At 37.9% G+C, this 121609-nt stretch overlaps 3 protein-coding genes across 9 annotated transcripts; 1 reads left to right on the forward strand and 2 right to left on the reverse strand.

The window, feature by feature from the left end:
* Positions 1-269: 269 nt before the first annotated feature.
* Positions 270-49099, forward strand: ptprz1a (protein tyrosine phosphatase receptor type Z1a). Of its 6 annotated transcripts, none has more exons than XM_039657741.2 (31): positions 270-368; positions 771-1052; positions 17203-17274; positions 22524-22703; positions 25071-25222; positions 25381-25476; positions 26105-26171; positions 26582-26739; positions 28673-28823; positions 31471-31655; positions 31792-31918; positions 33607-33647; positions 33745-35806; positions 37287-37431; positions 39332-39417; positions 39932-40017; positions 41792-41812; positions 41952-42048; positions 42134-42219; positions 42525-42659; positions 43622-43756; positions 43887-44050; positions 44135-44270; positions 44456-44602; positions 44725-44818; positions 45244-45317; positions 45403-45543; positions 46023-46175; positions 46561-46703; positions 47600-47735; positions 48456-49099. In XM_039657741.2, exons 2-31 carry the CDS (start codon positions 989-991, stop codon positions 48597-48599), a joined length of 5478 nt encoding a protein of 1825 aa, XP_039513675.2. In that variant the 5' UTR covers positions 270-368; positions 771-988; the 3' UTR covers positions 48600-49099. The 6 variants fall into 6 exon arrangements, with proteins under 6 accessions (XP_039513675.2, XP_039513677.2, XP_039513676.2 ...); XM_039657742.2 differs by having other exon boundaries at positions 271-368; positions 45403-45531; XM_039657746.2 differs by having other exon boundaries at positions 273-368; positions 33745-34393.
* Positions 49100-50667: 1568 nt separating this feature from the next.
* aass (aminoadipate-semialdehyde synthase) lies at positions 50668-113956 on the reverse strand. Of its 2 annotated transcripts, none has more exons than XM_039657747.2 (24): positions 113652-113956; positions 112281-112522; positions 110519-110695; positions 110274-110358; positions 109156-109223; positions 108849-108995; positions 108247-108325; positions 107993-108120; positions 107178-107329; positions 106950-107072; positions 105592-105703; positions 105364-105423; positions 104349-104416; positions 100752-100873; positions 100524-100653; positions 100301-100411; positions 99366-99474; positions 98972-99112; positions 98657-98824; positions 98479-98574; positions 98249-98364; positions 52769-52857; positions 52456-52632; positions 50668-51418 (listed from the first exon to the last, which is right to left on the reverse strand). In XM_039657747.2, the coding sequence occupies exons 2-24, from the start codon at positions 112518-112520 to the stop codon at positions 51300-51302; spliced, it is 2817 nt and encodes a 938-aa protein (XP_039513681.2). In that variant the 5' UTR covers positions 112521-112522; positions 113652-113956; the 3' UTR covers positions 50668-51299. The 2 variants fall into 2 exon arrangements, with proteins under 2 accessions (XP_039513681.2, XP_088984042.1); XM_089127916.1 differs by having other exon boundaries at positions 112281-112567.
* A 1485-nt stretch (positions 113957-115441) lies between these two features.
* fezf1 (FEZ family zinc finger 1) lies at positions 115442-119031 on the reverse strand. Its single transcript, XM_039657776.2, has 4 exons — positions 117745-119031; positions 117523-117657; positions 116648-116780; positions 115442-116290 (listed from the first exon to the last, which is right to left on the reverse strand). Exons 1-4 carry the CDS (start codon positions 118504-118506, stop codon positions 116028-116030), a joined length of 1293 nt encoding a protein of 430 aa, XP_039513710.2. The 5' UTR covers positions 118507-119031; the 3' UTR covers positions 115442-116027.
* Between the last annotated feature and the right edge of the window lie 2578 nt (positions 119032-121609).

The raw sequence follows: 121609 nt of genomic DNA on the forward strand, positions 1-121609 counted from the left end.
CAATTGCATGCTCCTAGTCACCCTGGTGTGCTAAAAAAAGGTAAATGTACTTCAGAGATATTTTACTTGCAAAAAATAAATAAATAAAAATCATAATGCGATCCCCTATACAATATTTTTTTTATTCATATAGCATTGGACAATAATATATTGAGTATTGAACTAATAATTTTTAGTTTAAGAAAGTTTCTTTTCATTTAAGAAATCTGGTCACCTTACTCCACATTTCTGTGCCCTCTGCGTTCACTGAAAGCGGAGCAGAAGTGCTGTTTTTTTTTTATATTCGGAGCGTCTTTTCTCCTCTCACTCCAAAAGTGGAAATGAAGATTCGGAGTGGAGCTGGAGAAGAGAGTGATCCGTTTGATCAGGTAGGGGAAACATCTGCCTCTCCACTCCATTTTATGCTTTGCTTGTTTTTAGTAGGCCACAGCGGCAAACCTGCTTGTGTGATATTGTTTAAATAAACATCAAAGTACTAAACAATAAAGATATGATCATGTTATAAAACTGTGGGCACAATTATTTATGAAAATATTTAATGTGTTACAGTGTGTATTAGGCTAATGCATCATTTTAAATATCCAAATATAGTCTAGCCTACATGGTTAAATTCATTAGTCTGTGGCCAGACTTATTTATAAGACATAAATGATTTCAGTATTATTTATAGTTATATGAATACCTTTTTAAAATGTTAGAGAGAGTCTCTGTAAGTGTTAACAAACTTTTTTTTGTGTGTGGTGGTCTGTGGGCGGCGCGCGCACATCCAGCCGAACTCACGGTGAGCCAGGCGATGCGTTTCATCCGGACGCGCGCACATCCAAGCAGCGGAGAGCGAAGTGGATCCGACCGCTGAAGGGAGCTTCTCCTACCGTTATCCAACCAATGTGATACCCTCCGGCTCTTCGGGAGAGGAGTTCCTCTGTCGACGCGCTCGTCTTCACCTTGTTTACTCTTTTCAACAATATTTCTCCACATTCAGAGAATAATGGAAGCGCTCGCGACGAGATACGCACTCTTTCTTGCGCAGATTGCACTCTTCAGTAACACAGGTAAGGCATGAGTAGCCTAAATGTGGTTTACTTTATCTGCTTTCTTTGTCACAGGGCTTATAAATGGTTATAGTATATTCTAATTAGAATGCTGTTCAGGTGTGTAAAGTGCTGGGCTAAAGCTCGCACACCAAGCACATTTCTATTGAACTTGAGATTCAAACTTTAAACTGGATCTATTTCTAGCTCAGCGTGATTTATATCCAAAATGTTTACTTTGTTGACTAACATTGAGCCATATCATGACAATTTACGTTATTTTAAGTGTCTACTCTGCTGCCTATATGTCAATATTGAACAAGAGAGCATGAAATATGTTGTCTATGTTGACATATGCAACCTGTAAATTCATAATCTGATCCAGTAATGACTTTAGTTTAATTGCTGCTTTATATTTTTCGTTATGACAAAGTCACAAGTCACATTCTATAGTGTTATGTTCATGCATAGTTACTTTTAGTCTCATTAAATATAACTAGGCTACTAATAAATCAAGTTTAAATTAAAAAAAATAATTCGAATTTAAATCGACAGAAAATAGTGCAAAGAATTGAGATGGCAACAAAAATGCTAAATAAAAGGAAGAGGCTTATATTTGAGAATATATATATATATATATATATATATATATATATGTATATGTATGTATAGTTATGCAATTGGCCATGCTACTACAAATAATAATAACTTATCAATTCAGCAACCACCAGGAACAGGCAAAATTTAGTTGAGATTGAATTCAAGAATGTAAATTGTAAGGATGGGTGGTATGACCTGGAGAAAACAGATCAAAATGAAAGAGAAATACCTTCAGTGTTAATAGTCAGCAATTATTAAACTTCATTCATCCAGACCAATAGGTGTCAGTGTAGCCCAAAATCACTGGGCTTTTTATTGGTCAAGACCAATAAGAGCTCAGAAAAATTTATTGAGTTCCCCATTAAGGAGATATTAATACCATACCATTAAAATAGCTAGTGTATGCCTGTGGCTGTTTTTTGTGTACCCTATGAGAAGAAATGTAACTTGGCTCAAAGTTAGCATGCCAGTATTGTAAAAAATAACAAATAGCCCCTATGTAGTTCAGTAGAAAGAGCCAAATGCTTATAAAACTTAGACTTCAATTCTTGGCTCATTATTTTGTCCGCTTTCTGTTTGGAAGTGCCAAGGAGGCGACCGATATGCCTGGATTAATCTTTTGGATGCTGTCTGAGACAAAGCCCCTAAAAGCTGGCCAAAGCCATTTAACTCAGGACTTGGAAAAAGCCCTTTTGTAAGTCAGCTAGTGAACCGGGATAGCCAACTGGTACCTGCTAAAAAAAAGCGGGGGCTCAGCTGCTTCCTCGTCCCTTACTACTTTTCTTCTTTTCGGTTTGGTGCTCTATAAATGATGCTGTGATGAAATGTGTGGCACAAAGGAAGGGCTGAATCTTCAGGACGCGAGCTAGTGAATGAATCTCTCTCTCTCTCTCTCTCTCTCTCTCTCTCTCTCTCTCTCTCTCTCTCTCTCTCTCTCTCTCTCTCTCTCTCTCTCTCACCCTCACCATCTGTCTTCTCAAGTGCTGTACTATAGCTACCCCCCCCCTCCCCCTTCTACACTTTTTTGGCACTGCTCTGTTTTTCCACTGAGGAAGTCCCTGTGTTGTTTGTTGGGTCTTGGGTTTGTGACAGATGGTAGTTGCGGAGTGTAAAGCTGTCAGTCCGGGATTCACGCGGACCCTCCCCTGCCACATGCCTCATGTGTGTCCACCTGTAAGGGACGTGTGGCAGTGTGTGACACTACATGCTCTAATTAGTGTCCGAGCAGAACAACTATTTTCGGTTTAAAAGTGAAGTGTGTCATTTTTCAGTGCTAAAATATATGCTCCTTTCTTAGAGTGAAACAAGGATGGAATGGGGAAAATTACTTTATTGTATACGTCAGGATAATTGGATAGTGAAAAGTGTGTGTTAGAGCCATGGTGAATGCAAGTTTGCTAAAAAGTAACAAAATATATAAAATTTTGCCATAAGTATTTGGACACCCCTTCAAATCATTGAAATCAAGCAGCTAGACATGCAGGCTGCTTCTACAAACAGTTGTGTAAGAATGGGTCACTCTCAAGAGCTCAGTGAATTCAACTGTGGCACCGTGATAGGCTGCCACCTCTGCATTTGTGAAATGTCCTTACTAAATATTCCATAGTCAACTGTTAGTGGTATTATACAGTGGAAGCAACTGGGAACAACAGCAACTCAGCCTTGAAGTGGTAGTCTCCAAACTTTGTGTGGCCTTATGATTAGCTCAATAACAGTGCATAGAGAGCTTCATGGAATGGGTTTCCATGGTCGAGCAGCCGCATCCAAGCCTTGCATCACTTAGTGCAATGCAAAGCGTCGGATGCAGTGGTGTAAAGCATGCCACCACTGGATTCTAGAGCGGTGGAGACGTGTTCTCTGGAGTGACAAATCACGTTACTCTGTCTGGCAATCGGATGGATGAGTCTGGGTTTGGCGGTTGCCACAGGAATGGTACTTGCCTGACTGCATTGTACCAAGTTTACATTTTGGTGGAGGGGGGATTATAGTGTGGGTTTGTTTTTCAAGGGTTGGGCTTGGCCCCTTCGTTCCAGTGAAAGGAACTCTTAATGCTTTATCATACCAAGAAATTTTGGACAATTTCATGCTCACAAATTTGTGGGAACAGTTTGGGGATGACTCCGTCCTGTTCCAATCTGACTGCACACCAGTGCACAAAGCGAGGTCCATAAAGACATGGCTGAGCGAGTTTGGTGTGGATGAACTTTACTCACTTGCTCAGAGTCCTGACCTCAACCCGATAGAACACCTGTGGGATGAATTAGGAGACTGCGAGCCAGACCTTCTCGTCCAACATCATTGCCTGGTCTCACAAATGCGCTTCTTGAAGAATGGTCAAAAATTCCCATAAACACATGCCTAAATCTTGTGGAAAGCCTTCCCAGAAGAGTTGAAGCAGTTGTAGCTTCACCGTTTTCATGAATGAGTTATTGAATCATTCGGCCAACCAATTTGTTGAAGAAAACGGATTTATTCAGGAGCATATGAAACGGTGTTCATTAATGGAGCAAAAACAGACAAAATAACTACCCATATTTTGTCTAAAATGTGCATGACTCAATATTAACTTATCAAATCGATATAACACCATAATCATGTTGTTTTTCTGAATGACGATGTTGTCTTTACCGATGTAGTCTTTGTGTTCGTTTGTAAAAGTGTCTAGCCGTTTTTTGTCCATGTTTTTCTCTCATTTTTGCTCTTTGGTGTGGGCACTTGGGTCAACTTGGCATCCAGACCCCCTGTCCGAATCTGCTTGGGAAAACGGGAGCAGATTTCCCCCCGACGACTTCGACGGGGGCATTTGATGAACAGATTATTCGGTATTAGGCTCAAGCACATTCACTCAGGCATGCGGAGGGGACGCACTGAGACTCTGAGTCATGTCTTTTCTCTCCTTCCAGAGACAGTGGAGGGGCCAAAGTCTGAATGGACCAGGGCGGTGGATGGGTTAGTGGCGAAGGGGGGCTCTGATGGCGAGCCAAATCTCTGCACCATCCTGCCCATGGCCTTGGGCCAGTCTCTCTTAGTGAATTATGCTGTCAGCTGCTCGATTTGTTTTGTGCCTGGCTGGCAAGAGGCGGCCGATGCTCGTGGGACATGCAACAACGTAGGGTGTCTGGGCTGGGAGGGAGTCTTATTGTTGTGGCATGTGAGTGTGACATTTAGGAGGGCCCCTGATTTGTCCCAATGGTGGTGCTCTCATGTCACAAAGGATGGATGAGCGAGTTGGGGTACTTTTGTGTATGTGTGGGAGAGAGGGCTGAACTTGAACTGAGAGTGTCAGAAGCTTTCCTGTTTGTGCTCTTTTATTGCGAACACCTATGTGGAGCGCTGCTGGCTGGGTGTATTAAAGGGATAAATTCATTTACTCCCCTTCATGTCTGACTCACCAAACCTGTATGACTTTCTTTCTTCAGTGGAAATCAAAAGATGATATTTCAAGGGATGTATTAACTCCTTTTGTCTGTATAGTGGAAGTTTTTCATTGAATAGACCTTACGTGCTATCTTTAGAGTTTTGTCTTTGAACTTCTGTTTTTTGCGGTAGCACTGTATATTTCTATTTCTATTTCTATTATCACTGTTATTAGCTATTGAAGTGGATTTACCTATTGTAGAGTTAATGAAAATTATCATTAGCTTTGGAATGTGTTTTCATAAATCTGTAAGATCTTACCTTCATGTGGTGGAAATACAAACCGCAAGACAGAACACAACGAGTGCCATGCTGAAACGGGGCGGGGCCCTAAAAGTATAGGGGTGGATTTATATGCTCATGAGTCTACATTTTAATATCATTGCATCCTTAATTAGATATTTGTAAATGCGTCACAGTTTAATGGTCAAATCAGCAACCCTCCAGAATACACCTACTTAGCAACTACATATAGCATCAAGCTAACAACTATTCAGAATACCCTAGCAATGGCTAACAACTACTCGGCAACCACCTAGCAAAGCCTTAGACTTCTTTTTAACACCATAGCAACCTTATATCAATGCCTTGTCAACCACCCAGAACACCCTAATATCACAATGCTAGTCTTCATAAAATGTGGAACTCAAATTTAACTTCAGTCTTTCGTATGCTATCTCATCTCTTCAGATTTTCCTTGTTCTCTCTGTCCATTGAAGGTCTGTCTCTTTCTTCATGCCCCTCTGGAATCTCAACATCTTCATCTCGGTGCGTGTAGATAGACAGGGTCTGCCGGGGCCCCTATGGCTCTCTGCCGGTTGGGTCAGTATCCCTGACTTGCCACTTAATTAATGACAGCAGACCAGGGTTTGCTGTCATGCTACTGAAAGAGCTACTCCCGTCTGCCATTGGAGAAAACAAGAGCAGGTCTGTTGAGTGTTAGCTTAAGATGCTTTGAGATCCCTTCCTGTTCTTTTCCAGGCTAGAGGTGTGTGGTCTAGATTCTCTGCTCTCATTCAAAGGCCCTGGGAGAGGATGCTGAATACAAATCTAAGTAAAGTTTGGACACTATGATATAGTCTGTTGGTCTCTGACACTGTGTGACTAAAGTCTGAGGTCATTGTGAGATCCCAAAGAGAAGACAATCTAAGCAGTTTGTGTTTGCTACTTAAATCCCTTTTGTTCTTAAAGTGGTTTAAATTCTGTTTGTATAGAATGTGAGCTGGCCGAAGTTGAATAATTGATAGAGACTGTATAGGACTACAAAAAGTTGTATCGTATACTGGCCTGAGAGACTTGGGTTACAGTGTATCTTCTGACAAGGATGAAAGCACTCTGGAGTTTCTATCCATCCATCCATCTGTCTGTCTATCCATCCTTCTGTCTGTCTGTCCGTCCTTCTATCTGTCTATCTGTCCATCCATCCATCCATCCATCCATCCAGCTATAGTCTTTTACACTCATATTAAAATGACCTCTTGTAATTAAAGAATTGGCGCTTTGTTCCAGATTTTTGTCTATATTGAAACAACAAAGTATGAGAGTGAGGGGTACCGGATTTGGAAGGATCACTTGAACTTCGATCACCTGTCAGAGTGTTTCCCATGAGGCAATCTGCTCAGACAAAAGGGACAGCTCTTAATTGCAAACTGATTTGCTCACAAGACATTCACTGTTGGATACTCAACGGACATCTTGACTTCGATACTAGCAGGCTAGTTTTGATCACTGTTCTGATCACATAAACAACGAAGGATGACACAGATCCACATCTGGGTAAGAAGGAGACAGCTGGTGGATGAGCTGTGGGTGGTTTGCTGATCTTCCACAGATGGGACTGAAATGGGACAAAGACCAGGGCAAGAGCTTATCTCACAATCAAGGCTCTTATAAGATTTACAAGGGTATTTGATAGCAATGAGTTACTTTCCACTTATGACGATATTTTGGATAGTTTAAAAGCAATAATTAGCCCCAAAATGTAAATTATTATCATTTACTCATTTTATGTTGCCCCAAACCTGTTCAAACAGCATAAAGTAGCCATAAAAATAATAATTTTTAATAATATATATGTGAAAAACGATTTCCTGTACATTAATACTTAAAAAAAATCTATTACTTTCATGCACAATAAAGTTTCACGCCCAGTAATATTGATACAAAATATACTATTGTATTTACAAATAATAAATTGATAATTTTCTAAGTTCACTCGGCATTTGGATGTGTTTTTAAAAGATAATAACAGGTCCAAACATTTACCAAATCTTACATTTTAACAAAATGCGTACACATCCCAATAGCTAGGTGATGATTATAGGATTGAGATGGATTTTATAAAATGTTTTGAAATGCTTGAGTGTCACTCAAGGACACTTCAGCACTTCAAACGGTTGACAGTCCTCAGGATACTCTCAGTCTTCCCCCATTTGAGAATCCATGCCCTTTTCAATTAGGATACCACTCAAAATAGCTATTCGCATGGGTCCTCCAGGCCATAAAAGAAATAATAGGAGATTTTCTGAGTCTCTTAATTAGGTCTGTTACTCGTTAATCCAGTTCACCCTGCCTGAACCATATGTCCTGGGGAAAACCGCTGTGGTCTGATGCAGGTGAAAGAACAATTACAAATATCTCCCTCCTTTTTCATTTAACCTGTAGTAAGGCTTATGAATTTCCACTTGGTTGAGTGTGTAATCATGGCTTTGAATGAGAGAAGACCCATCAGAGTCTCTCACACTTCTCAGAACTCCCTTTGCTCCAGCCAATTAGCTAAGATTCATCATATTAAACTGTTCTCTGACTTTCCAAATTAGATAGCCTACTCTTATACAGACTCAAAGAGAATTTGGAGCTCTTTGATTTGTGAAATGTTTTATATTCATGACACAAAAATGGGTTGCAGGTCTGTTTTGATAGGGTCACTGATGACAACAATGCTTAATAGTAGTGATGGGGACGAGACCGCCTATGCTGAGTCTGAGTCAAGACCGAGTCTTTGAAGGGTCGAGTCCGAGTCGAGACCGAGTCCATTGATTTTCAAAAACAGTTGAGTCCGAGTCAAGACCGAGTCTTTGAAGGGTCGAGTCCGAGTCGAGACCGAGTCCGTTGGTTTTCAAATACAGTCGAGTCAGAATCAATACATGTCTTTGAAGGGTCGAGTCCGTGTCAAGGCCGAGTCCGTTAGTTCTCAAATTATAGTCAAGTCCGAGTCAAGACCGAGTCTTTGAAGGGTCGTGTCCGAGTCGAGACAGAGTCCGTTGGTTTTCAAACACAGTCGAGTTCGAGTTGAGACCGAGTTCGTTGGTTTTCAAATACAGTCAAGTCAGACTCAAGACCGAGTCTTTGAAGGGTCGAGTCCGAGTCGAGACAGATTCCGTTGGTTTTCAAATACAGTCGAGTCAGAGTCAAGGCCGAGTCTTTGAAGGGTCGTGTCCGAGTCGAGACCGAGTCCGTTGGTTTTCAAATACAGTTGAGTCAGAGTCAAGACGAGTCTTTGAATGGTCGAGTCCGAGTCGAGGCCGAGTCCGTTGGTTCTCAAATATAGTCAAGACCGAGAGAGCAGAAATTGATCTCGAGACCGGGTCTCAAGTTCGAGACCAGACTCGAGTACATAGCCTATCCTTATTATTCCGAAAAAATACATATAAAAAAAATTAATTGATTGGTCTGTTCAGGTTCAGATGTATGGAAGCTTGTTTCTGCCTCAGAATAATAAAATAAAGAAGGTAATTGTGAATAATAAGCAATTTTTCATATCACACTGACTTTTTAACTTTTCTCGCAGTTACGAGTTTAGATACAAAGTCAGAATGGCAATATATAAACTCACAATTGCCAGGAAAAAGTCAGAATTGTAAGATAAAAAATAGCTTATTTTATTGAAACACATTAATTAATTAAATAATTAATTAAAACTTGTGTATTTTTGGATTTTTTTCCATCATTTTATAAGGGCTTTAGGTAATGCAACAAAAAAAAAGTTGATATAGTTTTACACAAAAGAAAATCATGATAAAACATTGTTCATGTCATGTGGCAGTACTATTAAAACGGTGTGCTTTAACATTTATAGATTGTCCCCATTCCATTGTAAGCATTCATTGTAAGGACAACTGGAAATACATTTTTGTGGTATTCAACATTATCATTGATTCATTGGTTAATCGGAAATGCTTGTATGGAAATTTTTGACATTCAGAAGTGTGACAAAAGGCTAAAACTTTTATAATCTGGTAGAAGTCTAATATGTTTCTATTTTTGGCTCTTCCTGAATGCTGGTGGGCTCTAGATTAAGTTAATTTTTTTTCTTGTGCCAAATCAGAGACACCTTATGTTCTGAAGGAATCCTCTGAGCATGTGAAATCTGGTACAAATGATTCGTCTCAGATGTAGAACGCTCTTTCTTCATCGAGAGACTGGCTCTGTATACAAGATGTTCATCTGTGTTGATCATTTCTCAGGATGTTGTTCTTGCTTAGATGTATTTTACTGACAGTTTCTCGACAGAATCTTTGAAACACAACTTGAGTCAATTAGCTTCCAATAACATTCAAGACATTTAATATCACTAATTGGATATACCATATACAGTATATATAGTTTAGGGTCCAATTCTCACTACTAACTAGTTGCTTGTTTACATGTTAAAAAAATAATTTATTAGAGAGATCTTAATCTTATTCTTTCCCATGTGGTTGAATTGGCAAAGATGACTTATAGAGCATTGCAGCCATCCTCATTTGTTTTCATTTTCATTTCAGTTTTACTCTGGACTCTCTCACACTCGATTGGTTTCTTTCTTTTGCCATTAAGGTTTGTCTATACGTCTTTTATGACTGTGAGATTGTGTCCCCTTTTCACTCCATCAAAGCACTTTTTCCCTATAAACATAAGGCTCTGACGTACCCCATATTTAAAACACAGCCAATCCAACTGTAAATGTTTACTGCTGCTTTGCTTTGGAGGCAGCCATGCTGTGAATTGAATGGCAAACTTTACTTCATCATTTTGGCTCAGGACATTTTTATAGTCACACGAAAGAGCTTAAGTTCACTCAAAAGAAGACAAACATAAATAAACTCTTAAGGTCAGTGACTCATTGTGAAAGAAACTGGTCTGAAACTGTGTTCATGGTTTTGGGTGTAAGTTGGCCCACAAGGTCCGTTTGTTTTCCCAGAGTAGTAAGAAAACGTTTCCCGCATGCTGATTGGCTAATACAGCTCTTTGGCCAAGATAACCGAGTTGTTACAGTTCTTTTAAAGAGAATTTGTCATTATTTACTCACCGTCATATTGTTTCAAACCTGTAAAAAAAATGAACAAATTTTTTATGGAGTTTCGGATTTATGAACCGATCATTCAGACTGGATTCAAAGAACACCTAACATGGCTTGAGAGTAAATTATGGGATAAATTCTATTTTGGGTGAACTCCTTTAAGATTGATATAAAATTTAAATAAATTTGGATTACACAGTTTTAACATTAAAAGACTAATAAATTGCAAATCGCTTAAATCAGCTTAAATCTGCTCATGTGAAAACAATTAAATTTATTCAGTTAAAAAGTTTGAACATGGTTGAAAAATGGTGTGGAACAAACTTTCAGTATGAGATTGAAAGAAATTGGTTTTATTGATAATAAATATATAAACCTAAATGCTATTGTGTATTTAAAACTAGTAATACAGAAATCTTACCTGTTTCATTTATGGCTGACTGATATATGAAATATACATCATATTTATTTTATCAGTTTAAGTTAAAACTGTGCAATCCAAATGGATGGAAATGTTACAGTATATGCAATGAAATCTTAAATTTAGCCTAAATATATGTTTTTGAGTGTTGTTCTTGGCTTTTATCAGTGCTAAAAAGTGTAGCTGTAATGCTAGTGGACAGGATGATGGGAAATCACACTTACAAACAATGTCCTGTCCTTGATGAAGCCAGACTCCATCAGTCTTATCGGGTAACACAGTAGGGTTGATGCCGGAATGCACTGGAGCGAGATTACAGTCAATTAAAAGCGCATCCTCTACCCGCCCACACTTCAGAAGCAACATGTCACACACTCACACACCTTCATCTGCTCACTCTGGCAACACCATATTGACTCAGTGATTGCTTGCTGGCTGTGTTATTGCCATTGATTTCTGCACTGTATAATGCAGAATAGAGTGGTGCAGGGATGACGTAAATTTGTAGGCCAAATTGGAAGTTAGCATCACAGACAGCAACATAGTATCGGCTCAGATCCAGCCCACATCTGGTACGCGTGGAATCCGTATGTACCAGATGTGGCCTGGATTTGGGCCAACACAATGTTGCTGTCTGGGATCAAACTGGTTCCCTTGACAAAAACACAATAGGATTTTTTACATGGGCTTTTGGATTATTGTGAAAATAAGCTGTTATCAGTAAAATTTTATGATCTTTACATAAGACATTTTGAGTTAGAATAGTTAGAATTATATGCATAATGTGGCTACAAAAGCAGACTAAGCTTATCTTTTCGGTGTGATGGTGTTTAATGTCCCCGACAGCCTCTGTAGTCCCACTGCCTTTTTGAAGACAAATAACAGCTTAAAAATCATGAGTGGGGTAATACTGATGTATTTTGTCATAGAATAAAACGTGAAACCCCAGTCTTATTTAAGTCATTTAATCATTATCCCATTAACAAGAAGTGCTAAAATGCTAACTTGTTTCCACGTTTTGGCCTACAAAAATGCGTCATGTCTTCATGACTCAGTAATCTTCTATATATAGATTATTTTCTGCATTTCCATTCATAATTAGCAGTCTAAATGGCTGCATGCCATTCATAAATAAGTGTTTTCTGTTAAATGGCTATTAGCGTTTAGCATAGTCTATCAAAAATGTAGTATGATACCTTGTTTAGCAGGCTAATAGCTTAGCATAGTGGCAACGGCTTAAGTTAGTCCTATGCTAAACAAAGAATACAGGAAAGAAAGAGGAATGTTTAATTTGATGAGTTTTGGCTTGAGTATGCTTTTCCCAATTTAGCCAACTCTTTGGTAGACTACTTGCTGTGTTGCTGAAAAGATTATTTGACTAACTGTAACTGTAGTGATACGCTAGCGGCTAGCGTGTTGATGAACTTAAAGCTAATTGCCACAGACTAAAAGCCTGGAAACATCAGATTTCATTAGATATTTAATATAAAACGTTTGGAATGTCGGGTGGCATTTTTCTTTGTTTTCACTAATTAGTTGTCAAGTTTTTAAATGAGCTTACATAATACACACACACTTATGGCTATTTCTGTGCATGTTGTATATTCTGTGTGTTTATGTGCATTTGGATTGTTGTTGAATTGTTGGCAGATTTAGTATATTACTCTTTATTTTTATTTTCTATTTCGATTCTGTCTTCCTACTTCAAAAACAGAGTTCACCTCACCTCTTGGTCTTTGAATCCTTGTTCTCACCTCATTTTGACAGGGTTTGAACCTGAGTGCTGCTTTCTCCTGTCTCATCTTTTGAGATGACTGTCTTGGATTACTGTGAGGCTGTACACCTTTAATTTTACTAATGACAGCTGAGGTTTGAAGTGTCCTCCTTGGCACAGGGGTGATTGTGTTTTCTTGTTTCTAATGCATTAGAGAGGTGAGGAACAAAGGGTCACCTTCCTTATATTGCCGTCTTGATACCTCTCTGTCTTGTCTTGCTTGCTGTTCCTCTTAAAAGTCTTCATGTCGGTCCTTTCATATCCTTTTTTTCAGATTCTTGATCTTTAGTATTTGTCAGAATAAGCTAAAATTATTGAGCTGAGATACTTTCCCCCTTTTTTTTCTCCATGTATTCACCTTTCATTCACATGTTGGTAAATCTGCTAGACACAAAAGAAGAAATTTGGAATAACGTTGGGGCAGAACATGCATTTTGACTTTCATTGCATGGGCGAGAAAATACAGAGAATTAAATTTTTTTTGTTGTTGAATATTTTACACAAAAAAGAAAGTCATACAGCTGACAGAATTTTTTTTGTGTGTGTACTATCACTGCTGATGAACTTCTGTTACATCTCAATCACTCTCTGTTACACCATGTACCAGGAAATCAAGCCGATGTGTAAAGCTCTTGGCTCACATGAGAGCTGTTGATTGGGTGAAAGGGAATATGGGTCTTTTCAGACAAAAGCAATCACACAGGCAGAAAGGCCTTACAGTGTGTGAACCTGCAGTCTCTCTGTGGCTCTCACGGCTCAGCCACTGATCTCATTGTTGTGTTTGTATTGATACAGTAAATGGGGCAGACCATTAGAAAGGAGACGAATGCCGTTCAACGAAGAGGGAGCGAGTGAATGGCCGCCTCTGCTGACTTCAGTCCTTTTTCATAATTTATTTTCTTTTGTTATTCTCACCTGTGTGGTTTCCAATGTGGCTCAGGTTTCAGAATGGCTCCTGGCAGTTACTGGGCCAAATACACACTCTTGTTACAGTGTTGTATCTGTTATAATGTTCATTGTGATCCTGCTCTTAATAATTAATGTTTTACAATTTGCCCCAATTAAATATCTTTAGACAAATGTAATGATAATGTCTGTCACCTTTTCTACACTTTAAAAAAGTCGTTGCCTTAAATTTTTAAGTTCAATACACTTGGATATTTAAGTCATTTTAATTTCATTTTAAGTCATACACATTATTTTTTTAGTCCGTTTAATGTACTTAAAATTGCTTAACTTATTTTGATGAGTTAAAACCAGGTAAAAACATATGTTGTTATAACTTATTGATCATATTCATTCCAAACTTTATATTTGTTATTCTGTTTTTTGATGTGCATTTGAATAACTTCAACTTTAATATGTTGTTATGTTGTTCTCCATCACTGTAAAAAATATTGTTGGTTTAACTTAAAAAAATAAGTAACATGGTTGCCTTAAAATTTTAAGTTCAATGAAATGGAAAAATTGAGTTAATAAAATGAAGGAGATTAATTCAATCACTAGAAACTCAAAATATTATGTTATCTGAACTACATAAATTATCTAAGTTGATTTGACAAAAGACAAAATGTGATTACAAATCATGAAAATATATATATATATATATATATATATATTTTACACTTAATTATATAAAAGGGAATACACTTTCATATGTTTCTGTACAGGGATAGTTCTCCCACTTTTCTTTTTCAATTTTCATTTACTCACCTTCATGTTGTTCAAAGTTTCTTTCTTCTGTTGAACACAATAGAAGATATTTTGAAGAATGTCGGTAGCCAAACAGTTGACCTTCCATAGTAGTCAATGGCTACCTTCAACTGTCTGGTTACCTATAATTCTTCAAATTATAAGATTTTGTGTTCAACAGAAGAAAGAAACTCATACAGGTTTGGAACAACTTGAGGGCAATTAAAAGATGACAGAATTTTCATTTTTGGGTCAACTATCCCTTTGACACATCTATATAATTTCCAAAATAAGCTTCTTTTTTTATTAAAGGTATGCTAAAGTACTTATTTTTAGAATAACTCTAGCAACTTGTATTTTGGCAAAACCCATGGTCACCATGGTAATTTTTCTAAGACTAAACTAAGTTAAAAAAAAAAAAGATACGCTTCATTGTTATCGGTATTCCCAGAGCGTGTTAAATTAGCTCAGAAAACCTAAACCCTTTGCGAGCTATAATTAGCATGTATGACTAGACATGACGCTCTGATACACTGTAAAAGTGTGTAGGCGTTTGTATGGCCTAACAGGTGCACAAACTGTCTTGAAAGGACCAAAACCAATGTGTAGACAGACAGACAAAAGCGAACAGAAAGATGAGCCAAGACTGTTCTTCTGTTGCTAGTGAATAGGCGGACAGTTTCCCTCTGCAAACTTGTTCAGTGTAGGGTATCCTTGCTAAGGGTGTAAAGGTGTTTCATGTCAAAGCCATTGTTGCTTTTATTGTGCTCTTTTTCCCAAGGGACAGGGCCCTCTTTAGGGAGGTTTCTTTCATCTTTTAAAAGCATTACGGTCGGGTTTTGGCACTGGCAGTAGGCTGCCGAAACCAAAAAAGGACGTTGGCTTTAAAGTAATGGAGAGATTGTGTGGTTCAACTTTGTTTAACTTGTTGACAGCTTAATAGAGATTCTTGTCTGCCCTAGAACTAAACGGTGAGCATTGAAATAAAAATGTCACCGTCTTAAAGGCAAGTCCGTTCTCTTGGTGGCCATCTTGTTCAATCCCCATGGCACAATATAGGAACTATAATGTCAAAATATACATACCACTGGCCAGAATAAAATAAAACTATAAATGTCATAGAAGTGGTATATCAGATATAGGAAACAATGTCTGATATGACTTATTCAAATCACTAAACATATGATAACCTACACATTTACTCTTCTTTAATATCTAATGATGTCTTTTATATGGTGTTTATATGGACTGAAAACTCGCAGGACCATATTTTGAGAATGACCCTATAATGGTATTGTAAATGTTACTTGTTTAGCCACTCAAACCACTCAGAAAAACCTCCATCAAAAACTCTCTTTTAAAGGCTCGTTCTCTGTTGTTGCTTTCCTGCTGCCTATCTGATTTGTTCTATATTTGTTTGTTGAGTTGCAGTGGTGAGACTGAGATTTATGGACAGTTATGGATCAGAGGTCCGACCCACATGCAATCGACATGCTGGCTATTATATGCTAATTAATTAGAGCATCCACAGAAGGCTTTTAGGGGCTGTTTACAAAACACCATTTTTTTAACTAAAAACGGGAAAATTTATATGCGCTTTGGTCATTCATTTACAAGACAATAGTGTTTTGGGGGCCTGAAAATGCAAACTTTTAAAAACTGGGACTAAATGAATGAATCCTTTAGTATTTTGACAAGGATTGATTTGATGTATTTGTGTCCTATATGGCATGTGATTGGAGGACTTTATATTTAGAAGTTAAAAAGGCAGGAAAAGAAAAAAGAGCAAAGCTTACTGATCAGCAGGAGATCAACGTTTTTGTGAGAGCGAAGTGATTATGAGAAAGAACTTTGCAGATGATCTTTTACCTTAAAATCCTGGGTGACGACCTTCTGACAATAAAAGAGACTTTTTTTTAAGTCAAGTGAATGAAACCACCAGGCAAAAGACTGAACAAAGAGAATAATAGAGGTTGCCTTTCCATTGAACTCACATCCTCAATGATTGCCATATTGTGCTTACTGACTCATAACTGCATTCTTAATGCAATTATGCCATTTGAATTTGGCACTGTCATTGCCTAACACGATTTATGTTGCGGATCACAACCTAACTGCAGTATTTTCAAACCTTTAATACTATACAAAATTAAATTAGGAAATTAAGGATTGATCTCTGTTTTTGAAGCAGTTTAATAGCTAATTTAAGCAGTTTTTTTTATCACTATTCGCCAGCCATGCCACATTTTTAAATCTGAAGATTTATAAGGTTTGATAAAAGCTAAAAAGACATTTAAACTTATAATACTTTTAAATATGGCTTAAAATAAACAAGAATATTTTATCGCATTGATTGAATAAAACTGTGATTCCTGAAAATAGAATCTAATTTATACACATAAAGTTTAGGATTTGCATTAAAAATAATACCAAGAAACGTTATGACATACAACGAATAAGAAGGATTCAGCACTGTCACTACTTATTTAGTGTTTACTTTTTAGGGTTATTTAGTGTTTAGCAATGTTGTTGATCTGTGTTGTGCTACTTTCATGTTATCAGTGTGAAGCTGCTTTGATACAATCTGTATTGTGAAAAGCGCTATATAAATAAATGTGACTTGACTTGACTTGACTACTAATCAAATAATTTAGTCATTTCATAATAGTAATTTATTATTTATAATTACTATTTAAGTATTTATTTAATCATTTTTCTTGAAAGGTCGACATATCAAATACTAAGAAATTCTGCTTGATTACTTTTATATCATCGCAAAATGTAAAGTATATTATCGCCCAGCTCTAATAATTTACTATAAAGCTGCTTTGAAACAATGTGTATTATGAAAAGAGCTTTACAAATAAAATGGACTTGACTTAACCTTTCATTTTACCATTTCTATTCTGGATAAATGTGTTTCTTATCAAAAATGTTGTTATTTAGTCTTTTTGACAGAATAATCTGACATTTGTTTTCTTTTCAGCGGATGTATCAGAAGCATATGGATTCAGATCACAGAAGAAACTCTCAGAAAACATTGAGTGGTCGTACGCGGGTAAGTGTTGCATTCAGGATTGATATTTTTTTTATTTATGCATAGTGATTAAATCAAGGATTAGACTTGTATCAAATTTGTAAAGATGAACAGAAATTTTGAAGTGAAGCACTGTTGGCATCCTTCCCCCATGCCAGCTCAGGTTTAGGGATCATCTGTGTCTAAGCATGCAGAGCTTAATGCCACAGATTAAACTCATCCGTATCTCCTAACTGGGCTTTCAGGGTTAATATGGCCTAAATTACAGGTCCTGTCTGCTCTCGCCCAGACAGGGCATGTCAAATTTTAGAGGGTGTGTTTGGGTGTTCATGCAGGATGACTTCAAGTTGTGGCTCCTTTAATGTGTTTCTAGTATCCTGAAGGATGAAAGACTATTTTCAATTGTAAAACTAAGGTTGTTTTCTTGTTATGTGTGTATGAAATCATATGTATTTTTGTATTCTTTTGACACTGACTAGTTGATGTTTAATATCAGTATTGCCATAATTCAAAAGCATGGAACATAAAAAATATATATTTTTCTTTTACCCAAGTAAAACTGAAAATGAGTACTTTTACTGTAATATTTGAAGTGGGTATCTGTACTTTTACTCAAGTACTTGACTGGTTTAACTTGACTTTTTAACATATACTTTCCAGGAATTTCTGATATCATGTTCTTGCTGCTGTACCTTTAAGACTTTATGCAAATGATTATGATTGGCTCCTCCTTCACCTTTGAAATGAGTAAAAACGCCCCTAGAAAAATGTGAAGAATCTTATTTTTTGGGTATGTTTACACAACAACAATGTACTAAAAAACTGAAAAGTTTTTCGCAAACAGACGACAACTTTGTTAAATCGTTCCCCATTCACACGGATCCGCAAAAACGACTAAATGCGCTGTTTTTTTAAGCGATGCAGGCCAGTGCCTGTAGACTACGCGCCTATAGACTGAACACGTAATACGCATGCTCATAACATCACTGTTTTCACATATTTGTGTTTTTGCCGTGTAAATAAACGGCCAAAACTGCATATTAAAAAGATTTCCATTTTTAGTTGAAAACAGTGTCTTGTAAAAAGCCCCATAATGTGTTGAAGGTTGTGACGTCAATACCAGGACCATTTGTAAACAATTAGCATGTAGCATTTTAGCTTCTCAGTTTTCATAAGGGCTTTTCACACTGCGCTTAACCCCGGGTTATCCCCGTTCTGAACACCACTTTTAACCCCGGGTAAAGTTCATACTTGTAATTTAGATGCGGGGTTAGCACTGCTTTTTACCCGTGGTTAAGAAACCCTACTCTGGAGGAAGAAATGATGCAGTGTTATAATGTTACAACAATATTCACACGATTTGTGCAGTCACGGATACACCATGCAATGTATATACACAGCTGTTTCTACAGGAAAATGTCAATTTGAATGTGCAAAGAAAGACCCATGGTTTAGAAATGTATAGTGTGAAACATCACCTTATGAAAACCCAGAATCAATTGTTAATTCTGGGTAAATTATGAGCAGTGTGAAACCTGAAGTAAGATAACCAAGGATTCAGTTAACCCAGGGTTTAGAATGACCCAGGGTTAACTAGTTCAAGTAGGGAAAAGACCTACTCTGAGGAGGGAGGTTTTTTCTTCTTCAAAGCAGCAGGAAAAATCTTGTTTTTATTATATGGCCCATTTAAGTTTGGGAAGAGAAAAAGTATCAACATCATTGACACATTTTTTTCACATCTTTTCATCTCCCACTCTTTTCCATTACTAGCACAATGGAGAATTCCCCAGTCTTGCTTTGTTGTCGAAAGTAGGCCAGATTTGATATTCTGCTTATTGTCGTGCACTCTTGATATGTAGCTTCGGTTCTCTATGATTTACAGATCATTCCTTTGGAAAATGATTCTTCGGACAGGAGCTCAAAGTTTCAGAGCAAAGGTGTTTAATCTAGGAAAGATGATCCTATGTTTGGATGATAAGTGTCAGTTTATCAGCTTTAAAGCTTGTCTTCGACCCGTCACAACAAAACAGATCTGGGTATCACTGAAGTTTTGCACAACAAAGGGGCATTATAGCGTCTGGGCGCAGGCAGGCGGTTGGTCGGTCGGTCATGCAGATGAGATATTGTTCATCGGCATTACCCAGAATACCGTGGCCCCTCCTCTTTACTGACCCCTATTTATATCGCTCATAATGTCTAAAAGACACTGAAACGTGAATAATCAATCCCTGTACGCTAATTCTGACATACTAAACTTGCAGAGCTAGTCAGGATACAGTATGAGTAGTAAATTGAAATGTACTTTGTGCACTTAAAGGGTAATTCCACTGATGGAGACATGAATATATATTGAAAGTGGGTCATACATGTAGTAGATTAGTATCATACATTTCTAATTTGGGTCCTTCTTGGCCGATAAAAGGCAGAAAATGTCTTTTTAGTGCTTGTGGATTGTAGACAACAATCCCCATAGTGCATTGCAATGCTCAGCTCCGCAGGCCACTCCCACTACTCCGCCCATCCATGTAGACTAGAGTTGAGCTCCACTCTACCGCCTGGAAATCATTTCACACAATGAAATCAGATAATGTGCGCTAATATAATATGACGACGTAAGAGCGTCAAGGCGGCGCCCGCGCCATCAGCCAATGGATTGGCGTGATTCTATATGGGCTTCAGACAACCAAAATTTTGTTTCTTATTCGGGTTTGGCTATTACCGCTTACGGCGGAACCGGTTCCCTATTGGCACTGCGTTTCGGTACCCAACCCTATCCATAATGCATCCGTCTGCGTATTCAGTACCTTCGTCCATATTTTCAAAAAGTTTCTGCCGGTGAAATCAGATGCACTGGCACTGATCTGTGATAGGTCTGTTTTGCCAAAATGTGATAGCGCATTAGGTCCAACCCCCTATGGACGGGTTTGAAAGGGTGAGATTTAGTGCTTGTAGTCTTTACAGAACCCCCCCCCCCCCTCACACTTCCTCCTACAAATGACGTAAAATTACGATTTTTGCATCATTGTAGGAGGAAGTGAAAAAGGTACAAAGCGGATTTATCTCGTCTCAGGGGAAAATGAGATCGTGTTGCACAACCATTCAATTGTATGGATTTCTAACAATGGAAATCTTAATACAAATGGGTGGAGTGTTCCTTTAAGTTGCTGGCACAGATTTTGCCTTATTTACAGTACAGCATGGCATGTTTTCTTTTCTCATGATGTAATTGCAACCCAGACTCATTGGAAAAACATGCCCACTTCTGCAAAATGATACAGTGTTGCTTCTTGCACATTTTGCGATACTTTCAAAGTGAAATGTCCAGTGAGTGTCACTAAAAGTGTGTTCAGTTTTATCCAAAACAAACTATTGAACGTAAATCTGCTAATGTTTTATAACTTTGGTTGTATGTATCATGGCAGTTTGTAAATGAAATGTTTGATGCACAAAAAGGTTGCGTTTGAAAATTATGTATCACCTGCACTTAACCTGACCCTAAACCTAACTGATGGTGTTAAAAAAATGGAAATTTAATAATTTGAGATGGTATTCACTGAGTTGTACTGAGTAAATGGTCATTCTGAGTTGTGCTAGAAACATTTAAAAATCATTTTAACCCTCAGGCTCAAAGTACCAGGGCGATATATGTATGTTAGGGAACCACCATCAAAACAACAGATTTGCGGAGAACTAGTAGTTTCGTTGTACTGACCCTTTATTATTTTAACCCTGTCACAGTAGATTTGGAATGTATACTTAGTATTTGAATTGAAACATTTGATTCTCTATGAAAAAATTACAGTTATATATATATTATAACCCTTTTAACGAGCAACTCATTGTATTTCTCTTGACAGCTGTAAGGCTGTAATGGAAATGTGTATTGGTTTGTGTATTAGTAACTGTGCAGACATGAGTTTGAAACACTTTTTCCATGTCTTTTGTCTATGATCACAATAACCATAATAGGTGCTTTGTTGTTGAATGTTTTGATGATTATATTCTGATTAAAATCCATTCATCAAAAAGAGTGGAACAAATAAAAGCATTTATTTCTAAAAAGCATAAGATTTCTGATTAAAAATGGGTTGTAAGGCAGCGTCAGTTCTTTTTCTCAATATCCTTTTTTTCCCTTTCAATTACACAAGACACTCTCTAACTCTGATGTTTCTTAGAGATACAAACAAATACCGACATATTCAAATGAAACATGACAGCTTCGAGTCTTTATACTCTATTCTCTCTTAAGTCCTTCGCTGAAGAGGGAGGGAAGTGACAGAACTAATGAAAGAGTGAAAACATTTAACTGGCATTTTCCTCCTCTGATTTACACTTGCTGCAGCTTGTCAGGGATCCAATTATCCCTGTCCACTGGAGTCTGAATGGATGGCAGGTCAAAACCCATCAGCATGAAGTCTATTATTACTCTATTGAATGTAATGATAGTCATAAACAGATATGCAAATTTTTATGCGTTGTTAAATATGGTTAAAAGTAAAGGTTGACAGTACATGGTTCTGGACATCTGGATATACATTTAGTCTGTATTATGTTACTAGTAGTTTTTTATGTATGGATGTACAGTGGAAATGAAGAAACGAACATTGTTATTATGTTTTGATTGATACTGTGAAGCTGCTTTGATGCAATCTATATTCTAAATCCTATTTCTTTGTAAGTGGGCGAGGAGATCAAATAATTATTTCCCCAACTGTATGTATGCATACATGCATCTGTGCCTTTATCAAATTGCGGATTTTAAATGCTTAAAACAACCAACAAGCCACTTAAGAGTGTCCATTACAGTGATTTTACCATAGTTAACAGGGATTTGGAAATTATTGTTCATATTGTTAAACATTCACATTGTTTAATGCCTCCCAACAGCCTTTGTGTTGTGCATGTCCTGCTGTTTTTGACTCAACTGTACTGTGTGTACTGTACAGCAGTGTTTATGACTCAGCTGGGGGTTTGTAATGCAGCTATTGACATGCTAATGAGAGTGACCTAGAACTGCTGGTGACCTGGTTCGTGGGCTCTGTGTTTGTGCCGTAGGAACCTCCAGAGAGAGGACCTTGATTAACCCACCAGCAACCACTCAATACATCTATTGATGCACCTGTGTGTCTGTCTGTGAATGTGGTTTTTGGATAGTGTGTATGTGTCTGAATCGAAGCATCTAAAGCATTTTAAAAGCAGACGGTCACCCTCGAACTTTTATGAATGCTTTTAAGAGGTTTATTTACCCAATTGAACTCTGTTTCTTACAGGAACTCTAAACCAAAATAACTGGGCGAAGAAATACCCTTCATGCAACAATGCCAAACAGTCACCAATAAACATTGAGGAGAGCCTGGCGCAGGTCAAAATTCATTTCCAGAAGCTGAGATTAGAGGGATGGGCGGAAAAGACGTCAGACTCCACTACAGTAAAGAATGATGGGAAAACAGGTGAAAACAACAGTTTTTTTATATGGCACAAATAATTTTATTTTTAAATGTATGAAGTTAAATTTCTTTTCATTCTTTTTTAATATTAAAATATATATTGAAATTTAATGATAATTGCTATTTTGTCAGAATACCCTGATATAGTACGGAGCCCCTAAAGCAGGGCTATTCAATTGGCGGCCCGCGGGCCAAGTGTGGCCCGCCAGTCATCTCCATATGGCCCAAGGGCACCCCAACCTCCCTCCTCCTATTTTCTGCTGGTGCGGCTAAATTTGGTTAGATATGCGCGTGGCCGCAGTGACAGTTTGATATTTATAATTTTCCTAACCACGTTCAAATAATGTGCATAAATGTGAATCTCTTAAAATCCTTGAGTCATCATACACAGATCCTGGCCATTTTGCTTTCACACTGATTTGTGATATGGAACATGGTCACACACCATCTAAGAGATTTTACTCAGTCAACTGCCTTTTAAAAATATTGATATAATATTAAAAATTGTAATAGTTGCGTGGCTGCACATTTATACTGTAAGCCCCCTTTCTGCTCACAAAATCCCTTCATTGAGGCCTTGATGGGAACGTGTGTGCAGTCACGTAAGTGACACCAATCACGTAAGTTAAGCCTGAAAGTCATAATCGGCATGGTCATCATGATTGCATTATCTTCATTAAAAATTATAATATACCCAAAGTTGGCAAAAAAAAAAAAAACAAACAAAAAAAAAAACTAAGCACTAGGTAAACTTTGCGAATGGCATGACAGAAAGCTTATCAAGTTCTCCGCATCTCCAATAGTGTAAAGGAAGCCACTCGCAAAGAATTTTAGGGCAATGCAAACCCAACATCGAATCGAACATTAACGTGCATTTTCAACAAAATAATAATGCATTTAAACGACACCCTCACGACGATCGTTTCACGAGAAAAAAAAAATAAATCTCAGAAATCAGGCTACACTATCGCGCTGCTCTAAAGGACTTCCTGTATCAGTCGCAATCTAATCCTGCTAACATGAAATAAGCCTGCTCGCGAGCAGGTTCAAGCTGACGGACCTGTTGCTATGACAGCAAGTCCAGGATGAGCTTCGAAGAACCAAACAATCCAAGATCATGGCAAATCGCCAACAATCAAATCCAGCTAACTGAGTTAGCGACGTACGAAGAACGAGCCCCAGAACTGCTTTCACAGACAAACATACTTTCCTTTATAGACCATTTCACAAGATGTAAACAACACTGGTCCAGAAGCACTTCCTGTTTCAGTTTTTTAACACTACATAAAAGCTGGGATAAAATACAACCAACAGAACATTTAAAACTGAATCAAAAAGTTAAACAAACATCTTTAAGATGTTTTCTTTACATGTGAAATAAAGAAAACAGTTACAAACTGAAACAGGAAGTGCTTCTGGACCAGTGTTGTTTACATCTTGTGAAATGGTCTATACTGAAAGGGTCAACCATTTTACAGTAATAGGGAAATTAAATAATGTTCACACGCATAATACATAACTACACTTGAAAATAATATTCAAAATACATCAACAACATTAATTATACAAGGAAAATAATACGAATAATAAGCAAATACATTTCTACATACAATGAACATAAACAATAAAACATGAAACAAAAAAAAGAAAAAAAATAGCCCATTGAGAAATGGACTATGCCTACACTACCCAGAATTCTTTGGGATGGCATAAAATGAGGAACAGGAAGGCCGCCTGTCCTCTTAGACACACCCCCTGGAAACCATGCTGCAGACATGAACCCAGAAGGTTAGTTTTGCAAATGAGGATAAAGCTAATGATTTATGTAAATACCAAAATAAAGAAATAAATCTCTTAGTGTTTTTTTATCAGTCTAATGTGCACCTCAGACTAGAAAAAGTCACCAATAATGAGAAACAAACATTTATAAAAAAGAATATAAAGCAAACAGACACAGGGGTAACTTAGGACTTTGTCACAATTATAGTTATTTATATTGCATTAGATTTATTAGGGGGTAGAGTAATATATAATTCATTGTGTGTAAATGTAAATGTAAATAAGTTATTTATTATGGTCTGCACACTGTTGGGTACCACATTGCAAGTAAATGCAATACTTTTTTTGGTTTACTTTAGCTTACTTATTGATACTGTTATGTTTAAATAAATAAGCTAAACCCACCGGCCCACCTCAAATTTTCGATTTTCGATTTAATAGCCCTGCCCTAAAGGGACGTGGTGGTGAAAAAATTTGGGATGGGAGAAAAAAATATTTTTCACATTTTTTTTGCGTTTCCCTGAGAAACTTCCCATTCGTTCCCATTCAAAGATATTTGTATACTTTCTGTAATGTGTTGTTTGTCTCCAGTGGCCATCGATGTGGGAGGAGAGTTTTATGTAAGCGGAGGGGGGCTCAGGTCCAAGTTTAAGGTGGGACGCATCACTTTCCACTGGGGCCTGTGCAACTCCTCCTCTGATGGTTCAGAGCACGGCCTCAATGGAGACAAATTCCCCCTGGAGGTATTTTACTCTCGCGTAATAAAATGATGTCAATTTAAATCAGTATTTGTTAATCAGGATAAATTTAGGCTAGCTGACTACACATTATACCTTAATTTTCATTCGATGAGTGAATGTATACAATTGCTGATTACATAAATTGTTTGTTTATGGTGCAGATGCAGATATATTGTTACGATGCAGATGTTTTCAGTGACCTCGATGAGGCCCTCAGAGAAGGAGGAAAGATCACAGCGTTGGCTGTGCTGTTTGAGGTAAGAATCATTTTAGATTATTTTAAAGTAATATATATATAGCTAAATAGCTGCATTGTATATTGTGGTGTTGTTGCTGGTGTCTCCATTACATACTTGTTGTCTTTATGTATTGAACATCTTCACTCCATCAAATGAATAATCTTAGACAGGCTTAGGCACTCTTCAAAACCTCACCACACCCCCGGCTGGCATTTAGCCTGAGGTACAAATCAGTTTCAGAAATACTCCTCTTCACGGTTATTCTGATGGGAAAGACTGACAAGAGAAGAGTGTATCCACAATGTGTAGCTAAACCTTCATAATATTACTTTTCCCTGAGGTTATTCTGGTATAATTCATGTGCAATAACATGAAGTTGTGTTGTTTTGCCAGTTTGGTCCTCCATGTTTTGAAAGTGAAGCTTGTATGAACGCGTCTTATTTTGAATGCAAATAGCTGTGGTTAAGATGCAAAATCAGATTTTTTTTCTCATGAAATCTTAAATGCGTTTAGTCTGAACTTCGAAATGCTTCGAAAAAACACTTCGAAGTGTTCAGGTGCCCACTTTCTTTTGGCCATAGATTGTATCATGTATTTTGTTTATTATGCAATTATCATGCAATTTAAATAATGTTTCTCTCCACAGACATGTACTGATGATAATGAAAATTACATGGCCATCATTGATGCAGTCAACAGTGTCAGCCGGTATGGTACGTTCAGTCTTCATATCTACATTTAAAGGGCTCATATTCCATTTTTTTTCTTCAATATTTATCATGTTTTCCATGAGGCTTCTTTAAGCTCTTCCATGTCCGAAGGCCCTTAAAGTGACAGTTCAGCCAAAAAATAAAATTCTTCTGTGGAACTTAAAAGCATAAATTCAGACTGGTTTGGTCGCTCTTTTCCATAATATTATATAATAAATCTGAACCAAAGCTTTCAAGTTTCAAAAAGCACCATAAAAGTGGACTTATGCTCTATAATCTGTAGTCATGCGATGGCTTAAAATGTCTTTCTCCACGGAAGATAGAAAGTCATATGGGTTTGGAATGACATGAAAGTGGATAAATAATGACACTATTTTCTTTTTGTGTGAACAATTCCTGTTTTCTCTGGTCAGGAAAGAGCGGTCCCATCTCTCCGTTCACCTTGCGGGGTCTCCTGCCCAACTCCACGGAGAAGTACTTCATCTATAACGGCTCTCTGACCACTCCTCCCTGCTCTGAGACTGTAGAGTGGATCGTCTTCAAAAACACAGTGGCCATCTCAGATGTTCAGGTCAGCTTCATGCACAGTTTTTCAAAGCATTGACCTGCTAGCACATATAACTGTGAGTTATTTACAGATTTAAAGGGTCCATTCTCCCAAAAAAGGAATTATATGATATACCATGATGGACTAAGGCTTTCAAGCTTCAAAAAGGACACAATTTTTGTCTTCTTAAACTTGAACGGTTTAACGGTTGCAACCAGCGCATTATTTAAAATGTCACATTTTTGTGTTTCACTAAAGAAAGAAAGCCACACAGGTTTGGAACAACTCTTTATTTAAAAGCTCTGACAACGCAGACGATAAACAGATTATGGCGGGACCGATGCATATAAAAGATAAATGTATGTCTGAATACTGTGACAGACTGCTAAACACAATTTCCTTAAACCCACAAAGAACATTTCACACATAAATAATTTAAATGACCTTGTTTTGACTAGAATAGTTTTACCTGAATTTTTTTGTTTACTTTTTGAAAGTAAATACTGGCAGCTAATGAGCTTGGTAAGTTGTTTTGGAATTGAAACCCTGAGGCCATCGTCACCTGGAATGATATTGTGACTGTGTATTTGTTATCTGGCGTCTGTTGCGCAACACTGACTCTGTGACACACACTCACTAACTGAAAATAATTATCTAGAAATGGCACACACACACGCCCAAACATGACAGCTCAAACATCAATTAGGATTGCAAGTGTTATTTTACTTTGACGTGTAGATCCGTTTCATTTCCTGTTGACACATTTACATTCGATTTGACATTTGCTTTCTTAGAAGTACATTCAGTCATGCCAAATAATAATAAAGTTAGCTGAGCTTTTGACACTAAATACTAAGTTCACACAAAAAGGATGCCAACTCCCTCCTGAAGAGGAAGACATCAACATTTTTGATTATCGTGATATTGGATGCCACAAAGCAAACTGTCATTAAGTGGAATTAGAGGGAGCGAGCGAGCATAGAGTTACATGTAACAAAAGACTGTAAATGCTTAAATACAGCCTTTGTAGTGTGTGTCATTCAGTCCGGGGCTGTTCGCCTCGAGTGGCAAGCAAGTTAATACAAGCTGCAGTTGAAACGCATGGTGAAAGCAGGAGCTTTACCGCAAGGTAACATTCCCACTCCTGATGACATCACAATGGGAATGACATTGACTCACACATTAAAGAGCAGCGCTTTGATGTCAACATAATGGAGGACATCTTGTCTCTGGGATACATTGTATTTGTTTAAGGTTGAATAAAAACTGCGTGTTATAGTTTTTTAATGTATGGAGATTCAATAGTTCTGTTTTAGCTAGGTTAGTTCAAGCTTTATAATACTGTAAGGTAGTAAATGGGATCATACCAGTTTATCATACCAATTTTTTTAACTTGTACTTTTTGACAACTCTAATATAGATCATACTTTTTTAATGGTCACAGAGGAAGTTTCAAACCAAATGTTGTACTTACTATACAGAATAAGATTTCGGACGCAGCAACTGATTCATTCAGGAACAGACAAGTCTGTCTTTATGATTCAGTCACTGAATCATTCACTCAACTGATTTGTTTCAAAATAGTGATTCATTAAGGAACAAACAAGACTGGTTTCATGAGTGTGTAAGTGAATCATCCACTCAACCGATTCGTTCCAAAACACAGATTCTTTCAGGAACACGAATGTGTGGTGCCCAGAGACACACAAGGAGCTGTTCATTTGTCCGTGGCATTGTTTGGAACTACTTTCGTAGCAAAAATAGACAAACTAAGGGGCATTTCAACTAGCCCAAAAATTGCGAGGCGATCACGTTCCTGGTCTGAACACTGACACAGCAAATATATAAATAATGAAGGTGTTATGAAGAGTATTCATTTTATATGACAAAGATGCTAACTGCTTTTCTATTTTAAAGCCCCTTTTGTTGTCTAATCCGCGTCACCGTGTGTCCACAGCTGGAGATGTTCTGTGAGGTGATGACCATGCAGCAGGCTGGATATGTCATGCTTATGGATTACCTGCAGAATAACTACAGAGAGCAGCAGGAGCAATTTATGGGACAAGTCTTCTCATCCTACACTGGCATCGAGGAGGTCCACACTCCCAGTACGTATTTCACAAACACACATACATGCGTAAACAAACTAGGGTCTTAAATCAGTCTGGCAGTTTGAGGGTCATGGATCCAATTAGCTTCCAACACGATTCTAATCCCAAACAACTGCTTCCCAATTAAATAAGGTTTCTATTTTAATGCAATGAAGCCCTCTAGACAGTTTCCTACTTTCTATTTATAAATATAGACAGACATTTGGCCCATTTTTAGCCATGCGCAATGCTTGGTCCTTTTAGGGATGATTCCCACTTATTTCACAGCGTTTTCGTCACTAATTCGTAGATCTAAAATGGTTTTAACAATCCATCAAAAGGCTGTGGTTATTATTTAATTGTTTTATTTTATATGTAAATATCGTTACCCTCAAGGTTTTTGGAGCTTCTTGTTAATGTTGAAAAACTACCATTGTCTAAATGTGTAAATTAGTACAATTAATTGATTTACAATTTTTTTTGTAAAAACATAAAAGGACTTATAATGTGATTGTAGAAAATGGTAACATTAGATGTTTCATAAATCTATTATTACTCAGTTCGACCTGTTCATTTTAAAGCACCACTTACAGATCCGTACTGGCTTGCTCTCAGACTTTCCGCTTTAGCAGATCGTTGATGGAACATCGATGCCCCCATTTCAGATTCCTCCGCTACAGGGCGAACTCTGTTGGGTTGATAATCACTGGCACGTGGGAGTTGTTTTTTCAGTGGCCACTGGCAATGGAAAATGTCCCACTGGTGTCCTTTCAAACATATATACTCTCCAACACGTGTTTTATCTTAAATCAGCGCCTGGGGCATGTCATTTTACAGCTTTAATGCTGCATTATTACTTTGTAAAGACTCACAGACTTCATTTAAACTAAAAAAAAAAAGATTTACGCTCATCATTTGAATTATTGATACTCTTTGTAGTTTTTTATTATATATGTATCCTTCATATACCGAGAGACTGGTGAAATCTCCGACTAGCATAACAAGCTGAAAGCAGCCAGGCAAACCAGATTTACTTACTGTAACCTCTCTTTCACCGTGCTCACCGTATTAACAGTGTTTACTCTACTATTCACTCACATCAATCTCTGTCTCTCTGACTCATGTATCAAAACATGTTTAAGTTGCTAGGAAACTATCTTTTTCTGTTTGCACCCTTCACTTGCACCGACTGAATTCAGTTCAAACTCGTAAATGCATCTGGTTGTTTATATACTGTATTCTGTACTGTATAACATGTTTCCTAATAGAGTGCCGAAGTTATCACATCACTTTGTAGGCCAAAGGAAGTGAGTTAGCATTTTTGCACCTAAAGTCTATGGGATTTTTGAATGGGTTTTTTTGGGATCTTTGACCTGGTGTGAGTGAGTGGAGGCGGGGCTAATTTGCATTTTCATAGAACCGTGTGTACTAAATAAGGCAAGGGTGTAGAGTTATGTTCAAGCTATTTTAAGGCATGAAGAATTCTTTTCAAGTAAAAAACATTTAAATAATTGATTTCGATGATCAAAGATGGGTTTTAAGTGATACAATTATTGACTTCAGGGGGACTTAAAGTACTTTGGTTGGGAATCAACTGGTTTGGTAGAAAGATAGTTTCATCTTTGGGCTTTTTCTGCCCTCTTGTGTTAGAAACTGATTGCCGGTAAAAAATACTGGAACGAGATCTAAATCAGATATTCGAGTATGAGGAATGGAATAGAGTTTTAAAGGATGTTAAAACAGCATCTAGGGATGATACACCTTATACAGTTTAAGATTGTGCACCGATTTTACTGGATTCCAGATTCCAGATTGTATAGACTTGGGTTAAATGTGTAAAAATGATGATGGAGGTTTAACTCATGCTCTGTGGTCTTGTACAAAAATTTAAGATTTCTGGAAAAAAGGATATATTTGCGCAGTTTTGGATACTCATATTATATATTTTTAATATGTTTACTATGTCCTCAATTGTTTATATTAGTTAAGAAACAAACACATAATGTTCTGGGTACAAACCAGTTTAATGATTGGCAGACAAATACTTCTTTAGTTAATCTAAAAAAAGAAACTGAGTGCCGGTGTAGATGAGAAATATTACACATTAGTACACTGTTATTGAGAACTCTGAGGGTGATGATTATTAAGTGGATTTAAGTAAACCATTTTTAAACCAGCTCATAACTTGATCCAATAAGTGAAGCCTCAGAAATGCTTAATCTGAGTTAAAAAAGACATTAATACTTAATACTTTTATATAGGACACTTTTGTTCTGACGTGACATAATGCATGTATAATGTTACAAAAGATTTAGAAATCGAATTAATTACATTTTAAATATATATTAAATTATATTTCATAATATTACTGTTTTCACATTAAAACATCTCACCGAACTCTTACTTTTGAACAGTAGTATTCAAATGGGGTTCAATATAGAACCCTATAAAATAATATAAAGAGAAATTAATTACATAAAATGATCCTATTATGTGATGAAAAACACATAAAAGCTTGTACTGTAAATGTGAAGTGCCATACGGAACCCTTTTCTTCTAAGATCGTATGGATATTTATTTTGGATATTGCATGTTATTTACAGGCATATTTTCACCTGGCACCATTGTTTAATATAACATTATGTGTTTGTGTTTGCTGTCATAGTTTGCAGTTCAGAGCCAGAGAACGTGCAAGTCAACGCTCATAATTACACCAGTATGCTTGTAATCTGGGAGAGGCCGCGTGCCGTTTACGACGCAAGCATAGAGAGATACTCCGTCACCTACCGGCCAGCCCAGGGTGATGATGAATCTGCATTAGAGTACTTGACCGATGGAGACCAGGACGTGGTAATTCATTCACTTTTTGCCATAAACGTCAGATGAATCTTGAAAATTAGGCCTCCATCGTGAAGGTCACATTTCCGAATTTCGTCTAAATGCAACAGATAACGCATATCAATTATGATGAATTTTTCACCACCAGGGGGCAATCATTCAGAACCTGGTTGCCAACACCAGTTACATGGTGCAAGTTGTTGCCGTGTGCACCAATGGTCTGTATGGCAGAGTGAGTGACCAGCTGACAGTGGACATTCCCCTGGATGATCCTGGTAAGACCAATCGCGCCCGCCGCCCTCGCATCCGTGGAGAATAAGTTTAAAACACTCATATCCCACTGCAAATGTTAGATAAAAGCCAAATGCTTCATACTGTAGTAGATTGATCCTTTGCAAACCAGTTACCTTGTCCAGAAAAATTTTATGGTGCCATTTAAGACTTATGAAGAAACGGACAGAATCCTTGAGTGGTTAACAGCTTTTAGCCAGAAACAAACTTTACACATTAAGTACACATTTATGTAAACAAAGATCTGAATGCTTGACCTATACATTGTAAGTGCATGCACAGATTGTGCTAATGTTCAGTTTTCTCTGGGTCTTAAAGACTTCCTTGGGTCTTATACATTTCAGATCGCAGAAAAAACACACTTGAGTTTGCTTAACCAGTTTGTGTTCACGTACTTGCATAGGGTGTGTTTTCGAATGAAATCCAGTACTGTAATGAATAATGTTATATCAATGTTATACCAAAATTGATTTCACATTAAGCTGGCAATTTCAGTAGAATATTTAAATTTATAATAAAATTAATATTTGATCTTTTAATTAATTTATTTTAATCTTTTAATTAAATTGAACTTAATATAATATATATATATATATATATATATATTAGACCTTTTTGTCTTTGTCAGTTTTCTTTGGGTGTGTTTTCCTTTTTTCTCTGTCTGTCTATCTTATTCTTTATCATCACTATCTGCATTTTGAATTTCCTTCTATATAATTTTTTTTTTCCGGTCTTACTGACATGCATGTTTTCAATGGATAATTTGTGTTTTTTGTGTTCTTTTATAATTCATTGGAATGTTGGGACATCTGTATTGAGCTTACTGATTTATAATAAACTTATCTGTCTCGCTGAAAGTCCCTGTCATTATATTTCAGTGTCCTTGAATATATGTGTTGTCACAAGACATTTTTTCATGACTATATGAAAATGTCAAAAGTGGATTGGGTTTACATCAGTGTAATGAGGCCAGTCTATCTGATAAAATCATACAAATGTTCTACTTTTTAATGTTTCCATGCTTCACAAACCGATCTTGTCCACATATCACGAAATCTCTGGGGTCTTTTCCACCATTTGTGTCATTGAGCTTGATCCCATGACAGGTAAGGGCCTGCAATAGATTGTAAGCTCTCTCCATCTTTGTGTGTTGGGAGCCTTTTAAATGCATGAAGGTGTCCAAACTTTCCTGTCGTGTGATGTGTGTGATCAAAAGCGACCCTCTGACCCAGAGATTGCTCCTTTTTGCACTCTTTGTATCAAAGAATGACCTAAACAAATGCCCTATTTGGTGACCTTTCCTTCCTTCTCAACATTTGTACTCTCAGCATTAACAGAGAATACCAAATGCTAAAAATGTCCCTTTTGTTTGTGATTGAATACACATTGAAAACCAATTTGTGTGTTCAACTTTTGTTCCCCAAGCATGCAAGTATCTTTGCCTATTAAGGATAAAATTGTAAAACACAGACTGATTTTCAAAATATCTGAGGTGTGTTCTTGTGTACATGTCTAATGGGAAACTGTTATTTTGAATTTATTGGTCACTATTGTATATAGAAGTTATAACTTGTTATAAAGGCTATACAGAACATACAGTACTTCTCTGTAGCTGTACTGTGAATCTTTCACTCATATCATATTATAACTCTTATGTTTGGTTTATTTTCAGATGCAGACAACGAAGCTGAAAAATTTGAATATGATGAAGAGGTAACTATGTCAATGCTACTTTAGTGCACGGTTTGTTAGGTGTTTTTGGTTTCTACGACAGAACTAAACACATGGCTGCTCTTTCTATCTCTTTTAGGAAGAATATTACATCAACCCCTTTTTGATCAGACCTGATACAAATCAGCTTTCACATCCTTTCCAAACCACCACAACCAGCCCCAGAGTTACTTCAACAGAGCGCCCGGTCCATCCAGTCGTTAAGACAACACCGAGGACTCAAAGAAGACTCCCAGTGGAAGACTCCCAGAAGACTCACGATCATCATATTCCAGTGATGTACACGGATAAACCTACAGTGAAATACACAGACCGACCTACCACCCCTGCAACCATAACCACCACAGTTTTTGTAGATGAACAGACCACTAGACCAGATAGTTATAGTGTTGTAGCAGATGTATCCTCAGAGTCTGATGGCCGAAGCAGTACCTTCTCAGGTTTTACAGCAAGTGTCGCCTCTGAAACAAGTGGAACCTTTGAAAGATTTGTAACATCAGCTCCAATAGACATTTCGGGGGTTGAGGAAGTGACTCGATCTGTAACTGAATCAGACAGCTATGGGGATAGTTCAGTGACTGTAGCCCCATTGCATGAAATCCCAATGGAATCAACTTCTTCCTTCCCCCCTGAGGTCCCTCTGTGGCCTACAACTTCTAGCTTGCCTTTTCCAACCACTGCCGCTTTCAGCACTGTTCTGTCGCAGACCACCCAGCCGGTGTCAAATGGTGAGAGCGCCTCGTATGCCCCCTCTGTATCTGACACTTTGTCCTACATGCATGCAAGTCCCGTGTCCCCCTACTCCTTAAGCAGTGTGTTGTCTGAGCCCTTCCCTGACTGGGACATCCCGTACACTGTTTCCATGCTGGTGTCTGGTGGTGCACAGTCTATCACCCCTTCCCCTTCCTACCCTACCCTGTTCCTCACCGGCTCCGTGTCTTATTTAGACATGGAGCCTGTCTCTAGTGGTGGTTGTAATGATGATGATGGTGATGATGATGTTTTGTCTGGGGCCTTCTCGGCAGACCCCCAGTGTAGAAGTACTCTTCCCCCTCAAACGTTACCAGAAGCGACTGCTTCGGTTGTCTCCATGCAGCCAAACTTTGAACTTGACCTTTTACACCCCTCTGAGCGCCCCAGTACTGTGTCCATGCTGGGCAATCTCCAGCCTTCGGTTCCTGTCTCTAGAGACTACTCTTTGATGATGACAACCCTTGACTCTGATGCTTCTCTCTCAGGTAGCATTGGGGTCTCTTGCCTGCCGATGGAGTGCGTAGATTCTTCTCTAGCATCTAGTGAAATCTCTTTGCATGCCTCTCCAAACATCCTGGTGCCCTCCGCTACGTCGGGATTTTCCCCTTGTAGTGGTCTCTCGGGTGTCTTATCTAGTCCTGTAGATCTAGATTCAATTCTGTCCACTGGTACTCCTCTGTGCAGCAACACAGAATTGGACCTTCGTGCCGAGGCTCTTTTGTCTTCTCTTCCCTTTTCCACCAAGCCTTCTAGTGACCTCGGGATTTCTGTTGCAGCCACCATCAGCAGTGTTGCGAAAAGTGCGATCGGACAGTCACAGGGAGCACCTACTCCCATAAGATCTTCAACCATTGCATCAACCTCTACTCCAGTATTCAGATCCATGCCTACTCCTGTGATGACACCAACCCTTGCGCCAACCTCTGCCCCTGAATCCATCTCTGTGGTTGTCCCTGTTGTGCCCCCAACCGTTGCACTCTCCTCTGCTCCAGAGTCCAGTGCCATTCCTACACACTCCGCGGATGGGCATCCGGAGAACAGTGCCTCGGGCTGGGCCCTTGATTTAGATTGGGGCCAGAGCTCAGCATCTGGAGATGAGAGTGTCATCCCATATATCACCACTGCCTCTCCTACAGAGGTGCCTCCTGATGAGAGAGATGATGGGAATGAGGAGCACTCTTCCTCCTTCTACTTCGAGGGCGAGAACGGGACAGAGAGTGAAGCTACAGACTTCAGGGTAACCCTGCGACCCAGTCCGTCCTGGACTCTACGAGGAAGTGGGGAAGAGGAGAGCGGATCAGGGGAAAACCTCACCGATAGTGAGACGTCTTCAGACTTCAGTATTCCAGAGCGCACTGAGAGGGATTCAGAAGAGGAACCAGTGGAAGGTAAAGCTCTCGGTCCATTCCTGAAGGTGCTTCTTGATTTAGCCATGCTCAGTGAATCATCAGTGAAGAGTTTGAAGTTTCTGAAAACTCTTGGTTCGAGGACAACTAATTCATCCTAAATAATGAATGCCATGATCCCCCACAAATGTAACCTAAACAACTAAAACATGCAGAAAGTGTTAGTCCGCTGGGAAGGTAAGAGTTGAAGAGCTCTCTACAGCGTCCTTATTTAACGAATACATTAAAGCTTTTGACAAGTTAGGCTAAATGTGCTACTAAAGAACCATCATCTTATTGGAAAATCCCATCATCACAATATGTGTCTTAGTCCCATGTGATTCCTGTGTTCTGTGTTGTCTTGCATGTTGTTCATGTGATTATTTGCAAAAAATGTGTATTAGCATGCTCACATCTGTCCTCAGAAACATACCAACAGCATGTTTTCCATCTCAAGACGAATCCATGTTACTGGGTTACACATTAGCCATTACATTAGAAATTTTTTATGGGATCAATTAGTAGATTTATCAAGCGTTATATGATAGAAAGTTTGACTAGCAATTTAAACCGCATGGAGGCTTAGCATCTGAGCTAAGATTTGGTTTAGCTCTGAGAAACAAGAACAACTGCCTAAATTAATTTTGTTTGCTGATTTTTGCCTCCATGGGATAACACAGAAGAGGAATAACCAGAAGAGGGCAGCAAAACTCTTATATGTAGTCACTAGTAAGTGACAGCTGGCATTGGCAGCATTGTGTTTTGGCTGGGATGCTGAGGTCATCTCAGACAGTCCTAGGCCAAGTCTTAATCTCTCAAACGTGTCTGTCTGCAATGAATTATGACCTATGAACTCTTTAGCTTCTTAGTGTCAGACCCACTCCAATTTTTTCTGATGGAATAGATTAATTGGTACTATGCCAATCCTTATGGGTGACATACTGATTATAGGGTCTTTAAGAGTCAAAGACAATCTGAGTCAATATCCTTGACCTCAGTATCATGTTAAAGAACAAAAGGTGTTTTGATTTGACTTGGAAAGTGTAACAATTTTTAAAAACTTAAGGCTTTTCTTTGTCGTCATTATAAACAGCATTGGTTGTACTATTGATTTAACGTTGAGATTTTAAAACCCTTTTTTATTTATTGACTTATTTTTTATTATATTTATTACTTATATTTATTTTCCTCAATTACTCATGTCTTTAAGGCCTACTGGTTTGCAAATGATGTCACTTAAGTGCTATAGTAAGATTAACCTGAATTTCTGTTATAATTTACATGAAGTGGGATAGTTCCCCTTGACTTCAAGGTGTGTAAAAAAACATATCGTACAAGGTGAGTTTGTTTCCAATGTATATCATACATTTTTTTGTTAATTAGTCTTTTAATGAGTCTGATAAGATAATGAATGTCCTGTTTCTAAAGGCACATTGATTATTGAGAATGCTCTGATCTGAGGAGGGTGTTTTTTAACTCCTAGACGCCAGTAACAGCAGTCATGAGTCGCGGGTGGGCCTGTCGAGCAGCATTGAGCGGCAGAAGAAGGCTTTGGTTCCTCTGGCTGTGGTCTCCACCCTCACATTCCTGGGTCTCATTGTTTTGATTGGCATTTTTATCTACTGGAGGTAAGTCCAATAGGTAACAGCATCTTCACAAAACAATTGCAGCACAGTTGTACTTCATAATAGGGATATATTAAATAATATTAAACTATATTTAATATAGAATTCTATATATTTATATTTTGTATATTCAAATCTATAATATATATATATATATATATTAGGGATACAACTACTGTATATAAACCTTAGTTTTGTCCGATACTGATGATACTTTATATTGGAAAGCCGATAAGCAATATATTGGATGGCAGATAAATCTAAATCCCAGTTTTTATATAATGTTTGATGTAATGTTGTTGAGAGTTTGATTTAAAAAAAACAAAAGTTTCACCATTAAAATCCATGTCCCAAGAAACCAATTATAATGTTCTCATTATAATTTTACATTGCCTATAAGACTTAATAGTAAGTACTTAACCATATTTGCCTTTTTTGAAGTGATTCCAATCATATTTCAAGCAATTAAAAACCATTATGGTGAACAGTGGTCATCTGAAGTGTCTCGGCTGAAGGAAATAATACATTATTTATCAGCTTTAATATATCGGCCACATTTTTTTATTGGCTCGATAACGATAAAATCATAAAAACTTTGTGAACAATTCCGATATGGTGGCCGATATATTGTTCATCCCTAATATATACATATATTGCTGACCTTAAATAATATTTTCATCATATTTTTGACATTAGCAAGCTTTTTTGTAAACTCTGTTTTGGCATTGGTCATTCAAAGCTGACTTGGAAAATGAAAACAAAAAAACACTTCCTCTGAGACAGCTGCTCATGATTTCCATCATATTGTTACTAATCCATAATCATAACAATCGCCGATAAGGAGGAGAAGGGGGAGCAGTGTGGCCCCATGAGAAGCATGTTGTCTGTCTGTGATGGGGGTCTAATCTTGGGCACAGACCCAATCTCACACCCACCGGGTGAGGGACCACCTCAAAGGGAAGCAAGATAAACAAGCCATGATGTGGCGGTGGTCTATGTGTGTGTGTGCGAAACCGGCCAGAATTCCCACCAAAGCGATAAAAATGGTCCTTCCACACCAGGATGGAAGTCTGGAATCCTGTTTCCCTTCAAATATTCCCAACCGTGAAATAAGCAACTTTGGCAATCCCATCAAGAACATGTCTCGCATGTGTAAACAGTTTAGCATCACAAGATTGTACATTTCTCATTCCGACGTGCCTCTTGACCCTTCAGCATATTGCTCATGTTTGACTTTTTGTTGTTACACCGTGAAGATTGCGAGGAGATTAAATCGGTAATCTTGGAGCTGGTGATTAAATCTCCGATATGCTGATCTGTTGTTTGTGGGCCTACAGGGAACACATGCTGCCAGGCTGGAGAAAGAACCTCCACGTGATTATGTTCAACACGACCAAGTCATGTTCGTGCCTTGTTAGTGCAGCCGTGGGTGGTTCAATCTCAGCAGAACACGGGCATGTACGACTGCTTGTCCATCTGTAGCTACATGGTGCTCATTTAGGGAGCAGACAGATGCGCACTTAACGGGGCATCTTGAAACGTTAATGTTAAATCTGTGTCGCCCATCGTTGTGTTCACTAATCCCTTCCAAGAAGTTTTACGTTTTAGACAAAACAGCTTCCGGTTAAGGAAGTCCTGTTAAAAACGTGTTGTGGATTAGATTGAATGTGTTTTTTGTGGGTTTTTTTTTTTTTAAGCTTGGTGTTCAGTCTCAAGCACATATGTGGATAAGACACAACAACACGCAAATAATCAAAGCTTGTGTGTGAGAACCATGTATGTGTTTTTATTAACTTTGTGTGAAGGAAATTTGCGTAGTACATCCACTTTATATGCCATTCAATCCAAAGTACTTTTGGAACATAAAGTGCTGGTGAAGAAAAAGTGTTTTATGCCGTTGCAGGAAATGTTTTCAGACTGCTCATTTCTACATTGAAGACAGCACATCACCCAGGGTGATTTCCTCTTCACCATTGCTGAGCCCTACAGGTGACTCACACACTTTTTCATAATCATAACAGGGACTTTCTGTTGATACTATATCTTATCTGTTAATTTATTGCTTGTCAAATACTAAATGACTTATTCTATGATAAGCACAATATACAGTTCTGAAATAATTATAATATTTGTTGGGGGGAATAAAGTTTGAAATGTCAGGGACATTTGATATAATAAAGAAAAAGCTTCATTAAAAGAATTCAATATCAATTCATAATCTTTAATTTTTTATCATATAAAAAATGCTTGTAATCATTTTGTCAGATCACCAACATGCAGGGAAACAAATTATAATCATGATATCATCGATATCTTTATTTTTGGCCACATGACATTTTTGGTTCCCACAAAACGGACCAACATATAAATTAATACGGCCATAAACAGTTTTTTTTACATTATTGTGAGCCACTAATGCCATTTCTCTGACCAGTGTGCACCATAATTGCATTCATAAATGCCTTTTTTTTCAGTGATATGTTTTTGTATTTTGCACTTCCAGGTGAACATGAACCCCAGTCAGTAAAGAAATTTTTAAAGCATGTGACTGACCTTCACGACACCAACTCATTTTCCCGAGAGTTTGAGGTTCGTATCCCATCATCCCCCTCTCTTTTGACACTCTTCAAGGGACAGCTGTCTCATACGAGCCTTGATGTAGCAGATCAACATGTCATTAAGGCATGTCTTCGAAATGAATTGTTTGGTTCATTCAGGCACGATCATGCTGTTTCTATCCATTGATGCATGAACCAGGTTGTTGATAATGCATTTGATTTATAATTAGGTCAGTAACACACACAGCTCTTTATTCCAGTCAGGTGCACAAAAAGACCTAGTTTCAGCTTAATTATCATTAATCAGTGTCAGATAGTACATTCTCACCATAACATTCATTTATTTACACTTGATTAGATCACTCAAAAATCAAGCAAGCTTTAATTGGACACAAACAAGGCAGTAAACTTATTAGTTCTTGTCATAAGCAATACCTATAAAAAAGTGATGGATGTGTCTAAGAAGTTTCTGCCTGAATTAAAGTTTATTCTCCACACACACACACACACACACACACACACACACACACACACACACACTAGTGATATGTGTTTTGTGGCAGGCTAAAACACACACAATGCAAACTGTAGTGTTTAAATGCATGTTCTGTTCAATCCATGACAGCACGGCTTTGGATTCTGTCCATTTATTTTGACTTGCTGTAACTCTTACAGAAATTTAGAACAAAATTTCCCTGGATCAAACCAAAACCTCAATTGACAGTTCATCACATAAGTCTCAAAGAGAAATAATTTCATTAAAAAAATATATATATATATATATATATATATATATAATTTGGGTATATTTCCACCTTTTAGCATTTTTAAATATTACAGAAAAAGATTTGAAAGATTTTTAAGAAATGAAGACTCTTTCTGCCTCAGAGGAAAAAAGCTACTTGTAATTTCTTGTAATTGCAGCTTTATATCTCGAAATTGTAACAGCATGTCTCACAATTGCAACTTTATTTCACAATTGCAATTATTTCTCATAATTTCGACGTTATGTCTAACAATTATAAGAAATGAAGGCTATTTCTGGCTCATATAAAAAAGCTACTTGTAATTTCTTGTAATTGCAGCTTTATATCTCAAAATTGTAACATTATACCTCACAATTGCAACTTTATTTCACAATTACAATTATTTCTCATAATTTCGACGTTATGTCTAACAATTATAAGAAATGAAGACTATTTCTGGCTCATATAAAAAAGCTACTTGTAACTTCTTGTAATTGCAGCTTTATATCTCGAAATTCTAACATTATATCTCACAATTGCAATTATGTTTCATAATTTCGGCGCTATATGTAACAATTATTTATAAGAAATGAAGACTCTTTCTGGCTCATGTAAAAAAGCTACTTGTAACTTCTTGTAATTGCAACTTTATATCTCGTAACTGCCACTTTATATTTCACAATTGCAATTATTTCTCATAATTGCAACTTTATGTCTCACAATTATGACTATTTCTCATAGCTGTGACTATATCTCACAATTGCAACTTTATTTCTTGTAATTATGACTTTGTATCTCAAAATTGCCGTTTTATTTTTCATAACTGCACTATATGACTTTATATTTGATTCTTGAAAATGGAACTTTATTTCTTAAAGTTGTTTTGCTCTATTAACCAATCAGCATCCAGTGCTGAAACGTGTGGTCAATCGGCATACTTAAAATGAACAGAATCCAACCCAGGCTGTCAATGCTTTTGCTTTAATCTGTTTTGTTTATCAATGGTGCCTGGTTTGTCATTATATTTCATTGCTTTTTGCATTCTCACCCCCCCATTAGATATTGAAAGAGTATTTTGAGGTAAGCTACATCTCCCTTTAATTTGTTTGCTTGGGTAGCTTTAGCATGTATTTGTGATGTTCACATGTCTGCACCGTTTGTGTAAAGTCTTTGGTTATGGCACACTGTTGGAATGGAGGATTGTTTGTGGTATTTTTAGGAAGTTCAAACGTGCACCGTGGACCTTGGAACAACTACAGACTGTTCCAGCCATCCGGACAATAAGAACAAGAACCGATACGTCAACATTTTAGCCTGTGAGAACCACTGTCACAATATACAAGCATTAGATGTATGAAGATCTGTATATAATATGGTCATATCTTGGATGTCATCCTTTAGATGACCACAGCAGAGTGCGACTTGCACCCCTGAATGACAAAGATGGAAGAAGCGGAGGAGACTATATAAATGCCAACTATGTGGATGTAAGTTGTCGTCAACATTAGCTCAGAAGCATTGCCATGCAGGCAAATCGTGATAATTGTATCATCAGTTAGTTAATCAGTGAGGCATGCCTACCTCAAAGTGCAACTGTTTACCTAGCAGATATGATTAAAACACTTAAAAAGCAATGCTGGTTTGCTATTGATTTAATCTTGGAAAGTCAGGCATGGTGTCACCTCGAGAGCGAGAAAATATTGAAAGATAGTGTCAACTGAGATGTTCTTTCAAAGTTTAAACTAACAATACTTGCTAAGAATGCTAGCTTTATTTGTCTCCTCTCTTCAAGGGTTTTAACAAACAGAAAGCTTACATTGCAGCACAAGGGCCCTTGAAGTCCAGCACACCGGATTTCTGGCGGATGGTGTGGGAGCAGAATGTGGGAGTGATTGTTATGATCACAAACCTAGTGGAGAAAGGAAGGGTGAGCTATTTTATATCTACCTAAAATGCAATATCTGATATGTAAAGAGTTAGTTCACCCAAAAAATAGAATTCTGTCATCTGTCATCAGATTTGGAACCTGTTTTTTGGTACATTGTGGAGCTTGATAACTACAATTCCCATTCACTTTCATTGCATACAAAATACAGTAGTGGTCAAAAGTGATGTCTGGCCCAAGAAACGGACATCTTTAGCCTTTAATCAAATGTTATTAGAAATGTGTTGATGCATATTGCATAGTTGTGCTTGGAGTCATTTGTTTTACTGTGTCAAATTGCGCAGATATCATTTTTGGCCAGGCTGTCATACAAAGAAATTATGAACACATGCAAAAAACAAGAGAGAACCAACTAAATTAATATACTGAATATTAATTGATTTTATTTTTTAGTCAATGTATGCTTTTTCCTGTGAGCCTTTTTTTTTGCATAGTAAAATAAGACCTGTAGCTTGCCAGTGTTATTTGCCAAATATTTTGTCATCAGATATATACTTTAACCAAGTTATATTTTTATTTAGAAAACATGGCAACATTTTAGTTTAGAGTCTAATTCTTACTATTAACTAGTTGGTTAACATGCATATTACTAGGATATTGTCTGTTTATTAGAAGTTATAAAGCACATATTAATGCCTAAAAGTAATTAGGAGTTTATTAAGGGAAAACTCAATGGTAAATAGGTAGTTAATAGAATTGGACCCTACACTAAAGTTTGACCAAATCTTAATGTAATTTGTAGGTTCATTAAACATTAAACACATCACCTCCGGAGTCCGGACATCACTTTTAGTCACTGTACCTGATTTTTTTCTGACTGAAACAAAAAAAAAAAATCATATGGGTTTGAATGAAGATGAGAATGAATGATTTATATTGATGTACTGTATGTATGATGATGTAAATAGATGTTCACAATGACCAAATGTTTCTCCATTTGTCAGAGGAAGTGTGACCAGTACTGGCCTCTGGAGAACCAGGAAGAGTATGGCTGTTTTTTGGTTACTGTAAGGAGCACAAAAGTCCTCGCGTACTACACCCAGAGAACCTTCACCATCAGAAATACCAGCATAAAGAAGGTATCAGTAGTGATACAAACATCTCGCCACCATACTGGTTATGGGTCGAAATTAGATTTTTTGTTGTTGTTTATTTGTTAAAAGAATCATCTGAATTTATACATTACATGTGCTGTTTTGATTTCTTCAGGGTTCTCAGAGAGGTCATAGTAACGAGAGAACGGTAACACACTATCACTACACACAGTGGCCAGACATGGGCGTTCCTGAGTATGTCCTGCCTGTGCTTTCATTCATCTACAAGTCCTCCAGAGCCAAAACAGATGACATGGGTCCAGTGATTGTACACTGCAGGTGGGCTACAGGACTTTCTTTAAATGCAGCAAGTGTCATAATGTATATTTCACATTTCCTCTGAGTGTTTGTGTATGTTTTTAGTGCTGGTGTGGGCCGAACAGGCACCTACATAGTGTTGGACAGCATGCTAAAACAGATTAAAGAGCAGGGGACAGTCAACATTCTGGGCTTCCTCAAACACATTCGTACACAACGGAACTATCTAGTTCAAACGGAGGTGAGTGAACAGACATTAAAGTCTCATTCTGATATACAGAACTTCATAGTGCTCGATTAATATATTATAAAGAGAAATTAGCATTATTTACTGTTTAATCGATGATTAGTGTTGCCGTGTTTCTTATTTGAAATTTTGATGATCAAGTATCCTTCTCAAGATCATTTTGTCTGGTACCCCTACAGGAGCAGTACATCTTTACCCATGATGCCCTAGTTGAGGCCATTTTGAGTCAAGAGACAGAGGTGCCATCAAGCCAAATTCATCAGTATGTTAACAACCTCTTGACCCCAGGGTCCTCATGCAAGACATGCTTGGAAAAGCAGTTTAAAGTAAGTGTGCTCTTAGTTTTTAAGTGTTTACTGAAGAGCACAGCTGGAAGTATTTGTATCACCACAGATGAATTGTAGTGGAATAATATAACCTCTACATGACAATGACCTTGTGATTGCAGTTGGTGTGCCAGTCAAATGCCAAACAGAACGATTACACCAGTGCCCTGAATGACTGCAACAGAACGAAGAACAGGAGCTGCTCTCTCATTCCTGGTGGGTTTACAAATCTACTGCATTTATTTATGATGCAAACAAACATGTATATATACATACTTAGACCAATAGACAGACAGACAGACAGACAGATAGATAGACAGACAGACACACAGACAGACAGACAGATAGATAGACAGACAGACAGACGGATATACAGACAGACAGACAGATAGACAGACAGAAAGACAAATAGATAGACAGATATACAGACATACATATAGATATAGATAAACAGACAGATAGATAGATAGATAGATAGATAGATAGATAGATAGATAGATAGATAGATAGATAGATAGATAGATAGATAGATAGATAGATAGATAGATAGATAGATAGATAGATAGATAGATGTACAGACAGACAGATAGATATGCAGACATTCAGTTCCACAAAGTGACAGTTATGTGTGTGTTTTGCAGTGGAGAAATCCAGAGTGTGTTTGTCCACATCAGCAGGAGAGACGTCAGACTACATCAATGCTTCATATGTCATGGTGAGACATTCAGTGTTTCTAAAGCCAGTTTTCTCTAGCAGATTATTCAGACTCCCATTAAAACTCATTCATGCATTCATATCAGGGCTATCGGCAGAGCAAAGAGTTCATCATTACCCAGAATCCTTTACCCAGCACAGTGAAGGACTTGTGGAGGATGGTGTGGGATCACAATGCCCAGGTTATTGTGTCACTGCCGGATACGAGCAGCACAGTCAGTACTACGGTAAACATTATAGCATGTATGTCTAACTGCATTATAGTGTCATGCAGGCTGCATGATTTATCGAAACAGAACCGTTCACTGTTTTAATGTTTGAAAATGAAATGACGTCAGCCTTAAATATTAGAATTGTAATTTTACAGTTGTAATGTAAAATAAAATTATTATTAAACTTCTTTAATACTCGATTTTGATTTTTGATTTAATTTTTGTTTTTTTTTATATAATAAATATAATATATTTTTAGTATTAGTATTATTTCTATAGCCATATTGATATATACTCAACTCTACAAAAAAAGCACAGCAAACCTGGATTTGTTTTAGTTTTTTAAAATCGCAATTTCTCCAAAATTGTGCAGCCCTAGTGTCACACCTGGATTTCCTATTGATCTTCCAGTGCTGAATGAAACACATTGTCATTTCATTTATCTCTCGTTCACTCTCACCCTTCCTCTGTCATTTTCTTTATTCCATTCCTAGACAGAAGACAGCGAGCCAATCGTATTCTGGCCCACGAGAGATCAGCCAATCAGCTACGAGACCTTCTCTGTATCGTTAAGGGGGGAGGGCCACGTGTGCCTGTCCAATGAAGACATGTTGATAGTGCAAGATTACATCTTAGAGGCGACGCAGGTAACAGAAGATTCGCTGCACAGCCAATCAAATTCAACATCTAACATTAGCAACCCAAAGAGGATTTTACCCATCATACAAAAGCTGCGCTAATCGATTCAGAGAAATGTAAATGAGCGATTTCTGTGTCATTTCTCCGAAACCATTCAAAAACACAAACGCAGGCATCTGTTTTGAAGATCGCAGCTGGTGCCTGCTGTATGAATGTGGAAAATATTAGGAGGAGCAAATGGCCGCTGACGAAAGCGAGAACAGAGTCTGTTAAACAGCACATCTGCTGCTTCTCACACACTTAGCAGTAAACCATCTGTATCAGCTGAATCCCACATAGACATGATCACAAACACACACACATTTAATTGATCTGTTTTCTCCCTCTTTTCAGGATGATTTTGTTCTAGAAGTGAAGCATTACCGGACGCCACGCTGGCCCAACCCAGACAGTCCAGTCAGTAACGTCTTCGAGCTGATCAACATCATCCAAAAAGAGTCCGGCTCCAAAGATGGACCCATGGTCGTGCACGACGAGTGAGTTTCAAAGTTTCAAGCCTCTACGACTTATGGTTTGGTCTGCCCGATCAGTTTTAGGATGAGAATGCCGATCATAGGAAATTTGAACAATTACAATATGGTTTCAGCACTATGCACTTGTACCCCTAATAAGAAGAAACGTTTAGTTAATTGTTGGAGATGATTTAGTTTGTATTCAGCGGACAGTGAGTCTTATGTTAGGGGTCTCTGTAAACTACAAAAACAGAATTTGTGAAAATGGTGATGTCATACGCGTGCATATTTCTTGTTCAGTATTGTATTGATTAATATTGCACATTTCGTGTTCAGTCTATAGGTGCGGGTAGTATTTTTTACAAAGTGACATCGCCACCTACTGCCCTGGCATGAATAATATTGATTTTAGTCAACATTTTGATAATGTTGTCGCCTTTTTTTTTGTACATCAATGTCATGTAAACCTACCGAATTCTCTTATGCTCACCAAGGCTGTATTTATTTGATAAAAAATTTTGTACAGTATACTGTAATATTTAAATATTTTTCCAGTAACTGTTAAAACTAAATGTCAAATGCAGTTTTATTTAATTGCCTTTTAAAATACCATTACATTTTTGATTACTATTGGTATTTTTATTATTTTAATTTATATGAATATTTTTCACGGGGAGTCCCTGGAAAACCTTTGCTTTAGTATATATTTATTTTTAATCAATACTTTGCAGTATTGAATAAAATACTATTATGCATTTACCTAGTAATATCTCAAATTATATTTCAAGTTAATAAGTCCGGAGTACGTCTATAATGCCTAAATCACTAGGATTGAGAACTGAACATGCTTCATTTGTTCTGGTTTTATTTAATAATGTCTGGGTCTTGATTTCTGCTGTATGTTGCATGTGTATCTGCAGAAATGGTGGTGTGACTGCGGGAACGTTCTGTGCGCTGTTCACTCTCCTGCAGCAGCTTGAGGCCGAGCGCGTGGTGGACGTCTACATGGTGGCCAAGATGATCAACCTCATGAGGCCTGGAGTCTTCACTGACATTGTGAGGCCTCATCTGGCTGCTTTCTTTCAATAAATCCCGTAAAACAAGCATTTATTTTATTTGCTTATAGAACTTGTATTACCACAAAAAACACCAAAGCTGACCACACATAAGCAGTCCAGATCAGCAATAAAACAACGCAGGGATAAATCAAACGGGAAGACCAGATACAGGCGGGGAGTCCAGGAACCGTGAAACTAGAAAACACTAAGAAACTAGGAAAACGCTCGATGCAGTCAGACACTTACAATACTGAGCACCAAACAAAGGGAAAGCTCAGCTCAATCTAAAACAGGTGCAACAAATAAACCATAATCCGCCAAGGGTAAAACACATATATATATATATATTATCATTAAACGCATTACATATAAATAGGTATTTATTTATTGAATTATTTAAAAGGTCTATAAAATGTACTTAGGCACTTTCATAGTATGTATGAGCTCTTTTATATTTGTCTATTTGTTTATAACCATGTGTCTGCAGACTATTGGCATTTAGACATTTTAAAAGGAAATGTAGAGACTTATTTTTCTCTGCATATCTGGAGTTGGCAGCAGTTACGACAAGGAAAAAGTCAGTCATTAATAATCCTGCCCTGAGGTGGAATTAACTCAAACCCACGAGGGAAAATTGAGTATTTTGCGTGGTATATTGTGGTCAAACTACCAACATGTTCTTGTGTTTTTTCCCCCCCCATTTCTTTTGGACTGATAGGAGCAGTATCAGTTCCTCTACAAAGCCATCCTAAGTTTGATCAGCACCCAAGAAGACGAGCGAGCGTTTCAGTCCTCTGACAACAACGGCACGGTCCCAGGAGGCATCTCGAGTGCGGCCGAGAGTCTGGAATCCTTGGTGTAACCATAGTGATGAGCCGGTACACGAAAAAGACTCTTTTTTTTTTTTTTTTGTATCAAAGAATGCTCGTTTCCCCCCAGTCCGTCTCTGAACTGATAGCGCTCTGCTGGATGCAGCTCTATCATTAAATGTGTGCCTTTGTACACTCCCATGTTTTTATTAATTGTTTCTTTCTTAAACCGCCACTTTGTTCTAATGTCTCATGTACTAATGTCTTTTCATAGAGTCTCGTCGTATTTATTTGCTTAAAAGCTTCTTTAAAAGGGAAAACAAAATTTTTTTTTATTTTAATAAGACTGTTTTTTTTAAATTAGTGTATCTTTTGTAGTAGAATTTCAGCCACTGTTTTTCATACAAATATACAAAGAAAGTGGCAAAATCAGTCATGGATAAGGGCAGGAAATAATATTCTAATGTGTAAATAATTTTACTGCAAACATGTCGATGGACCAAATTTCTATTTATGTCTAGAATTTTATATTTGAGGCAATAGTGCTTTACAAGGCAAGGCTGCGTTTTAATAATTTAGTCAGATTTGAAATGGTGTTTTAATATTTCTGATGCCTCACTGTTTTGTTACTGACGTAAGATGAAGCGTTGCATACTGACACTGTTTAGCTGTACAAGAGCTTTTGTCTGTTTGTAGAATTAAAAGAAACAAGAAAGCACACAAATAGACTGGGCTGTTCATGCTGGGTAGAACTTCATAATTCCTGTTTTTTTTTTTACAATATCTTGAATCGAATATTTCATGTTTAATAATTTTGATTTACAGAGTCCTTTCTTTAAAAAAATGGAGCCAATGTTATACAACTACAGCCATAACATTGAGTGTTAACATGATTTTAGTTAGAAAAAAACAACAACTTTCTACTCTTTTCTTTGTAAAGTTACATCAAATATAAAACCCTAACATGTAAAGTTAATGGCAAATTTGATGTAAAATAGAAATATGTAAATGTCTTCACTGTCACTTGATCAATTTGATGGATGCGGAGTAAAAGTATTCATTTCTTTTTAAAAAGCTGACCCCCAACCTTTGATATAAACATATAAATATTTGTTTTTGTAAACTTTTATCATGTAAATTAAAAATGAATGTAAGTGCTTTTATAAAGTTGTAAGCTTCAAATTTCTGCGTTATTCCTTCAAAATTGGCCCCTTTCACTTCCGTTTCAAGTCCCTCACTGTTTTTTTTTTTTTGTCAATTTTGTATTGAACCCAGAATACTGCTTTCGTCTAATATTGTGCTTTTTTCGGTACCAGTTTATCTTTAAAGTGTCCACAATATTCTGTGCGACTTCATCTGCCCTCGGGACAGACTCGTGTTGATTACAGTCTCCAGACAGCAGCCGCTTGGCTCGCGCGAGCTGTTAATTCTCAACTTGCTTTTCTCGTTACTTCGGCATCCTGATTGCCAAACTCCCAAGAAGGTCAGAATAACAGTCCTTCAGTCTTCTCCATCTGGCTCAGGAGGTCAGAAGAAGAGAACAAAGGCAGGTTTCCTTAAAGACGTTCCCAAATAGGGTTGTTTTTCAATTAACTCCTGTTTCAGCCCTCCTCAGATTCATCTTGGCTTAACCCATCGAGACCATGTTTCTGGTGACGATCAGGTCACTTCTTAAGCCACCGCATCTTCTTATTATAAGTCCGTGGCTTAGGGGTTTGGTGACAAAGATGGCAGCTACATGGAGTTATATAATCCCTTTGAAGAATTGTTTGTAATTATTCCCAAAATTCTAATCCAGTCTTAAGAGCAAAAGGTTACTCATTTACACAGGAATATGGGTCAAATGGCCAGACATGGTCTTGAGCGGTTACTGGTACCTTCATTTGCATTTTTAACTTCTAATAATTACAGACCCAATTATCCTGCGCTTGGTGGCCTAGTTTATAGTGACCGCGCGCACACCGTGAACAATGCAGATTGCGTTTATGGCCGCCACCGGGCAGTCAACACACGGGGATGGATGGGGGGTGGGGGGGGGTGAAGGGTAACTTCCTCTCATTTCTGTCTAATGAAGATGACAAACAATATTTCAGATGTTCATTTGACGAAAAACAAAACGGATGCAAGAAAAAGCAAACCTTTTATTGGACGGATGCTAGTTTTAAAACAACTCGTTGGACATGCTACGGTTAAAATGGCGTAGAAATTATTTGTACATCACATTACCCAAATGAAGGTTTACATTAATGTCTGAACATGAAGAAATTCACATTTTACAGTGCCATGTCACATGATAAAGTCTTACAGAAATCAGTCGTATTCAACATGACATCATGTTAAGCATAAGTATGACACTACTGATTGTCTTGAACTTGATTGGGACCGATGTGTAAACCCTTAGAGTACAAGGGTAGGAAAATACTGAGAGTATAAACGTCATTTTCAATGGCAGAAAGCGGAAACTGTGCTAGTTGTAGAGTTGTATTGTAAAGTTGTAGTTTATTTACAGGCTAACACTGATTTATGACAACACTGATAAAACAAACACTCATTTTCAACCAGAATCTCGAATTCTACTTTCAGATTCAGGTTTGACAACAAAAGGTACTAACCGTAGTTAATGATCTGCAACCGTTCATTGTGGAATATGTGCGGTAATGGATGTTTCGGAAACAATCGACTGCTAGCGGTTTCATTACAGACGTGTGGCTCAGAGACGAGTGAGAACGAGATGTTAGTGTGTGTGTGGGAGGTTACTCTGATACAGTGCTCTTGGTGATGCACCGGAGACCCTCGTCCTGCAGTTTCTTCAGCACCGGACTGTAGATGTTCTTTGTCATCGGCACCACCAGTCCTTTAGTCGTCAGCTCACCTGCAGTCAGACGTCACACATTCACAGTAAAGCATTTGAGTGAATGTAGTTATATACTGTACTTAAAGGATCTTTTTGGCTACTTTGTAAAAGGGGATAATAGGAGCGTTTTAGTTGGGTTTAGGTTACATGTGAACAGCCTCTTAGTTTCTGGAAGATGTTCTCCATAAAAAGTGCGGCACATAGATAAACATTGGGGTTATGTTCAGGAATAGTGTTTAAAGATATATTAACCACACTAAGCTCGTCAGGCTAACGAAGGCCAAACAAATGAGTTTTGGGAAAAAGGGTCTTTCTGACAGAAGCAGCTAAAAGTGGATTCTGTTAAATAAAATATCTCCCTTTGGAGAGGACTTTGAGCTTTGTAACCTTGCAGGCTCAAACGGCAACGTTGAAAAGGTGAAAAAGCATATTATGGGTCAACTTTTACTCTCTACTACATTTTTGAAGTAGTCTATGAAGTCTTTACTCCAATACATTTGTGACAAATAATTCAATAACATTTTGCATGGTAATGTAAAGTTATTCACTGTCAAAGTGACGCCAAAATGAATGGGAGTCAATGGGATGCTAACAGCAGGTGATAGTCTGCTACAATGGAGGCCTCTGAATCAAAGTGACTTTAAAAGAATGCCCACTGGCTGTTGTTTACAAATCATGGAAATGCCGTCCTGGATATATTTTTTAAAATAGTGAAAATTATGAACAGAAATCAAAATTCTTGGAATGAAACTAGGGATGCATGAGATATCAGTGATATAATGCAACTCTTACGACTAAGTAAAATGGGTAAAAAAGTAAAAAAAACTTTTCATAAAATTAGATATACATAATTATCTTACATATATCTAATCCAACCCATCTCCTCCCCCTGATCCCCAACCCCACCCCTAATCCTACCCATCTACACCCCTTAGATCTGGATCCAACTCCGCCCCCTGGATCTTGTGTACTGCAATGAGGTGCTACTGGTTAAATGAGCCGTTTTACCCGATGTGCATATAGCGGTTGATTTTTAGTAACTAGCACACACTGACCGTTGAGCACCATGTGGGCTGCGATGGCTGCAGGGTAGCCCACAGTTTTGGCCATGGCCGAGTATCCATTGGGATCCCCATAAACCACCAGACTGATGTGTTTGGTTTCCAGCTCGCCTGTTGGGTGTCTGATTCCAACATCGTTCCTCATGATGATCATATCGCGCTCGCCTTTAGCTGCACGAGACAGAATGATACGGAAACAATGATTTATGTGCAACTGAAGACATTTCTTCTAATCACAGTGCGCAAGGAATGACCTTCAAAGCTCTCGGACATGAATGTGGAAAAGAAAGAGGAGCTGGGTCTTTACCGAAGGAGAGTTTGGCCTCCAGGTGCTTAGCAAGCGCGGCTAAGATGGTGTCAGCGTGAGGAACCGGCTCTTCACTTAGCATCCCGAGCCTGTAGGATTCAACCAGTCAGTCATCTCTATGCTGTATGACTATCATTTACAAACATACTTTATTAGAGATTTAAGACATTATAAAATACATAATTTATCTTTTAAAAAAATATAAGCTTTCACTTATGAGGTTGCTGTGGCATTGCTTTGTAGTTGCTGATGTGTTCTGAGGTTGAAAGGTGGTTGCTGAGGTGTTTTAAGTGGCTTTTACTAGATTCTGTATTAGGTGGTTGCTATGGCGTTGCTGAGGTGTTTTAAGTGGCTTTTACTTCATTCTTTGATAGGTGGTTGCTATGGTGTTTTCAATTGGCTTTTACTGCATTCAGTGTTAGGTGGTTGCTATGGTGTTTCTGGTGTGTTTTAACCCATTCAGACCCTGTGTCCATTATAATGGACATCACATGTCAGCCCCCTTTTTTAACTTCTGGAGCATTTCAACTAGTTTAAAGCCTGCAGTCCATTTTTTTCAGCCTGCGGAAAAAAAAACAAAAAACAAAAAAACGCCAGTGTTACCCGTGTCGTTTTTTTTTTTTTTGTGTGTGTGAAAAAATAAGTTTCTCCAATCTTCTTGAAACTCTCACGTAGCATATATGCCATTATAAATATCTCAATATCTCAGCTCTGGAAGGGTTTAGAGCCTCCATTTTGGCACTCAGGTCTAAGTCTCATGGCCCTCTATCAGAATCCAGAGTTTCAAAAAGATTGGAGAAATTAATTTTTTCGCACAAAAAAAAAAAACGAAAGGGGGTAAAAAAAACTGTCGTTTTTTTTTCGGGTCAAAATTTTGAGTTTCTCTGATCCTCTTGAAACTCTGGATTCTGATAGAGGACCCTGAGAATTAGACCTGAGTGCAAAAATGGAGGCTCTAGACCATTCCAGAGCTGAGATATCGAAACTCAAAATTTCGACCCGAAAAAAACCCGAAAGGGGTACCACTGTCGTTTTTTTTTTCGGGTCGAAATTTTGAGTTTCGATATCTCAGCTCTGGAAGGGTCTAGAGCCTCCATTTTTGCACTCAGGTCAAAGTCTCACAGCCCTCTATCATAATCCAGAGTTTTGAGAAGATTGGAGAAACTTAATTTTTCGCCCGAAAATGAAAAAAAACGAAAGGGGTAACACTGTCGTTTTTTTTTTTCGGGTCGAAATTTTGAATTTCGATATCTCAGCTTTGGAAGGGTCTAGAGCCTCCATTTTTGCACTCAGGTCAAAGTCTCACAGCCCTCTATCATAATCCGGAGTTTTGAGAAGATTGGAGAAACTTAATTTTTCGCCCAAAAACGGAAAAAAACGAAAGGGGTAACACTGTCGTTTTTTTTTCGGGTAGAAGTTTTGAATTTCGATATCTCAGCTCTGGAAGGGTCTAGAGCCTCCATTTTTGCACTCAGGTCAAAGTCTCACAGCCCTCTATCATAATCCAGCGTTTTGAGAAGATTGGAGAAACTTAATTTTTCGCCCAAAAATGAAAAAAAACGAAAGGGGTAACACTGTCGTTTTTTTTTTGGGTCGAAATTTTGAATTTCGATATCTCAGCTCTGGAAGGGTCTAGAGCCTCCATTTTTGCACTCAGGTCAAAGTCTCACAGCCCTCTATCATAATCCAGAGTTTTGAGAAGATTGGAGAAACTTAATTTTTCGACCAAAAATGAAAAAAAACGAAAGGGGTAACACTGTCGTTTTTTTTTCGGGTCGAAATTTTGAATTTCGATATCTCAGCTCTGGAAGGGTCTAGAGCCTCCATTTTTGCACTCAGGTCAAAGTCTTGTGGCCCTCTATCATAATCCAGAGTTTTGAGAAGATTGGAGAAACTTAATTTTTCGCCCAAAAATGAAAAAAAAAAAACGAAAGGGGTAACACTGTCGTTTTTTTTTCGGGTCGAAATTTTGAATTTCGATATCTCAGCTCTGGAAGGGTCTAGAGCCTCCATTTTTGCACTCAGGTCAAAGTCTTGTGGCCCTCTATCATAATCCAGAGTTTTGAGAAGATTGGAGAAACTTAATTTTTCGCCCAAAAATGAAAAAAAACGAAAGGGGTAACACTGTCGTTTTTTTTTCGGGTCGAAATTTTGAATTTCGATATCTCAGCTCTGGAAGGGCCTAGAGCCTCCATTTTTGCACTCAGGTCAAAGTCTCACAGCCCTCTATCATAATCCAGAGTTTTGAGAAGATTGGAGAAACTTAATTTTTCGCCCAAAAATGAAAAAAAACGAAAGGGGTAACACTGTCGTTTTTTTTCGGGTCGAAATTTTGAATTTCGATATCTCAGCTCTGGAAGGGTCTAGAGCCTCCATTTTTGCACTCAGGTCAAAGTCTCACAGCCCTCTATCATAATCCAGAGTTTTGAGAAGATTGGAGAAACTTAATTTTTCGCCCAAAAATGAAAAAAAACGAAAGGGGTAACACTGTCGTTTTTTTTGGGGTAGAAATTTTGAATTTCGATATCTCAGCTCTGGAAGGGTCTAGAGCCTCCATTTTTGCACTCAGGTCAAAGTCTCACGGCCCTCTATCATAATCCAGAGTTTTGAGAAGATTGGAGAAACTTAATTTTTCGCCCAAAAACGAGAAAAAACGAAAGGGGTAACACTGTCGTTTTTTTTTTGGGTCGAAATTTTGAATTTCGATATCTCATCTCTGGAAGGGTCTAGAGCCTCCATTTTTGCACTCAGGTCAAAGTCTCACAGCCCTCTATCATAATCCAGAGTTTTGAGAAGATTGGAGAAACTTAATTTTTCGCCCAAAAATGAAAAAAAACGAAAGGGGTAACACTGTCGTTTTTTTTGGGGGTCGAAATTTTGAATTTCGATATCTTCGCTCTGGAAGGGTCTAGAGCCTCCATTTTTGCACTCAGGTCAAAGTCTCACAGCCCTCTATCATAATCCAGAGTTTTGAGAAGATTGGAGAAACTTAATTTTTCGCCCAAAAACGGAAAAAAACGAAAGGGGTAACACTGTCGTTTTTTTTTCGGGTCGAAATTTTGAATTTCGATATCTCAGCTCTGGAAGGGTCTAGAGCCTCCATTTTTGCACTCAGGTCAAAGTCTCACAGCCCTCTATCATAATCCAGAGTTTTGAGAAGATTGGAGAAACTTTATTTTTCGCCCAAAAATGAAAAAAAACGAAAGGGGTAACACTGTCGTTTTTTTTTTGGGTCGAAATTTTGAATTTCGATATCTCAGCTCTGGAAGGGTCTAGAGCCTCCATTTTTGCACTCAGGTCAAAGTCTCACAGCCCTCTATCATAATCCAGAGTTTTGAGAAGATTGGAGAAACTTAATTTTTCGCCCAAAAATGAAAAAAAACGAAAGGGGTAACACTGTCGTTTTTTTTTTGGGTCGAAATTTTGAATTTCGATATCTCATCTCTGGAAGGGTCTAGAGCCTCCATTTTTGCACTCAGGTCAAAGTCTCACAGCCCTCTATCATAATCCAGAGTTTTGAGAAGATTGGAGAAACTTAATTTTTCGCCCAAAAATGAAAAAAAACGAAAGGGGTAACACTGTCGTTTTTTTTGGGGGTCGAAATTTTGAATTTCGATATCTTCGCTCTGGAAGGGTCTAGAGCCTCCATTTTTGCACTCAGGTCAAAGTCTCACAGCCCTCTATCATAATCCAGAGTTTTGAGAAGATTGGAGAAACTTAATTTTTCGCCCAAAAACGGAAAAAAACGAAAGGGGTAACACTGTCGTTTTTTTTTCGGGTCGAAATTTTGAATTTCGATATCTCAGCTCTGGAAGGGTCTAGAGCCTCCATTTTTGCACTCAGGTCAAAGTCTCACAGCCCTCTATCATAATCCAGAGTTTTGAGAAGATTGGAGAAACTTTATTTTTCGCCCAAAAATGAAAAAAAACGAAAGGGGTAACACTGTCGTTTTTTTTTTGGGTCGAAATTTTGAATTTCGATATCTCAGCTCTGGAAGGGTCTAGAGCCTCCATTTTTGCACTCAGGTCAAAGTCTCACAGCCCTCTATCATAATCCAGAGTTTTGAGAAGATTGGAGAAACTTAATTTTTCGCCCAAAAATGAAAAAAAACGAAAGGGGTAACACTGTCGTTTTTTTTTTGGGTCGAAATTTTGAATTTCGATATCTCATCTCTGGAAGGGTCTAGAGCCTCCATTTTTGCACTCAGGTCAAAGTCTCACAGCCCTCTATCATAATCCAGAGTTTTGAGAAGATTGGAGAAACTTAATTTTTCGCCCAAAAACGGAAAAAAACGAAAGGGGTAACACTGTCGTTTTTTTTTCGGGTCGAAATTTTGAATTTCGATATCTCCGCTCTGGAAGGGTCTAGAGCCTCCATTTTTGCACTCAGGTCAAAGTCTCACAGCCCTCTATCATAATCCAGAGTTTTGAGAAGATTGGAGAAACTTAATTTTTCGCCCAAAAACGGAAAAAAACGAAAGGGGTAACACTGTCGTTTTTTTTTTCGGGTCGAAATTTTGAATTTCGATATCTCAGCTCTGGAAAGGTCTAGAGCCTCCATTTTTGCACTCAGGTCAAAGTCTCACAGCCCTCTATCATAATCCAGAGTTTTGAGAAGATTGGAGAAACTTAATTTTTCGCCCAAAAATGAAAAAAAACGAAAGGGGTAACACTGTCGTTTTTTTTTTCGGGTCGAAATTTTGAATTTCGATATCTCAGCTCTGGAAGGGTCTAGAGCCTCCATTTTTGCACTCAGGTCAAAGTCTTGTGGCCCTCTATCATAATCCAGAGTTTTGAGAAGATTGGAGAAACTTAATTTTTCGCCCAAAAATGAAAAAAAAACGAAAGGGGTAACACTGTCGTTTTTTTTTCGGGTCGAAATTTTGAATTTCGATATCTCAGCTCTGGAAGGGTCTAGAGCCTCCATTTTTGCACTCAGGTCAAAGTCTCACGGCCCTCTATCATAATCCAGAGTTTTGAGAAGATTGGAGAAACTTAATTTTTCGCCCAAAAATGAAAAAAAAACGAAAGGGGTAACACTGTCGTTTTTTTTTGGGGTCGAAATTTTGAATTTCGATATCTTCGCTCTGGAAGGGTCTAGAGCCTCCATTTTTGCACTCAGGTCAAAGTCTCACAGCCCTCTATCATAATCCAGAGTTTTGAGAAGATTGGAGAAACTTAATTTTTCGCCCAAAAACGGAAAAAAACGAAAGGGGTAACACTGTCGTTTTTTTTTTCGGGTCGAAATTTTGAATTTCGATATCTCAGCTCTGGAAGGGTCTAGAGCCTCCATTTTTGCACTCAGGTCAAAGTCTCACAGCCCTCTATCATAATCCAGAGTTTTGAGAAGATTGGAGAAACTTTATTTTTCGCCCAAAAATGAAAAAAAACGAAAGGGGTAACACTGTTGTTTTTTTTTTGGGTCGAAATTTTGAATTTCGATATCTCAGCTCTGGAAGGGTCTAGAGCCTCCATTTTTGCACTCAGGTCAAAGTCTCACAGCCCTCTATCATAATCCAGAGTTTTGAGAAGATTGGAGAAACTTAATTTTTCGCCCAAAAATGAAAAAAAACGAAAGGGGTAACACTGTCGTTTTTTTTTTGGGTCGAAATTTTGAATTTCGATATCTCATCTCTGGAAGGGTCTAGAGCCTCCATTTTTGCACTCAGGTCAAAGTCTCACAGCCCTCTATCATAATCCAGAGTTTTGAGAAGATTGGAGAAACTTAATTTTTCGCCCAAAAATGAAAAAAAAACGAAAGGGGTAACACTGTCGTTTTTTTTTTGGGTCGAAATTTTGAATTTCGATATCTCATCTCTGGAAGGGTCTAGAGCCTCCATTTTTGCACTCAGGTCAAAGTCTCACAGCCCTCTATCATAATCCAGAGTTTTGAGAAGATTGGAGAAACTTAATTTTTCGCCCAAAAACGGAAAAAAACGAAAGGGGTAACACTGTCGTTTTTTTTTCGGGTCGAAATTTTGAATTTCGATATCTCAGCTCTGGAAGGGTCTAGAGCCTCCATTTTTGCACTCAGGTCAAAGTCTCACAGCCCTCTATCATAATCCAGAGTTTTGAGAAGATTGGAGAAACTTAATTTTTCGCCCAAAAATGAAAAAAAACGAAAGGGGTAACACTGTCGTTTTTTTTTCGGGTCGAAATTTTGAATTTCGATATCTCAGCTCTGGAAGGGTCTAGAGCCTCCATTTTTGCACTCAGGTCAAAGTCTTGTGGCCCTCTATCATAATCCAGAGTTTTGAGAAGATTGGAGAAACTTAATTTTTCGCCCAAAAATGAAAAAAAACGAAAGGGGTAACACTGTCGTTTTTTTTTGGGGGTCGAAATTTTGAATTTCGATATCTCAGCTCTGGAAGGGTCTAGAGCCTCCATTTTTGCACTCAGGTCAAAGTCTTGTGGCCCTCTATCATAATCCAGAGTTTTGAGAAGATTGGAGAAACTTAATTTTTCGCCCAAAAATGAAAAAAAACGAAAGGGGTAACACTGTCGTTTTTTTTTTCGGGTCGAAATTTTGAATTTCGATATCTCAGCTCTGGAAGGGTCTAGAGCCTCCATTTTTGCACTCAGGTCAAAGTCTCACAGCCCTCTATCATAATCTAGAGATTTGAGAAGATTGGAGAAACTTAATTTTTCGCCCAAAAATGAAAAAAAACGAAAGGGGTAACACTGTCGTTTTTTTTTTGGGTCGAAATTTTGAATTTCGATATCTCAGCTCTGGAAGGGTCTAGAGCCTCCATTTTTGCACTCAGGTCAAAGTCTCACAGCCCTCTATCATAATCCAGAGTTTTGAGAAGATTGGAGAAACTTAATTTTTCGCCCAAAAATGAAAAAAAACGAAAGGGGTAACACTGTCGTTTTTTTTTTGGGTCGAAATTTTGAATTTCGATATCTCATCTCTGGAAGGGTCTAGAGCCTCCATTTTTGCACTCAGGTCAAAGTCTCACAGCCCTCTATCATAATCCAGAGTTTTGAGAAGATTGGAGAAACTTAATTTTTCGCCCAAAAATGAAAAAAAACGAAAGGGGTAACACTGTCGTTTTTTTTTGGGGTCGAAATTTTGAATTTCGATATCTCAGCTCTGGAAGGGTCTAGAGCCTCCATTTTTGCACTCAGGTCAAAGTCTTGTGGCCCTCTATCATAATCCAGAGTTTTGAGAAGATTGGAGAAACTTAATTTTTCGCCCAAAAATGAAAAAAAACGAAAGGGGTAACACTGTCGTTTTTTTTTCGGGTCGAAATTTTGAATTTCGATATCTCAGCTCTGGAAGGGTCTAGAGCCTCCATTTTTGCACTCAGGTCAAAGTCTCACAGCCCTCTATCATAATCCAGAGTTTTGAGAAGATTGGAGAAACTTAATTTTTCGCCCAAAAATGAAAAAAAACGAAAGGGGTAACACTGTCGTTTTTTTTTTCGGGTCGAAATTTTGAATTTCGATATCTCAGCTCTGGAAGGGTCTAGAGCCTCCATTTTTGCACTCAGGTCAAAGTCTCACAGCCCTCTATCATAATCCAGAGTTTTGAGAAGATTGGAGAAACTTAATTTTTCGCCCAAAAATGAAAAAAAACGAAAGGGGTAACACTGTCGTTTTTTTTTGGGGTCGAAATTTTGAATTTCGATATCTTCGCTCTGGAAGGGTCTAGAGCCTCCATTTTTGCACTCAGGTCAAAGTCTCACAGCCCTCTATCATAATCCAGAGTTTTGAGAAGATTGGAGAAACTTAATTTTTCGCCCAAAAACGGAAAAAAACGAAAGGGGTAACACTGTCGTTTTTTTTTCGGGTCGAAATTTTGAATTTCGATATCTCAGCTCTGGAAGGGTCTAGAGCCTCCATTTTTGCACTCAGGTCAAAGTCTCACAGCCCTCTATCATAATCCAGAGTTTTGAGAAGATTGGAGAAACTTTATTTTTCGCCCAAAAATGAAAAAAAACGAAAGGGGTAACACTGTCGTTTTTTTTTTGGGTCGAAATTTTGAATTTCGATATCTCAGCTCTGGAAGGGTCTAGAGCCTCCATTTTTGCACTCAGGTCAAAGTCTCACAGCCCTCTATCATAATCCAGAGTTTTGAGAAGATTGGAGAAACTTAATTTTTCGCCCAAAAACGGAAAAAAACGAAAGGGGTAACACTGTCGTTTTTTTTTCGGGTCGAAATTTTGAATTTCGATATCTCAGCTCTGGAAGGGTCTAGAACCTCCATTTTTGCACTCAGGTCAAAGTCTCACAGCCCTCTATCATAATCCAGAGTTTTGAGAAGATTGGAGAAACTTTATTTTTCGCCCAAAAATGAAAAAAAACGAAAGGGGTAACACTGTCGTTTTTTTTTGGGGTCGAAATTTTGAATTTCGATATCTCAGCTTTGGAAGGGTCTAGAGCCTCCATTTTTGCACTCAGGTCAAAGTCTTACAGCCCTCTATCATAATCCAGAGTTTTGAGAAGATTGGAGAAACTTAATTTTTCGCCCAAAAATGAAAAAAAACGAAAGGGGTAACACTGTCGTTTTTTTTTCAGGTCGAAATTTTGAATTTCGATATCTCAGCTCTGGAAGGGTCTAGAGCCTCCATTTTTGCACTCAGGTCAAAGTCTTGTGGCCCTCTATCATAATCCAGAGTTTTGAGAAGATTGGAGAAACTTAATTTTTCGCCCAAAAATGAAAAAAAACGAAAGGGGTAACACTGTCGTTTTTTTTTCGGGTCGAAATTTTGAATTTCGATATCTCAGCTCTGGAAGGGTCTAGAGCCTCCACTTTTGCACTCAGGTCAAAGTCTCACAGCCCACTATCATAATCCAGAGTTTTGAGAAGATTGGAGAAACTTAATTTTTCGCCCAAAAATGAAAAAAAACGAAAGGGGTAACACTGTCGTTTTTTTTGGGGGTCGAAATTTTGAATTTCGATATCTTCGCTCTGGAAGGGTCTAGAGCCTCCATTTTTGCACTCAGGTCAAAGTCTCACAGCCCTCTATCATAATCCAGAGTTTTGAGAAGATTGGAGAAACTTAATTTTTCGCCCAAAAACGGAAAAAAACGAAAGGGGTAACACTGTCGTTTTTTTTTCGGGTCGAAATTTTGAATTTCGATATCTCAGCTCTGGAAGGGTCTAGAGCCTCCATTTTTGCACTCAGGTCAAAGTCTCACAGCCCTCTATCATAATCCAGAGTTTTGAGAAGATTGGAGAAACTTCATTTTTCGCCCAAAAATGAAAAAAAAAACGAAAGGGGTAACACTGTCGTTTTTTTTTTGGGTCGAAATTTTGAATTTCGATATCTCAGCTCTGGAAGGGTCTAGAGCCTATATTTTTGCACTCAGGTCAAAGTCTCACAGCCCTCTATCATAATCCAGAGTTTTGAGAAGATTGGAGAAACTTCATTTTTCGCCCAAAAATGAAAAAAAAAACGAAAGGGGTAACACTGTCGTTTTTTTTTCGGGTCGAAATTTTGAATTTCGATATCTCAGCTCTGGAAGGGTCTAGAGCCTCCATTTTTGCACTCAGGTCAAAGTCTCACAGCCCTCTATCATAATCCAGAGTTTTGAGAAGATTGGAGAAACTTAATTTTTCGCCCAAAAATGAAAAAAAACGAAAGGGGTAACACTGTCGTTTTTTTTTGGGGTCGAAATTTTGAATTTCGATATCTCAGCTCTGGAAGGGTCTAGAGCCTCCATTTTTGCACTCAGGTCAAAGTCTTGTGGCCCTCTATCATAATCCAGAGTTTTGAGAAGATTGGAGAAACTTAATTTTTCGCCCAAAAATGAAAAAAAACGAAAGGGGTAACACTGTCGTTTTTTTTTCGGGTCGAAATTTTGAATTTCGATATCTCAGCTCTGGAAGGGTCTAGAGCCTCCATTTTTGCACTCAGGTCAAAGTCTCACAGCCCTCTATCATAATCCAGAGTTTTGAGAAGATTGGAGAAACTTAATTTTTCGCCCAAAAACGGAAAAAAACGAAAGGGGTAACACTGTCGTTTTTTTTTCGGGTCGAAATTTTGAATTTCGATATCTCAGCTCTGGAAGGGTCTAGAACCTCCATTTTTGCACTCAGGTCAAAGTCTCACAGCCCTCTATCATAATCCAGAGTTTTGAGAAGATTGGAGAAACTTTATTTTTCGCCCAAAAATGAAAAAAAACGAAAGGGGTAACACTGTCGTTTTTTTTTTGGGTCGAAATTTTGAATTTCGATATCTCAGCTCTGGAAGGGTCTAGAGCCTCCATTTTTGCACTCAGGTCAAAGTCTCACAGCCCTCTATCATAATCCAGAGTTTTGAGAAGATTGGAGAAACTTAATTTTTCGCCCAAAAATGAAAAAAAACGAAAGGGGTAACACTGTCGTTTTTTTTTTGGGTCGAAATTTTGAATTTCGATATCTCATCTCTGGAAGGGTCTAGAGCCTCCATTTTTGCACTCAGGTCAAAGTCTCACAGCCCTCTATCATAATCCAGAGTTTTGAGAAGATTGGAGAAACTTAATTTTTCGCCCAAAAATGAAAAAAAACGAAAGGGGTAACACTGTCGTTTTTTTTTTGGGTCGAAATTTTGAATTTCGATATCTCATCTCTGGAAGGGTCTAGAGCCTCCATTTTTGCACTCAGGTCAAAGTCTCACAGCCCTCTATCATAATCCAGAGTTTTGAGAAGATTGGAGAAACTTAATTTTTCGCCCAAAAACGGAAAAAAACGAAAGGGGTAACACTGTCGTTTTTTTTTCGGGTCGAAATTTTTAATTTCGATATCTCAACTCTGGAAGGGTCTAGAGCCTCCATTTTTGCACTCAGGTCAAAGTCTCACAGCCCTCTATCATAATCCAGAGTTTTGAGAAGATTGGAGAAACTTAATTTTTCGCCCAAAAATGAAAAAAAAAAACGAAAGGGGTAACACTGTCGTTTTTTTTTGGGGTCGAAATTTTGAATTTCGATATCTCAGCTTTGGAAGGGTCTAGAGCCTCCATTTTTGCACTCAGGTCAAAGTCTCACAGCCCTCTATCATAATCCAGAGTTTTGAGAAGATTGGAGAAACTTAATTTTTCGCCCAAAAATGAAAAAAAACGAAAGGGGTAACACTGTCGTTTTTTTTACAGGTCGAAATTTTGAATTTCGATATCTCAGCTCTGGAAGGGTCTAGAGCCTCCATTTTTGCACTCAGGTCAAAGTCTTGTGGCCCTCTATCATAATCCAGAGTTTTGAGAAGATTGGAGAAACTTAATTTTTCGCCCAAAAATGAAAAAAAACGAAAGGGGTAACACTGTCGTTTTTTTTTCGGGTCGAAATTTTGAATTTCGATATCTCATCTCTGGAAGGGTCTAGAGCCTCCATTTTTGCACTCAGGTCAAAGTCTCACAGCCCTCTATCATAATCCAGAGTTTTGAGAAGATTGGAGAAACTTAATTTTTCGCCCAAAAACGGAAAAAAACGAAAGGGGTAACACTGTCGTTTTTTTTTTCGGGTCGAAATTTTGAATTTCGATATCTCAGCTCTGGAAGGGTCTAGAGCCTCCATTTTTGCACTCAGGTCAAAGTCTTGTGGCCCTCTATCATAATCCAGAGTTTTGAGAAGATTGGAGAAACTTAATTTTTCGCCCAAAAATGAAAAAAAACGAAAGGGGTAACACTGTCGTTTTTTTTTTGGGTCGAAATTTTGAATTTCGATATCTCATCTCTGGAAGGGTCTAGAGCCTCCATTTTTGCACTCAGGTCAAAGTCTCACAGCCCTCTATCATAATCCAGAGTTTTGAGAAGATTGGAGAAACTTAATTTTTCGCCCAAAAATGAAAAAAAACGAAAGGGGTAACACTGTCGTTTTTTTTTGGGGTCGAAATTTTGAATTTCGATATCTTCGCTCTGGAAGGGTCTAGAGCCTCCATTTTTGCACTCAGGTCAAAGTCTCACAGCCCTCTATCATAATCCAGAGTTTTGAGAAGATTGGAGAAACTTAATTTTTCGCCCAAAAACGGAAAAAAACGAAAGGGGTAACACTGTCGTTTTTTTTTCGGGTCGAAATTTTGAATTTCGATATCTCAGCTCTGGAAGGGTCTAGAGCCTCCATTTTTGCACTCAGGTCAAAGTCTCACAGCCCACTATCATAATCCAGAGTTTTGAGAAGATTGGAGAAACTTAATTTTTCGCCCAAAAATGAAAAAAAACGAAAGGGGTAACACTGTCGTTTTTTTTGGGGGTCGAAATTTTGAATTTCGATATCTTCGCTCTGGAAGGGTCTAGAGCCTCCATTTTTGCACTCAGGTCAAAGTCTCACAGCCCTCTATCATAATCCAGAGTTTTGAGAAGATTGGAGAAACTTAATTTTTCGCCCAAAAATGAAAAAAAACGAAAGGGGTAACACTGTCGTTTTTTTTTTGGGTCGAAATTTTGAATTTCGATATCTCATCTCTGGAAGGGTCTAGAGCCTCCATTTTTGCACTCAGGTCAAAGTCTCACAGCCCTCTATCATAATCCAGAGTTTTGAGAAGATTGGAGAAACTTAATTTTTCGCCCAAAAACGGAAAAAAACGAAAGGGGTAACACTGTCGTTTTTTTTTTCGGGTCGAAATTTTGAATTTCGATATCTCAGCTCTGGAAGGGTCTAGAGCCTCCATTTTTGCACTCAGGTCAAAGTCTTGTGGCCCTCTATCATAATCCAGAGTTTTGAGAAGATTGGAGAAACTTAATTTTTCGCCCAAAAATGAAAAAAAACGAAAGGGGTAACACTGTCGTTTTTTTTTCGGGTCGAAATTTTGAATTTCGATATCTCAGCTCTGGAAGGGTCTAGAGCCTCCATTTTTGCACTCAGGTCAAAGTCTTGTGGCCCTCTATCATAATCCAGAGTTTTGAGAAGATTGGAGAAACTTAATTTTTCGCCCAAAAATGAAAAAAAACGAAAGGGGTAACACTGTCGTTTTTTTTTTGGGTCGAAACTTTGAATTTCGATATCTCAGCTCTGGAAGGGTCTAGAGCCTCCATTTTTGCACTCAGGTCAAAGTCTTGTGGCCCTCTATCATAATCCAGAGTTTTGAGAAGATTGGAGAAACTTAATTTTTCGCCCAAAAATGAAAAAAAACGAAAGGGGTAACACTGTCGTTTTTTTTTTCGGGTCGAAATTTTGAATTTCGATATCTCAGCTCTGGAAGGGTCTAGAGCCTCCATTTTTGCACTCAGGTCAAAGTCTCACAGCCCTCTATCATAATCCAGAGTTTTGAGAAGATTGGAGAAACTTAATTTTTCGCCCAAAAATGAAAAAAAACGAAAGGGGTAACACTGTCGTTTTTTTTTGGGGTCGAAATTTTGAATTTCGATATCTTCGCTCTGGAAGGGTCTAGAGCCTCCATTTTTGCACTCAGGTCAAAGTCTCACAGCCCTCTATCATAATCCAGAGTTTTGAGAAGATTGGAGAAACTTAATTTTTCGCCCAAAAACGGAAAAAAACGAAAGGGGTAACACTGTCGTTTTTTTTTCGGGTCGAAATTTTGAATTTCGATATCTCAGCTCTGGAAGGGTCTAGAGCCTCCATTTTTGCACTCAGGTCAAAGTCTCACAGCCCTCTATCATAATCCAGAGTTTTGAGAAGATTGGAGAAACTTTATTTTTCGCCCAAAAATGAAAAAAAACGAAAGGGGTAACACTGTCGTTTTTTTTTTGGGTCGAAATTTTGAATTTCGATATCTCAGCTCTGGAAGGGTCTAGAGCCTCCATTTTTGCACTCAGGTCAAAGTCTTGTGGCCCTCTATCATAATCCAGAGTTTTGAGAAGATTGGAGAAACTTAATTTTTCGCCCAAAAATGAAAAAAAACGAAAGGGGTAACACTGTCGTTTTTTTTTCGGGTCGAAATTTTGAATTTCGATATCTCAGCTCTGGAAGGGTCTAGAGCCTCCACTTTTGCACTCAGGTCAAAGTCTCACAGCCCTCTATCATAATCCAGAGTTTTGAGAAGATTGGAGAAACTTAATTTTTCGCCCAAAAATGAAAAAAAACGAAAGGGGTAACACTGTCGTTTTTTTTGGGGGTCGAAATTTTGAATTTCGATATCTTCGCTCTGGAAGGGTCTAGAGCCTCCATTTTTGCACTCAGGTCAAAGTCTCACAGCCCTCTATCATAATCCAGAGTTTTGAGAAGATTGGAGAAACTTAATTTTTCGCCCAAAAACGGAAAAAAACGAAAGGGGTAACACTGTCGTTTTTTTTTCGGGTCGAAATTTTGAATTTCGATATCTCAGCTCTGGAAGGGTCTAGAGCCTCCATTTTTGCACTCAGGTCAAAGTCTCACAGCCCTCTATCATAATCCAGAGTTTTGAGAAGATTGGAGAAACTTTATTTTTCGCCCAAAAATGAAAAAAAACGAAAGGGGTAACACTGTCGTTTTTTTTTTGGGTCGAAATTTTGAATTTCGATATCTCAGCTCTGGAAGGGTCTAGAGCCTCCATTTTTGCACTCAGGTCAAAGTCTTGTGGCCCTCTATCATAATCCAGAGTTTTGAGAAGATTGGAGAAACTTAATTTTTCGCCCAAAAATGAAAAAAAACGAAAGGGGTAACACTGTCGTTTTTTTTTCGGGTCGAAATTTTGAATTTCGATATCTCAGCTCTGGAAGGGTCTAGAGCCTCCACTTTTGCACTCAGGTCAAAGTCTCACAGCCCACTATCATAATCCAGAGTTTTGAGAAGATTGGAGAAACTTAATTTTTCGCCCAAAAATGAAAAAAAACGAAAGGGGTAACACTGTCGTTTTTTTTGGGGGTCGAAATTTTGAATTTCGATATCTTCGCTCTGGAAGGGTCTAGAGCCTCCATTTTTGCACTCAGGTCAAAGTCTCACAGCCCTCTATCATAATCCAGAGTTTTGAGAAGATTGGAGAAACTTAATTTTTCGCCCAAAAACGGAAAAAAACGAAAGGGGTAACACTGTCGTTTTTTTTTCGGGTCGAAATTTTGAATTTCGATATCTCAGCTCTGGAAGGGTCTAGAGCCTACATTTTTGCACTCAGGTCAAAGTCTCACAGCCCTCTATCATAATCCAGAGTTTTGAGAAGATTGGAGAAACTTTATTTTTCGCCCAAAAATGAAAAAAAACGAAAGGGGTAACACTGTCGTTTTTTTTTTGGGTCGAAATTTTGAATTTCGATATCTCAGCTCTGGAAGGGTCTAGAGCCTATATTTTTGCACTCAGGTCAAAGTCTCACAGCCCTCTATCATAATCCAGAGTTTTGAGAAGATTGGAGAAACTTAATTTTTCGCCCAAAAACGGAAAAAAACGAAAGGGGTAACACTGTCGTTTTTTTTTTGGGTCGAAATTTTGAATTTCGATATCTCATCTCTGGAAGGGTCTAGAGCCTCCATTTTTGCACTCAGGTCAAAGTCTCACAGCCCTCTATCATAATCCAGAGTTTTGAGAAGATTGGAGAAACTTAATTTTTCGCCCAAAAATGAAAAAAAACGAAAGGGGTAACACTGTCGTTTTTTTTTTGGGTCGAAATTTTGAATTTCGATATCTCAGCTCTGGAAGGGTCTAGAGCCTCCATTTTTGCACTCAGGTCAAAGTCTCACAGCCCTCTATCATAATCCAGAGTTTTGAGAAGATTGGAGAAACTTAATTTTTCGCCCAAAAATGAAAAAAAACGAAAGGGGTAACACTGTCGTTTTTTTTTGGGGTCGAAATTTTGAATTTCGATATCTCAGCTCTGGAAGGGTCTAGAGCCTCCATTTTTGCACTCAGGTCAAAGTCTTGTGGCCCTCTATCATAATCCAGAGTTTTGAGAAGATTGGAGAAACTTAATTTTTCGCCCAAAAATGAAAAAAAACGAAAGGGGTAACACTGTCGTTTTTTTTTCGGGTCGAAATTTTGAATTTCGATATCTCAGCTCTGGAAGGGTCTAGAGCCTCCATTTTTGCACTCAGGTCAAAGTCTCACGGCCCTCTATCATAATCCAGAGTTTTGAGAAGATTGGAGAAACTTAATTTTTCGCCCAAAAATGAAAAAAAACGAAAGGGGTAACACTGTCGTTTTTTTTGGGGGTCGAAATTTTGAATTTCGATATCTTCGCTCTGGAAGGGTCTAGAGCCTCCATTTTTGCACTCAGGTCAAAGTCTCACAGCCCTCTATCATAATCCAGAGTTTTGAGAAGATTGGAGAAACTTAATTTTTCGCCCAAAAACGGAAAAAAACGAAAGGGGTAACACTGTCGTTTTTTTTTCGGGTCGAAATTTTGAATTTCGATATCTCAGCTCTGGAAGGGTCTAGAGCCTCCATTTTTGCACTCAGGTCAAAGTCTCACAGCCCTCTATCATAATCCAGAGTTTTGAGAAGATTGGAGAAACTTTATTTTTCGCCCAAAAATGAAAAAAAACGAAAGGGGTAACACTGTCGTTTTTTTTTGGGTCGAAATTTTGAATTTCGATATCTCAGCTCTGGAAGGGTCTAGAGCCTCCATTTTTGCACTCAGGTCAAAGTCTCACAGCCCTCTATCATAATCCAGAGTTTTGAGAAGATTGGAGAAACTTAATTTTTCGCCCAAAAATGAAAAAAAACGAAAGGGGTAACACTGTCGTTTTTTTTTTGGGTCGAAATTTTGAATTTCGATATCTCATCTCTGGAAGGGTCTAGAGCCTCCATTTTTGCACTCAGGTCAAAGTCTCACAGCCCTCTATCATAATCCAGAGTTTTGAGAAGATTGGAGAAACTTTATTTTTCGCCCAAAAATGAAAAAAAACGAAAGGGGTAACACTGTCGTTTTTTTTTGGGTCGAAATTTTGAATTTCGATATCTCAGCTCTGGAAGGGTCTAGAGCCTCCATTTTTGCACTCAGGTCAAAGTCTCACAGCCCTCTATCATAATCCAGAGTTTTGAGAAGATTGGAGAAACTTAATTTTTCGCCCAAAAATGAAAAAAAACGAAAGGGGTAACACTGTCGTTTTTTTTTTGGGTCGAAATTTTGAATTTCGATATCTCATCTCTGGAAGGGTCTAGAGCCTCCATTTTTGCACTCAGGTCAAAGTCTCACAGCCCTCTATCATAATCCAGAGTTTTGAGAAGATTGGAGAAACTTAATTTTTCGCCCAAAAATGAAAAAAAAAACGAAAGGGGTAACACTGTCGTTTTTTTTTGGGTCGAAATTTTGAATTTCGATATCTCATCTCTGGAAGGGTCTAGAGCCTCCATTTTTGCACTCAGGTCAAAGTCTCACAGCCCTCTATCATAATCCAGAGTTTTGAGAAGATTGGAGAAACTTAATTTTTCGCCCAAAAACGGAAAAAAACGAAAGGGGTAACACTGTCGTTTTTTTTTTCGGGTCGAAATTTTGAATTTCGATATCTCAGCTCTGGAAGGGTCTAGAGCCTCCATTTTTGCACTCAGGTCAAAGTCTCACAGCCCTCTATCATAATCCAGAGTTTTGAGAAGATTGGAGAAACTTAATTTTTCGCCCAAAAATGAAAAAAAACGAAAGGGGTAACACTGTCGTTTTTTTTTGGGGTCGAAATTTTGAATTTCGATATCTCAGCTTTGGAAGGGTCTAGAGCCTCCATTTTTGCACTCAGGTCAAAGTCTCACAGCCCTCTATCATAATCCAGAGTTTTGAGAAGATTGGAGAAACTTAATTTTTCGCCCAAAAATGAAAAAAAACGAAAGGGGTAACACTGTCGTTTTTTTTTTGGGTCGAAATTTTGAATTTCGATATCTCATCTCTGGAAGGGTCTAGAGCCTCCATTTTTGCACTCAGGTCAAAGTCTCACAGCCCTCTATCATAATCCAGAGTTTTGAGAAGATTGGAGAAACTTAATTTTTCGCCCAAAAATGAAAAAAAACGAAAGGGGTAACACTGTCGTTTTTTTTTGGGGTCGAAATTTTGAATTTCGATATCTCAGCTCTGGAAGGGTCTAGAGCCTCCATTTTTGCACTCAGGTCAAAGTCTTGTGGCCCTCTATCATAATCCAGAGTTTTGAGAAGATTGGAGAAACTTAATTTTTCGCCCAAAAATGAAAAAAAACGAAAGGGGTAACACTGTCGTTTTTTTTTCGGGTCGAAATTTTGAATTTCGATATCTCAGCTCTGGAAGGGTCTAGAGCCTCCATTTTTGCACTCAGGTCAAAGTCTCACGGCCCTCTATCATAATCCAGAGTTTTGAGAAGATTGGAGAAACTTAATTTTTCGCCCAAAAATGAAAAAAAACGAAAGGGGTAACACTGTCGTTTTTTTTGGGGGTCGAAATTTTGAATTTCGATATCTTCGCTCTGGAAGGGTCTAGAGCCTCCATTTTTGCACTCAGGTCAAAGTCTCACAGCCCTCTATCATAATCCAGAGTTTTGAGAAGATTGGAGAAACTTAATTTTTCGCCCAAAAACGGAAAAAAACGAAAGGGGTAACACTGTCGTTTTTTTTTCGGGTCGAAATTTTGAATTTCGATATCTCAGCTCTGGAAGGGTCTAGAGCCTCCATTTTTGCACTCAGGTCAAAGTCTCACAGCCCTCTATCATAATCCAGAGTTTTGAGAAGATTGGAGAAACTTTATTTTTCGCCCAAAAATGAAAAAAAACGAAAGGGGTAACACTGTCGTTTTTTTTTTGGGTCGAAATTTTGAATTTCGATATCTCAGCTCTGGAAGGGTCTAGAGCCTCCATTTTTGCACTCAGGTCAAAGTCTCACAGCCCTCTATCATAATCCAGAGTTTTGAGAAGATTGGAGAAACTTAATTTTTCGCCCAAAAATGAAAAAAAACGAAAGGGGTAACACTGTCGTTTTTTTTTGGGGTCGAAATTTTGAATTTCGATATCTCAGCTTTGGAAGGGTCTAGAGCCTCCATTTTTGCACTCAGGTCAAAGTCTCACAGCCCTCTATCATAATCCAGAGTTTTGAGAAGATTGGAGAAACTTAATTTTTCGCCCAAAAATGAAAAAAAACGAAAGGGGTAACACTGTCGTTTTTTTTTTGGGTCGAAACTTTGAATTTCGATATCTCAGCTCTGGAAGGGTCTAGAGCCTCCATTTTTGCACTCAGGTCAAAGTCTTGTGGCCCTCTATCATAATCCAGAGTTTTGAGAAGATTGGAGAAACTTAATTTTTCACCCAAAAATGAAAAAAAACGAAAGGGGTAACACTGTCGTTTTTTTTTTCGGGTCGAAATTTTGAATTTCGATATCTCAGCTCTGGAAGGGTCTAGAGCCTCCATTTTTGCACTCAGGTCAAAGTCTCACAGCCCTCTATCATAATCCAGAGTTTTGAGAAGATTGGAGAAACTTAATTTTTCGCCCAAAAATGAAAAAAAACGAAAGGGGTAACACTGTCGTTTTTTTTTGGGGTCGAAATTTTGAATTTCGATATCTTCGCTCTGGAAGGGTCTAGAGCCTCCATTTTTGCACTCAGGTCAAAGTCTCACAGCCCTCTATCATAATCCAGAGTTTTGAGAAGATTGGAGAAACTTTATTTTTCGCCCAAAAATGAAAAAAAACGAAAGGGGTAACACTGTCGTTTTTTTTTGGGGTCGAAATTTTGAATTTCGATATCTCAGCTCTGGAAGGGTCTAGAGCCTCCATTTTTGCACTCAGGTCAAAGTCTTGTGGCCCTCTATCATAATCCAGAGTTTTGAGAAGATTGGAGAAACTTAATTTTTCGCCCAAAAATGAAAAAAAACGAAAGGGGTAACACTGTCGTTTTTTTTTCGGGTCGAAATTTTGAATTTCGATATCTCAGCTCTGGAAGGGTCTAGAGCCTCCATTTTTGCACTCAGGTCAAAGTCTCACAGCCCACTATCATAATCCAGAGTTTTGAGAAGATTGGAGAAACTTAATTTTTCGCCCAAAAATGAAAAAAAACGAAAGGGGTAACACTGTCGTTTTTTTTGGGGGTCGAAATTTTGAATTTCGATATCTTCGCTCTGGAAGGGTCTAGAGCCTCCATTTTTGCACTCAGGTCAAAGTCTCACAGCCCTCTATCATAATCCAGAGTTTTGAGAAGATTGGAGAAACTTAATTTTTCGCCCAAAAACGGAAAAAAACGAAAGGGGTAACACTGTCGTTTTTTTTTCGGGTCGAAATTTTGAATTTCGATATCTCAGCTCTGGAAGGGTCTAGAGCCTCCATTTTTGCACTCAGGTCAAAGTCTCACAGCCCTCTATCATAATCCAGAGTTTTGAGAAGATTGGAGAAACTTTATTTTTCGCCCAAAAATGAAAAAAACGAAAGGGGTAACACTGTCGTTTTTTTTTTGGGTCGAAATTTTGAATTTCGATATCTCATCTCTGGAAGGGTCTAGAGCCTCCATTTTTGCACTCAGGTCAAAGTCTCACAGCCCTCTATCATAATCCAGAGTTTTGAGAAGATTGGAGAAACTTAATTTTTCGCCCAAAAATGAAAAAAAACGAAAGGGGTAACACTGTCGTTTTTTTTTTGGGGTCGAAATTTTGAATTTCGTTATCTCAGCTCTGGAAGGGTCTAGAGCCTCCATTTTTGCACTCAGGTCAAAGTCTTGTGGCCCTCTATCATAATCCAGAGTTTTGAGAAGATTGGAGAAACTTAATTTTTCGCCCAAAAATGAAAAAAAACGAAAGGGGTAACACTGTCGTTTTTTTTTCGGGTCGAAATTTTGAATTTCGATATCTCAGCTCTGGAAGGGTCTAGAGCCTCAATTTTTGCACTCAGGTCAAAGTCTCACGGCCCTCTATCATAATCCAGAGTTTTGAGAAGATTGGAGAAACTTAATTTTTCGCCCAAAAATGAAAAAAAACGAAAGGGGTAACACTGTCGTTTTTTTTGGGGGTCGAAATTTTGAATTTCGATATCTTCGCTCTGGAAGGGTCTAGAGCTTCCATTTTTGCACTCAGGTCAAAGTCTCACAGCCCTCTATCATAATCCAGAGTTTCGAGAAGATTGGAGAAACTTAATTTTTCGCCCAAAAACGGAAAAAAACGAAAGGGGTAACACTGTCGTTTTTTTTTCGGGTCGAAATTTTGAATTTCGATATCTCAGCTCTGGAAGGGTCTAGAGCCTCCATTTTTGCACTCAGGTCAAAGTCTCACAGCCCTCTATCATAATCCAGAGTTTTGAGAAGATTGGAGAAACTTTATTTTTCGCCCAAAAATGAAAAAAAACGAAAGGGGTAACACTGTCGTTTTTTTTTTGGGTCGAAATTTTGAATTTCGATATCTCAGCTCTGGAAGGGTCTAGAGCCTCCATTTTTGCACTCAGGTCAAAGTCTCACAGCCCTCTATCATAATCCAGAGTTTTGAGAAGATTGGAGAAACTTAATTTTTCGCCCAAAAATGAAAAAAAACGAAAGGGGTAACACTGTCGTTTTTTTTTTGGGTCGAAATTTTGAATTTCGATATCTCATCTCTGGAAGGGTCTAGAGCCTCCATTTTTGCACTCAGGTCAAAGTCTCACAGCCCTCTATCATAATCCAGAGTTTTGAGAAGATTGGAGAAACTTTATTTTTCGCCCAAAAATGAAAAAAAACGAAAGGGGTAACACTGTCGTTTTTTTTTGGGTCGAAATTTTGAATTTCGATATCTCAGCTCTGGAAGGGTCTAGAGCCTCCATTTTTGCACTCAGGTCAAAGTCTCACAGCCCTCTATCATAATCCAGAGTTTTGAGAAGATTGGAGAAACTTAATTTTTCGCCCAAAAATGAAAAAAAACGAAAGGGGTAACACTGTCGTTTTTTTTTTGGGTCGAAATTTTGAATTTCGATATCTCATCTCTGGAAGGGTCTAGAGCCTCCATTTTTGCACTCAGGTCAAAGTCTCACAGCCCTCTATCATAATCCAGAGTTTTGAGAAGATTGGAGAAACTTAATTTTTCGCCCAAAAATGAAAAAAAACGAAAGGGGTAACACTGTCGTTTTTTTTTCGGGTCGAAATTTTGAATTTCGATATCTCAGCTCTGGAAGGGTCTAGAGCCTCCACTTTTGCACTCAGGTCAAAGTCTCACAGCCCACTATCATAATCCAGAGTTTTGAGAAGATTGGAGAAACTTAATTTTTCGCCCAAAAATGAAAAAAAACGAAAGGGGTAACACTGTCGTTTTTTTTGGGGGTCGAAATTTTGAATTTCGATATCTTCGCTCTGGAAGGGTCTAGAGCCTCCATTTTTGCACTCAGGTCAAAGTCTCACAGCCCTCTATCATAATCCAGAGTTTTGAGAAGATTGGAGAAACTTAATTTTTCGCCCAAAAACGGAAAAAAACGAAAGGGGTAACACTGTCGTTTTTTTTTCGGGTCGAAATTTTGAATTTCGATATCTCAGCTCTGGAAGGGTCTAGAGCCTCCATTTTTGCACTCAGGTCAAAGTCTCACAGCCCTCTATCATAATCCAGAGTTTTGAGAAGATTGGAGAAACTTTATTTTTCGCCCAAAAATGAAAAAAAACGAAAGGGGTAACACTGTCGTTTTTTTTTTGGGTCGAAATTTTGAATTTCGATATCTCAGCTCTGGAAGGGTCTAGAGCCTATATTTTTGCACTCAGGTCAAAGTCTCACAGCCCTCTATCATAATCCAGAGTTTTGAGAAGATTGGAGAAACTTAATTTTTCGCCCAAAAACGGAAAAAAACGAAAGGGGTAACACTGTCGTTTTTTTTTGGGGTCGAAATTTTGAATTTCGATATCTCATCTCTGGAAGGGTCTAGAGCCTCCATTTTTGCACTCAGGTCAAAGTCTCACAGCCCTCTATCATAATCCAGAGTTTTGAGAAGATTGGAGAAACTTAATTTTTCGCCCAAAAATGAAAAAAAACGAAAGGGGTAACACTGTCGTTTTTTTTTTGGGTCGAAATTTTAAATTTCGATATCTCAGCTCTGGAAGGGTCTAGAGCCTCCATTTTTGCACTCAGGTCAAAGTCTCACAGCCCTCTATCATAATCCAGAGTTTTGAGAAGATTGGAGAAACTTAATTTTTCGCCCAAAAATGAAAAAAAACGAAAGGGGTAACACTGTCGTTTTTTTTTTGGGTCGAAATTTTGAATTTCGATATCTCATCTCTGGAAGGGTCTAGAGCCTCCATTTTTGCACTCAGGTCAAAGTCTCACAGCCCTCTATCATAATCCAGAGTTTTGAGAAGATTGGAGAAACTTAATTTTTCGCCCAAAAATGAAAAAAAACGAAAGGGGTAACACTGTCGTTTTTTTTTGGGGTCGAAATTTTGAATTTCGATATCTCAGCTCTGGAAGGGTCTAGAGCCTCCATTTTTGCACTCAGGTCAAAGTCTTGTGGCCCTCTATCATAATCCAGAGTTTTGAGAAGATTGGAGAAACTTAATTTTTCGCCCAAAAATGAAAAAAAACGAAAGGGGTAACACTGTCGTTTTTTTTGGGGGTCGAAATTTTGAATTTCGATATCTTCGCTCTGGAAGGGTCTAGAGCCTCCATTTTTGCACTCAGGTCAAAGTCTCACAGCCCTCTATCATAATCCAGAGTTTTGAGAAGATTGGAGAAACTTAATTTTTCGCCCAAAAACGGAAAAAAACGAAAGGGGTAACACTGTCGTTTTTTTTTCGGGTCGAAATTTTGAATTTCGATATCTCAGCTCTGGAAGGGTCTAGAGCCTCCATTTTTGCACTCAGGTCAAAGTCTCACAGCCCTCTATCATAATCCAGAGTTTTGAGAAGATTGGAGAAACTTTATTTTTCGCCCAAAAATGAAAAAAAACGAAAGGGGTAACACTGTCGGTTTTTTTTTGGGTCGAAATTTTGAATTTCGATATCTCAGCTCTGGAAGGGTCTAGAGCCTCCATTTTTGCACTCAGGTCAAAGTCTCACAGCCCTCTATCATAATCCAGAGTTTTGAGAAGATTGGAGAAACTTAATTTTTCGCCCAAAAATGAAAAAAAACGAAAGGGGTAACACTGTCGTTTTTTTTTTGGGTCGAAATTTTGAATTTCGATATCTCATCTCTGGAAGGGTCTAGAGCCTCCATTTTTGCACTCAGGTCAAAGTCTCACAGCCCTCTATCATAATCCAGAGTTTTGAGAAGATTGGAGAAACTTAATTTTTCGCCCAAAAATGAAAAAAAACGAAAGGGGTAACACTGTCGTTTTTTTTTGGGGTCGAAATTTTGAATTTCGATATCTCAGCTCTGGAAGGGTCTAGAGCCTCCATTTTTGCACTCAGGTCAAAGTCTTGTGGCCCTCTATCATAATCCAGAGTTTTGAGAAGATTGGAGAAACTTAATTTTTCGCCCAAAAATGAAAAAAAACGAAAGGGGTAACACTGTCGTTTTTTTTTCGGGTCGAAATTTTGAATTTCGATATCTCAGCTCTGGAAGGGTCTAGAGCCTCCATTTTTGCACTCAGGTCAAAGTCTCACAGCCCTCTATCATAATCCAGAGTTTTGAGAAGATTGGAGAAACTTAATTTTTCGCCCAAAAATGAAAAAAAACGAAAGGGGTAACACTGTCGTTTTTTTTTGGGGTCGAAATTTTGAATTTCGATATCTTCGCTCTGGAAGGGTCTAGAGCCTCCATTTTTGCACTCAGGTCAAAGTCTCACAGCCCTCTATCATAATCCAGAGTTTTGAGAAGATTGGAGAAACTTAATTTTTCGCCCAAAAACGGAAAAAAACGAAAGGGGTAACACTGTCGTTTTTTTTTCGGGTCGAAATTTTGAATTTCGATATCTCAGCTCTGGAAGGGTCTAGAGCCTCCATTTTTGCACTCAGGTCAAAGTCTCGTGGCCCTCTATCATAATCCAGAGTTTTGAGTAGATTGGAGAAACTTAATTTTTCGCCCAAAAATGAAAAAAAAAACGAAAGGGGTAACACTGTCGTTTTTTTTTCGGGTCGAAATTTTGAATTTCGATATCTCAGCTCTGGAAGGGTCTAGAGCCTCCATTTTTGCACTCAGGTCAAAGTCTTGTGGCCCTCTATCATAATCCAGAGTTTTGAGAAGATTGGAGAAACTTAATTTTTCGCCCAAAAATGAAAAAAAAACGAAAGGGGTAACACTGTCGTTTTTTTTGGGGGTCGAAATTTTGAATTTCGATATCTCAGCTCTGGAAGGGTCTAGAGCCTCCATTTTTGCACTCAGGTCAAAGTCTTGTGGCCCTCTATCATAATCCAGAGTTTTGAGAAGATTGGAGAAACTTAATTTTTCGCCCAAAAATGAAAAAAAAAAACGAAAGGGGTAACACTGTCGTTTTTTTTTTGGGGTCGAAATTTTGAATTTCGATATCTCAGCTCTGGAAGGGTCTAGAGCCTCCATTTTTGCACTCAGGTCAAAGTCTTGTGGCCCTCTATCATAATCCAGAGTTTTGAGAAGATTGGAGAAACTTAATTTTTCGCCCAAAAATGAAAAAAAAAACGAAAGGGGTAACACTGTCGTTTTTTTTTGGGGTCGAAATTTTGAATTTCGATATCTCAGCTCTGGAAGGGTCTAGAGCCTCCATTTTTGCACTCAGGTCAAAGTCTTGTGGCCCTCTATCATAATCCAGAGTTTTGAGAAGATTGGAGAAACTTAATTTTTCGCCCAAAAACGGAAAAAAACGAAAGGGGTAACACTGTCGTTTTTTTTTTCGGGTCGAAATTTTGAATTTCGATATCTCAGCTCTGGAAGGGTCTAGAGCCTCCATTTTTGCACTCAGGTCAAAGTCTCACAGCCCTCTATCATAATCCAGAGTTTTGAGAAGATTGGAGAAACTTAATTTTTCGCCCAAAAATGAAAAAAAACGAAAGGGGTAACACTGTCGTTTTTTTTTTGGGTCGAAATTTTGAATTTCGATATCTCAGCTCTGGAAGGGTCTAGAGCCTCCATTTTTGCACTCAGGTCAAAGTCTCACAGCCCTCTATCATAATCCAGAGTTTTGAGAAGATTGGAGAAACTTAATTTTTCGCCCAAAAATGAAAAAAAACGAAAGGGGTAACACTGTCGTTTTTTTTTTGGGTAGAAATTTTGAATTTCGATATCTCAGCTCTGGAAGGGTCTAGAGCCTCCATTTTTGCACTCAGGTCAAAGTCTCACGGCCCACTATCATAATCCAGAGTTTTGAGAAGATTGGAGAAACTTAATTTTTCGCCCAAAAATGAAAAAAAAACGAAAGGGGTAACACTGTCGTTTTTTTTTTGGGTCGAAATTTTGAATTTCGATATCTCATCTCTGGAAGGGTCTAGAGCCTCCATTTTTGCACTCAGGTCAAAGTCTCACAGCCCTCTATCATAATCCAGAGTTTTGAGAAGATTGGAGAAACTTAATTTTTCGCCCAAAAACGGAAAAAAACGAAAGGGGTTACACTGTCGTTTTTTTTTCGGGTCGAAATTTTGAATTTCGATATCTCAGCTCTGGAAGGGTCTAGAGCCTCCATTTTTGCACTCAGGTCAAAGTCTTGTGGCCCTCTATCATAATCCAGAGTTTTGAGAAGATTGGAGAAACTTAATTTTTCGCCCAAAAATGAAAAAAAACGAAAGGGGTAACACTGTCGTTTTTTTTTCGGGTCGAAATTTTGAATTTCGATATCTCAGCTCTGGAAGGGTCTAGAGCCTCCATTTTTGCACTCAGGTCAAAGTCTTGTGGCCCTCTATCATAATCCAGAGTTTTGAGAAGATTGGAGAAACTTAATTTTTCGCCCAAAAACGGAAAAAAACGAAAGGGGTAACACTGTCGTTTTTTTTTTCGGGTCGAAATTTTGAATTTCGATATCTCAGCTCTGGAAGGGTCTAGAGCCTCCATTTTTGCACTCAGGTCAAAGTCTCACAGCCCTCTATCATAATCCAGAGTTTTGAGAAGATTGGAGAAACTTAATTTTTCGCCCAAAAATGAAAAAAAACGAAAGGGGTAACACTGTCGTTTTTTTTTTGGGTCGAAATTTTGAATTTCGATATCTCAGCTCTGGAAGGGTCTAGAGCCTCCATTTTTGCACTCAGGTCAAAGTCTCACAGCCCTCTATCATAATCCAGAGTTTTGAGAAGATTGGAGAAACTTAATTTTTCGCCCAAAAATGAAAAAAAACGAAAGGGGTAACACTGTCGTTTTTTTTTTGGGTAGAAATTTTGAATTTCGATATCTCAGCTCTGGAAGGGTCTAGAGCCTCCATTTTTGCACTCAGGTCAAAGTCTCACGGCCCACTATCATAATCCAGAGTTTTGAGAAGATTGGAGAAACTTAATTTTTCGCCCAAAAATGAAAAAAAAACGAAAGGGGTAACACTGTCGTTTTTTTTTTGGGTCGAAATTTTGAATTTCGATATCTCATCTCTGGAAGGGTCTAGAGCCTCCATTTTTGCACTCAGGTCAAAGTCTCACAGCCCTCTATCATAATCCAGAGTTTTGAGAAGATTGGAGAAACTTAATTTTTCGCCCAAAAACGGAAAAAAACGAAAGGGGTTACACTGTCGTTTTTTTTTCGGGTCGAAATTTTGAATTTCGATATCTCAGCTCTGGAAGGGTCTAGAGCCTCCATTTTTGCACTCAGGTCAAAGTCTCACAGCCCACTATCATAATCCAGAGTTTTGAGAAGATTGGAGAAACTTAATTTTTCGCCCAAAAATGAAAAAAAACGAAAGGGGTAACACTGTCGGTTTTTTTTTGGGTCGAAATTTTGAATTTCGATATCTCATCTCTGGAAGGGTCTAGAGCCTCCATTTTTGCACTCAGGTCAAAGTCTCACAGCCCTCTATCATAATCCAGAGTTTTGAGAAGATTGGAGAAACTTAATTTTTCGCCCAAAAACGGAAAAAAACGAAAGGGGTAACACTGTCGTTTTTTTTTTCGGGTCGAAATTTTGAATTTCGATATCTCAGCTCTGGAAGGGTCTAGAGCCTCCATTTTTGCACTCAGGTCAAAGTCTCACAGCCCTCTATCATAATCCAGAGTTTTGAGAAGATTGGAGAAACTTAATTTTTCGCCCAAAAATGAAAAAAAACGAAAGGGGTAACACTGTCGTTTTTTTTTGGGGTCGAAATTTTGAATTTCGATATCTTCGCTCTGGAAGGGTCTAGAGCCTCCATTTTTGCACTCAGGTCAAAGTCTCACAGCCCTCTATCATAATCCAGAGTTTTGAGAAGATTGGAGAAACTTAATTTTTCGCCCAAAAACGGAAAAAAACGAAAGGGGTAACACTGTCGTTTTTTTTTCGGGTCGAAATTTTGAATTTCGATATCTCAGCTCTGGAAGGGTCTAGAGCCTCCATTTTTGCACTCAGGTCAAAGTCTCACAGCCCTCTATCATAATCCAGAGTTTTGAGAAGATTGGAGAAACTTTATTTTTCGCCCAAAAATGAAAAAAAACGAAAGGGGTAACACTGTCGTTTTTTTTTGGGTCGAAATTTTGAATTTCGATATCTCAGCTCTGGAAGGGTCTAGAGCCTCCATTTTTGCACTCAGGTCAAAGTCTCACAGCCCTCTATCATAATCCAGAGTTTTGAGAAGATTGGAGAAACTTAATTTTTCGCCCAAAAATGAAAAAAAACGAAAGGGGTAACACTGTCGTTTTTTTTTTGGGTCGAAATTTTGAATTTCGATATCTCATCTCTGGAAGGGTCTAGAGCCTCCATTTTTGCACTCAGGTCAAAGTCTCACAGCCCTCTATCATAATCCAGAGTTTTGAGAAGATTGGAGAAACTTAATTTTTCGCCCAAAAATGAAAAAAAACGAAAGGGGTAACACTGTCGTTTTTTTTTTTGGGTCGAAATTTTGAATTTCGATATCTCATCTCTGGAAGGGTCTAGAGCCTCCATTTTTGCACTCAGGTCAAAGTCTCACAGCCCTCTATCATAATCCAGAGTTTTGAGAAGATTGGAGAAACTTAATTTTTCGCCCAAAAACGGAAAAAAACGAAAGGGGTAACACTGTCGTTTTTTTTTTCGGGTCGAAATTTTGAATTTCGATATCTCAGCTCTGGAAGGGTCTAGAGCCTCCATTTTTGCACTCAGGTCAAAGTCTCACAGCCCTCTATCATAATCCAGAGTTTTGAGAAGATTGGAGAAACTTAATTTTTCGCCCAAAAATGAAAAAAAACGAAAGGGGTAACACTGTCGTTTTTTTTTGGGGTCGAAATTTTGAATTTCGATATCTCAGCTTTGGAAGGGTCTAGAGCCTCCATTTTTGCACTCAGGTCAAAGTCTCACAGCCCTCTATCATAATCCAGAGTTTTGAGAAGATTGGAGAAACTTAATTTTTCGCCCAAAAATGAAAAAAAACGAAAGGGGTAACACTGTCGTTTTTTTTTCAGGTCGAAATTTTGAATTTCGATATCTCAGCTCTGGAAGGGTCTAGAGCCTCCATTTTTGCACTCAGGTCAAAGTCTTGTGGCCCTCTATCATAATCCAGAGTTTTGAGAAGATTGGAGAAACTTAATTTTTCGCCCAAAAATGAAAAAAAACGAAAGGGGTAACACTGTCGTTTTTTTTTCGGGTCGAAATTTTGAATTTCGATATCTCAGCTCTGGAAGGGTCTAGAGCCTCCACTTTTGCACTCAGGTCAAAGTCTCACAGCCCACTATCATAATCCAGAGTTTTGAGAAGATTGGAGAAACTTAATTTTTCGCCCAAAAATGAAAAAAAACGAAAGGGGTAACACTGTCGTTTTTTTTGGGGGTCGAAATTTTGAATTTCGATATCTCAGCTCTGGAAGGGTCTAGAGCCTCCATTTTTGCACTCAGGTGAAAGTCTCACAGCCCTCTATCATAATCCAGAGTTTTGAGAAGATTGGAGAAACTTAATTTTTCGCCCAAAAACGGAAAAAAACGAAAGGGGTAACACTGTCGTTTTTTTTTCTGGTCGAAATTTTGAATTCCGATATCTCAGCTCTGGAAGGGTCTAGAGCCTCCATTTTTGCACTCAGGTCAAAGTCTCACAGCCCTCTATCATAATCCAGAGTTTTGAGAAGATTGGAGAAACTTAATTTTTCGCCCAAAAATGAAAAAAAACGAAAGGGGTAACACTGTCGTTTTTTTTTTGGGTCGAAATTTTGAATTTCGATATCTCATCTCTGGAAGGGTCTAGAGCCTCCATTTTTGCACTCAGGTCAAAGTCTCACAGCCCTCTATCATAATCCAGAGTTTTGAGAAGATTGGAGAAACTTAATTTTTCGCCCAAAAACGGAAAAAAACGAAAGGGGTAACACTGTCGTTTTTTTTTCGGGTCGAAATTTTGAATTTCGATATCTCAGCTCTGGAAGGGTCTAGAGCCTCCATTTTTGCACTCAGGTCAAAGTCTCACAGCCCTCTATCATAATCCAGAGTTTTGAGAAGATTGGAGAAACTTTATTTTTCGCCCAAAAACGGAAAAAAACTAAAGGGGTAACACTGTCGTTTTTTTTTCGGGTCGAAATTTTGAATTTCGATATCTCAGCTCTGGAAGGGTCTAGAGCCTCCATTTTTGCACTCAGGTCAAAGTCTCACAGCCCTCTATCATAATCCAGAGTTTTGAGAAGATTGGAGAAACTTTATTTTTCGCCCAAAAATGAAAAAAAACGAAAGGGGTAACACTGTCGTTTTTTTTTGGGTCGAAATTTTGAATTTCGATATCTCAGCTCTGGAAGGGTCTAGAGCCTATATTTTTGCACTCAGGTCAAAGTCTCACAGCCCTCTATCATAATCCAGAGTTTTGAGAAGATTGGAGAAACTTAATTTTTCGCCCAAAAACGGAAAAAAACGAAAGGGGTAACACTGTCGTTTTTTTTTGGGGTCGAAATTTTGAATTTCGATATCTCATCTCTGGAAGGGTCTAGAGCCTCCATTTTTGCACTCAGGTCAAAGTCTCACAGCCCTCTATCATAATCCAGAGTTTTGAGAAGATTGGAGAAACTTTATTTTTCGCCCAAAAACGGAAAAAAACGAAAGGGGTAACACTGTCGTTTTTTTTTTGGGTCGAAATTTTGAATTTCGATATCTCAGCTCTGGAAGGGTCTAGAGCCTCCATTTTTGCACTCAGGTCAAAGTCTCACAGCCCTCTATCATAATCCAGAGTTTTGAGAAGATTGGAGAAACTTAATTTTTCGCCCAAAAACGGAAAAAAACGAAAGGGGTAACACTGTCGTTTTTTTTTTGGGGTCGAAATTTTGAATTTCGATATCTCATCTCTGGAAGGGTCTAGAGCCTCCATTTTTGCACTCAGGTCAAAGTCTCACAGCCCTCTATCATAATCCAGAGTTTTGAGAAGATTGGAGAAACTTAATTTTTCGCCCAAAAACGGAAAAAAACGAAAGGGGTAACACTGTCGTTTTTTTTTTGGGTCGAAATTTTGAATTTCGATATCTCAGCTCTGGAAGGGTCTAGAGCCTCCATTTTTGCACTCAGGTCAAAGTCTCACAGCCCTCTATCATAATCCAGAGTTTTGAGAAGATTGGAGAAACTTAATTTTTCGCCCAAAAATGAAAAAAAACGAAAGGGGTAACACTGTCGTTTTTTTTTTGGGTCGAAATTTTGAATTTCGATATCTCATCTCTGGAAGGGTCTAGAGCCTCCATTTTTGCACTCAGGTCAAAGTCTCACAGCCCTCTATCATAATCCAGAGTTTTGAGAAGATTGGAGAAACTTAATTTTTCGCCCAAAAATGAAAAAAAACGAAAGGGGTAACACTGTCGTTTTTTTTTGGGGTCGAAATTTTGAATTTCGATATCTCAGCTCTGGAAGGGTCTAGAGCCTCCATTTTTGCACTCAGGTCAAAGTCTTGTGGCCCTCTATCATAATCCAGAGTTTTGAGAAGATTGGAGAAACTTAATTTTTCGCCCAAAAATGAAAAAAAACGAAAGGGGTAACACTGTCGTTTTTTTTTCGGGTCGAAATTTTGAATTTCGATATCTCAGCTCTGGAAGGGTCTAGAGCCTCCATTTTTGCACTCAGGTCAAAGTCTCACGGCCCTCTATCATAATCCAGAGTTTTGAGAAGATTGGAGAAACTTAATTTTTCGCCCAAAAATGAAAAAAAACGAAAGGGGTAACACTGTCGTTTTTTTTGGGGGTCGAAATTTTGAATTTCGATATCTTCGCTCTGGAAGGGTCTAGAGCCTCCATTTTTGCACTCAGGTCAAAGTCTCACAGCCCTCTATCATAATCCAGAGTTTTGAGAAGATTGGAGAAACTTAATTTTTCGCCCAAAAACGGAAAAAAACGAAAGGGGTAACACTGTCGTTTTTTTTTCGGGTCGAAATTTTGAATTTCGATATCTCAGCTCTGGAAGGGTCTAGAGCCTCCATTTTTGCACTCAGGTCAAAGTCTCACAGCCCTCTATCATAATCCAGAGTTTTGAGAAGATTGGAGAAACTTTATTTTTCGCCCAAAAATGAAAAAAAACGAAAGGGGTAACACTGTCGGTTTTTTTTTTGGGTCGAAATTTTGAATTTCGATATCTCAGCTCTGGAAGGGTCTAGAGCCTCCATTTTTGCACTCAGGTCAAAGTCTCACAGCCCTCTATCATAATCCAGAGTTTTGAGAAGATTGGAGAAACTTAATTTTTCGCCCAAAAACGGAAAAAAACGAAAGGGGTAACACTGTCGTTTTTTTTTTGGGTCGAAATTTTGAATTTCGATATCTCATCTCTGGAAGGGTCTAGAGCCTCCATTTTTGCACTCAGGTCAAAGTCTCACAGCCCTCTATCATAATCCAGAGTTTTGAGAAGATTGGAGAAACTTAATTTTTCGCCCAAAAATGAAAAAAAACGAAAGGGGTAACACTGTCGTTTTTTTTTTGGGTCGAAATTTTGAATTTCGATATCTCAGCTCTGGAAGGGTCTAGAGCCTCCATTTTTGCACTCAGGTCAAAGTCTCACAGCCCTCTATCATAATCCAGAGTTTTGAGAAGATTGGAGAAACTTAATTTTTCGCCCAAAAATGAAAAAAAACGAAAGGGGTAACACTGTCGTTTTTTTTTTGGGTCGAAATTTTGAATTTCGATATCTCATCTCTGGAAGGGTCTAGAGCCTCCATTTTTGCACTCAGGTCAAAGTCTCACAGCCCTCTATCATAATCCAGAGTTTTGAGAAGATTGGAGAAACTTAATTTTTCGCCCAAAAATGAAAAAAAACGAAAGGGGTAACACTGTCGTTTTTTTTTGGGGTCGAAATTTTGAATTTCGATATCTCAGCTCTGGAAGGGTCTAGAGCCTCCATTTTTGCACTCAGGTCAAAGTCTTGTGGCCCTCTATCATAATCCAGAGTTTTGAGAAGATTGGAGAAACTTAATTTTTCGCCCAAAAATGAAAAAAAACGAAAGGGGTAACACTGTCGTTTTTTTTTCGGGTCGAAATTTTGAATTTCGATATCTCAGCTCTGGAAGGGTCTAGAGCCTCCATTTTTGCACTCAGGTCAAAGTCTCACGGCCCTCTATCATAATCCAGAGTTTTGAGAAGATTGGAGAAACTTAATTTTTCGCCCAAAAATGAAAAAAAACGAAAGGGGTAACACTGTCGTTTTTTTTGGGGGTCGAAATTTTGAATTTCGATATCTTCGCTCTGGAAGGGTCTAGAGCCTCCATTTTTGCACTCAGGTCAAAGTCTCACAGCCCTCTATCATAATCCAGAGTTTTGAGAAGATTGGAGAAACTTAATTTTTCGCCCAAAAACGGAAAAAAACGAAAGGGGTAACACTGTCGTTTTTTTTTCGGGTCGAAATTTTGAATTTCGATATCTCAGCTCTGGAAGGGTCTAGAGCCTCCATTTTTGCACTCAGGTCAAAGTCTCACAGCCCTCTATCATAATCCAGAGTTTTGAGAAGATTGGAGAAACTTTATTTTTCGCCCAAAAATGAAAAAAAACGAAAGGGGTAACACTGTCGTTTTTTTTTTGGGTCGAAATTTTGAATTTCGATATCTCAGCTCTGGAAGGGTCTAGAGCCTCCATTTTTGCACTCAGGTCAAAGTCTCACAGCCCTCTATCATAATCCAGAGTTTTGAGAAGATTGGAGAAACTTAATTTTTCGCCCAAAAATGAAAAAAAACGAAAGGGGTAACACTGTCGTTTTTTTTTTGGGTCGAAATTTTGAATTTCGATATCTCATCTCTGGAAGGGTCTAGAGCCTCCATTTTTGCACTCAGGTCAAAGTCTCACAGCCCTCTATCATAATCCAGAGTTTTGAGAAGATTGGAGAAACTTAATTTTTCGCCCAAAAATGAAAAAAAACGAAAGGGGTAACACTGTCGTTTTTTTTTGGGGTCGAAATTTTGAATTTCGATATCTCAGCTCTGGAAGGGTCTAGAGCCTCCATTTTTGCACTCAGGTCAAAGTCTTGTGGCCCTCTATCATAATCCAGAGTTTTGAGAAGATTGGAGAAACTTAATTTTTCGCCCAAAAATGAAAAAAAACGAAAGGGGTAACACTGTTTTTTTTTTTCGGGTCGAAATTTTGAATTTCGATATCTCAGCTCTGGAAGGGTCTAGAGCCTCCATTTTTGCACTCAGGTCAAAGTCTCACAGCCCTCTATCATAATCCAGAGTTTTGAGAAGATTGGAGAAACTTAATTTTTCGCCCAAAAATGAAAAAAAACGAAAGGGGTAACACTGTCGTTTTTTTTTGGGGTCGAAATTTTGAATTTCGATATCTTCGCTCTGGAAGGGTCTAGAGCCTCCATTTTTGCACTCAGGTCAAAGTCTCACAGCCCTCTATCATAATCCAGAGTTTTGAGAAGATTGGAGAAACTTAATTTTTCGCCCAAAAACGGAAAAAAACGAAAGGGGTAACACTGTCGTTTTTTTTTCGGGTCGAAATTTTGAATTTCGATATCTCAGCTCTGGAAGGGTCTAGAGCCTCCATTTTTGCACTCAGGTCAAAGTCTCGTGGCCCTCTATCATAATCCAGAGTTTTGAGTAGATTGGAGAAACTTAATTTTTCGCCCAAAAATGAAAAAAAAAACGAAAGGGGTAACACTGTCGTTTTTTTTTCGGGTCGAAATTTTGAATTTCGATATCTCAGCTCTGGAAGGGTCTAGAGCCTCCATTTTTGCACTCAGGTCAAAGTCTTGTGGCCCTCTATCATAATCCAGAGTTTTGAGAAGATTGGAGAAACTTAATTTTTCGCCCAAAAATGAAAAAAAAACGAAAGGGGTAACACTGTCGTTTTTTTTGGGGGTCGAAATTTTGAATTTCGATATCTCAGCTCTGGAAGGGTCTAGAGCCTCCATTTTTGCACTCAGGTCAAAGTCTTGTGGCCCTCTATCATAATCCAGAGTTTTGAGAAGATTGGAGAAACTTAATTTTTCGCCCAAAAATGAAAAAAAAACGAAAGGGGTAAAACTGTCGTTTTTTTTTGGGGTCGAAATTTTGAATTTCGATATCTCAGCTCTGGAAGGGTCTAGAGCCTCCATTTTTGCACTCAGGTCAAAGTCTTGTGGCCCTCTATCATAATCCAGAGTTTTGAGAAGATTGGAGAAACTTAATTTTTCGCCCAAAAATGAAAAAAAAAACGAAAGGGGTAACACTGTCGTTTTTTTTTGGGGTCGAAATTTTGAATTTCGATATCTCGGCTCTGGAAGGGTCTAGAGCCTCCATTTTTGCACTCAGGTCAAAGTCTTGTGACCCTCTATCATAATCCAGAGTTTTGAGAAGATTGGAGAAACTTAATTTTTCGCCCAAAAACGGAAAAAAACGAAAGGGGTAACACTGTCGTTTTTTTTTCGGGTCGAAATTTTGAATTTCGATATCTCAGCTCTGGAAGGGTCTAGAGCCTCCATTTTTGCACTCAGGTCAAAGTCTCACAGCCCTCTATCATAATCCAGAGTTTTGAGAAGATTGGAGAAACTTAATTTTTCGCCCAAAAATGAAAAAAAACGAAAGGGGTAACACTGTCGTTTTTTTTTTGGGTCGAAATTTTGAATTTCGATATCTCAGCTCTGGAAGGGTCTAGAGCCTCCATTTTTGCACTCAGGTCAAAGTCTCACAGCCCTCTATCATAATCCAGAGTTTTGAGAAGATTGGAGAAACTTAATTTTTCGCCCAAAAATGAAAAAAAACGAAAGGGGTAACACTGTCGTTTTTTTTTTGGGTAGAAATTTTGAATTTCGATATCTCAGCTCTGGAAGGGTCTAGAGCCTCCATTTTTGCACTCAGGTCAAAGTCTCACGGCCCACTATCATAATCCAGAGTTTTGAGAAGATTGGAGAAACTTAATTTTTCGCCCAAAAATGAAAAAAAACGAAAGGGGTAACACTGTCGTTTTTTTTTGGGTCGAAATTTTGAATTTCGATATCTCATCTCTGGAAGGGTCTAGAGCCTCCATTTTTGCACTCAGGTCAAAGTCTCACAGCCCTCTATCATAATCCAGAGTTTTGAGAAGATTGGAGAAACTTAATTTTTCGCCCAAAAACGGAAAAAAACGAAAGGGGTAACACTGTCGTTTTTTTTTTCGGGTCGAAATTTTGAATTTCGATATCTCAGCTCTGGAAGGGTCTAGAGCCTCCATTTTTGCACTCAGGTCAAAGTCTCACAGCCCACTATCATAATCCAGAGTTTTGAGAAGATTGGAGAAACTTAATTTTTCGCCCAAAAATGAAAAAAAACGAAAGGGGTAACACTGTCGTTTTTTTTTTGGGTCGAAATTTTGAATTTCGATATCTCATCTCTGGAAGGGTCTAGAGCCTCCATTTTTGCACTCAGGTCAAAGTCTCACAGCCCTCTATCATAATCCAGAGTTTTGAGAAGATTGGAGAAACTTAATTTTTCGCCCAAAAACGGAAAAAAACGAAAGGGGTAACACTGTCGTTTTTTTTTAGGGTCGAAATTTTGAATTTCGATATCTCAGCTCTGGAAGGGTCTAGAGCCTCCATTTTTGCACTCAGGTCAAAGTCTCACAGCCCTCTATCATAATCCAGAGTTTTGAGAAGGTTGGAGAAACTTAATTTTTCGCCCAAAAACGGAAAAAAACGAAAGGGGTAACACTGTCGTTTTTTTTCGGGTCGAAATTTTGAATTTCGATATCTCAGCTCTGGAAGGGTCTAGAGCCTCCACTTTTGCACTCAGGTCAAAGTCTCACAGCCCACTATCATAATCCAGAGTTTTGAGAAGATTGGAGAAACTTAATTTTTCGCCCAAAAATGAAAAAAAACGAAAGGGGTAACACTGTCGTTTTTTTTTTGGGTCGAAATTTTGAATTTCGATATCTTCGCTCTGGAAGGGTCTAGAGCCTCCATTTTTGCACTCAGGTCAAAGTCTCACAGCCCTCTATCATAATCCAGAGTTTTGAGAAGATTGGAGAAACTTAATTTTTCGCCCAAAAACGGAAAAAAACGAAAGGGGTAACACTGTCGTTTTTTTTTCGGGTCGAAATTTTGAATTTCGATATCTCAGCTCTGGAAGGGTCTAGAGCCTCCATTTTTGCACTCAGGTCAAAGTCTCACAGCCCTCTATCATAATCCAGAGTTTTGAGAAGATTGGAGAAACTTTATTTTTCGCCCAAAAATGAAAAAAAACGAAAGGGGTAACACTGTCGTTTTTTTTTTGGGTCGAAATTTTGAATTTCGATATCTCAGCTCTGGAAGGGTCTAGAGCCTCCATTTTTGCACTCAGGTCAAAGTCTCACAGCCCTCTATCATAATCCAGAGTTTTGAGAAGATTGGAGAAACTTTATTTTTCGCCCAAAAAGGAAAAAAAACGAAAGGGGTAACACTGTCGTTTTTTTTTTGGGTCGAAATTTTGAATTTCGATATCTCAGCTCTGGAAGGGTCTAGAGCCTCCATTTTTGCACTCAGGTCAAAGTCTCACAGCCCTCTATCATAATCCAGAGTTTTGAGAAGATTGGAGAAACTTAATTTTTCGCCCAAAAATGAAAAAAAACGAAAGGGGTAACACTGTCGTTTTTTTTTTTGGGTCGAAATTTTGAATTTCGATATCTCAGCTCTGGAAGGGTCTAGAGCCTCCATTTTTGCACTCAGGTCAAAGTCTCACAGCCCTCTATCATAATCCAGAGTTTTGAGAAGATTGGAGAAACTTAATTTTTCGCCCAAAAATGGAAAAAAACGAAAGGGGTAACACTGTCGTTTTTTTTTTGGGTCGAAATTTTGAATTTCGATATCTCAGCTCTGGAAGGGTCTAGAGCCTCCATTTTTGCACTCAGGTCAAAGTCTCACAGCCCTCTATCATAATCCAGAGTTTTGAGAAGATTGGAGAAACTTAATTTTTCGCCCAAAAATGGAAAAAAACGAAAGGGGTAACACTGTCGTTTTTTTTTTTGGGTAGAAATTTTGAATTTCGATATCTCAGCTCTGGAAGGCTCTAGAGCCTCCATTTTTGCACTCAGGTCAAAGTCTCACAGCCCTCTATCATAATCCAGAGTTTTGAGAAGATTGGAGAAACTTTATTTTTCGCCCAAAAATGAAAAAAAACGAAAGGGGTAACACTGTCGTTTTTTTTTTGGGTCGAAATTTTGAATTTCGATATCTCAGCTCTGGAAGGGTCTAGAGCCTCCATTTTTGCACTCAGGTCAAAGTCTCACAGCCCTCTATCATAATCCAGAGTTTTGAGAAGATTGGAGAAACTTAATTTTTCGCCCAAAAATGAAAAAAAAAACGAAAGGGGTAACACTGTCGTTTTTTTTTTTGGGTCGAAATTTTGAATTTCGATATCTCAGCTTTGGAAGGGTCTAGAGCCTCCATTTTTGCACTCAGGTCAAAGTCTCACAGCCCTCTATCATAATCCAGAGTTTTGAGAAGATTGGAGAAACTTAATTTTTCGCCCAAAAATGAAAAAAAAACGAAAGGGGTAACACTGTCGTTTTTTTTTCGGGTCGAAATTTTGAATTTCGATATCTCAGCTCTGGAAGGGTCTAGAGCCTCCATTTTTGCACTCAGGTCAAAGTCTTGTGGCCCTCTATCATAATCCAGAGTTTTGAGAAGATTGGAGAAACTTAATTTTTCGCCCAAAAATGAAAAAAAACGAAAGGGGTAACACTGTCGTTTTTTTTTCGGGTCGAAATTTTGAATTTCGATATCTCAGCTCTGGAAGGGTCTAGAGCCTCCATTTTTGCACTCAGGTCAAAGTCTCACAGCCCTCTATCATAATCCAGAGTTTTGAGAAGATTGGAGAAACTTAATTTTTCGCCCAAAAATGAAAAAAAACGAAAGGGGTAACACTGTCGTTTTTTTTTTGGGTCGAAATTTTGAATTTCGATATCTCAGCTCTGGAAGGGTCTAGAGCCTCCATTTTTGCACTCAGGTCAAAGTCTTGTGGCCCTCTATCATAATCCAGAGTTTTGAGAAGATTGGAGAAACTTAATTTTTCGCCCAAAAACAGAAAAAAACGAAAGGGGTAACACTGTTGTTTTTTTTTTTGGGTCGAAATTTTGAATTTCGATATCTTCGCTCTGAAAGGGTCTAGAGCCTCCATTTTTGCACTCAGGTCAAAGTCTCACAGCCCTCTATCATAATCCAGAGTTTTGAGAAGATTGGAGAAACTTAATTTTTCGCCCAAAAATGAAAAAAAACGAAAGGGGTAACACTGTCGTTTTTTTTTTTGGATAGAAATTTTGAATTTCGATATCTCAGCTATGGAAGGGTCTAGAGCCTCCATTTTTGCACTCAGGTCAAAGTCTTGTGGCCCTCTATCATAATCCAGAGTTTTGAGAAGATTGGAGAAACTTAATTTTTCGCCCAAAAATGAAAAAAAACGAAAGGGGTAACACTGTCGTTTTTTTTTCGGGTCGAAATTTTGAATTTCGATATCTCAGCTCTGGAAGGGTCTAGAGCCTCCATTTTTGCACTCAGGTCAAAGTCTTGTGGCCCTCTATCATAATCCAGAGTTTTGAGAAGATTGGAGAAACTTAATTTTTCGCCCAAAAATGAAAAAAAACGAAAGGGGTAACACTGTCGTTTTTTTTTGGGGTAGAAATTTTGAATTTCGATATCTCAGCTCTGGAAGGGTCTAGAGCCTCCATTTTTGCACTCAGGTCAAAGTCTCACAGCCCTCTATCATAATCCAGAGTTTTGAGAAGATTGGAGAAACTTAATTTTTCGCCCAAAAATGAAAAAAAACGAAAGGGCTAACACTGTCGTTTTTTTTTTGGGTCGAAATTTTGAATTTCGATATCTCAGCTCTGGAAGGGTCTAGAGCCTCCATTTTTGCACTCAGGTCAAAGTCTCACGGCCCACTATCATAATCCACAGTTTTGAGAAGATTGGAGAAACTTAATTTTTCGCCCAAAAATGAAAAAAAAACGAAAGGGGTAACACTGTCGTTTTTTTTTTGGGTCGAAATTTTGAATTTCGATATCTCAGCTCTGGAAGGGTCTAGAGCCTCCATTTTTGCACTCAGGTCAAAGTCTCACAGCCCTCTATCATAATCCAGAGTTTTGAGAAGATTGGAGAAACTTAATTTTTCGCCCAAAAACGGAAAAAAACGAAAGGGGTAACACTGTCGTTTTTTTTTCGGGTCGAAATTTTGAATTTCGATATCTCAGCTCTGGAAGGGTCTAGAGCCTCCATTTTTGCACTCAGGTCAAAGTCTCACAGCCCTCTATCATAATCCAGAGTTTTGAGAAGATTGGAGAAACTTAATTTTTCGCCCAAAAACGGAAAAAAACGAAAGGGGTAACACTGTCGTTTTTTTTTCGGGTCGAAATTTTGAATTTCGATATCTCAGCTCTGGAAGGGTCTAGAGCCTCCATTTTTGCACTCAGGTCAAAGTCTCACAGCCCTCTATCATAATCCAGAGTTTTGAGAAGATTGGAGAAACTTAATTTTTCGCCCAAAAACGGAAAAAAACGAAAGGGGTAACACTGTCGTTTTTTTTTCGGGTCGAAATTTTGAATTTCGATATCTCAGCTCTGGAAGGGTCTAGAGCCTCCATTTTTGCACTCAGGTCAAAGTCTCACAGCCCTCTATCATAATCCAGAGTTTTGAGAAGATTGGAGAAACTTAATTTTTCGCCCAAAAACGGAAAAAAACGAAAGGGGTAACACTGTCGTTTTTTTTTCGGGTCGAAATTTTGAATTTCGATATCTCAGCTCTGGAAGGGTCTAGAGCCTCCATTTTTGCACTCAGGTCAAAGTCTCACAGCCCTCTATCATAATCCAGAGTTTTGAGAAGATTGGAGAAACTTAATTTTTCGCCCAAAAATGAAAAAAAACGAAAGGGGTAACACTGTCGGTTTTTTTTGGGGTCGAAATTTTGAATTTCGATATCTCAGCTTTGGAAGGGTCTAGAGCCTCCATTTTTGCACTCAGGTCAAAGTCTCACAGCCCTCTATCATAATCCAGAGTTTTGAGAAGATTGGAGAAACTTAATTTTTCGCCCAAAAATGAAAAAAACCGAAAGGGGTAACACTGTCGTTTTTTTTTTGGGGTCGAAATTTTGAATTTCGATATCTCAGCTCTGGAAGGGTCTAGAGCCTCCATTTTTGCACTCAGGTCAAAGTCTTGTGGCCCTCTATCATAATCCAGAGTTTTGAGAAGATTGGAGAAACTTAATTTTTCGCCCAAAAACAGAAAAAAACGAAAGGGGTAACACTGTCGTTTTTTTTTTGGGTCGAAATTTTGAATTTCGATATCTTCGCTCTGGAAGGGTCTAGAGCCTCCATTTTTGCACTCAGGTCAAAGTCTCACAGCCCTCTATCATAATCCAGAGTTTTGAGAAGATTGGAGAAACTTAATTTTTCGCCCAAAAATGGAAAAAAACGAAAGGGGTAACACTGTCGTTTTTTTTTCGGGTCGAAATTTTGAATTTCGATATCTCAGCTCTGGAAGGGTCTAGAGCCTCCATTTTTGCACTCAGGTCAAAGTCTCACAGCCCTCTATCATAATCCAGAGTTTTGAGAAGATTGGAGAAACTTAATTTTTCGCCCAAAAATGAAAAAAAACGAAAGGGGTAACACTGTCGTTTTTTTTTTGGGTCGAAATTTTGAATTTCGATATCTCATCTCTGGAAGGGTCTAGAGCCTCCATTTTTGCACTCAGGTCAAAGTCTCACAGCCCTCTATCATAATCCAGAGTTTTGAGAAGATTGGAGAAACTTAATTTTTCGCCCAAAAACGGAAAAAAACGAAAGGGGTAACACTGTCGTTTTTTTTTCGGGTCGAAATTTTGAATTTCGATATCTCAGCTCTGGAAGGGTCTAGAGCCTCCATTTTTGCACTCAGGTCAAAGTCTCACAGCCCTCTATCATAATCCAGAGTTTTGAGAAGATTGGAGAAACTTAATTTTTCGCCCAAAAATGAAAAAAAAACGAAAGGGGTAACACTGTCGTTTTTTTTTTGGGGTCGAAATTTTGAATTTCGATATCTCAGCTTTGGAAGGGTCTAGAGCCTCCATTTTTGCACTCAGGTCAAAGTCTCACAGCCCTCTATCATAATCCAGAGTTTTGAGAAGATTGGAGAAACTTAATTTTTCGCCCAAAAATGAAAAAAAACGAAAGGGGTAACACTGTCGTTTTTTTTTCAGGTCGAAATTTTGAATTTCGATATCTCAGCTCTGGAAGGGTCTAGAGCCTCCATTTTTGCACTCAGGTCAAAGTCTCACAGCCCTCTATCATAATCCAGAGTTTTGAGAAGATTGGAGAAACTTAATTTTTCGCCCAAAAATGAAAAAAAAAACGAAAGGGGTAACACTGTCGTTTTTTTTTTGGGGTCGAAATTTTGAATTTCGATATCTCAGCTCTGGAAGGGTCTAGAGCCTCCATTTTTGCACTCAGGTCAAAGTCTTGTGGCCCTCTATCATAATCCAGAGTTTTGAGAAGATTGGAGAAACTTAATTTTTCGCCCAAAAATGAAAAAAAAACGAAAGAGGTAACACTGTCGTTTTTTTTTCGGGTCGAAATTTTGAATTTCGATATCTCAGCTCTGGAAGGGTCTAGAGCCTCCATTTTTGCACTCAGGTCAAAGTCTCACAGCCCTCTATCATAATCCAGAGTTTTGAGAAGATTGGAGAAACTTAATTTTTCGCCCAAAAATGAAAAAAAACGAAAGGGGTAACACTGTCGTTTTTTTTTCGGGTCGAAATTTTGAATTTCGATATCTCAGCTCTGGAAGGGTCTAGAGCCTCCATTTTTGCACTCAGGTCAAAGTCTTGTGGCCCTCTATCATAATCCAGAGTTTTGAGAAGATTGGAGAAACTTTATTTTTCGCCCAAAAATGAAAAAAAACGAAAGGGGTAACACTGTTGTTTTTTTTTCGGGTCGAAATTTTGAATTTCGATATCTCAGCTCTGGAAGGGTCTAGAGCCTCCATTTTTGCACTCAGGTCAAAGTCTTGTGGCCCTCTATCATAATCCAGAGTTTTGAGAAGATTGGAGAAACTTAATTTTTCGCCCAAAAATGAAAAAAAACGAAAGGGGTAACACTGTCGTTTTTTTTTCGGGTCGAAATTTTGAATTTCTCTGATCCTCTTGAAACTCTAGATTCTAATAGAGGGCCCTGAGAATTAGACCTGAGTGCTAAAATGGAGGCTCTAGACCCTTCCAGAGCTGAGATATCGAAACTCAAAATTTCGACCCGAAAAAAAAACGAAAGGGGTACCGCTGTCGTTTTTTTTTTCGGGTCACAATTTTGAGTTTCTCTGATCCTCTTGAAACTCTGGATTCTGATAGAGGGCCATGAGACTTAGATCAGAGTTCAAAAATAGAGGCTCTAGACCCTTCCAGAGCTGAGATATCGAAATTCAAAATTTCGACCCAAAAAAAAAACGACAGTGTTACCCCTTTCGTTTTTTTTTCATTTTTGGGCGAAAAATAAAGTTTCTCCAATCTTCTCAAAACTCTGGATTATGATAGAGGGCTGTGAGACTTTGACCTGAGTGCAAAAATGGAGGCTCTAGACCCTTCCAGAGCTGAGATATCGAAACTCAAAATTTCGACCCCAAAAAAAAAAGAAAGGGGTACCACTGTCGTTTTTTTTTTCCGGTAAAAATTTTGAGTTTCTCTGATCCTCTTAAAACTCTGGATTCTGATAGAGGGCCATGAGAATTAGATCTGAGTGCAAAAATGGAGGCTCTAGACCCTTCCAGAGCTGAGATATCGAGACTCAAAATTTCGACCCGAAAAAAAAAACGAAAGGGGTACCACTGTCGTTTTTTTTTCGGGTCAAAATTTTGAGTTTCTCTGATCCTCTTGAAACTCTGGATTCTGATAGAGGGCCACGAGACTTAGACCTGAGTGCAAAAATGGAGGCTCTAAACCCTTCCAGAGCTGAGATATCGAAACTCAAAATTTCGACCCGAAAAAAAATGACAGTGGTACCCCTTCCGTTTTTTTTTTTTCGGGCTAAAAATTAAGTTTCTCCAATCTTCTCAAAACTCTGGATTCTGATAGAGGGCCATGAGACTTAGACCTGAGTGCAAAAATGGAGGCTCTAGACCCTTCCAGACCTGAGATATCGAAACTCAAAATTTCGACCCAAAAAAAAAACGAAAGGGGTACCACTGTCGGTTTTTTTTTTTCGGGTCAAAATTTTGAGTTTCTCTGATCCTCTTGAAACTCTGGATTCTGATAGAGGGCCATGAGACTTAGACCTGAGTGCAGAAATGGAGGCTCTAGACCCTTCCAGAGCTGAGACATCGAAACTCAAAATTTCGACCCGAAAAAAACAAAACGAAAGGGGTACCACTGTCGTTTTTTTCCTCAGGTCGAAATTTTGAGTTTCTCTGATTTTCTTAAAACTCTGGATTCTGATAGAGGGCCACGAGACTTAGACCTGAGTGCAAAAATGGAGGCTCTAGATATTGATATCCCACATAGCATTTATGCCATTTATAAATATCTCAATATCTCAGCTCAGGAAGGGTCTAGAGTTTCAAGAAGATTGGAAAGAAACTTATTTTTTTGCTATGGCTATGCTGTTGCTGGGGTGTTTTAAGTGGCTTTTACTGCATTCTGTGTTAGGTTGTTGCTATGTGGTTAACCACTGGATTAATAGTATTTAAGGAAACTCTTAACCCCAATCATTGTGTATGATTCAGCCCATGAATCTGGCGTAGCTATTACCATGTTTCACTGTTTGAATTTAAACATTCAAATTAAGCTTTATTTGTTACTAAAATTGCTTAATAAAAATCACACATTAATAATCAATCATATGTTTTATTAATTCATAGATCTTTTTAATAAGTTCTAACCGTATTCACACTGCCGCTGCCAGCAATGCTGTGGAAAGATTCGTGGACGCTCTGATGCTCTGACGTAGATCGAATGCGTGGTCTTTTTTAAAAACTGTATTTAAAGGGGCCGCAAAGCAGACAAGCATGTCGGTCGTTATTTTTGCAGAAAGTTGATCGATTGAAATAACTTTATTTAATTAGCAAACACGTCACTATAAAAATTAAAAGCCATGTGTGTGTGGTGTGGCTTTTGTGTTCATGGCTAAGTGCTATTATAATTTGCATTCCTGCTGAAAAAGTGTTCTAGCAATCTTGCCTTATAAATAGTGTTGCACGCCCTCTTATCAAATGATCAACCTCCTCTATTTTGCTTGGGAACTAATGTGGCCAGAACCAAAGTTTACAGGACTGCGTTCCCGGGAATTCTCTCAAACAGAGCACTTCTACATTCCGATTGGTTGCCGCCGAACCACGTCATTGCTTACCATAAAGTTGAACTGATTTCAACTTTCCTCATCGCCCTCACCGTCAAAGGCGGTGTGAACACACAATAAAGCTCCCCTGTAGGCTTTGTAACGGAAGGCTGAATTCCTCTACCCACCTTCTGAGGCTCTGCATTCTGAAGTCGTCCCTGCCGATCCGCTCAAAAACAGCGTCCTCAAAAACACTGCTGCTCAGAGTTGTGGACAAGCCAATCAGCTTACAGAGAAGCTCTTTCTGTGTACCAGACACAGGGATATTAAAATGAAAGAGGCCTTCTAGTTTTTTTTCCATCATGTATTTATACATGTAAAATAGACATTTTTGGAAATGAAGTCAATGAATCAATACCCATGAGAGAGGAGAAGCCGTGTGGTCCAACAGTGGACACGGCTCAGTGTTGATGAGTCCCAGTTTCACAAAGCCACTCATGGCAGAGGAGAAGCCCTGCAGACACATGCAACAAATAACGTGTTGGCTCTGGAAAACAGAGGCTACAGTGATCTTTACAACTGATCAGCATGAATACCTTGAAGCGCAGAGTTCCTCTGATCAGCGTGTGCGCGGATTCAATCCCATACGGCTGGGCGTACTTGGTGCTGTCTCGGTTGGGAAAGCCTTCCAGGCTGAAACCGGGCATGAAGTCCATGGGCTTTGTGACATCTAAGAGAGCACCGCCAGGAGGAACACTGACAACCTGAGCAGTAAAGGATGGACAGTTTTGTGTACTAGATTTTTACATGCTTTTCTTGGTGTTCTAAATGTTTTTATTGCATTTTTTTTTAAAGCTTCTATGTGATTGCTACAGAATTACAGAGGAGATTTTAAAGTGAGCCTGCGTCACCTGGTTGTCTTTTAGATAGATGGCCGGACTGATGGTGTTAAGCAGGACACCGTACGGACTCCAGCTAAACTTATAACGCAGTGGGTTGTCGGAGCACTCTGGAGCAGGAAGACCACCACAAAAAGAGCTGTAAGACTCCACCTGTAAAGAAACAGTGTTTTAAATTTGGAGTAACTACAAGAACACCATGTGACTTGACCAAATGTTCACAGAGGAGACCGTTAAGTGAAAATGAACATTCAAAAAGCTGTGAATGATAGCTGAGGTCTGTCAATATGTCTTCCAGACGTGGTGATGAGCGCACCAATGGTGCGACAGTATGTCATTCTATTGCAAATACCCATCAACACATCCAACTGGTAAACAAACATGAGTGCATGCATGCAATACCTACAGTGCAACCGTCTGCCTTGGCCTGGTCGATGCACTCCATGGCCAACATGTGATCAATGCCAGGGTCCAGACCCATCTCATTGACGATGGTGATGCCAGCATCTTCGGCACTTGGGAAACAACAGCCAATCATGGTGAAGCCTCGTGCATATATTAATGAACTCAAACAGAGGTAGTTAAAAATCCAACAAAGTCAAAAAAGATCATTTCAAAGGGCTTTTAAATTAATCTGAATGATTCACCCACAAATCTGTTTCTTAACTTGACTTTCACAGCGGTTTTGTTGAATTTCGAATGTATTTAAAACACCTCTTCTATGAAGAGCATGTTTTTAATTTAATTCATTTTGAATTTTTGGGGGGAACGAAAAGTCAAATATTTTTGGATGATACAACTGTTCTGCTGTAATTATTAAGAAAGATCCTTACCCTTTAAACAGTTTAACAGTCTTTTACCATTATTTCTTATATATTGTATAAGACTTTTCCGTTTGTTCATAAAAAAAGGAAAAAAAAACAAACTATGAAACGCAAGATTGGTCAACCAAAGATCAAACCGTGTCATCATCAGTTTCGCTCAACAGAATAATATTCACAGTTGTATGGATAATAGTTAAGTTGTTTAATGAGAAGGGAAATGTAGTTGCATAAACGGTTTAACAATCAGAACAACTGTAGCAGCCGAGGACTATTGTTCTGAATGACGGCGTGGTTTGACCAATCAGCGGAAAGCGAATATTCAAGCGGTTTATTCATCCTTCTACCACTGAACATAGAAGATAAAAAATAAATAATAATAATGAAAAAAAAGTAGTTTTTCTACTTTAAATTTGAAAACAAAAACGAATGACTGCACAGATAAAGAACGATGACAGAATTGTCATTTTTTGGGTTATCTAAAATAAAATAATTTTCCAAGAAACAGGAAGTTCCCTACCTCTTCTGAAGCTCCTTCATGGCGGGGCTCAAGTAACTGGCGGTCACCATGTTCACCTTCATTTTAATGCAGTGCTTGGCTACTTGTGGATGAAATGAGTAAGGCAGCATGCTAGACGCCAAAAACAACAAATAAATGTCAGTTGTTGGCCTTTTAAAGTGTATATTAAAGTAGAATTTCTCATGTCAATGCATAATAAAGTGAATGAAGTTTCTGGTTATGCCTGATGACGATGTCGTGATCTTTGATCAGAGACTCGAGGTGTCCTTCCTGGCTGGTGATGTCCAGCATCACGGGGATGGTGTTGGGATACTTGGCTGCCATGTCCTCAGCCTGATGCAACAGATTTGAAGCTGCAATGCGAAGATCACAGGAGATTTAAGGACTGCGACAGTAATTTCTACACTGCAGTAACACAGCATTCCAGATGGATTTTGCGACGGGAACATACCCACTGTGACCTGAGTGCCAGCGTCCCTGGTGAGATACTCGATAACTGGCCCAGACACATAGCCTGCGCCCAGCAACAGCACCCGCTTCATCCCTCCCTTCTTTAGGATTTGCTCCGATTCCCTGTTTGCCAGATGGTACAGCCATTACTACACACACACACACACACACACACCCCTTCTCACTGGCCAAGCAATCTGTGAAATCACAAAACATATCCTGCTGGATAGTGATGTTAAACCGATTGAAAGGGATGCAAAACCCACAAAAGGACACAGACGATATTGTAGGATTGTCCAGGACATGAAATCAAGAAAATGTAAAACACACCAAAGGTTCATTTTTCATTTTATCACAATATCATCACACCATAAACACATACAAATCATCAAATGGCATTTTAGGAGCAGGGAGAGTGTATGATGAAGAAGAAAAAAAAACAAAAAAACACATGCACATATTCACTGTACTTCTAGATTGTCCGGTTCTCCAGTCAGAATATAATCAAAGCAAATCAACGTTTTGCTCCGCGAGTCTCCCGGGAGACACATGTGATCCAAGCACCCCGTCGCTCAGCCTAATTGGATCTGATGCGGCACATGAGCAAATATGTAACACTTAACCCCCCACCACCTGCATGCCTTTTTCAAAATACCATTAAACTAGACATTCATAACCACTAAATATGTGTTTTAGATCTCTTTTTTTATCTCTTAGAACTATTTTGCGGTACTCTTACAAAGATCATATAATGAGGTGCATTAGCTCATAAAGCATTTCAATAAGAGGTTTGTCACACAGTTAAAGGGTGTTTAACCATTTTAGCAACCATTTGAGCATTTAGCAACCATTTGAGCATTAACCATTTAAAAAAAAAGTTGGTCACATGGATTGACCAACCGAAACTTCTGTGTGAGCTGTACTTTTTTTTTTGCCTGCAAAATGATGAAATATTAATGCATCGTCTTTTTAAACCTGACATTCCAGCCAGAGGCAGAAGATGCGTAGTAAAAATAAGTAGTTTACGCAATGCTCATATTTATTTTTTATAATAACACTAAAATGTTATAAAATAAATTAATAACGAATACAGTATTTTTATAACAATAAATATTTTCATACTTTAAATGTAAATGTAAAACAACAATATATTAAAAATTATAAATGAAGATTATAAATTATTTTTACAACACATTTTTTTTTAAATGTATATATATTTTTAAAATGCATACATTATATATTTTAAACACTAAATATTTTAATACTAATAACATTTTTAAAATGATCCATTTAAAACAAATTAAACCATAATAAGCAATCATTTTGTCTATATTGCACAAAGTATCTCCGATCAAAGCACAGTACAGTAAGATATTCTTAGATACAAGGCAAAGACTCTCTAAGAAGATTTCAGGACAAGAACAAAATCAAACCAAGTCAAATGGTGGGTCTTTAAAGCTTTCCATTGATTAAATGGAGGTCAGTGTTTGCTTGTGTGCGGCTTCATTAAGTATAGACCACATTGAACACTTGCTAATTCAGTCTAGCGTTTTGTCGTCTGGTTCTTCACCCTTGAGTGAGACAGAAGTGGCATACAAGAGCTCTATCAGAGTGTTTCGAGAAAGACGTGTTGACTGCGGGAGGCGCAGGAAGCTTTGATTATGCCTTGAAAAGGGATCGTGTTATTCCATTTAATGAAAAGGATTCAAAAACTAGATATAATCAATTAACGAGCATGAAAAGATATTTGGCTCGTGAAAAGTGAAGCTTACCTTGGAGAATAATTGAACTTAAGATACTTAAAAATAACTAATGCATTGATTTCTTTTTCTGGCATGCAAAAAATTCCAAGAACAAGAGTGAGTGGGAGAGACTGTGGCTGCGGTGAGAGAATAAGATCATGTACCCATGAGAGAACGTGACGTGTACTCTAGCCAAGCAAGGTGTTATAGCAGTGCAGAGTACAGGAGGCACAGGAGGCCAACTCTGTGTCTGAACAAAACAAACACGGTCAGCAACTCTCTTCTCTACGTGTGTGAGGTTTAATGTTTCAAAGTCAACAAGGGAAAATTCATTAGCCTGACAAAAATGAGCTAAACAGGTTTGGTGAAACTCCTGTTTCGGTGAGTTTTGTACTATAAAAAAACAGTCTCAGATATTATAGAAACATTTACATGATCATCCAAAAGCATCAACATGTGTCACTTTCACAAAAGCGTTTGGCATCTCTATTTAAGGTGACCATAGTTACAAGTAATTTATAGAGTGAACTAACCCTAACTCTATAGTAAGTACATGTGGTTATTTAATATTACTTATTTTTTAAACCATAATAGTGCTGAAAATAGTGTTTTTTTTATTTATTTATAAATAGCCATAAAATGTCTGCAAATGTACACTGGTGGTCAAGTTTGGAATAATTAAGTTTTTTATGCTTGTGATAAGGCTCACCACAGATGAATTTATGTAATAAAAAAAATATATATATATAAATACAGTGAAATATTTTTACATTTTTAAATAACTTTTCTACTTTAAAATATTTTAAAAAATTTAGTTATTTCTGTGATGCAAAGCTGAATTTTCAGCATCATTACTCCAATCTTCAGGGTCACATGATCCTTCAGAAATAATTATGAACAATTATTATTTCCTTTCAACAATACTGAAAACAGTTTGTTAAAAACCGTGTTTGTGGAAAGTGTGAATGTTTTTTTTTCACGATTCTTTGATGAATAGAAAGTTCAAAAGAACGGCATTAATTTGAAAAAAATATTTTGTAACATTATAAATGTCTTTACTGTCACTAGAACCAATTAATGTGTGTCCTTGTTGAGTGAAAGTATTCATTTCTATTTTTCAAATAAGATCTTACCCCAAACTTTTAAATGATAAAGTTAATAAGAGTTCCTATATAATAGTTTCCACAAAAATATTAATCAGCACAACGGTTTTCAACATTGATATTAATAATAATCTATCATATTAGACTGATTTCTGAAGGATCATGTGGCACTGAAGAATGATGTTGTAAATTCAGCTTTGCATCACAGAAATAAATTACATTTTAAAGTATATTACGAAAGAAAACAGCTATTTTAAATTGTAAAAATGCTTTGGTGAGTCTTTTCTTCTTCTTTATTGACCATCAGTGTAATTCCAATGACTTTTTGTAATTCCAAAAGTGTCCCCCTCCTGACATTTTCTAGAGGAAAAGGGTTGTATATCAGCCCGAGGTGGTTAATGTGCGTTCCTATCTTTTGCATATAAAAGTCTACATTCAGGCGTAACTGAAAGCATTTTCCTCTAGAAGGATAAAAGAGCATTTCAAGGCTACACAGGCTGTTGAGAGCTGGATTACGGCTATGTTTTTACCCGTCTTTCAACCTTTGGAGAAATCTTCTGAATGAGACTAACATCCTCCAAAAGGATGATGGCAAATTATCCAAAGCAATGTTAAAAGTACCATACTGAATCATATCAGACACATCACATCCACTGTCCAATCAGACAAAGGAGACTAAAAACACTTTCAGAGCTACAGTATACCACAAGACATATTGGATTCACTTCAAGAAAAGAAAAAAACATTCCTTACTTCCTTTCTCGAAGTTTCTGAATGTATTCAAACTTAGGCGTCAATTTCCCGTTGGACGTAATTACAGCCTAGAATGAGAAAAATAATGTATATAATACTACAAACAAACAGACTAAGTGCATTTGTAAACACCACGGCATATAAATACGGCAATCATTTAGTACCAAGGTTACGCATCATTCATAAATGAATTCAGAATACTTCACATTCACACTCAGTTCAGTTTTGAATTTGAGTTTGATTTGCTAATAAAACGCATTTATCGGACTTATTAAAATTCAATTAAAACTTTTATTCAGCAAGGATGCAGTAAGTTGATAAAGAAAAGGCAGTAAAAACATTAATAATGTTACAAAAGATTTTTATTTTAAATAAACGCTGCTCTTTTGAACTTTCTATATCAAAGACTACTGAAATTTTTACGGTTTCCACAAAAATATTAAGCAGCACAAAAGTTTTCAACATTAAAATCAATGTTTCTTGAGATCAGCAAATCAGCATATTAGACTGATTTCTGAAGGATCATGTGACGCTGAAATTTCAGCTTTACATCACACAAATTATTTGAAATACATTTTTAAATAATTTTATAGAAAAACATTATTTTAAATTGCAGCAATATTTCACAATATTACATAAAGCACAAGCATAACGGAGTTATTTTCAAAACCATCAATATATCTTACTGACCCCAAACTTTTAAACGACGTGTATATGTGGAAAAAACTTTTTTCAATTCTGTTCGGCGCTGCTATGAACTTAAAATCTCCATAGTGATCGAAGATGTGCCCTTTACCTCGAATTCATCAGAAATTTGTATTTCAGATTTCCAGGCTTTAGTTCCATACTGGAAATCAATGGATGTATGGATGGACTCCAGCTGAAATGCTGCCCGTTTAGCTCTGATTCAAGTTTTTCCACACATTTTTGAGTCTGCCTTCTGCGCACGAACACAACTCAGACGAAGCATTGCTCCACGGTTCAAAAGTAATTTAGTAGGGAAAAATACACTTACGTCTCTGACTTGTGGAGAGAAATCCTCTTCCTCTAGAGCTCTGGTGGCGTCTGATGGGAGCTGTGGGACAAAGCCTACCATCACAAATCTGATCAAATATTCACATATTAAATCTTCAACAAAAATGCTAAAGTTTCTCAGTCCGAACCAGACCGTCACATGTTCAAAGCAACCCTCTCCAGAGCAAAGCTGTTGGGTAATTACTCACCACCCTGTGTCATATCTTACCATCTCCCAGATGTAAGGGAACAGTCGGTCACCAAAATACTCAGTCGCCTCAATAGGCAGCTGGGCGGGAAGATTATCGATGGAGCACATGAGAATGCCGTTACCTTCCACGCTGCACAGAGATACACGCAAATCAGAGGAGGATTTTATAATGAACATGTGATGCTAGAGTGTTGCTACGCTGTCGATGTTAATCCATATCCAGGTGTTGATAAATGGCCCACATCCAAATCTCTATGGCTACGTTCACAATGCGAGCATTAAGGCTCAATTACGATTCCTGAAGGCCTCAATTTTTGTATAGCTGTTCACATTGTTGTTTTAAATGTGGCCAATATCAAAATGGCCAATTGATCCACATGAACAAAAGGGCAAGGATGTGAAAAAAAAAAAAAAAAAAACTGTGCCAAAGAGCAAGATCTACGCAAGTCCACGTCATTTTAACCACAGACGATGCCTTGAACCTGTAGTTCTAACCACACAAGTTTGCAATGCTGTTTGCGAATATTAGTTGGAACGATGGTTTTGGGAAACGCCAAATCATTCAACTATGTTGGTAACAACGGAGCTGCGAACATAGTTAACAATGCTTTCGAGAAAAGCACCCCTGGTTTGTTGTATTTAATAAATGTATCGCCATATCAACTTCTCAAGGCTTTTTCATGGCAGATACAAAAATTGAACATTCAACAATATAATATAAAGCAGAAGCTATTTACACTAAATTAAAACAGTATGTTCTTTGCACTAAGTGTAAATTGTGTGGGAGTGGAAGGTTCTGCGCATGATCGACTGACTACGCGCAAATGAATGAACACAGGCACAACCGAGATCATTTCCATAATGACTAATGCAATCTACCAAGAGGGCAAGTTAGCATCCGATTTAAGGTGCTTTTTGATGCTAATACCAGTAAATGAATGAGCGCAAACCTTAGTAAATCACCTTGCATGATTCATTTAAATACTCTCCTCCCATAAATCTTCTCCTACAAATGCATAACATAAGCCGCAAAAATAAGCCTGTCCATGACTTTTCAGTGCTAATTTTTCACAGCATGACTATAGAAAATGCTGTTGGCGCAAACTGTTAGCAAATCCAGCCCTTACTGCTCCCGGTATGAAGGTATGCTTCAGGTCTCAATGTACTACGTTTTTCTGGGTCCATCTTACAAAATAATTCCTCAAGCTTGTTGTCTCAGGATAATTTGGTCACCCAAATCTCTATAACATTCCAGTCTCTGGATATGACTCCGTCCTTCATTGAAAGTCAATGGGACATTTTGCTTGATTTGTTGTCCTCAAGACGAAAAAGAAAAGTTTAATGTTCATTGTTAGGGGTTAGTTCAAGTGCCACACCTGTCACGGTCGATATGCTGGTTGGCATCATACATGCAGAAGGGTTTCTCAATAGTGGTACACTCTGTCATGAACTCAATGGAGCCGCCCGTGTCCGCAGAGATGTCGCAAATGGCCATTAACCTGAAATTCACAGATGATCAGATGTGCCTGCTTCTTCAGAAGGGTCAAACCAATTGCTTTTATGATATTTTATGGTCATTTTGAAGACCAATATTAGACGCTCACTTGTAGGGAAGTGCAGGGCAGCCGTGATCAGGTGACGATGATGCGGGTATAACGGGTCTGATCAGCCGCTGGGCGTCCAGTCGCCGCAGGAGTCTGGGTGTGTGAGGGTCCCAGTATATGCCGTTTATCAGACAGGTTGTGTAAGGGGCCACCTGTGCAAACACAAGACTTTTCTAATGCATTTCAGTCGCATTTACTTTTAAAACACTGCAGCCAGCGAAACGTCAGCAAAATTTAGTGGGCAAAAAGGTCTATTTTCTATTGTCAATAATGTAGTGTAGTATGAAGCACAGCTCAGTTTTGGCCTCTAGTTCATAAACGCCAGAGCCCCCGAATGAGCCTGGGTTCTCCCAAGGTTTTTTTTTGCTCCATTGGGTCATCTGATGGAGTTTGCCACTGTTGCCTTTGGCTTGCTCAGTTGGGGATATTCAAATGAAATGACCCATCATACCATTGATCAGCTCTACCAATCTTGATTGTCTTTTTTCATGAATAAACAAACACTGTGATGTTGTCTTGATTGATACTGTGAAGCAGCTTTGATACAATCTGTATTGTGAAAAGCACTATATAAATATATTAGACTTGACTTGACTCAGTCAGAAGTTACTTTTAAACCAAGCAGCTCTCAATGTGAAGAATCAGTGTGATCACTTTACAAAACATGTATAGAGAATTTTTCCTAAATTCCCAAACGTGTGTATTCCTATTAAAATGACTGTATTTCGGCCACGATGGTACATGTGACCGCACCTTAAGACATAGGGACATGGTGAACCAATAGGCTGCCTGGTAGATTTCTTGTGTGAACTCACGGTCTTCCTGAAGTTCGATGTGTAAAGCTCAGGATGGTATTCATACTCCAGGGGGTCGTAGAGTCCATCGCTCTTCCTCATCAGGTGGTGATGTCTGCTGATCACTGTAGCGTACACTTTAGACATGTCTGCAAAGAGGATTATCATGAAACAATTTGCAAACACAGCAAAGTGCCAATTACTTGCAAACAGCTCACATGACAATCCGATTATTTTATGTGTAACTGAAAATTACTAGGAAACAGTAGCCATACCTCCACTCTCAGAGACTTCTTTCAATTCATGAGGTTCCACGTACTCACAGGGTAGCTCGTTGAAAATTTCTTGGGCGCCCTGGAAAGGAAGCATTTTAATTTTTATAACAGTAACACGTTTTTGCCTTCCACTGCACTGCTTTCCCATTGTTGTTCTATGCAACTAAGTAACTATGTCTCAGTTTGTCAGTAACACTCTGTTTAGTTTGAGTCTCCTTCTGAAAAGCACAATGTGCTCTGATTGGTTGGCTGGACCAGTGTGTTGTGATTGGTTAACTCCTTCGTTCGAGTGTGTTTTGGAAATGTCCCAACCCTTACCATAACTGCAAGTTTCAACTAATGGAACACAACTAGGCCTTGAACGACCTTTACTCTATCATTAAAATAAGGGATATTGTGATTGTTTGTTCCCGGAAGAAGCCTCAATTCTATTCCCGAGTTGTTTCAGGTAGTTCAGAAACAATGTGCACTGATTTAGAGAATAACTCCCTTGGCCTTTGGAGTGACTTTGTAGACTTTTTCATGTCAAAAACAGCAATATTACACACTAAAGAAAGTTGAAAAAGTAAAAAAACATAATAGGTCCTCTTTAATAATATTACCTTAGACACATTGCCGGTGCCAGTGAAGACAAATGTGAGAGGACCAATGGACCTGGGCATCAGACCTAAGGATATTTCATACCCACAATCCCTCACTGCTTGGATGGCCTGGCTGACGTTTCTGTAGTTGTGCGCCATACCAATGTGCTGTCAAGTGATGAATATTAAAACATATATATCCAAAATGTTTAGTTTTAAACAATGAAACTGAACTAAATAACCAAGAACCAACAATCAAGTAGCACATATAACAGTGTATGTGCCAAGCATAGACATTAAAATAGAAGTGCAATTCAAAAATGAATACCATAAATGGGGTGTGGTGTCCAAGGGCAAGAAAACGCAGGCCCAGACCGTGTAAAATATTAATCATTCCTGTAAAAAACACAGACATCATGTTTACAGATTTACACTACTATTCAAAAGTTTGCGTTTGCTAAGATTTTTATATGTTTATTCTAAGATTTTTCTTTTGTTTGATCATTAATACAGTAAAACAGTAATATTGTGAAAAGTGAATAGAAATTAAAAATAGAACTGTTTTCAATTTTAATACATTTATGAAAATGCTATTTATTCCTGTGATGCAAAGCTCCATAACTCCAGTGTTCAGTGTCAAATGATCTTTCAGAAATCAGTCTAAAATGTTGATTTGATGCTCAAGAAACATTATTATTATTATTAATATTTTTGAGGAAGCCATGATTCTTTTTAAAGATTCTTTGAGTTCAAATGAGCAGAATTTACTGAAATGGAAATTTTTTGCAACACCGTCTTTACCGTTACTTTTAAACAATTTATTAAATTATAAAAGTAATAATTTCTTTAAAAAACACTTAACTTTTAAACAGTAGTGTGCTTTATCTAAAAATAGAAATATTTAGCTTTCCTTGGTCTCCATCCACTTTTATTGGAAAATAGGAGCTTGGACATTCTGCTAAATGTCTCATTTAATGTTTCTTGAGGGAAGTTCAATCAGGCGAGTTTAGAACAAACTATGGGTGAGTAAATGACCTCAGAATTAGGGATGGGGAAACGATTAATCGCATCCAAAATAAAAGTTTGTGTAGTGTAGTGTGTATAATTAATTTGTATATATAAATACCCACACATGCATGTATATATTTAAGAAATATGTGCATGTATATATTTTATATATATTTATTCACAATTAATATTATATATAAATATACATATTTGATATATTAATAACACATTTTTCTTAAATATATACATGCATGTGTGGATATTTATATATACAAATTAATTATACACACTACACACACATATATTATGTAAACACAAACTTTGATTTTGGATGCGATTAATCGCGATTAATCATTGCCCATCCCTACTCAGAATTTTTTGGGTGAACTATCCCTTTAACTCAGGTGACTTAGGTTATACAGTCAAAAAGTCCCATACCGGCAACACCAGCCCACTGTCCAAACGCTACAATTCTGAAACCATTGGCGTCCACCATTTTTTCATAATCCATGAGTCGAACTTCCTAAAACGGAAAGGGGATATAATGACATAAGTATCTTGTGAAACCTGCTCCTCTTGAATAAACATTTCCAAAATACGCATGACGCATGAGAGAGTATTGCAGGTGGTTATCAGTGTAAATACTGTCCTTGACCATTTTCATTCTATAAAGAGACTTTCACCTTTTTGAGAAGGTCGTCTAGGAGCCCCATGTTTGCCTCTTGTGCTTTAATTGTGTGAGAGAAGAAGGCATAGGTCTTGCGGGGGTACACCTTTTCCTCCGGGGGTCTTTTCACACCGATGATGAGAGAAGCCTCTGAGATGTCCTCCTGGATAACAGCTCCTGCTTTTTCATAGTACTGAGAACAGAAACGGTCTTGTTTCATTCATCAAAATATCACAAATATCAAGTGGGGAAGGAAACATTAAGGGCCCTTAAAAGTGAGGTGAACAAAAATAGAAATGTATTATAGTGGAATGGGGATAGTTGCAACATCTTAAGTCATTATTTATTTTATTTAAAGGGTTAGTTCACCCAAAAATGAAAATTCTGTCAGTATTTACTCACCCTCATTTTGTTCCAAACCTCTATGTGTTTATTTGTTTTGCTGAACACAAAGGAAGATATTTATAAGAATGTTTTAATAAAACAGATCTTATTCCCCATTGACTAGCATAGCATGTAGTTTTTCCTAGTCAATGGGGAATGAGATCTGTTTGATTAAAACATTCGGTAACACTTTATAATAACTACACGCTAATAATCATTAGTTAAGAATGAGTAAACAGTTAATTCATCATTCATAAAGCATTAATAGACATTAATAAGCAGTTTATAAATACAGCCAAAAAATGCTTTCTTCTTGATTTAAAAGCATATCTATAATTTGTTTAAAATATAATTTATTTGTTTATAAAGCATTTAGTGGTCAGTTAACTATGTTCGTGAGTTTATCTAAAGAGAGAACTATTCATGCCATGTAAAGCATTTATAAAGGAGATTTAAAGGCTGTTAAATATGTCTATGTTCTGTATCACTGTGTTGTGTTTGTTACAGTTTACTGTTTAGAAGATTGATGAGCCTTTAAATCGCCTTTATAAATGCGTTACAAAGCATGAATTGTCCTCACTTTACATGAGCTCACAAAATAGTCAGCTGACCACTACTAAACGCTTTATAACTACCTTTACTACATTTACTTACACTTTCTAAGTGATCTTTTTTAAGAAGAACTCTTAAATAACTGGTTTGTAAATAATGCTATACTTCATTTAGAAATCATGAATTGATCATTAACAAAGTATGAAAATACAATTATTAAACGCATTCCTTATAAATCAAGAAAAAAAGCATTTATAGCTTTATTTATAAACTGCTTATTAATGTCTATTAATGTTTTATAAATGATGAATTAACTGTTCATTCATGCTTCAGTCGCTAATAAAATAAGAACAAATAAAACAATTAAAAGCAACAGCTCAAATACAACAGAAAAAATAAACACAAATAACAACAAATAAACTGTGTTTTAAGTTTTTTAAATAAGTCTAACAGTATTCAGGTTCAGAAATTGATGAATCAAACGTAAAATAACATGACATATTCACTGTATGATTAATTATAGATAAATCATTGTTAGATCTAAAAAAGTAATTGAGTCAAGAAAGAGCACTGAGTGATTTTCTCTATCTTTTGTTGTTTGATTATCAGCAGGCTTATTAGGCGGCTGTCACTTTAATACCAAATGCACTAATCCAATATAATGTTGCACATTTTTACATTCAGTTAAGATATAAACTGACAGTGTTTACGTGAATATTCGTCAAGACAGGCATTTGAAATACTTTTGCAGTGTATTTTTCCATTCGAGCCCAAGCAGACGTGAAACAATAACAAAAAATAATAAGTGGCCTGTGAAAGAAATGTGGCAGTCAGCGACTCACTCTGTCATGGATGGCCCGTCTGTTGGAGGGCTGCACGAGCACCTTGTGTCCAGCCGCTGTAATCTCCTTGACGTGTCGTGGTGCCAGGGGTGCACGTCTCTCCCACACGTTGACATCCTCGCGTCGGATGGCTATGATGCTCTTAGGATTCTGCTGGTGGTGATGGAGATGCTGAGACCTCCGCTGACAGCACATGCAGACCCTAAACCCCCTGCCCTGGCTCCTCACAAGACGCAGCATGACTGGACCAGTTTCCAAAACACACAGGTTACAACTATTACACACATCTGAAAAAAAATCACACTTGAGAAATGTTGAGCAACAGAAGTGCAAACATAAAAATGAGCCGAGAAATGTTGAGAGTAACAGAAGTGCAAACATAAAAACGAGCCAAGAAACGCAGTCTATGGTTTGCAAAGGAGAGGATTGCATTTGAACCAAGCTCAAGTCAAGTTTTATTTTTATATTGCTTTTCATTTTGTTTAAACAACGTTCAAACTGAAAATAAATACATAAATTAATGAAACGATACTTAATACCTGCAATTTGTAAGCCTTGGATGAAACGGATAGGATAATATATATTAAATACTCAATATTTTACAATAATAGCAGCAATGCTAGCTGTTTCATTAATGAGGACTGAACTTAAAACTTAAAAATAACACAATAAATTATGTCCTAAATAATATTTCTGTGTGCATGTATGTTTGTGTTGTGTGTGTTTATTTTAGTTTTTTACTTATCACAAAACCAGCTAAAACTAATGCACAATTTCTGTACATGCTGGACATGTGCGGTCATTCCTTAAGTTTAACTTATATCTTAGTTTTCCTTTAACTTAAGTTTAAAGAGTAGTATACCGGTATGTCATATGGTCACATGAAACCAGTAACTGACCTGAAATGTAGGTTTTCAGACTAGTTTGCACTGCTCAAGGGGCATTTTTTCACACTAAAAGCTGTTAAAATGGGAATCTGCTTAATTGGAAGACTTACATTTTCAGATATGCAACATAAATGCATTTAAAATGTGTTACTAGCAAACAAATAATTAGTATTTAGACTATTGAACCCTACATATGCCCTATTTAATAGGGTAAGTTATATTTAGGTTTCTATTTATAAACCATATTACAACTTTCGAAAAATACTGTAAACCTTTCTGTTAAAATGGTCTTTTTGTTATTTAGTTTGAAACCAACATATATAAACCACTCTTTGAATAACAACAAGCATTTAGGCAAACAGAAATTTGCCTCAAACCCTCAGAGTTCTTGAGTAACTAGTAACTTACTAGGCGAATGGATGATATCCTGCAGTTTAGAAGCAACAAGTGTTTCACTGCAGCTTTGGCACACGACATCACCTACCTGTACTCTTTTAGCAGTTTCCCTGGACCTACAACGTGAGTCCGGTTGAATACTCTCATTAACGTGAAGCGCAATGCACAGGGGGTTTATATATATAAATTATCGCTTCGGCTCTTATGAGTGACAGTGTCGCGTAAACGTGAATGGCAGAAGAATAACGCCACAGGATTGACCTGTTTGTTGTTCCAAGACTACGGGCAAATAACGTGGCGCTAACTAGCCCTATCCATGCGGTATAGATTCCAGCACAAATATTTGTTTACGCCTGAAATGCCGAAGTAATCTGAGCCCGTGATTAGTTCCCACCAATCCCGACTCAGAACGAGGATCGGCCTCCTCGCGTGCCCTTGACGTCGCGTCGCAGCTTTATGACTACAGAGTGAGGACACAGACCCCTCCCCTTTCGCGCGCTCTCTCTTCCGCAAGAGCGATGACGAGTAAAAAGAGGCTATTTCGCTTTTATTTTATTTTTTTTATTTTTATTTTTTTTAAATTCAAGTTTAGAAAAAAAATGTGCTGCGGTGTTATTATTTAAACAACAAGCTATTAATGTTAAATACATTTAAAGTTCCTGGAGTAAATAAAATATGTTTCAATAAAAACACTGTTCACACCAGACTACAATTGTTTTAACTGGTCTCCCAATGAAATAGCTTGCTGGTAAAACATCTTGCCGACCAGAAACCAGCTTGGCAAAGACCAGCAAATCAGCTAGCTTAAGCGGGTATTTTTTCAGTCGTTTTCAGGGAACGAGAACCTACAACACGACTTGGTCTATAACTGAATGTATACATGTAAACGTTTCTGAAATGAAATATTTAGGACATAACAGAGCAATCGCAATGCAATATGCAAATAAATGCAAGAAAAAAAACTAATAGCAATTATGTCAGCACGCAAAAGAAATGCAAATAAAATGCATTTTAAGTCAACGAGACTAGTTTTCCTTAAATTGTCTTACACATAATAGCAATTATGTCAGCACGCAAAAGAAATGCAAATAAAATGCATTTTAAGTCAACGAGACTAGTTTTCCTTAAATTGTCTTACACAGTATCCTATAAAAACACCATTCATAATAATAATTATTATTATAAAAAAACTTAAATAATCTAGCGTACATAACCAGGAATTAAATTTAGAATTAATATTGAATTAAATTTTAATGTGCTCCGTTTAATTCAGTGTTAATTAAAATTAATTAGTAGACACCTGGATAAGAACAGTCTTGCACATAAATAATAGGGATATTTGGCGATTTGAGACGATTTGAGAAATATTGGGAGCTGTTCGGTCATGTGGTGCTGAAGTAGCCAATCCCAAAGTCACCCCATTCCTGCAGTGCCTCGAGAACTAGCCTATTTATTTGAATCACACCATTGGAATTTATAACCCAATGTTATAATCTTCACTAATAAAAGCTTTTTATTACACATTATAAGTAAAACATTACTAAATATTTACAAGTAGCCTTTTTGAATCTGATCAATTTCCTCTGAGCTCTGGTAACGTTTTGGCAGAAAAATTTTTGAGATATGAATCACAGCACGTTCAGTGGCATCGTTATTGCAAAGGCTCTTCATTTAATACGTTTATATATTTTTAGAGATTGTTTTCCTTTTAGTTTCGTCCACTAGAGGGAGCATTTCCTCCTCATATCGTGCGCACATCATCTTAACAGATAATGGTTCCTGCAATTCTTTTGGAACCAATAAAGAGTATCAGAATTATGATACTAATAATGGCATTTAGATTTTATTTAATTAACGTGAGATATCTGTCATTGCATAGACTTTAATGAATATTAGTTTGACAAGAAAGAATCACATCTGTTATTTCCAAGTGCGTCTTGGCTATAAAACGCAAAGTGCCTGTATTCACACAGAAAATAAAGCAATAAGATATGTTTTATTTATTTGGATTCCCTATCCCTTTATCATATGTTTTATAATCTTTTTGACAGATCAGATGTCATTGGAAATATACAACAAGCCTTGCATATATATTCACATTGATTTAACAAAACGTTTACAGTCGGCAAACAGTATAGTTAATACAAAGAACTGTATAAATAATAAACATATAAAATGGAGTTTCAAATACACAGCGGTCACGAGAATTAATGTTCCATATACGGGTTTCAATTACTCTCTTTAAGTAAATGACAACAGTACAGTTTCAAATAAATAGCCTAAGACTGTCGTTACCCTGAGAGTAAAAATAATCATGTAATAATCTACCATTCACAGACGAGCTTTAACAATGATGACGGTCGCTCAAAATTATACAAATCATTATGATAAAAAAATACATTAACAAAAAAAAAAAAAAAAAGTTGCATGCGCGATTTTTTCCCCAAAAAAAGTCAGAGGGGTTTTACGGACCCTCCATGTTTCCGGTGGGTGTCGGTGGTGAGCGGGATCCTGATGGGGAAATGTCGTGCAGTTTCCTAATGTGTTTTTTAAGATCAAAGTTCCTGCAGAAACCCTTCCCGCATGTCGGACAGGTAAAAGGCTTCTTGTCGTTGTGCGTGTGCATGTGAAATGTGAGGTTGTACACCTGGTGGAAGGCTTTGTTGCAGATATTGCACTTGAACTGTTTTTCCCCGCTGTGAGTCAGTTTGTGGTTCTTGTAGTTTCCTTGAAAATAAAACACGAATATGAGAAGCCAAACCCAATAAACAGGGCAGGAAAACTATACATCCAATACAACAATCTAAAATAATTGACTCATTGATAATATCAAGACTCATTTTTGATATGACTGCATTGCTTTAACTCATCAAAATAATAATATAAATAATACAATAATACAAATGCAATAATAAGACAATAATAATACAAAAATAATACTTTTTTTTTAAAGTTATACAAGATTCAACTCATTTTATTTAAGTCAGTTCAATGTAATTTAAGTCGACATGACTTTTAGATAACAAATTATAACAAATAAGCTTTAACAAATAGATATTATAAAATCCCTTTGACGACAGATACCTTTCTGATGAAATCCTTTCCCGCAGAATTCACAGATGAAGGGTTTGTATCCCGCGTGTATTCGTGTGTGAGTGTTGAGAGTGGAACTTCGGTTGAAAGCTTTACCACATTGGTTGCATTTATGCGGTTTTTCCTGTAAGCAAACGGAAGAAAATAGATTAAAAAAAATGTTTCACATATTTTACTTGACATTTTATCATGTAAGCCTAGGCCTAAATGTGGCTGATAAGCACTTACAATAGGCTACTGATAAATTATATTTTTTTAAACATTAAAACATTAACGTGATTATTATGAAAATGCCAATTATTATTTTTATTAGCCTATTTATAACTTAGCTATTTTTTAACATTATTATTATTATTAATAAGCCAATTATTCTATTATTAGTAGCCTATTTATAACTTTTTCGTAAGCTATACCTAACATCAATTTAATAGTTTTTTTTTTAAATTTTCTTATTATTTTATAGTTAAAAATAAAAAACGTAGGCTATGCTATCCATTAAACAAAACAACAACAACAAAAAATCCAAAAACGTCGTTAATAGGCTTTTTATTGAATATTTAAAGTGTAAATATCTAAGCCTATGCCATGCCTCCTTATATTCATTAAATTAAACATGTAAAGGGCATGATACGAACATTTATACATTCTGGTATATAGTTTTATTTTTATTAGCCTATACTATATATAAATAAACAAAAAACAAATATATGTTAATACATTTATTAGTAGGCTACATTGCCATTTCTATGATATTTTATTGGTAAATATAGCTTAGGCTATTTAGTATGATTAGCCCACTAAATTAATTTAAGATATTACACCAGCAGGTACAATGTAATTCTTTGTGAAATCATGTGCATAATTACCTGAGTGTGTATGATTTTATGGCGACACAGAGTGCTCGCCTGTCTGAATCCTTTGCCGCACACTTTGCACACGAACGGTCTCGCGCCAGTGTGAACCGGCATGTGACGCGTTAAATTATAGTGCGCGTTGAACACCTGAAAATGACAAACCGTGTTTAAAAAAAGTGGGCAACACATTGGCTAATCTGTGTTAAAACAGAGGATCAATCTCGCTCGTCTCACCTTGCCACAAACTTCACAGGTGAACACCTTTGGTTTGGTTTGAGGAGACCCGCTGTTTAATTTGGCCGCCGAGTTCTTGAACAGCTTCTCCGACAGGATGTGCGCGCTCTCCTTCATGTAATGGTGCAGGTGAGAGTGAGAAAGCTCCTTAAAAGACACGCCTGGAGGACACCTGTCCGCGGCGGCGCCCGCTTTGCTCTTCTCCGAGGAAAACAGGCTCTTCTGGCGCGCGTGCAGTGGCGAGTTGAGGAGGTACGACGCCATGGGGTGCAGGTTCACCAGACCCGCGTGAGGCGGACACGCGCCTTCCCCGCAGTTCAGGTAACACACGGCGGCGCCCATCGCGTGGAACGACGACTGGTTGACCACGCGCGGCCGGAAGAGTTTGTACTGTCCGATGGCCGGGGTCGCGTCTTGCTGCTCGTTCTTATAATTCAAACCGATGCTCAGCAGCTCGTTCGCGTTGTGTGAAAAAGCGTCAGGGTGGTCTAATCCGTTAATGTGAAGTTTATGCGGCGGCTCGCAGGCTAGCGGCATGAGGGGGATCATGCAGTGCAGCGGGGCGGGAGGCTGCTTGGGCTCCGCTTTCCCCACGGGAGCGTGGAACAAGTTGGGGAACGGTATCGACTTTGGCTCGGGCGTCCTTGCCATAATCCTTTCGATCGAAAAAGCGAGAGGTTTGGAGCTCGCGATCATGTTTCCTCCAGTTGGAGCCGAAGGGGCGCCGAATATTCCCGCTGAGTGGTACAGCGCGCTGTCCATGACTCGAGCGCAGCACCTGTACCTGTGTCCTCCTGTTCTAGATAAGTTTGATTCCTCTCAGTGACCCGCAAGAAAAGACATCATCAAGCGCAAAGCCCCCCTGGCTGCTCCGCTGCTTGTCAATTGCGGACAAACAGCACTTATGTCCGCCCAGGATTGCTCAATAAAGATTGTTTTGTCAATAGCGCAACTCAGGGCTCACCACGCGCGCGCGTCAAAGACACGTAAATCAGCCCAGATGCTCGATTTACTCAGGCTATATCAATCAGAGCGGCTTTTTCTCTCCCTCTCTCTCTCTCTCTCTCTCTGCACTTGTCCTCCACACTGCTGTGGGTGACTAACTCAAGAAGGTGCTCTTTATTAGCAATGTAAAGCGCTGGGCGAATCTCCGGTCTCCTCGCGCCTCGCTGTGACATCATTGTACCTCGCGCACGATGACAGGCGCGCGCATGCATCATGTTTGTCAACATTTGACATATGAAAACTTCATACTTCGAAACCGTATTTTTTTCCGGGGGTTGGACTAGAGAGCGACTTTTTATAATGCAACATAACTACTAGGCTACTTAATTTAGGACGTTACCGCTTTTTAATGCAATGTGCCGTGTATTGCATTGAAATGATGAACACAATGTTCATCTGAATGGACATTACAGATTATAATTGTTTGGATTTAGGGATTTTGTTTTTCGGTTTTTTCCCCGTTGTAATAATCTAATATTTAGCCTATTTTGTTTTTTTCCCTTAAACTGTGTAAACGGTTACGAACCATAGTCCATTGTATAAATCTAAACTTTTTTTTCCTTTTGGGATATCTTTTTTCTTTTTGGGAAATCATCTTGGATAATTAATGTGGTTCAAATAACATCATATTTTGAGTTTCTATTGATTAAACAAATCTCCTTCATTGTATTAACTCAAAATTGTAAGCAACCGGGTAATTTTTTAAACCAACAATAGCTATTTTTAAGGGTTGTTATAGGGGCTACTAATATATATGTGTATATATATATATATATATATATATATATATATATATATATATATATGAATTTCGTGGACGATCGCGTGTTAAACCTATTAAAAACATTATAATTCAAAATGGAAAATATATATTTTGCATTTTAATTCGAAAGAGCAAATTCTATATATTCAAATTCTATAATCTATATTCTATAAATTCTAATTCTATTCTTTAGACTATTACCCTAAAAACATAACGTTTAAAATAGGTTTTTAAATATGTTAAATGCAGCATATTTCCCTATTCATTTATATTTGTATGGCTACACAGTCTTATAATGTCACCTCAGGGGGCTGTTGGTCATGTATATGATCGTAATTTTACCCCATTTTAATTGGTTGAACTGTTTCAGCTCCAGTGTTAAATTAACAGCACCTGTTAGGCCCTATCTGATTTATAGCCTATGATGAAATGTAATTATTATAATTATTTGCATGCCATTAGTGAAACTTCACGCGACCATCCCATGGTTTTGCGCCACTTCACGCACACATCCAAAAAAAGATTATGGAAAAGCCTTATTTCGCCTCAGACGACCTTCGTTTCCCAACGCAAACTCGTGAGGACATTCATCTGGGAATTGTGCGCCAAACGAGAGGTATTAACAGCAAAAACGCCTCCAAGGAGCTGAGATCATGTCACGAGAGAGTGAGAGAGGCGCGCGCGTTCCAGTCTGTCCGTGAGCTAAAGCAGAAATCAAAAGTGGCACAGTTCGGTGTGAAATACAGTTGACACTGATTCGATGCGAAGACATTTTTTTCGTCGAGGATTATTCTGTTTAAAAGGTAACATATATGGGAAATGATTGCGTCGATGACATACTGAGCTTTTCAAATATTTCTATGTTTAGTATTAATTATTAGCTACTTGGTAATATCGTTTTTATTTGTAAAATGGCTATTAATAATCACATACGCTAAAATGATAATGTTTGTGTTTTCAGGGCGACTTTAGAACATTGCTAATTTTGACTGCTGTTCAATTGGAAGCAGATGGGTGTCAAATAACCTGCAATTTTGAGCTTTTTCACATAATAAGCAGTCGCCTCACTGTTGTCATACGCTGCTCCTCAGATTTCTTCAGCTGGGCGAAGGCTAAACGCAAGGAAAAATCCTCTGTGATTAGACTAAGTTATATCACGCCACAAATGCATCTTAAAATTGGTTTCTTTTTGCATCTTAATATTTGTTGGCTGTTAAAAGCTTGTCATGTTTTTTTTTCTTCTTCACCCAACGCCCATATTAAATAGAAATATAGGCTATGCCCAATCAGCTGAATATGATAAATAAATAGCATTTAAAAAAAAGGTTTTAATTTTTAAACGGTTCTATTAGTTTTCTGATATGACTTGATAAATAAAAATTGTGCATTTAATTTACCATGCTGTAATTCCGTTAAAAGTATTTTTCAGTAAAATAGCCTACACATTTATGATTCGATGACAGCAATTATCTCACAATCGTGATTTATCTATCTGACACTCAATCCTTGGCATATTTTTTACCCTTAAAAAAGTATTTCTTCAAGGTCTCTGCCAGACTAGATGGCTGAATCGAAATTATCACATTAAACCAACGTTATCAAACGTATTTAAACATGATTTTAGACGTCGCCATTTTTAAACGCTAATTTAGCAATTATCCTTAAACAGAAAATGATGAAGAGTTACATATACAGGTCTCCTTTTACACCTTTAACATTTTTACAAGTTTATTTAACGTTTTATTTTGTTACGTTTGTATGTTATTAATTATTAATCTTATTTAGAGTAAAACGCTTAGAAATAATGGGCATTGTGCTATTGTATGGTAGGGAATTCCAGCAATGTGTTTCTATGAATTGAATTCCATTTCTTTTAGATGTGTTTGTTTAATACGATGCACAATAAAGATGAAGGCCATTTAAAGGGATAATGAAAAGAACATGCAGAAAACTGCACACTGAGTGGGTTTGATATCGAGACATTTTTATTAGCGGCCAAAAAATGTTGAATACTCCAGGAGAAGAAATTTTAGTCATAATAAATATTTTAAAAATGTTGCTTATTCTGTGGCTTGTAAAAAATCTACAACTGTATTT

Source organism: Pimephales promelas, chromosome 25 (assembly GCF_988280905.1).
Source record: "Pimephales promelas chromosome 25, fPimPro1.hap1.1, whole genome shotgun sequence".
NCBI classification, from domain to species: Eukaryota; Metazoa; Chordata; class Actinopteri; order Cypriniformes; family Leuciscidae; genus Pimephales; species Pimephales promelas.

Excerpts from the sequence above, each read along its gene's own strand:
- ptprz1a (XM_039657741.2), top strand. The coding sequence starts at position 989 with ATGGAAGCGCTCGCGACGAGATACGCACTCTTTCTTGCGCAGATTGCA. Across the intron at positions 39,418-39,931 it reads ACCATTGCTGAGCCCTACAG|GTGAACATGAACCCCAGTCA; the intron begins GTGACTCACACA and ends TTGCACTTCCAG. Across the intron at positions 46,704-47,599 it reads CCCATGGTCGTGCACGACGA|AAATGGTGGTGTGACTGCGG; the intron begins GTGAGTTTCAAA and ends GTGTATCTGCAG.
- aass (XM_039657747.2), bottom strand. The coding sequence starts at position 112,520 with ATGCTGCGTCTTGTGAGGAGCCAGGGCAGGGGGTTTAGGGTCTGCATG. Across the intron at positions 100,654-100,751 it reads TGGCACTCAGGTCACAGTGG|CTTCAAATCTGTTGCATCAG; the intron begins GTATGTTCCCGT and ends TTCGCATTGCAG. Across the intron at positions 52,633-52,768 it reads GGAGGCCAAACTCTCCTTCG|CTAAAGGCGAGCGCGATATG; the intron begins GTAAAGACCCAG and ends TGTCTCGTGCAG.
- fezf1 (XM_039657776.2), bottom strand. The coding sequence starts at position 118,506 with ATGGACAGCGCGCTGTACCACTCAGCGGGAATATTCGGCGCCCCTTCG. Across the intron at positions 117,658-117,744 it reads CCTGTGAAGTTTGTGGCAAG|GTGTTCAACGCGCACTATAA; the intron begins GTGAGACGAGCG and ends TGTCATTTTCAG. Across the intron at positions 116,781-117,522 it reads ATAAAATCATACACACTCAG|GAAAAACCGCATAAATGCAA; the intron begins GTAATTATGCAC and ends GTTTGCTTACAG.